The sequence below is a fragment of the Pagrus major genome, chromosome 10 (assembly GCF_040436345.1).
Source record: "Pagrus major chromosome 10, Pma_NU_1.0".
NCBI lineage: Eukaryota > Metazoa > Chordata > Actinopteri > Spariformes > Sparidae > Pagrus > Pagrus major.
This window is the reverse complement of record NC_133224.1, coordinates 10,928,278-11,071,337: the sequence shown is the minus strand read 5'-3', so window position 1 is coordinate 11,071,337 and position 143,060 is coordinate 10,928,278. Positions and strand designations below refer to the sequence as shown.

Below are 143,060 nucleotides of genomic sequence, written 5' to 3'. Positions count from 1 at the left end.
AAGACCAAGGTAAAAGATTTTAAAAAGTAAAGAACGTAACTTTGTCACAGGGCTCCATGCTTCTTTCTACTGTTCGCTGTTTTCTAGCATGTTTGTGACACTGAATGTAACTGAAGAAAAAGGATAAGGAGTCAACCGTCTGTTACCGTCTATTATTTTTTAGCAAGTTTACCCACGTTCAAAAAGTCAGCATATATGCTCTCATTTTGGCAACAACAGTAATCCTGTCCCTCTGTATCTTTCTCTGTCTCTCTCTACAGTGATGGATTCCCCCACAGATCTTTTCGATGACTCTGCTCCTCAGATTCACGCCTTTCCTCCCACTCACAGCTCGACAGATCTCCCCGGAGTTCATCCTCAGCCCAGTGCAGGTCGCCCCACTCCTGCCTTTAGACCACCTGGTTTCCCCCTCATCCACCACCTCCTCCAGCCAGGTGGAGCCTCCAGGAGGACTGGAGGGCAACTCAACACTCACCTGAGCGCACACAGACACCTGGAAGACAGGAACTTGGAGGAAGACAGGGGAGAGAGGGATGGACAGGTGGAGCAAGGGATGGAGGGAGGAGAGGAGGGAGTGATGGAGGGAGAGGAGAGCTTGTTGGGGGTTAAGAAGAGGCATGGTGACGCCGCCCTCGCGGCCGAGTGGAGCCAGGACGTCTTGAAAGTAAAGAGGATGAAGCTCGAGAGCAGAGCGAGAGATGGAGAGGTGGAGGAGGGAGGGAGGAGGCGCGAGGGAGGGAGGGAGGGGAAGAGGAGAGAGAGGGAGGAGCTGAAAGAACAGCTGGAGGAGGCGAGGGAGAGACTGCAGGCCCTGCAGGAGAAAGTATGGAGGGCTTTCGGGGAGAAGCACATGGCGGAGGAGGAGAAGAAAAGGAGGCGCAGCAGCAGAGGAGGAGGGGATGGAGGTGAAGGAGATGTGGGGATGATGGAGGAGGAGGACATTACAGAAGGGCTGTATGATGAAGAGGACATTGATGGCGGAGAAATGGAAAAAGAAACGTTCTCCCTTCTTTCTGTTTCCCCTTTTGACAACTTCCACAAACGGAGAGAGGAGAGGCAGAAAGACAGAGAGGGGAAGATGGAGAGAGGAAGAGGAGGAGGGTTGCACCTGGAGGGGGTGATGGAGGGAGCGGGGTTGTGGCTGGATTGTGGAGGGCTGGTAAGAGGAGACTGGCAGGGAGGGTTAGAAGACGAGGGCGAGGAGGGAGGGCAGAAGTTCGCCCAGGCACTGAAGGTGGAGTTGGGCAGCGCCGTGGCACGAGTCATCGATCGAGTTCTCCGCCTTTACACCGAGATGACAGATTTCGCGCCTTCCTCTCCGCCCGCCGCCATCTCTTTCCTCCCGTCCGACGTGGGGAACGACGGCGGGAGGGAGAGGGGAGTGTGGATGGGACTGCTCACGAGAGGAAGAGGGGAGGAAAAAACGAGGGGTAAGGAGGAAAAGACGGGGGCGCAGGATGGAGAAAGAGAGAAGCAGTTTCAGAAGATGACCAACGGGAGCGCCCTGCCTCCTGGACAGCCTCATCGCACCGACACGTCAGATCTGGCCATGCCATTGGTTGTTCAGAGGTCACCTGACATACGAAAAGCACACCCACTCCTCGGCCCTCATCTCTCTACTCACCTTAATCCCTCTCACCCGAACCTCTCCCTCCATCACCCTTCTCTACCTCGCCCTCCTCCTCTCTCTCACCCTTCCCTCTTGCCTCCAGCCTCACAACCCAAGGACCCCTCCTCCTCCTTCCACCCATCCTCATCCTCCTCCTCTTCCTCCTCCTCCTCCTTCCCCGCGCCTCCCCCTCCTCCACCTCCTCCTCCTCCCCCTCTCCCTCTCCCCCTTCTCCACTACTCCATGCAGCAGCTCTTCTCCCGCTCCCTCCACCACCCTCAGCTCCCTCACCTCCCGCCGTCCCGCAAGGACTACCTGAACTCCGACCCGTTCCTGGAGTTCTCGTCTCACCCCTCGTCTCACCCCTCTTTCCCGCCGCTCCCTTTGCTCGGCCACCTGGACCCCTCCCTCGCACGCCACGCTCACGGCGGCAGAGAGAGGGAGAGGGGGATGAGGGGGGACGGGGGGATGAGAGGAGGGGGAGGGATGGACGGAGGAGAGCTCTACCTGACAGCTGGGGGAATATCCTTTTGTCGGCAAGGGGGGAGGAACAAGGGAGGGATGTTTGTTTACATGTGACAGGACATGTGTCTCTCCTTAACTGGCCTCATGTATACACCCAGGAGGGCTTGTCTCCCTGCCATCTGAAGAAAGCCAAGCTCATGTTCTTCTACGCCCGCTATCCCAGCTCCAACACGCTCAAGACTTACTTTCCTGATGTCAAGGTGTGTGTACCCCATCACAGTGCTGGATCCAGATTTCATCCATTACTAGACAACATTTATTTCAAAGCCACTTTCTACATTTTACTATTAAAGGCTGGTAATGCAGTGCTTTCCTCTTGGCTTGTTATGTTAGGGTTAAGGACGGAAGCAGAGTTTGCAATGGTTGTGCTTGCGTTTATGTTTTTTAATGCCATTATCCAGAGATCATGGGTGAAAGGTGCACTATGTAGTTTTGGCAGACCCTGCCACCTTTCTAGCTTCAAACAGTGTTCAGGGGACATTATTTTCCTCTGAGAACAGCTTGTTTATTCAGTTATGGAAAGATAAATATTTCTGAGTTTGTATTATTACCGCATTAATATTGTAAATATTAAAAAGTTTGAATTTGTTCTCCAAAACTACATAGTGCCCCTTTAATTATTTTGTTAGCTCATAATGACCAGTTAATTTATTTCATTATCTCAGTAAACAAAAGGCTAATTTCTTGATAAAAAGATCATTTTTCCATGAGAAAACAACTTGGACCGTGACGTACACACACTGCTCTGTGGGTGGGTTTGGGAGTTTAAAAGCAAAACATATGAACAAAGGTCTGTTGTTAACATTGGGGAACTGGCAAAGAAACTACCTACGTCGATGGGTGTTTGACTGGTATTAAAAGGTATATATATATAAATATGTAAGATTGAAGTACAGACTGGTGCATTGATCAATAATAGGTACTCCATGAACTGCCAGTTTTTGCTTAGATCAGGCGCTACAGTGGTCAAGACGCCAAATATGCATGCTGGCACGGCTCTACCAATCTCTGAAACACCTGTTGTTGGTTATCTCGTTATCTCGAGATAAAAACATAAATTAACATAATTGCAAGCGTGGCCAGTCTCAGCTTCCGCAGTTAAGGGGAGGTGTATGGCTCTCGCCCATTGTTAACAGAGCGTGTGTGTTTGTTGATGTTGTTTTGACAATAATCAAATAATCAATCAGCCAATATTCATGTTTTTATGCAAGTGACATTAACACTATAATAAAACACTATATTTACAGTCAAACAATATATTATACTTGTGAGTGGTTTAATTTACTGCCATGCATTGTTACTTATATGATTATAGGTTGTTTTACATCCTCATCTGCAAATAACCAATCACTGATGAAGTGATGTCAAAGGTATAATTACATTACATAATGTATTTTTGAGTCACACGTTGTGATGGAGACAATTCAGTGTGTCAGTCTTATTTTTTCTCGTGTGATGGCAATATAGAAGTTGTGCGGTAGTGGCACAAAAGCACGTTGGCCCGTACGGGGATCGAACCCGCGACCTTGGCGTTATTAGCACCACGCTCTAACCAACTGAGCTAACCGGCCATGAGAGACAGAAAAAAGATGACGTCGTACTCGCAAATTATATCGACAGAAGACTTGCGTCATCTCAAACACTATGTCGTATCGTTTCATCCAGTTAAACATGCTCCATAGTTTTTATTTCTTTGACACGCGTTATGTAACTCACCTGTTCCGCATCATAGTATCTTGTTTTTTAGATATTAGCAGACGACTTTATGGCATTATGACTTATTATAACAGATACGTTACTATGAATAAACTCGACGTATGAATGAGAAGACTTGGGTCAGATTACTCGATGTAATCAGTTACAGAAGACAAATAAAACTGACTTTTCTGTAAATAGTAACGTAAAACCATCGGATTACAAAAAGTAATCTAATCTGAATACCTTTAGAAAAAACATTGAGAATATTGCAGTGAATATGTGTGAGGTACACACACATTTCTTTTTCTCTTTAAGCATCTTCCAACATGTACATGCAGATAAAATGCACAAGAGTTAAATATGCATTGGTTATTAAATAAAATACCATTTTAAAAAAATGTAATGCCTGACAAAGGAAATATCGTGTCTTTTCAAATGTAATCTAGGGAGGGTTGATTGTAGCTACGTTTTTGTAATCTGATTACTTAATCACAAGGACATGTAGTCAGTTACTGGCATATTGATCCTGAATATGTTATTATAAGAGGAAAGAAGATTAAGTCATGGCCTCAAAGAGAAAATGTTGAATATACTGAAGAAATAATCATGACTCCTTTACAAGAAATTTTATTTCATGCTTCTGTGGTGGCAATCCGCTATTATGATGTTACTTTGTGTTCAGTACCATTCACTATATTTTGAATGGTGAGGCTGTGAAGAAGACACCACTGTAGGGGGGCACAGAAGGCTGAATGAAAACAAAACAAAACAAAAAGTCCTGGTCCTGAATTAATTGAGGCGCTGGAAATGTAATACAAAATGCTTTAGCTGAGATATCTATTATATTTAAAAACACTAAATGCTGTAAAGACAGAAACAGAAGTCTGTGAGCTCATTATGAGTCCTCCTCACTGATACAAGTGGTTTGAGTTTAATCATTAATTAATTGTTTTCACTTCATTTATCTTCACTAATGTTGTTTATCGACATTGAATGGCGGACCGCAGTTTGCGTTGTGGTTCCTCAAAAGCATCTTGGCCCGTACGGGGATCGAACCCGCGACCTTGGCGTTATTAGCACCACGCTCTAACCAACTGAGCTAACCGGCCACGTGCAGAGGAAAAAAGATGGCGTTTCAGTCGCAAATAACCTTGTATCACGTCAATCTCGTTTAAATTGAGACTGAAATAATGTAATGAGTTTACAGATGCACCCTGTTCTTGACTGAATGTGTTTGGCATTGAGGTAATCAAAAAGTAACAGAGAGTAATCAAGTTACATTACTTTATCATTGTGATACTTGGATTACATTGCTGACTACATGTGTTGATAACAATATGCTGTGAAAACAAAGCTTCAACCTTCACTACTGTGTGATGACACTATCTCTGGACAATTTCCCAACTTTACCTCCCCTTCACTGGAAATACAATCATTATGAAAAAAAAAGTAAACACTGAAACTAAAATTAGAAAAATAAGGGGCTAATGTCTGAATATGTGTTGATACCAATACATCTGTAATCAGCCAATGCTGGTTGATAATATCGGCCTGAAGACATCATCTTTGATGGTAAAACAAACCAATGGATGAAGTGTTGTTCTCATATACTATTATAATATTAATATGCAAGTAATTCATGAAGTGTCAAAACTATTTCTGTCTTTATTGTACCTCTCTCTTTGAAGTCATTGTGAATATAATTATTAATGCTAATAATCCCCCCTCTCTTGCTGTCCTCACCTGCTCACTTCCTGTCCCGCTGTTCTGCTGTCCGCTGTCCAGTTTAACCGCTGCGTGACCTCCCAGATGATTAAATGGTTCAGCAACTTCAGAGAGTTCTTCTACATCCAGATGGAGCGCTTTGCACGACAGGCCGTCCGCGAGGCTCTCACCCGGTACGTCCGAGTTCATGTTAAGCTCATTTGATGCTAAACCTCCTTTGTTTGACTGAGAACTTTTATTCTTACTGGATGTAATACGATACAAATGTAAAAAAAGATGGATGTTTCAGTGATTCGGTTTAAATGGGTTTGTCTGTCTGTGTGACCCAGGGAAGGTACACCTCGTCTGGGCAGAGAGAGTCAGCTGCGAGTGGGCCGTGACTCGGAGCTTTATCGCATTCTGAACATGCACTACAATAAAAGTAACGTCTATCAGGTAAGGAGAGCGTGTCAATACTCATTATTATAGTCTATTTTCCACTGTGGTTGTAGCCTTCAGTTGCTAACTGTACAACTTCATACGGTCCTTTTGCAGATGCTTTATGGTCTTATAAAGATGTCAGTGTAGTGAAAACTAAAAGAGGCTTTTATTTTCTAGATATATCTTAGGGACCTTGAGTCTGATTAGCTCCCAGTTTTCTGTAATGACAGCATGTTTGCGCAAAAGAGCACCTCAAGGTTACACATGTTATGTCGTCATGATCTCAAACCCTTAACTGCTGTCAGTAACGACACGGCCTTGGTTGTGCTCAGCTGTTGTATTTTCACCATGTGTAACAGCAGCTTAGCTTACATCTGGACATGCCCGGGCACAACCAACAGGATGAGGAAGAGCTTATTGCCCACAGCAGCTTTAACTGGAGGCATTATGTTTTCAGTCGTCCATTCATCGGTTCCAATCTTGTGAACGCAATGTGTCACAAACACCTTGAGGGAAATTCGTTGCATCTCGCACTAACATCCAGTTCAGCTCAATGCCTAACTCATCAGAATTTGGTGGTCAAAGGTCAAAGGTCTTTACTGTGAGAATTTTGTTCCTCATACATACAGAAGAGCTTTAATGTGTCCATTTTGTATTTTATTTGCATAGAAACGACTCGTTGAATTAATCGTTAATCTAATCTTGTTGTCAGTCATCTTAAAGCATCACTATATTCCTTGAAGATGCCTCATACAGTAGACTACACCACTCAGCCATAACAGTATACCCACCTGCCTAATATTGTGTAGGTCCCCCTTTTGCTGACAAAATAGCTCTGACCCGCTGAGTCCACAAGACCTCTGAAAGTGTGCTGTGGTATCTGGCACCAAGACTATAGCAGTAGCTCGTGAGGTGGGGTCTCCATGGATCAGCTGCTTGATGGGATTGAGATCTGGGATCTTTGGACGACCAGTGAACACCGTGAACTTACTGTAGACCAAACCTTCCTTAGCATACTATGTGTTATTTACAGCCACGCTGGGATACATGACATTTGTATGTGTTCAAAACTATCGTGGCCCGTACGGGGATCGAACCCGCGACCTTGGCGTTATTAGCACCACGCTCTAACCAACTGAGCTAACCGGCCATATTTGCCATGAAAAACTGTCCATTTACAAACATTTCAGAGATCAATATTGGCTTTAATTGTCATGGTTTACTTTAAATCTGGGCGTGACAATATTTAAAGGATTTTACAACAAATCAGCCCGCAATGCATTTTTTCATACGATTCTATTTTTGCAAAATCTTTTTCAAAAAAGTCTGCAAAGTTACACAGAAATATATTTTATAAAGTGGAGTGAAAAGCAATATTTTTTTTCTGATATGTGGTGAAGTAAAAGTATAAAGTAGCACAAAGCTTAATACTCGAGTACCTCAGAATTGTACTTGTGCAGGCTACCTCGAAAATATAAAAGTAGTCTGCTGATTAACTTCACACCACTGGGGATAACTATTGCATTTAGATAGCTTGGAAGGTATTTTTCAAAGAACAGCTTATTAGCCACTAATCAGTTTGTAGAAGAATTATTGTCATTTCGTGGGTGCCAAGATATGTTATTAATATCACAGCCATGTTCTCTCAAAACCCTTGTGGCCCATACAGGGATCGAACCCAAACCATGGCATTATTAGCATCGTACTCTAACCAACTGAGCTAACCAGCCATTTAAAGATTAGGTAAACCAACTGAAGGTTGAGGACATAGGGATATAAAATAAACGGTGCCATTAATTTCCTGTGTACTTAAATCATACATGCTTAGAAACTCTCTCGGTTTGAGGGAAAGGTTGTGTCAATGTATGCAACTTATACTGTAGTAGTACGATTTCTGAACTTTTGGGGTCATTGAGAGCCGTGATTATCGTCAGAGATGATGCCTGCACTTAAAAACTTGTGAAAAAATGTATGAATGTTGACGTCATAACTTTACATATGACTGAATTTGACATGTGGATTCCGCCCAAATGATTGAGGCTGTAAAGAAGAAAAACGCTGATGTAGTGTTGTATGTCATCGCCCCGCTAAAGAGGGCACTAAAGGCTGGAAAGAAGTGGACTGTCCTGGATTGTTGTAGAGTGTAGGGCTCTGGAAATGTAACAGAAACGCTTTAGCTGTAAAACAAACCTTGATATATTGGACGAAGCCAATTATAAGCCAAATCTGAAACGCTAAACTCTGTAGTAACACTGAGTCACTGAGCTCATCGTGAGTTAGAAGCGGTGTAGCTGTTAGTGACCCTGCTCACCTACACAGGTGTTTTGAGTTTACTGGCTGATTAATGTGGCAGCTATGGTGGAAACAGGACTTTTCCTGTGCAGATATTTCGGCACTTCATAAGCAGTAGTAATGTTAATGTTGGTCTATACTTCCTGTTCTTGCTATAGTATAAGGTCACCAAACCCTTATGCACTAATATGAATAATATGGATGTACGTTGTGTGCTCTAACAGCAGCAACAAAAATAACTGGAGGATCAATGAGGCATCATCTGTTTATTCATGAGTGAGGTACATGAGTGAAAACACCTGTGTGGGTGTTTGTGTGTAAGGGCTTTAATAACAACAAGACTGGACCTTTTTCTCATTGTAGTAGCAAACTGTATGAAACGTTATTATTATAAAGACATTGTTATTAGAAGATCATTTTGGTTGACAAGGTGACACGATTCCAACATTCAGCTCCTTTTTTGGCTCCTTTTAGCTTTTTTTTTTCAGGTAAATTCAGGATTTTAAAAACCCTAATTCTATCAATCTTGAATTATCTTATCCTTTGACGTTGGTATCTCTGTCTGCAGGTCCCGGAGAGGTTCATGGAGGTGTCAGAGGTGGCTCTGAGGGAGTTTTACTCAGCCATTTGGACTGGGAGAGACAGCGACCCCTGCTGGAAGAAAGGAATCTATAAGATCATCTGTAAGCTTGACAGTCCCGTGCCAGATGCCTTCAGACTGCCTGGTTGTCCTGTCGGCTGATGTTCTCCGACCACCTTCATCTGGTATCCAAAAAAGCGCAAATGCATGCATTAAAACTTAATGAAAGTAGGGAATTTTGTTAAGGCACTCACCGACTGTAATTCCACACTGTGAGAACTGCTCTAAAGAAATCCGCATTGATTCATTTTCGCTTGGCATAGTGAGACACATACCGGCTGAAATGGACACACATATATGCACACACACACACACACACACACACACACACGGGTTCAATGGTAGGCTTGACACACTCAGTGCTGTGATAAGAGTCTTGTGACTGCTCTTAACGTGACCATACCATTGAATTAAAATGGACGGAGCAGGAATTCCCTTTCCAAACATTCTTCACCAGTCAGTTGACTTGTGAAATCACAGATAAAACTGTCATGAAGACATGAGTTTCTGCCAGAATTAACACTAGCTACACATCATTCATTCACATAAAGATAAAGTATGCATCCCTGGCTGCCCCTTGTAACTTACCGCAGCTCCCAAATAGATACCATTCTATGCATCCCCTTAGGTAATCAAATGTCCTGCTGACAGCTGTTTACTAAACATGGCCACTGCACAAATACGTGTTTCAAATACTTGCAGACAGAGTCCACAACCTGAATGCATACCAAGTTTCTCAGATAAGGCCCGAGTACCCTCAATGTCTCTTTCACTGTGAGCTGAGAGCTGTGTTCCTAGTGTTCTGTGTTCTGAGAATTCAAACTCCCTGATAAACATTTTTAAAGATAAGGCAGTACCTTTGCTGCGTATCCATTAGCAGTCTTACACAAATAGCACTCAACTATCACATCCGAACATTTTCAATGCTGCTCTCGTCAAAGCATCAAATACGACTTTCATTTCCTAGAAATGCACTGTAGTTGTTGCCTCGAGCACGGGCTTCTCCGAAGTAACTTTTTTTTTCTGTGTGCCCCACAGCTTTTACATTTTAGATACAGATGTTTTTCCACGGCGGCAAAGTTGCTTTCCTCTTTATATGTTTGAACCGACAACACAAGGCCGTCATGTTTGCATTCATTCAAGTTTTTGTATCCAAAATCTCAGAATAAAACACAAGGACCAATCGTAATTAATGTTACAGAATATATTGGAACTGTTTTGTTGATTGTAAGATTTTAAAGGTGCACGATGTAGAGTTTGGAGAAGGTATTTTAATCAGAAGAGAAAGATCTTCATTGACGTTTTTTTTAGATGCCTAAACTAAATAAACAAACACTTTGTTTTCATGACTGATTAAACAAACTGACCTTGAAGCACAACGCAATTTCATACTGTTTTACTTTGTTTATATTTGGCGGACCCCGCCACCTTTCTGTTCTGGGGAGCTTATTTTCCTCTGAGAACAGCTTGTTTATTCAGTCATGGAAAAGATAAATATTTCTGAGTTTGTACTATTACCTCATTAGTATTGTAAATATTCAAAGTTTGAATTTCTTCTCCAAAACTACATAGTGCCCCTTTAAAAAAAAAATAGATGTTGCCCTTGTTTTAGAGAACTACCAGGGCTTTGGTTCCGGTCAGTGAATTTTCTTTTTCTTCTTTGTTCAATATTAAAACAATATAGAGCTTTTGTACATGATGGCACAATGTAATCAAAATGTAATTAAAATCCTGCCAAGAGGGACAATATATTGAATTTAAAATAGTAAAAATCAATGTTTTGTTGTTTCCTTGATGTACTCCTATTGTTGAAATAATCACTTCTGTTTTTGTATTCCCTTAACGTGATGCTGAACTAAAGAGGCCAGTTGCACAATTAGTATATATCAACATTTGTTCCTCAAAGTTACTGTATATCATGACTCTTTTATCTTGATGTGTCATGTCGGCTGACTGCTCCTGATGAAGGCCTCATCACAACTCCGTGAGACCGAGCCCATATGTAAAACTATTTGTGGCGTGTTTTCAAGTGCATGTTTCCTATATTTGCATTACATTTTGTATGGTAATCTCTTACGTTTCTCTCACTGCTTTAATCGGTCTCTCTTTTATATTGTAAATACTGTGCCTCATTCGAACTTTGGTGAATTTTGATGTTTAAAACTTATCAGTGAATTAAAGTGATACCAGGCTTGTGTCGTGATGGCTGGATTCACCACACGGACGCACGCACACACACATATACACACACAAAACACATGAGCCCTCTGGTGTTCAGGTCCTGGTAGCCAACACTAATGCCATCATACTTTAAGCCTTTAATCTAACAACCCTGCCACACTGAAACACACACATACACACATTCTCACTGACGCTAATACTTGTGTGAGTGATGGCTTTGTAAGAGGCTCAGCCCCCGACTAAGTCTAGGCACCTGAGACAGCACCAAACACACACACACACACGGTTGTCGTATGTTAGCAAACCTAAACCATAGGAGTCTTGTGGAAAATTGGAAAAACATGCTGTAGAATGGGCCTTATAACACTGGGCCTGGTTAAACCTGCATATTAGTTTGAGTTTGGCATTTTGAATGATGAGGTAGACACAATCAGCCCAATGTTCTCGCTATTATTAGCTGCTTTCTATTTATACATCTGACCTGTAAAGGCTTTGTGACATCAATTCAATTTTAAGGTTGTTACTGATGCTGAAACTCTTAAATAAGATGGCCTCTTTGAATGTTATTGTGGAAACTCTTTGTGTGCTTCCCACCTCAGGCAAATCAATCATGGCTGTGAAATTGGGAACACACCACAAAAATACAGTTTTCATAGATTTATCCACCTTAAATTAAATGTGTTAGTAGATTTCAATGCATTTTAAGGAATCGACAGTGGCCCGACACAGAATCAACACACGATTTTAACTTAAAGCCTAACTATAGACTGTACAGCTTATTTGTGTCAATCACACATTAAAGGAAAACTTCACCCATAAATGAAAACTCAGTTATTATCTACTCTCCCCTGTGCTGATGGAAAGTCGTGTGAAGTTTTGTAGTCACTGCAAACAGCACAGCTGCAGAATGCTCCTAAACAACTCAAGTAAATGGGGACTCCCAAATCGATTTGAGACGTTGCTTGAAACATGAAATATATGTGTATGTATATATATATATATATATATTTCTTATGCAGCAGGAGTAACTTTCATAGACTTGAAAATTGTGGTACATATATCAAATGAGCATGGTCATATGACATCAGTCACAAGGTTTGATTAAGCATTCTGGGAATGGAGTGCTACTTGCTGCTGTTAAACACACACACACACACACACACACACACACACTTGGCCAGCACTAATACCAGGATGATATGCCTTTAAATCCTCAAGTAGCTCAACCTTTGACTAAGTCTAGCCACCTGATAGTCTTGGGAGGTAACACCCAAACTTCATGTGATGATCAGAAATAAGAAATATGAATTTTGCAACCACACCAGTAATTAGTCAGTACCTTTAGATGAGCATCAACTATCTACACTTCTTAGGCTACATAAATAAATTTAAAAAACTAATAAATCATCCATCCATTCATCTTCTCTCCTCTTCCCACAGCTCTTCTTTTATCTCTCTGGGTCATCAATTCCTCTGACCCGAAGAAAATCAGTCTGTATGGCAGCCAGTGTTGAAGTTCACACACCCATCAGTGTGACAAATAAACGATTTTCTACACATTTATAAACGATGTGCGTTACTTTTGGCGCTCGAGAGGAGCAGGATTGAAGCTAAAGACAGGAGGGGATGTCAGAGGCAGGAGGATTTCACTTCGGGCAGCTGGAGTACGAGTGAGAGCTGAGTGAGGCCGAGCAAAGAGAGGCAAAATAACGCCGGAAATCAACGACTTTTACCTTCAAAATTAAAGCGTGGCATTTGTTGCATACTATAAAGAAGAGGCAGGTGAGTTGCGGGGATTACACTGGTTTTATGTGGCTTTATTGACAGTTTATTGAATGATATCAATGGTTTCATTTTTAATTAATTAATCACATTTATTTGAGATCAAATCTTTCTGGCGGCCTATTATCTATCTTACAATGCAGATTTAATCAGAGGTTTTAATAAATGCATCCAGGTGTACTTAACACTGGTCTTCCCTGTCATCAAAACGCATTCACTCTTCATTAATGCTCATTATTTTCAGCTTACCGGCCAGCCGTGCCACTAATGCTGATTTTATTTTGAAACACCTCACCGGAAGCCGTGTGTGTTGTTGTGGCCGGCTTCCCGCCGCTCTCTCCCCAGACAGGAGCCGGGCCGCTGGACGATGGCGTTAACGGGGCTGCTGCTGCTGGAGTTGTGTCTGTACGCCAGCTGTTTCGTCTGTGGGATTGTCACCGCCGCGTCCGTCACCATAGTCCAGGTGATTTAACTCAGAAATGAGCAAAACATCGTGTCACACTTTCATCTTTTTTTATTTCTGTCCTCTTCCGGGTAGACTCACTTGTTTTCAGTGCGCTCGTGTGCGCTAGAAAGTTAAAAGTTGACCAAAGAAGAAGAAGAAGAAGAAGAAGTAGTAGCGAAAACGCATTTTAAATGTTGTGTTTTTTAGCACTTGTTCGTGTTTTATTCTTGAGTTAGCCTCCCTTCCAGTTAATTCACGTCTTAAAATGAGCATTATCAGGCTACGTTTTCTGTCAAAACTCATTTTTCTGGCTTTCGTACGCAACAAATAATTGTTTTTGTACATTAGCGTGTTTTCTAGATGCTACGTATCAGTAAAAAAAAAAAAAGAGAGACGAAGAAGAAGAAGAAGAAGGTGCGCGAGTAGCTAAAGAAAGACACGCGCTCCCACTTTCTTCTGATTTCCTGTCAGCTGTGTTGTAACTCTAACTTTTCTTTAACACTTTTGTGTCCCACCATCGTGAATCTACCACTCAAACACCTTCACTGTTAGCATCTCATGCTCATTTAATTAGCTGCACTCATTCTACACCATCAGCTGAAGAAACTGTGGGAAAAAACCCATTAATTTTGAGGCTTTCACTCCTTGTAACCTAATTTCATATTCTTAATTAATCAGAAGATGTAAGAAGGTATATGTGTGAGCAGTAATAACTCAGTCATGTGTCCAGATTCTGTGTTCTCATCATGTGACCACATGGTCCTCGTGCCTGATTATTCTCTCTGCTCCTTTATAAAAGTCAGATGCCTCAGTTAATGTGTGTGTGTGTGTGTGTGTGTGTGTGTGTGTGTGTGTGTGTGTGTGTGTGTGTGTCAGTGTGTGTCTTCTCAGTAACTTGTTTTGTACAATTCAACAGAAGGAAAAGTTAAAGGGGCTCTATGTGGTTTTCAAACTCTGGATTTTAATATTCACAATGTTAATGAGTTTATAATAAAAACCTTTTCCATATCTGAATAAACGAGCTGTTCTCAGAGGAGAATTAGGTCCCCAGAGCACTGTTTAAAGCTAGAAAGGTGGCAGGGTCCGCCACATATAAACAAAGCAAAACAGAATGAAGCTGTGTTGTCCTTTTAAGGTCAGTTTGTTTATTCAGTCATGAAAACAAAGAAAGTTTGTTTATTTAGTTCAGGCATTAAAGTCAATGAAGATCTTTCTCTTCTGATTAAAATACCTTCCCCAAATTCTTCATCGTGCATCTTTAAAATCAACAAATCAGTTCCAACGTATTCTATAACATCAATTACGATTGGTCCTTGTGTTTTATTCTGAGATTTTGGATACAAAAATTTGAATGAATTCAAATATGACGGCCTTGTGTTGTCGGTTCAAACATTATAAGAGGAAAGCAACGTTGCAGCCATGGAAACACAGATGTATCTAAAATGTAAAAGCTGTGAGGCACACTGAACAAAAAAGGTACTTCGGAGAAGCCCGTGCTCAAGGCAACAACTACAGTGCATTTCTAGGAAACGAAAGTCGTATTTGATGTTTGACGAGAGCGGCATTGAAAATGTTCGGATGTGATAGTTGAGTGCTATTTGTGTAAGACTGCTAATGGATACGCAGCAAAGGTACTGCCTTATCTTTAAAAATGTTTATCAGGGAGCTTGAATTCTCAGAACGCAGAACACTAGGAACACTAAGGTAGAAAGGTGGCAGGGTCCGCCGAATATAAACATAAGTAAAACAGTATTAAACTGTGTTGTCCTTTAAGGTCAGTTTGTTTATTCAGTCATGAAAATGAAGAGTTTGTTGATTTAAGATCTTTCTCATCTGATTCAAATGTTTTCCCCCAAAACTACACAGTGCACCTTTTAATGAAACAATGTCATAAAAGTTAAAAATAAAATAAAACAAAATAACAAAAGTTAAACAATTAAAAATACAAAATAATGTACCAGATCTCTCCTTCCTCTCAGGGTAATTTTGGAGGACGGTGCATGCTGTATGGACTCATCAGCTACAATGCAACAACGAACCTCATCGGGGTCCAGTCATCCAGCTCCTCGTCTCTGTGTTATTTCGTGTCGGCCATATCAGTCATGGTGGCAGTGGTGTGTTTCTCACTGTCTCTCTACTGGCTGTACACTTTCTGCATTGACGGGGAAATTAGAAGGTAACGGCAGCTGTGTGTGTGTGTGTGTGTGTGTGTGTGTCACCACAAACCACTGGCTTTCAGTGATATGTTAAATCAAACATGTCTTCTGAGTTCTTCAGTCTTACTGTCTCTTTTGCTGCTCGCTCCGTCTGAATCCTTGAAGTCTTCCTTTTATTGTCTATTGTTTCAAATGGGCTGTAAACAGTTTGACTATAACTGGCAGCAACAGCAGCTCCTGGCTTCCAAACCCAAATTAAACTGTGCTGTGTTCATGTACAAATTATATTATGATTTATTTATGCAGAATGTGCTTCTGACACAGGCCTGTTCTTACTTTATAGGTTTGTAACATCTTATTCTTGAACTTAACTATTTGTCAGCCATGTGGACACAAATGTAGATATCATGTAGACAACTCGACAGAGCAGGGAACCCCCACTACATATATTGTATAAGATTCTGTTTCGCATTGAACCTGGCCTATAGTAACATGTAGGGCGGACTACAGTGCCATGTATTAAAAAAGTTTGGCAGCAGTTGTAGCATGGCTAATGTGAGGCACGTTAGCCTCACCCTCTGCAGTTTTTCCAGTGGTTTCTGAGGTGGAGTTTCTGTCGGAGAGTCTTGCTTGATACGTTACAAAACAATCCATTGTAGCTCACAAGAATGTCCATACACTTTGGATGATAACAGATAACTGGCCAATGTGTTTCAATAATCGCCATTAGGTTAGCTGGTTCACATGACTGCGCAACAAATCATGGACAGACTATCATAAGTGTTGTCTAAGTTTTTTTACAAATAAATCTTGAAAAGTAAAATCTTTCAAAACATTATTAAACAGTAATTGGGGGCTCACCCTGCATTCATTCTGAGGACCCACTAGGGGTCGCGAACCAAGATACTAGGCGTTAACAGATCTCAATGTTTGAAGGTTGACTTTTGGATTGAAAATATAAGCTAAACTTAATTGATCACACACAGGAATATCTAATCTTATCAAAGTTTAAAATTTGGCTTAATCAATGTGTTGTGTTAAAGCTGATACCAACATCCCATAAAGTACTTTCCCACCAATCTTACCCATCGCATGCATGCTTGTTCGAAGGATTTTATTACAAACACATGTCTCAATCTTTGTGGATTGTGAACAGTTGTAAAAAGTAAAGTTCTTTTTAATGCTTTTTAAAATGTATGTTGTCCATCTCTTCTCCATAATTGTAATTTTGTTAGCATGACACCATGAAACAGCATCAAGGGACTCTCAACCCGGGCTAATCTAAAGTTCCTTTTTGAAGGGTTGGCGTGATAGTATCATTAGGTTTTACTGCCGGAATAAAAAAAAGTGAATGATCTCCCTGAGGTTGGTTTAACGGCACAGGCTGCAGAGCTGGTGAGGAGGGGGAAAAGAAGAACTGGAGTAGAAAGGCTGATCAAAAAGAGGACATAGGTCATGGCATGGTAGCATAGTTATATGTTATATACAGTAGTTTGACATCATTTCCTCATTTGTTCAGGTTGAAATAACACTGTATTCTTCTAGTTCTTGTTTCCATGGCTTCAAAAAAAAAGTTTTCACACCCTTTCTGTTTGTTCTGTTCTCCACAGGGAGCGCATGTGGATGAACCTGATCGTGGCTGTGTGCGGTGCCTTCCTGTTCTTCCTGCTCATCGCGGGCTGCATGTTGAAGATCGGACGCGACTCGCTTTGCAACTCGGTCATGCAGAGTGTTCCCAACATCACCAGGTGGAACACACACAAACACACACCTGTGTTCCCATCACTTTTGGGAACTTTATTAGACTTAAATTCATTTCCTGGACACTTACCCTAAACCTCACCCTTAAATTTAATGATTTACAATGTGGGAGCGTTTTGTTCCCATAAGGTAGACGTAAGTAATACACGTCCACACAATGCAGTCATGGACACGGGCATGCAGAAACAAGTCATAAGAGAAACTAAAAACAACATTTGAAACCAAGTGAGTTTCACTTTGTGTCCGCTTCTTCACAGCCTAATGTGTCACTGTTAAAAATACTTAACCTCTTCAGCTGTTTTGTTTAAAAAAAGAAAGTTCATTTCTCTTTTTCCTTGGCATATGACAGGAGATACATGTCAGTTATTTTTGCGCATGTAATCGTGTTGCAAAAGTGTTACCAGCAACCACAATGTTACTCAACCTAGATACTTCTGTTCTCAAAGATCAACACCCAGATAAGGAGGAAAGACCAGTAAAATGTTGTGTCGTGTTAGCTTGTGATTGTTTGTTTTATGATACACTAATCTTGATTTTTTATTGATAAACTGCGGCTTGTCGTAAAATCATCTGCTGCAACTGCAACTTTATTCATAGTGGATTACCTGCTGTATAACCTTTGGATCACAGCGGATGTGTTAAATATTTTTGAAAGACGTTTGGCAGCTGAATAATCTCCTGTTTGCTTGATTATCTGCTTCCGTCAACTTTCCAACATGCAACATCTCTTTCTGTCTCTCAAGATGTGAGGACGCCCAGACGAAACAATGGCTCACCCCACTTAAAGGAGGAAGGTTCTACAACAGTCTATACAAAGCTGAGGTCAGTAGGCTTCATTTAGTTTTTCCCTATATGCCTAGAATCACATTGGTAACATAATCAGTTCCCATAACTTTGCATTATGCTGACGTTTTTGGGTGAACTTATCCTTTAATAATTGGAACATTTTCTGAACATTTGCAGGAAAAAAGACGCAAAGAATTTCTTGAAATACCTATAAGGAATCATTAATGCCTCAAAGAGCTCATTTATATAGCAAATGCTGCTTTAAAATATCATTCAGTCATGAGTAGAGAATGTGTCATTCATGTGTCGTCTCCTCCCTGACTCCCCCTCAGACGGCAGTGTGGGTCAACTTCTTCTTCTGGCTCATCATCGGGGTTCTGGTGATCGTTCAGAGGCGTCAGAGTACCGGGGCGAAGTTGATCGCGGGAGGGTTCGGCGGGCCGGCCGGAGGGCTTTTCGGCGATCCGGGAGTTACAGCTGCAGAGACGGAGCCCTTTTTCAACCGTCCCGCACGGCCACAGTGAGGACAGGTGCCACAGAAGACTTACAAAAACACATTGTTTAGCTCAACATGGTAATGTGGGAAAAGGGTAGATACATTCCAGTGAATACAAACACATATTTGGATAATTAATGACATGGTGATTAACTTTGTTTGCTCACAATATAAAGACTGAGCCCCGACGAGGATGGGATTCGAACCCACGCGTGCAGAGCACAATGGATTAGCAGTCCATCGCCTTAACCACTCGGCCACCTCGTCATGTTTGTGCAGTTATCAGTTAAAGAGTTATCAGTAAATATCCAGCAGCACTTTTTCCAAACATTGAACTGTTAATGTCATATTTACCCATTTCCCACATTGACTCACTTGCCAAAGCTGTTATAAACGTCTGACTACTGGATCACACAGAAATGTGTGTTTGTTCATTCAGTAAGTGTCTGTCTTAGATTTTGTTTACATAACCAACGAGTAGGAAAATGTTTATTTCAGGCATTCTTTTTTTTTATTTCATGAGTGTGTTCAAATTTTATATTTTTTGATGTGACTGGCAGGTTTTCTATCTAGAAACACATTTTCACTCATGTTACAAATTATTAAATATACGGTCCTCAAAAGTCACGTTTTTTTAACCCTTTGAAAAGTTTTTATCGTGAGTCTTATTTTGTACCCACTAGTTTCATGCCTGTAAGTTGTCTTTATTCTTTATTTATGATTAATTATTTCATTCGACATTGTTTCTTCTTGTCTTCTGGTGCTTTGTCATTTAATCTTTGGTAATTCAGACTCAATATGTGAACAGAGCCAAAGTTTAAAGAAACACTTGGTTGAAACAAGAGGTATAACATTACATCTCATTATGTTTAAAATAATTCAAATGGATTATAACTTTTAGGTATGACCTGTGTGCTCCCACCCTAACTTCTACATCTAGCATCCAGTCCGAGTTCACTCACAGGTGCTTTTTAAACACTTCAATCTGGTCCTGTGTTTGTTATGTTGCACCTCAGGAGTTCATGTACCTGAAGAGGCTGTATGTCAGTATATCAACATCTGGTTTGCAGTGATGCTTCTACACATGTGCTACTTTTTTAAACCAATAAACCAAAGAGTTGAAACACAACGACCCTGATGTGTTTACTGCTGTATGTTGTATCTCAGAGGGGATGGAGACATTGCATTAGGTATGTTGGACTGTGTCTCCCTCTGCTGCTTGATGACAGGTAAAGACTCACTTGTACCAGAGATACGATATCCTGTTTGAGTTGAGCTGTTTGAATTGTGCCATGAATATAAAAAATATGATGTTTGTGAATTAAAAAGATAATTTTCCAAGTCAAGAAAGTCACCTTTAGCACCAATAGTGTTTTTTCCCTCAAAACGTCACACATGGTTTCACTTCAGCAAATGTTCAAATGATCCAATATCTCACCAAAAAGCAAAGGTTAGTGAAAAAGTTGAAAACTTAAAACAGATCAGGACTCTAATTATGTCATATATAATAATACTATAATAATACATGCATAGTCATCATTGTTTATAACAATAACATTACTCATTACACAGAAGGGGCCCCCAAAAAGGGTGGCCATTGACGGACGGTCCAAACTGGCTGGATGGCTATGAATCTTTTATTTTCATCTTATTTTCATTATTTATTTACTGTAAATAAGCAGTTCTTATGTTAAATATCACATAGAAGCATATTATGGCCTCAAAATAGACATTTTACAGATACATAAACAGAGCTATAGATTCATGGTGGACTGTACGGGCCGGAATGAACCCAGCAGTCGCCTCACAGATGAAAATAGACAGAATGAGCCTGCGATTACAACATTTCTCTTAACTTACCTGTCTAATCTCGGTGGATCAGCTGACCTCGGCTGATCCCTGAGGTAGAGAAAGAGAAAGTGAGGTCAGACGGGACTGGAAGGAGGGAGACGGATGGGGACGGAGAACGGAGAGAAATAAAAGGATACAAGGAAGACACACTGCTACTTTGAAGGAAAAAGTTGCGAGTCCACTTCTGACAGCCACCTCCACCTTCCACACCTACACTTGAATGTGCACCTGAGTTACCGTCTGCTTTTACTTACTTATAAACAGGAGGTCTGTGAGGGAATACTCAGGAGGCCGAGCACTCTGGAGAACACTGAGGACTGTCAGCTTGAGTCTCCGAAGACGACCACAAGGCTCGAGATAAAATTGACTCTGAAATCTATGGTAAGACATTATCACGTGCTATTTGTTATTATTATCTGTTATTTTGGGCTGCTGATAGAAAAATATGCTGCAAAAAGATACAAGCATAACTGAGAGAAAATAGTAATAGTACAGAGTAAAAACATGATAGCTAGAGTCTGATGGTACGACAGGGATAGAAGAGAAACAGAGCAGAGCAGAGCAGTGGACACTGTAGACTGAAGCTAAGCCATGATAAGCCTCTTTAAGCTACTTCACTCTCCACAGATCAAATGTTCTGTTTTAAACCTGTTGATCCGTGCTGGACTCCTGACTGCGAGCTATTGATTCACTTCATCTGATTTTTTGGCAGGAAAGCTTTCATTTATTGCCAAATCAGACAAAAACTACAGAGAACAGGCCTTCCCAAATCCCGAAACTGAATCATAGAGAGCCTCCTAACAGCACCAACAGTCTGTTTCTGTTCTGACCTCTGACCTCCATCCCTCCCTCTATCCCTGTCCCAGAACATGTCTGAGAACCAGTGCGAATCAGTGGCGGTGAGCGTGGAGTCCCTCCTCAACGACGCCAAGAGGATGCAGATGCAGTGCCGCGAGCGCAGCGAGCAGCTCTCCATGGCCGCCACGCAGCTGAGGGTGGAGTCGGCCGCCCTCAGGGAGCAGTGCGAGGCCTCCCAGCTCGACATGGCTCGCATCCGCCGGCAGCTGGACGAGCTCATGGATACCAAAGCGGCCTTCGAAGCCAGGGAGAGGCAGGCGCGTAAGCTCAGCAAGCAGCTGTGAGGGAGATGAGGAAGGAGAGGGGGGTGTAGAGGGGTCACGAACTGTTGAAAGTCAACCTGGACATATGACAGAGTGTAGTTTAGGACAGGATGTTGTTGAGGTTAGAAAATCTGACATCTTGCTGAAAATGACACTTCTGGTTGGTCATGTCGATAATGCATGAGAAGCACATTCAGAAGATAAAGTGCATGCGTAAGGCTTCATCAAACTTTTGATTTGTTGATTGAATGATTCAAATGCTTATGAAAGTTAGAATACATAATGTCGACCACTTGTAATCCTTTATAAACCCTGTATAAAGCCTTATAAATGCATTATAATGTCTTATGAATGTGCATTTTAGATATGACCTGCGTAGAAAGTGTTACATTTCTGAAGACGTTTTAAGGAGAAAACAATGAATCATAAGCCTGAGAGCAAACAAAACTGTATCAATAGACAACTGTGTCTAGTTCCTCTTTGCTTTTGCTGCTATATAAAACACACACACGTGACTGTGCACAAAAAAATGTCATACCTCTCCTCTTACCCACTTTTAATGTCAAATAAACACAGTTCAAGTGCAGTCTTGTTGTCTCATTATTACCTTTTATTATTACTATTATTAGAAGCTTTTTTTCCACAAGCTGCGCACGTGAGGTAGGTGGGTCAATGTTTTTAGGGGGGTTTTTTGACTTTATTATCAGACAGGAAAAAGGGGAGGAGAGGACGACATGTAGCAAGAGGGCTCAGGGTTGGAATCAAACCAAAGCAGCTGCCAAGGACTCAGTCTCAGCACTGTGCATAGGGACAGGCTCATGTTATGGCTATGGTTATGTTGTACTGGTATAATTACAGGTTGTAAGAGGTTATTAACAATGTGATCATAGCTCAGTATGTTGAAAAAAAAAAAAAAGAAACAACTAGAAGTTTAGGAAAACAAATAGCTGAAAATTTAAATCTATCTGTATATAAAAGAGGAGCTGAAAATGTTGAAACAGAAATTTTGAACACAAAACTCAAGGCGAGTAATGCAGGACAACGTAACATCATATTATTATTGCTGTAATAAAGTGATGTAGAATAAGGGCTTCTGATCTCGAAACATTTAGTTATTTCAAACAACATATTTCCTGTAAATGTTCCTGGAAATAACTTCTTATATATTTAGAGTTAATTCTCGAAATCTCTATCCTTTTTTCTCCAGTTTCCCTGAATAAAATATCATCATATAGGACGTTTTAAAAAGATTTTAGTAACCTAAATTTGTCCTCTTTACAAAAACTTTCATGTGAGTTTACAGTCATAAACCCTAGATTATACACACACACACACACACACACACACACACACACACACATCACAGGAGAAAGGAAGATGCAAAACCTTGTGTCACAAAAGATTAAAATTTTAATCCCAATTATAAATCATTCTATAAATACACGGTCGTCATATCATTAAGAACTTCTTTTAAATAGCAATAGATAACAAACAAGCTGCAGGGTGATTGGTTGCTGCGGTCAAAGGAGGAAAAAACCGTCACTGTTAGAAGTAGCTGGGAATGTGTGAGTGTGTGCCGAGTTTGGTTTATTTTCCGCTGGTCTTCAATACGACGCTCCTATCATCACCGCTCTGCAAGACAAAACGAGGACGGCTTAGAGAAAACAGCAGTATGGTGTTTGTATGTGAATGGAGACTGGTGGACGCGCTGACTTACTTTCAACTTTCTTCTTTAGTGGTGACAGTGCTGTTTTTGCCTGAGAAGCACATAGAGACCAAGTTAGCAAAGTTTATCTGTAACTACAATACACTTGGCCGGTTTGTTTGTTGGAGTGTTTGCAGTGCGGAGGAAACGTATTTATGTATTTTTTCACCTTCTTGATAGCAGTCCAGTCTTCAAGAATGTCGATGTCTCTCAACATGTAGACAATAAACGGTCCTGTGAAGCAGAAAAGGAGAGGTTTTAAATCATCTGTCGGTCTGTTAGCAGCTTACAGTCCCAACCTGGCAGGACGCAAATAAACTCTGAGATACTGTTTGTGTCAGAGTAAAGGACACGGGGCAGAACTAAAACACACCGATCTAATATGACAGATAAACAAGTTTTACCTGAAACCAGAGCCACTTTCTTTTTCCTCTCCGAGCGACCCAGCACGTTCTTTCTTTTACACTTCTTGCTCTTCATCTCATCGCTCCACTCTGGAACAAGAGCAATAATTACACAAACCATCTCGATGATGACAACATACAGTAATATCCATGGATTGACATTTCTGCTGTACCTGAGGTGAGGTCTATATTCTGTCGGTCCTCCTCCAGTCTTCTGATCTTCTCCAGCAGTTCCGTCTTCATGGCGTCGAACAGCAGCGTCCTCTCACTCTGTAACACACCGCACATCATTTTATTCAGTAACACTGGCTACAGTGTATGAGTATCCTTGTGAAGTATATACTGGATGTGTGTGAGTTACCTCCAGGTGCTGCCTTGCTCCTTGTAGTTCACACTCGTGCTTGTGTTTGATCACCTGTAGACACAGCTCTCTGTACACTCCTGAAGATGGAGACACAGAGAGGACGTTCAAGACAGAGGATATTTTAGATTTTAGTTACTTTTGGAACAAGACGGACACAGACAGTGGAGTGGATTTCAGTTTTTTAAAAATTATTTCAGGGAATCTGCATTCAGCTGCCAAACACACAACTTTTCACGTTGAACACAGCCAAATAAATTATAAATTGGCAGAATAAGAAACAATGCAACAAGACATTGTTATAGGTGCAGGAAGAAAACCCTCTAGATTGTGTCTTCCTGACTCCCTTCACACTTCCAGAGAGATTAATGCTTGTGCAACAGCCCCACCTAGTGACCAGGTGTTGTATCACATCACAATTGACTTGAGAAAACTGAGTTGCCAATGTGCACACATGTCCATTTCTTCAGCTACTCTCTGCTGACCATTCTAGACATGTTAGTAAAAGCATTTCATCTTACACATCAATTATTTAATATGTGACAAAAAAGATGCAGACAAATCTGAGAAAAGTTAGTTTAACGTTGCGCCACAAAGCCATTACTTGGTTCACAAAGGTAAGCAGTGCGTTATGCCATCAGAGAAGGGCTTAAGCTCTTTAAAATCCAAGCTATTCATCTTCCTTTTACTTACCAGCCACTTGTGTTCGTATCTGCATGCTGTTCTGTAGTGCAGCCAGAGGTTCTCTGTATTCTCCAGCCTTCCCCGTCAGCACCTCGTCCAGCTTCACCTTCATCTGGTTCAGCCGCTCCCGAAACAACCTGCAACCAAACGCTGAGGTCAGTCTCTGCTTCTTCTTTTTTATTCCATCCTTCATTCACAGCAAACGGACTCTGTATATTTTCTTCACCCCTCCTCTTCCAACTTACTTCTCTTTTAGCTCCTGAAATTGTTTTTCCAGATCCAACATCTCGTCTAGACATTCTCCTCTCCTCCGCTCACAGTCCTCATCGTCCATCTCTTCACAGAAGAAAGAAAACATCGTGTCAAACACATTATATTTATCTCTCCTTGTGACCAAGTCAGGCAACAATATAGCCGAGTGCTTGGATTTTACCTGAGCTCTCTTCTTCTTCCTCCTCCTCCTCTTCCTCCTCTTCACTCTCATCCAAGTCACTGTCCCTCTCCTCCGTGCTGTCCTCCATGGTCTCCTCTCCTCCTCTTTCGTTCTCTCTCGTTTGCTCCACCTCTCCGTTGGCCTCAGGGAGTTGTGACTCTCCTTCTGCCTCCATCTCCTCCTCCGGCTCCCTCACAGGGGGTTGGGCGGGCATGGCTGAAAAACATACAGATACACAGAAACAAGGTTAAAAAAAGACGCTTTTTCCTCTTAATTGATTTTTGTGTCAACCACCACCATGTGTCAAATATTTTAAAGTAGGATGTCTTTATTAGCTTGATTATTTGTCTAAATTTTGTTTTTCTTAGGGAGTCAACTAACAATTACATGTACAATATCAATATTCTATTTAATATCACGGTTATCGTCAGTACCAGTATATCTCACTAGTACAAATGCTGTTATCACGGAAAAACTAATGTCTTTTAGAATAAAGAAGCACGACTGATTAGAATGAAATTTTTTAAACTAAAATAATTTTTGATGTCCTGAATTGAAAAAAGTTGCTGATGCACGTGTTGCAATTTATATCACAGTGGCAGTATTTGGGAAAAGGAAAACATTTTATACATTTAATAGCGATTTCATTTCGATTGCGGAGCTACTGTGAAAAACTAGCCCAACAAAATCAAACCCATGCTGAGGCCACTGAATGGTTAAAATATAATAATCAGTTTGTATAGTTTCATATTTGTATTTTCATCATATATATTTTCTCTATATTTGTTAACAATTAATGAACCTATTGTAAATAATCTTTGATTGTTGGTTCATACATTTCTTAATCGTTGAAATTCTTAACTGCGATTAATCGATTCGTCGTAAACATCCCCACTGTGGAAATATAGTGGCTGCCTAGTTTTAGGTTGTACTTTTACTGCACACAGAGCAACTTCATGAGCCTTCAACATGCTGAAACTGACATCTGTTTATTTACTTATGATAATTTTGCAGTGTGGGTGCTGCTGCTGATGAATGACAACACTCTCAGCAGCTGTCTTTAAACAGTAGTGAGCCAAAGAGTGCAGAGAAGGGGACAAACCAACCACACTCATACTACATATGAATATTAGCTCAGCGTGCAGATGGAAAACAATGTTAATCGATCAACAGTGGATGGACATCGAGCCACCGCGCGGCTTCCGTATCTCCGTCAAACCTGCCAGAAACACACGGCACGCGACCGGAAATTGTCCGATCGCGCTTGATGTAAAGCAAAAAAACTGACGAGCGAAAAAACAAAATAAGAGCTCGAGTAGTTTCTTACGAATGTTAAAACCACGTATTTCCTCTAAAACGTCCCGGCCACGTCCATTAACAGGGCTTTTATATTGTTTTCTTACCGGACGTCAGATCTTGACGTGCCCATATTCGCCTAGCTTGACCACTGGTGGCTTCCGTAATGTCGTACAGTGAGATGGTGAACGGTACGGCGGCAGTTTTACAGTAAAACACGGACCCGAAGCGACACCAAAGCCCGTTAACACTGTCGGTCTGTTTACTTCGGACTGTTGTGAATGTAACCGAGACCCACTGTTGCATTTTTCACATCAAATTAGCGGCGAACGCAACACGGTGAAGTCAAGTGCAACACTAGCTAACAATTGAAAGGACACCGAGCGAGGGATGACCGCCGCCTCCTCATCTTCCTCCTCCTCCTCCTCCTCCTCCTCTCCCTGTCACACTGTTCAATATGTCTTACTGACATATTTCTCCGAACAGGTTTCATAGCAAACGAAGCAGCGTTTGAATGTAACGGAGCACACTGACGCATCGGCGGGGCAGCTTTCATACATACTGTCTCCTACTCGCACACGGATTAACAAGTAACCGTCCATGCGTGCGGGCGGTGCTGTTGGTAAACACACACGCTCCCCTTCCGCCGGCCGGAGGAGCCGCTCACCTGCTGCCTCCGCTCTGCTGGAGAAAGTTCAACTTTCATCTGTTATATTTCCATTTTGAAAAGTACTTCCTCGTCACTTCAGTCTTCAGTTCGACACTTTGCCGGACTCTTACAACCCGTCAGTTCAGCCAATCAGCGCCGAGCGCCGATGTCGGAGTCGCCAATAGGAGCGGCCATCCCGAGCGCCGCTTGTCCAATTAAAATGCTAAAGCTGGTTTAGTAAACCAATCACAATCCAGCTTGTTTGCCGGAAACCAGCAGAATGAGCCAATAGGGTGGGCTTTTGACAGAAAGCGCGGATATCCCTTATTTAAATCGCTTTTTTGATATAATATAATATAATATAATATAATATAATATAATATCATATCATATCATATCATATCATATAATATAATATAATATAATATAATATAATATACACATGTGCTACAATAAATCAATTAATTAACTAATTTAATTAAAAGTGACAAAGGCTTACCTGAAGTGTCAGTCTGCTAATATATTAATATATACTATATATTATGTTATATTTATTTATTCTTTATATAGAAGACAGAATATAATTCACAAAGTGCAGACCCACTCTTGCTTCACACCAGGCTATAAATGTAGTTGTTATACTTCCTTTCACCACAAGATGGCGCCAAAGTAATACTAAAATGTCTGGAGAGCTATGCAAATGATAATGGTGGCATTTATCATTTGGACAATAGGCCTGTATTTCATGGCAGACATTTTGGCTTGTCATTGCATGAGAACTCCAGGTGGAGCTGATTACAAATAATTATTTCTGCATATTTCTGTTTCCTTATAGTGTGTGCTGGCCACTGACACTGTACCTAAAATGTAACAGGGACTACCATTAATGTTATTAAATACACCTGAGCTTCACCCGCTAAGGCAAGTCAAAATGTCCTACAGAAAAAGGTCTATAAAGGACAAGTTGAAAAAAATGCAAGCAACCAAATCAAACATTAAAGGTGCGGGGTTAACTGAGCTAACAAGCCAACAGTAGCTACAGCGTGGGTGTAAAAAGAGAATAGCTAGCAGCAGTTATCAGTTACTCTGGTGATATGCTGCCCCTATTTGTGTGGGAGCAAGATTCCTTATGTATTGAACCTTTCATACATACCAAGCTCAAAAGGGATGTGTTGTTTGATGCATTTATAACAAGCCAGTAAACTGTTGTATTATCATATTTATGGCTCCTTTCCTCTGAAGCAAAGAAGAGACAAACCCAATAAACGAAGACATAATATGTCCATTTCACATGTTTTTATTAAAGTTGCATAAAAGTGTAACAAAATTGGGCAAAAACAAGACCTGTTGTTGATATTGCTACATTTGTTTGTTGGTTTGATCTAATCATTGTCCAAAAAACACTTCCACTCCTCCAACCGCATGGTTTAGCTCTTGTATTTAGCCTCAATGATAATAATCAGTATATATATTTTTTTTGCAATTTTCCCCAACAGTAAAAAAACAGACTTCTCAATAACAGTCTAAGAAGGTATAATCCAAACCTGGATTTAGAAATGAAAATCCACTCAAATTCAGCTACTAATTGAGCTTGCCTGGTACAATCCGACCGATCGGAACGTCTCCAAAAAATGCAGACCGCGCTCGATTTGGAAACCACACGAGGAAAGGCAAAAGCAATCGCACCAAAATGGATCTGAATGGACTTTTGTTCAACTACGTCTTAATCCAAGGCCTGGCATCAAGAAGTGTCATGATCACAATAAAAACAGAGCAGTATTCAAATGGTAAATGTAAAGAACATTGTTTTATCTAAACAAAATCACTGTATCAAGGCCTAAGTATTAAACACTCACTTCTAAAAAAACAACAGAATCTCATTATTCTTCAAAAAAAAAATATATATAGGAAAAGAAAAAAGGAGCGACAGAAGATCCAAGATTCTCCACATGCCGCAGTTCTGCTCGGTAACGCACGTGTTTAGCAGGTTGCGTTACCTTTTTTTAAAAATGAATGTCTCCCGTTTATTTGGTTTGTGTAACATAAATAATACCTAAGGCAACATCTGTTTTTTTAAAAAAAGGAAAAAAAAGGAAACTGAAGAAAGGAGAGAGGGAGGGTGGACAGAAGGAGGAGAGTGGCTGGGAGGAGGAGGAGGAGGAGGAGGAAGGAGGGGATGCCAGGGAGAAATGACAGAGCAGCAAGATTAAAATGGGCCAATGTGTGTGCACGTGTGTGTGTGTGTGTGTGTGTGTGTGTGTGTGTTTTGGCGCCGAGATAGAAAGAGACAGACAGTGGAGGTCTGCTGTCACCGCAGGTGTTAGCAATTGGCCGCAGGAATCGCTGCAAAGCGTTATCCCTTCTCCAATTGGCCGATGGGCTTCAGTCTCTAATCTGATTGGCTCGGGATCAGAAACAGATGGCTTATTCTTGGAGATGATTGGCAGCGTGTGACAGTGATGGACCTGTTTCTCTCTCAGCACTCAGTGTGTGTGTGTGTGTGTGTGTGTGTGTGCGCACATCTGTGTGAGAGGCAGCTGTGTTTGCTAATGTGTTTCCGTTTCCTCCGCCCCGAGGGTGGCCAGTGTGTGATTGAGAGAGAGAAAAAGAAGGGTGAATGCATTGAGACAGCGGCCTGCCTCCCTCCCTCCCTCCCTCCCATTCAGACGTCTCATTGGTGGGTCTACTGACAGGCAGAGGACAGTACAAAGTCTCCACACCGACATGGACATTTTCAGAGTTTCCATGTACGTGTGACAGCTCTGAACTGACATGGTGGACTACATCATTAAAGGAGGGACAGTAAGAAAAAGACAGGAAGGAGGGAGGTGAGATAAAGAAAAAAACAAACAAACAAGGCAGCTTTGTTCTGGGTCCCCCTGTCGGACTGTCAGTGTGTGTGTGACAAAATGCATCCAGAATAAAACAAAACAAAAAAAAATAATCAAAAAAATACCCAAAACAGGAACCAGTCCTATACTAAAAATCTAATTCGTCGTACAGAACAGCAGAATATACAGGCCAGAGAAAAACACTCCTACTATGAATGTTGCTGTACATTATGTAGCAACACACACACACTTAGCATTTAGCAACACACTGACTTACATACGGTATGTATGTGCAGGCCGGGCCTCTAAAGAGCCTCTCTTACGACTGCACCACGCATTTGAGGAAAGAAAAACACGCTTCTTTTAAAGAGATCCTACTTCTACTCTAGCCTCGAGGGAAGACTTTTATTCTGAAAATGACCACCGCAGCCAACCAGTGACTATTTTTAAGCTTCCATCAAATTTTCCTCGTTGTCAGACTAAAAAGATACACCATACGTTTTTCTTTGTGGTCAGAGGTTCGGAGTTTTCTTCCCGAAATGACATAGTGCAGATTGTTCAACAGATACACACACGCGAAAAAGAAAACGACAGTCTTTAAACGCACCACTGTAGCAAATGCCTCTGATTACGGGGGGGAATAATGATCTGAAAAGACTGTACGGACCCCCCAACATAACATTAAAAAACTACAGTCAGGTGATATCCCCATGCCCTCAAACTGAGCTAGAAAATATCAAAAGAGTCATGGTTGGTAGCTGGAGTGTTTACAAGTTTAAACCCCTTACAAATAACAAAATAAGGAGTCTCATTGGTAGAGACATAAGCAATGATTAGGCCCTGCTTCAAGCTGATTGGCTGCCTCCTCTTTCCACTCTTTTCTTGGCCGCCGCCGACTCTTCCTCAGCTGTAATTACGGGGCTCGTCTCGTCTCTTCCTCAGACAGATGGAGGGTTGATGTAAGGGAGAGGAGCTGGAGGAGTGAAGCCAAACAAAGGGTGAAGGAGGAGGAGTAGTGAAAAAAAGAAAGAAGGAAGGAAGGAAGGGAAGGAAGGAGGGCGCCTGGACTGAGACCAATGAATCGCTTGTTGCCGTTTTCGCTTTACTTTTTCAGAAGGAGGTCCGACAAACAACAACAAGGCAAGGTCAGAGAAATTGAAAAAAATCGAAGCGATTTACAGGGCTGGAGCCAGGCAACGAGAGGGAAAAGAGATGGGGCCTAACGACAAGAGGAAACGAGGTTAAGTCGTGAGTCGTGAGGGCTGAGGTGGAGGGGAAGAGGAGGACGCAGGACGAGGGGGGACGCCATCATTTCTTCTGAGGCGTGGAGAGCTTCTGCATCCCTCGGATCTTGTCGAGCAGCTCTGAGACGAAGTCCTACGGGGAGACAGGAGGGACAAAACACATGAGGGGGATTCAGAAAATAAAAAAAACACAGTACAGGTGAAGGAAGGAAGAAAGAAACTTACCTCAGTAGGTTTGAAGCAGTCAACCAGCAAGTCCTGCAAAACAATAAAAGACAGTCTGAATACACATCTTGTCTTTTGCATCTGTGTCCCCTCACTTTGAGATACTTTGAGTCCATGTCTGTGTCTTGCGTCCTACCTTGACCCTGGCTGCCCGTTCAACGTCACTGGGCATATCCAACAGCTCATCCACATCTATCTCCAGCTCTGGGATGGCCTCCTCCTAAAAACACATGTAAGGACACATTCAGAGACACGACTTCTTACTTCCCCACAAAGAAATGTACAATAATTGGTTGGTGGATGAGCACTGTCAGCATGGACACACACATAGATTATTGGACCTCTTTTCATAGACACGTGGAAATAAACCCTCATCATCCTTTCTATTCCTAGTCCCTGTGTTTATGTTATGTGGTTGTCTGCAAATAGACCAGCAGAGGTTTTTCTGGCTCCCTGCATGACGTGGTGCAGTGACCGATGAGTGTGCACGTCTGAACACTAGAGGGCGCTGGCCTTCCATCAGCCCACGTGTTGGAGTTGACAGAGACGAGAGAGGAGAGACAAAGAAACAGGCGAGCAGACGAATATCTTCAGAAAATGTCTATTAAATTTCAAGATGCATTTCAGAATCTGGAGCCCTCGATTTTTCTTTCAACTATTGCTTGAAAAATGACTTTCTACTTTTGTTGATGCTGCTGATTTGTTTTCTGTCAGTCGTCGCAGATCTAAAGTTCACATCTAGCCATGATACAAAGTTCATGACAAATAAATCTTCCTAAAACATGAGCAGGTAACAGTGAAACACAAGCACGTGGTGGATACTGATAAACTGAACTGAATATGACTGTATATGTGTGTTTCAGTTCATTTACACATTCACTGAGAGATCCACAATAAAATCATTAAAACAGTCTGTGGCAAACTACCGATATTAGGAATTTAAATACTTTCGCATATCAAAAAGTAGGTTTTTAGACAAATCGATGTCATACAGCAGCACATTACATGATTACAGGAATAGATGAGAAGACAAAGCATTGTGAAATCACGTCTTTAAAAAGGCGCAATATGTAAGAATTGTCGAGCTGTCGAATTCATGCTCAGAACAAACAGGTAGCAGCAGATCTCGGAGATCGGAGCACCGGGGAGGGTTGGCCGTTTACACCGCTGGCACAGAAATGTTGCTAGCAGGTTAGCATCCAACTTCATTAGATATCTCTGCGACACAGTATCTACATAGATGTTATAACATCAAAACTTTTACTTCATGAATGTTTTCATCTAAAATTCTGACACATTGCACCAAGACTCGGGTTTGTTTGACAGTTTTGCTTGAAAAATGACTCTTTCTCTTTCAATCTACTAATCGTTTAATCAACTAATCATTGCAGATCTGGACGATTAGCTTAGCTTAGCATAGAGACTGGAAGCAGGGGGAAAACAGCTAGCCTGGCTCTAAAAATGAGTTGTGGTTGCAACTTTTTTACACTTTGGCTTTACTACAACACAAGTAAACAAATGAGATATAACATGTTACTTGGCGAACTTCGGAGATGTTGGTAGCTTTATGCTAAGCTAAGCTAACCAGCGTCTGGATGAGGCTTTGTATTTAGCGTACAGACATGAGAGAGGTATCCATCTTCTCATCTGACTCTTGCCTGTAAACTGCTGACCGTCACACTGTTGTGTAAAGTGAAAACACAGGTGAAAATATCATGAGGGGGAAATCTGCTGGTTTGATTTATAGATAGTAGCTATATCCAATCAGCATGTGCTTTTAATTCACATTTGAAAGCCAAAATAGCGGCGATAAAGGCCTACTTATGCACTTTTTTAATCTCAGCAAAGCAATTATGGCCTGTCGCTGATAAGCCGCCCCTTTAATATGAAGTGTAAGAGCACACTTGCCTCTAGCTTCTATACGGCTTATCAAACGAATAAAAGTGAGTTCACTGTCAGTTCGTTCGTCTGTGCGTCTCTCCCGCCACGCCTCCTCCCTTAAGCCAATCCATTCTCCTCTTCTCTTGTAAGAAGTGGTTTAATACTCTGCCTCTCTTTCTCCGTCTCTCCATCTGTCTCGCTCAAACACACTAGCTCAGTGTGTGCTATCAAAGCGCCTCACCACTGGCAACAACACACACGCACTCTCGCACAAAAAACACTCGTTTCCCCTCTCTTTTGCGGCTCAATTGCCACCCTATATTCATGTCATTCTCCAGGAATCTCTCCCTCGCTCTCGTCCTCCCCCTCGGTTCGAGTTGCCCACACCAGCTGTCTCTGCACCTGCCCGACTGCCCCCTACCCCATCGCACACGCACACGTACACGTACAGACACACACTCGCACACACGGTCGTGCAAAAAGCCCACAAATGCAGCAGAATTGGTGTCGAAATGTGCTCAACATCACACTCCTCTCACACACATGGATTAAAGAATTATAAAAATATGCTTTAATAATAAGTCTGAGCTGGATGACGAGTGTGTGTGTGTGTGTGTGTGTGTGTGTGTGTGTGTGTGTGTGTGGAAGGCGGGGTATGAGGATTTAATTCTGAGCAGGACAGCCTGTGTGTGTGAGATAGAGACTGGAGGTGACAGACAGACTTACTGTCAGCAGAGTACCACACACACACACACACACACACACACACACACACACACACACACACACATGCTGTAAGCAGCAGCGCAGACAAAAACTTGCAAACATACTGACACACACACACACACACAAGCTGGTATTTGGACTGAATTTCCAAATTAAAGCTCCGTAAGACGAACACAAAGGTGTCCGCACACTAAAACACACAAACATGCTTACATTGCAGATATATTGGAGCTGTCTGTTGGTCACACACACACACACACACACACACACACACACACACACACACACACACACACACACACACACACACACACACACACACACACACACACACACACACACACACACACACACACACACACACACACACACGAAGGCTGGGAAGACTGATCTGCACAACATGTGGGCTCCATGTGCTCAGAAAGCTCAGAAAGAAAACGTGAGAAAGACGAGAAGACAAAGGAAACAAGTCGATACAGTGAGTGAAACTGAAATTTGGACAAAGAGTTGGGCTTTTTCTTATATCAACTATATTTTATTCCTACTTGGGATCTCTGTGGCGTACTCACAAGGTAAACGTATCTGATAAGCATAAGCAATACACACTGGCATTGATTTGACTTTCAAAAAGATTTTGAGAGACAAACTATTAAAGCTGCGAGGGGGGGAAGGGAACGCCCAGAGGAAGGAAGGTAAGAGGTTAAGGAGCAAATCGAGGAGAGGGAGCAGCTGAGTGGAGCAGACCGAGAGCGAGGGAGGGAGGGTGAGGGAGATGTTGAAAAAAAGCCGGAAGACAGGCCTCAGAGAAGAGACACAAAGAAAGCCGGGAATCACGAGGGAAGATTTCCCAAACAATCCTCCAGACTGACTTACTGAACTAGTCTGGAGTCTGGAGGGGGTTTTTACTGTTGGCTGCAGATGTGATCCGCGCTGAAAGGTGGCTACAAGATATTGGCACACACACACACGCTGCAAGATCATGAACAAAGCAGTGCTGTGTGGAACAATTCAGAGAAAGACAAATCTGGTTCATCCTGAACAAGGGATCTTTCTAGTGCATGTTAAAAACATCTGCAGTTTGGTTGCTCGATACATTAAAAGAAGTTTGACCGCACATTTTATAGCAATACATGTGCAAGTAGTGGAAAGAGCTGAGCAGGAAGAACCAACAGAAGTGTAAGGTGTTGCTTTGGGTCAGATCACAGCCTGCTTACTGGCCCAACACTGACCAATCAGCGCTAAACCCTGCCACGAATAATACTTATTTAAAGCCTTAATCTCCACTGAACTATTTGTATAACCCCCAGTTAGTTTCTCACCTGTGTGTAGGTCACAATGCACATGAACTGCAGCTGATTTATTATTTTTTTTCCAGAGCGACACACCACACATCACAAGACTTTCCTCAGTCTGAGCCACCAGCATCACAGGACAAACAAACACACTGTCGACTGTCGTACAGACCGGTTTTATTGTGGTCTTTAAATTTTATTACACTCCTCCTGACAAGCTTGCAAATATGATTCACGCATAAACACGATGAGGCCGAGACGGAGAGAGAGCAACGGACAGACGCGCCGTCTGTCTGGAGGCTGCCTGCAGGACGGAGCACAATGAGATGTGACAGTATGGGAGCGTATTTGTGGGGATGTGTGTGTGTTTGTGTGTTTGTGTGTGGGTCGTGGTACCATTCCTCTCACAGGGGTTTGCAGGCTCGGACAGATCAAACGCCAGATACGGGCCCCCTCGCAGGACGACCATAAGCTACACACACACACACACACACACACACGGACACACAAGTGGGTCAGTGCCCGAGTGTCACAACAAAAAGGCCCATCACGGCTACTGTAAATATCTCCAGAAAGGGAGGAAGTGATAGAAAGAGCAGCGAAGTCAGGGGTTTCTCCGGGGAAGTTTGGTCAGAGTCAAACATCATCATCATCATCATCGGTTTTTATTTTAGACAGATTTGATTTCACAGCACTGTGACTGACCTCGAATCTGATTGAAACGTCCAACGCTGTGATTTACACGCAGCTATAAACAACACAGAATGCAGTTCGGGGCTGAAAGATGAACTACGCAGATATAAAAAGAAAAAGGAAAAAAAGGATGTGGGTGTAGAATCAGAAAAATCCCCCAACAGCCAGCGGTCAAATACAGACTGCTGGATGTTGAAAGACAAGTCAGGTCCATACTGAGCGTAATAAGATGGATATAAGCCAAATGCCTTATCAGAGAGGGAAGCTGCATGTGTATGTAGGTCACAGAGGCCACCTACAAGGATTACACAGCATGTCTTCCAGTGATAACACTCTACACCGATTCCTGTGATGGCATCTATGTAAACATGTGAGTGGAAGAAAGATCATCCAGAAGAAAGTCAGTCACATCAGGGTTCGTAGAGAAGTAATATCCAAGCAGCCCTAGTATTGAAATTAAGAAATATCTACATATTTACTAGGCGTAAAGATTCATCAACATAAATTGAAAATCGTTTTTTAACACTAGAGATGTGAGCACAAGGATGTGTGGGTCCTGCATCAATATATATATGTACCATGAATCGGACAATGGCCTGATTTTAAGAGCCAATAAACAGTTGACGGAGGCTTAGATTAGCCAATTATACACAGTGTCTCCAAATCTCTCTTCAGGTTGAAGCTCAGAGCGAGACTCTCCCAACACTGTTATGAGAGTCAATTCAGTGTGGCGTGGTTGTGCAGATAAAACGCCAGATTCTGTTGAAAATCAAGCATTTTCAAGGAGCATATTCAAATTCAAACATTTTCTGAGCCTTGTGAACAGTCACACGCACTCAGACTTTTCCAAACTTTCACAACTCTGTACAAAGAATAGTTTCGGTTGACCAAAAGCTGGACAATGGCTGACAAATGGCCACTTTTGCTTTCCTGCTGCTTCAGTAACAAACCGGGATAAAAATAGCTGGACTTCAGGATGGCCGGTTGCCCGTTTTGCTTCAAAGACAAACACAATGTTTTGGCTGGGTAATGGTGTTAAGGGGGGGAAGAGGGAAGCTGAGAGACAGAGGGAAGTGGACGGAGCAGGCAGGATGGAGGAAGAGGAAGAAGCAGGAAAAGTAGGCCGCGTGGCCTTAAACAATGCCGCCATTCACTCCAATTTCCTTGTGTGTGTGTGCTTGTTTTGACCGAATAAACCATTTTAGCACTTTCATGTTCTTTCTCCTTTTTATTGAATAAGTGTGAGGAGACAAGGGAAGTACAGATGGAGAGGGGAGTTTGCATGTGATTTGAATCTTACATGTAACAAAATCTGGCCTTTCCTTTCAAATTATCTCTTTGTATTGAGGTCAATCCAGGCAGGACAGTGCTCACGTGTGTGTGTTCGTGCTCCATTAAAACTATGACCCTGAGCTGGTTGACTTGGCACAGTGACACAGGTACAAAATATGTGTGAACGCTGACAATGACAAGTTACATACCCAAGCACTCTGCAGGCAGTGTAAGCACAAAGCATAGCTGAGATTGTTCGACTGTTAGTGTGCGTTTCGGTTCTCCCAGTCGAGAGAACACAGCGTCCACAACACAATTTCACAGCTTCAGAGCATGAAAGGTTGTATCATGTTCTCAAGAGTGTCTGAAACCAAAAGGATCTGGTTGGATTTTCTGCCCTTTTACAGTGAAAAAAAGGGTTTGCTGAAAACCGTATCATGCTTTAATACTCTTTGTCTGATGGTCCAAATCAAAAGGCCTCAGCTATAAATCATTCAGCGCTTTGTCAATACTCAAAGCCCAAGCTATCGCAATTAGCCGCGATTGTGAAAAAAAGGATTACTGGTGCACCGCAGACAGACAGAGGGAGATGATCGACTCATCCGCTGAGGTGTGCTGAAGGACAGGCTGAGACAAATGAGAGAAGATGATGGAAAAGCAGGAGCGTGGCGACAGGCCAGTGGAAGAGCTCGGCTGAGAGAACAGAACGTTTTGATGAGATATTTGGACGCTGAGCGGGTCTGACAGCAGTTCAGGATATTGGTGGCGTAAGGATGTAACATGCCTCTGCAAGGATTCACATAATTATGTTTGAGTAAGGATGCGGAGAAGGAGGTTTTCAGGGTAACTACAGCACACAGAGACTCACAGATGAGCTGATAAGCACACCTTCAAATTCACACATCGTTATGCATGTGCAGGCCTGTTTTTAAAGCACCGATGGATTAAGCAAGAAAATATACGCAATAAAACTGGAGACAAACACAGGACTCAAACAGAAACTAATAAGTAAAGCATTATGTGATTTATGAGCGCTTGAATTTGTTCCCAGAAACTTCCTAGGAAATGATGGATTGGTAAATTCCAGCTTCAGGCCAAGTGGAGAAGATAAAGATATATTATGTGATGTTAAAATGTCGACTTATTCTTTATTATACAACTTGAGTTGCGTATTTTCATTATCCCGAATGTTTCCAACAATGTTTGAATCCCATCGCTAATGTCCAGGAAAACATCAGATTATAAATCAGAAAGCAAGTCTGTATGATCCCACTCCACTAACGTCTTTGGATTTATATTGACAGAGGCTCCCAGCTGCAGAAATTACATACTGTAAGTTTAAGGAGATGCTGCATGATTGACTTAAAGCAATCCCTTGGCTCAGTATTGAAACATGTTACTTTATAAGATGATTTATACACCAAAATTATCTTGTTTCAAATATTTAGAATCGATATGACTTGAAAAGGAAAAGAAAGCGCCATAAGTGACATATTTAGTCATGAAGGACTCTTTTCTCTCTTGTCAAAATAACAAACATAAGCATGTTGTGAATTATCACCTCGAGGCGGCTTGCAGGGAACTTGTGACTGATCTGGTAATTCAGTTTACCGTCATCTGATCAACACACACACACACACTCAGAGGGTGAGACCAGCATGGAAGTAGTGGAAAAACACTGGGCTTGAACCTGCTTCCTCTCATGCTCTCCCCCTCTGTCTCTTTATCTTTATCTGTCCCCTCTGATGCCCTCCCTCTCTGGCTGACATCGCCCCTCTGAGCTGTACTAAATCACCCTCAGCGTGTCTTTAACAGGGCGATTCATTGAGTTAGGGCCACCTTGCTGCGGGCATGATGCCACTTATGAGAGAATATGAGGGAGAGGGAGTCACAGATGGGTCAAGAAGGGTGTAGGGATTGTGATGCATTGTGTCAGTCATCGCCTGCTGCTTTCCATCTCCCCCCCCTCATCTCACATCAGTGCTTATCAGGAATCTGCAGCTCCTGCTTCCCTCTTTCCTCTTCTTCTTCCTCCCAAAAATAAAGCTTTGTAAAATGGTCCCTTCTCTTCTGCACTGAAGGGGTTAAACACCAGAGCAGCTACTTCCTGCCTGAGCACGTGACCTTGGGAGATAGCGGGGGGGTTGAACGATATCTGTGGGAAGTGGCGGAGGGCTCAGTGTGTGTTTGTGAGAACATGCGTGTGTGTTAACAGAAGCACTTTGAGAGGGCAGAGTTGACAGAGTGAGATTAGCTTTGCAGTGTGTGTGTGTGTGTGTGTGTGTGTGTGTGCGTGCGCACAATTAATCTAAGTGGCGATTGGCCACTGAAATGAATATGTGGCCTGCATAAAACATAGACCACAACAATCCATAATCAATACGATGCAATGCACTTAATCCAGTCTGCAGTGTGCACGCAGCTTCTTGTGTGTGTGTGTGTTACTGTGCACCTTTTGGTTTGTGTGTGCGGTTGATTTTCATCTCTATTGCGTGTCTAATCAGCTGTATGTACTTCCTCTCAGGAAGAGTATGATGTCCTGTTTTGAATCATATGAAAAACAGAGAGAAAGAGCCACAGGCACAACGGTTGAACTGAACCGGCCTCTTTACGGGCTGCTTACAGCCAGGATAGAGACGAGAAAACTGAATTTTGTTTGTTTTATCGGCCATGTTTTCTTTACTCCTTCACACCGGCCTGCAGTAAGGATTTAAATTAACAAGATCCTGTGTTCTTTCTTTCCTCCAGTGAAGGAAAATGTAAATAATAGTACAAAGTTATGTATACAAAATCAACTTGCTGGAGGCAGGGACTCGCTTAGCTCCTACTCTATGAAAAAGTCAGTGGCCCGTGATTCTATTCATGCAAACCACATCAGTACAATTAACAAACAAACAAACAAGCTAACAAACTAGCATGTACAATGTTTTGCCAACTCACCAATAAATCTGTCTGGGTGTTTCAGTAGTGCATCACTCACATATTCAGTCCAAAACACAGTATTCCATCATTAAATGGTGATGCAAATGTGAATGCAGAAAAAAAAAACTGCATTCACTGATGCTTTTTCATACTGCAAACGTTTGATTGACCGCTGATTTGAACAGATAGGAGCCTCTAAGTGACCCACTCTCTCTCCTTTCTCCTCTCTCCTGAGCCACTTACACGCCATTCTCCAGATGATTGATGCATCATGTAGCCAATGAGATTTCAAATTCAGTAATATGTAGTTTATATCATATTTTAAAGCCCTAAACTTGGATATGACGCAAGTTTATGTAGTTTTATGCATTTTGCTCTTCGAATAGGCTGCTTTTCCACCTAAGCACTTGTTTTTGACTGAATGAATAAGGAAAAAAAGAACTATGACTATTTGCCCTTGATACTCTCAGGCACCTTGATATTTCCTCCGAAAAACATGTGCTAAGTGTCCATTTTCAGTGACACTGTTATTAAATTTGAACTTGGACCATGTGAGACTGTATGGTGTTGACCGTCGGCCAATAGGGGCAGTCACAGGTCACCTGCAGGCTAATTTTTGCTTTTAAAAATCTAGTCGAGAAACATAGATAAATAATTCAGTTAGCACTTATACAGCTTCTGACAGCTTGGGGGGGAAACAATCTGCTTATAACCTTTCAAAAGAGCCCATGCCTGTACTCCAGTTTACTTGAATTTACTTTGGGCTCGACAGGCCTTTAGGATAATTTTACGTCAATTTCCAGGACGAGGAAGAGGTTAAAACTCCCTCTCAAAACAACATGCAGCCCGCATTTAGCACTCCCTCCCACAGCCTCCATATGTTTAGAGTCTCCGGCCCCGTCAGCCTTCCTGCTATCTCGCTGCAGATAAAGCTCTGTCATGTAAAGTAAAAGGAACCAGAGCCTCCAGAGTCTGCAGCTAGTGATGTGGGCATGCTATTGTGCAGTGTGGGTTGCCGCTCCAGACTTATAGCAGGAGAAAGCCAAACCAAACAGGCTCCGAGTACACAGAACAAATCCTCATATGATGCCAGGAAACATTCATCACTATAATTAGGACTGGAGCACAGTAGTTTCGGTTGTTCTTGCGCTGTAATTAGGTAACAATAGCACATATATAGCATCGGTGCACAGTAATATAGAGTAAAGTGATATCTGACAGACGTACTGGCCCGTTTGCACACGCACATATTGCTAAAAATCTATTTGGCGAGTTAAAATGTAGACTATCACCTGACCTTGACCCTCCCCCAAAACGCTGCCCAAAGTCAGAGCAGCTCGCAGTACGGTTGAATGATTCTCACATCAGCTTGTTTGGCCTGAGTGAACGGTTCAGTGGTTTCTGTGTGTTGACTGGAAATGTCTGCGCTGCAGCCTCTCTCCGGGGGCGAATACACTCTGCTGTTCCCTCAGGGTCACAACCCGCCTGCGGACGACTTGTACTGGCAACCGCCTGGTGCTGCCAGAGCTGGAGCCCTGCCGCTGTATCACGTCTGGTCACTACTACACGAGGGCAACAGTTTGTCACTGCTGCGGCTGCTGCGGCTGACCAGCTTCACCATGGTTTCAGCCGCTGCTTTCATCCAACTGGGAAGTGAAATCTAATGCAAAAGTTACTTCTTAAAAAACGATATTAATAAATCGATTTTTCAAGCACAAATGTCAAACATTAGCTGGTTTTCGCTTCTTAAATGTGAGGATTTGTTGCTTTGCTTTGTTATTTATGATTGCAAAAATGCATTTTTATATGTCAGCCAACTGAGAATGGCAGCTGGGGAGCGACTTTTAACTTTTAAGCTTTTAATGATTTACACAAAACACTTATGGAAAACCCAGGTTCTGTCTGTCACACACACAAAGAAAATCCATCTCTCTCTTCAGCCCACTCTAATTACAAAATCCCCCATGCATCCATCTGAAATACGTGACCCAGACAGTATCTCAAAGTGCCCACTTTAACCCTCCACCTCCGCTCGCCGTCTCATCTTGAGTCTGTCACTTCTGCAGCGGAGATCAGACGACAGATCTGAGGAGGAGATCGCGGAGCTCCACTTATTCATACGCAGAGTGATATCGACGTATGTGTGCGTGCGTCTCGACAGCATCGGAAAAAGGAGCCTGAGGTGTTCTGACGAATTGATTTCTCCTTTTCCTTCCATCAATTACTATTTTCCATGAGAGCAAACAAGGACGAATTAAACACTCAAACTAATACAAGAGGAAGACCACACACAAAAACACACACACCATCACTATGAGCCAGAGGAGTCATTCCCACTACAATTGGACTGAGAGAAGAGATTATGTGCAGATTAAAATAAGAATGCATACAAACAAGGATTATAGCAGATTATCATTATATCACTCTTGGCAAGTACTACTAACACAACCAAAAGGGCCCAGCATCCATTTGTTCATTTGCCATGTCATTCACGTGACTTATTCCTTTATCCTGGCAGGTTTAGACAGGTGGAGTGGAGTTTGGCAATCCTACAAAGTCACTCCAAGTCCATTTTAATGTTTTTCCCCCCCCCTCACTCTATTTTTCACCCACTTTGCCACAGAGATTGTTTATTTGCGGAGCCTTTTTTAATTCAGCCCGCCGTTATTGAGATGTAATCCGTCTGCATTTCAAAAAGGGATTAGAGAACATTATTAAGTCTTTTATGCAGATCAAGCATCAACACAACCTCTGACTTCCAACGCACTGGCAACACACTGAGAGATCTAATAAATTAATGATCTGGTTTCAGTCAATCAGTTAGAGGATTAAAAGAAAAACAAAGAGAGATTCCAGATGTCTGAAACCTGAAGTAAACCTGAAAGATGCCTTTATTTAATTAATCCACCACTTTCCTTTAAAAGGTGCAATATGTAAAAAATTAATTTTAAGCTTTCCAAAGCTGCTTTGCTCGCTGTGTGAACAACACCAACACTCCCCTGATGTTCCAAGCTCAAAGTCTAGACCGCTAGCTGCACTGCTAAATAAGCTAAGTAACTACTGGCAGCTACAGTTAGCGGTTGCTCTTGTGATATGCTATCTTTTGCTTAAAATATTAATTTGAGAGGTGGCCAATTCTTACATACTGTACCTTTAAAGTATTTTTACCTCTTTATAATGGATTCTTACCTACATGTTATAATTGTTGTCTGTAGGGGAATAATATCTGCAGCACATCACCAGAGTAACAGCTAACTGCTGTTAACTGTAGCTGCCATCAGCTTGTTAGCTCAGTTAGCCGTGCAGCTAGCAGTTTGGACTGGGAGCTCGTAGCAGTGGGAAAATGTTGATGTTTACAACGCTAGAACAGGTGCTTTAAACCGTGATGGGTTCAGGCTCGCTGGTTAGCGTGCTAACTTCTTTGGATATCTCTGCAACAATACATAGATGTCATAACACACTTACACTTCACATTCGGTTGATAATTTTAGTTAATTTTTTAATCTTTTCAGCAAGAAGTCATACATATTGCACCTTTTAGGCATGAATGAGAAAAAATGAAAAAAAGAACGATGTCGTAGCTTGGAAGATAGAGGGAGTGTGAATGTGTGACTATAAAAAAAAAACACTCGTAGCTCAATTTCTGTTCAACATGCAGAACAGAGGTTGCAGACAGCGGTTACGTCCCTCCCAACATGATCATTCATTAATTCGTCTCTCTAACTGATTTCATTTTTTAAACCATCTGGCAGTTCATTTACTCCCCTCTGAAGTCCGTCCAGTAGCAGGATTAAAACAGTTTTGAAGGGTTTTATGGCACTAACAGAAACTGACTGTAAGGAGATTAAAGTGATAATCCACCCAAAATCTCCTGAACATAAAACACATCCCCCTGCAGGCTTGAACGGTGGCTGGAGAGGAAGTTTCTGAGGACAATCTGGGCACTTTTTCTGCCTTTAATACTTCCTGGATCACATTGTAACAGATGGGAAATCAAGCCGGCCACTGCAGTTATTTCACTCAAGAGGTGAATGACTGAACACGTGTGTTGATTTGCTCTTTGAATACTCTTAATTCCAACATTATGAGAGTGTGTGTGAGTGAGAGAGAGAGACTGACTTCCTTCCTGTTGAATCAGTAACCTGGAGTCATTTCTGTAACTGGGACTCTTTGCCCAAATATGGTCGGTTGTTCCTTCCTGCTCAGCAACTAAATGCAAATCGCCCAAATAAACTCGAGTCTCAAATTCTTGAGACTTTTCAACCAGAGCAGCTTTCGTGACAGCCACACGACTTCTTCTTCTGCACTGTGATAGCATGAAAGCTTAAAGGTGACATCATGGAGGATACTATATGGAGCCAACATGGCGCCGGTGCTACAAAACCTGGCAAACTCAGCCGTTTGGCTGCTTGAGAATGACATCAGGTCAGGAAGTCACACAGGGCCGCAGCTCTGAACAGAGTCGGCCCATCCGACTGCAGATGTATTAATACTTGCTGACAGCTACGAGTCCACGACTGTTTAATATTAAAAATCACATCCAAGTTCGACATCGTCCATCGACTTCTCTAAATAAACTGTCTTAATAGGGAAGACATTTTGCACAGCTCCTGTGCAGTCTATTACTGGTGCACAAAAAGTACAATAAACACATTATGGGCACAACACAATTAGAGACAGAGAATAAAGCCATGTACTGACATAAGCTTCCCTGCAGCTCAACTGGCGTCTGCTCTAATGCACCTCCTGGGACTAAAATACACTCCTGAGTGGATCTGTGTTACCTCACTCAACCTGCAGGCAGTTGGCATTACATACAAACAGGACTTGGTGATGATAATGACTCCGGACCAGAGAGGAATACCAGCTGCTGCCAAACTCTAGTCATTAATAAATACTTGGACAGTGGCTTTGTTTCATTGTTTAAATATGGTTTCAACATGAGGGCCGCATGACCACAACCACATATTCATCTTTCATTTAAAAGCTCTTTTACAGCAACAACACCCTGGAGCTACATACGGCAATAACGCTGGCCTGCGTACTAAGCTGCAGCACTATTATACCCACGTTCACTTTGAAAAGCCTCCTAAGGGTGCTCGAGCTCTCACACAGCAGCTATCAAAAGCATATGTTCCGTTACTGCCGTCTTAAAATACATTAATGTAAAAAGCTCAGTGAGTAAACCACACTTGAAGAGTGTTTGTCTGAAACAAAGTGTACGATACATTGTAGACCGTTCAAAATAATGAGCAGGGAAGCAAAGGGGTACTTTAATGCATCACGCTCATTATGTTTATGAAAGCATAAGACGTTAACAGCTTGAGTATTTACTGGACGCCTAATAAATGTGCAACACACAACCGTTCAACGTGGAGATAGAACAGACAGCCGGCTTTCAACTTTGTAAACCTTCTCATGACATTACACAAGTAACTGCTGCAATGTTTGCGGCAAGCAGTGGCGTTGTGTAACCGAACTCCGATTGCGTCCTGCTTGACTTGTGATTGTCAAGGGAAAATGGTTTTGTTTAAACCTTTCACACCCGTCTGACAGCCTAACCCTGAGTGACAGAGGATGGAATGACGAGCTAATCAGGCTTAGCAAGACACTGAAACATAATACCAAAGGGTCTGACACGGTGGAAAGGTGTCAATCAGTACGTGCTGGCTGCATGACAGAGCACATGGCGAGGACTGTGACTAACAACAACAAGAGGAAACAGTTAAAGAATCAGAAACATATGCAGGAAACATGTATGCACACGCTACTATTAGGGTCGTACATGATTGTCCTCGGCGGCACTCGACCCGGGATGCAGCGTCGTTTCCGCAGTAAAACAGTGTTGTGGCAAACTTGCTTTGCACAAGGGGATGTGAGCCTTGGCATTAAAAATGGCTGAATCCCTGCAAAAGAAAAGGTAACAGCTGCTAGCTTGTTTACGTTCGTGCCGTTAGCGAACAGGTTAGAGTAACTTGCTAGATTCAGCGTGTAGGTTGTTAGCTCGGTGGTTGTTGTTATTTCGTGTAGCAAGCAGATAGCTGGAGGAAGTGGGGGGAAATAGGCGCCACATGCTTGTGCACAATGAAACAAAACAGGGATCTTACAACATTGCTCCATAGCGCTACTAGTGGTCAAAAACTCTACAGGGTACCTTTAAGTCATACAGTATACAGTATGTACCTGGCTGCTAGATTTTTGTTTCCAGTCCTGCATGCTTACATATTAGAATAAATTATGCATGAAATATCAGGAAGCCATGACAGACATGTGAGTGTGTTTGAGTGAATCAACAGGTGTGTGTGCATTGATTATACATTGTACTGATGAGGAAAGTGGTGTGTTAATATCGTCCTACATACTGTTTGTGTTTGTCTCTTTTCTTACACACTTCCTGTAACAACATGCATAAACATTCCCCTGAATGACTCACATCCCTCGTTCTCGTCCTCTCTCTCTCTCTACATCCCTCTCTTTTCTTAATCCCAGCTTTTTTTTACTTCCTTCCGATCTTACTCACACACACTAAAACCAAAACACTTCTCACTCACTCCCAACATTCTTGGTGGCCTCCCTCCTCTCTAACTCGATTTATTCACATGGCGTCTTAAAAAAAAAAAGCTCACATGGTCCGTCAGTGGGTCAAGCTACAGTACATGCTGACTCACCCCCCTCGTCAAACAGGAAAAGATCTCGTGTGTTTGACACGGAGAACCACATGTAACCTATTAACACGGTGTGTGCACGTCCATGTTTGTGTGTGTGTGTTGGTGTGGGGGGTGTTTACAAAGACACACTGGAGTCTTTCACTCCCGCTGTGTAACAACCAGTCTTTGTAGTCACCCTCTTACGCACACTGACTGAAACGGGGTAATGCTGATTGGTATTCAGACCTTTAAGTTTAAGGTTGAAGCAAATGTTGCACCCTGTGTGTGTGTGTTTTTGTTTTTTTTGTGTCCTTCTGCAGTTAAGAAGGCCTACTCAATCCATGACGAAGCCATACAAGACCCTGCATGTTGTATTTTAATTGATCTTACTGTAAAAATAATTTCTTTGACTGTTTGTGGCATTATTGTTAATTAATATGTGTTTTATGTGAGAAACAGTGATTTATTTCATTTATTCAGCTGTCTGTGCCTGATCCAAGCACTACTGCAGTTACAAAGAGGGCTTCAGTCGCTACTATTATATCATTTTCTACCATTATGGTTGTGTAGAAAGTAATAGCAGCGGACACGCATTACAAAAACACTTTCTCCCACTCTGACATCCCTGTCTACTCCTACTACTTTTTCCTTCTCCTCTTGCCATCCCCTCGAAGCTTTTTTTTCCCCTCCTCTTCCCCCGTTTATTGCATTCCTGCTCACCAATCCTGCCTCTGTTCTCACTCGTATCCCCATCTGTGTTTATGTGTGTGTGTGTGTGTGTGTGTGTGTGTATCTGTGTGGCCACGTAGGACCCTAGAGTTTGGGGATTGGTCCGCCCACTCGCTCCACTGTTAACTATGTAGCTACTGGTCAGTTTACTACGAGCAGCAAAAACACAGGGACCTGGGAGAAAAGAAGTCTTTACGGAGTTATAAACATTTAACAGCTCAGTTACCGTTGAAACAATACCAGAGGCTGGAGTGAAATTTGATCATTTTTACTAGAAATGGAGTCGAGGAGATGATGAATGTAACACCCACTGTGTCCTTTTCCCTAGAGTAAACCCAAACTCACTGAGCATCGTATATATATAAAAAAGCCAGTAATAGAGTGAGGCTCAGTAACAACAAAGAAAGTGTTCACAGTTTGTCCTTAAAGACACACTCACTGATTTTGTTACGTACTCAATGACCCCTTTAAGTCCTAACATTTCCTGCCGTTTAGTGTTTATGTTTTTAAACTAACACAGTTTACAGTTCAAATATAAACTGAGATGGACATCCGCCATGTTAGAGATGTGTTCAATTGAGTTCATTTCAATTTGGATGGTATTTAACACCGTTAACTGTATAAAAGAGGATGTTGTCCCAGTCATTTTTCATGCAGTTTAACTGTCAGTGATTAGGTTAGTTTGGTCCGGTTTGTATTCACACTACAAGTGGCTCAACATAGCTGTTTTACCATTTTCCATGACTTCCGGCTCACTTTTTGAACCTTTACATGTAGCTAATCGTGTCATTTATCAATTATTCTTCACTATTTTTAACTTTTATCCATTAGTTTCTCTTTCATTTATCTGTTACTTTCAGCTGTTTCATTTATGCAATCCACTAACTGTTTCAGCTTTAACGTTAGCCTACTTTTAGCTAACTATTTCATTTATCTATTACCTTTAGCTAGCTATTTCAACTTTTACCTCTTAGCCTAAAATTAGCTAACTTTTTCTTTTATCCATTACTTTTTATTAACTAGCCTATTTCAACTTGTGTCTGTTATCCCACTTTTAGCTAACTATTTCAACTTTTATCCGTTAGCCTACTTGTAGCTAACTACTCCGACTAAGCCTAACATATCTTTTAGCTTTGGTGACTATTTCATTTATCATTATCTTTCGCTAACAATTTCACCTTTTATCCATTACTTTTAGCTCACCATGTATCACTTTTGGCTAGCTATTTCAACCATTTAACCAATCGCTTTCAATTTTAACCATGCCACCTAACCGTTCCATTACCTTTAGCTAATGGGTATCTGTTACTTTTTTTAACCATGTATACGTCCTTTTCCTGAACCCTCAGCCCTAACATATGGGGTTTAGGTGCAATATCCACATAGTGTCAACAGAAATATTTTTATCATAATTCTTTTTCTTTTTTAAACCTACTCTTTATTTTTCACATCACCCCCGGCAAATGCAGAAGTGCCGCCTGAGGTACAAGTAAACCTGGTTTGGGATCGGCGCTCTGTCTGGCACCCTCACAAAAGCAGGGAGTGTGTCTTCAACAAAGAAAATGCCACATTAACATCAACTGCAGGTATTCACTAAGTCCCTGGTAATATAATAACTGAATGGCTCTAATTCTAATTTTGCATTGAAAGACAGGAATGAAAACAGGGGCTTTTGGGAAATGATGGAATTTTTCTGAGCTTATTTTTACTAAACGGACACAACCCATTTTTCCACTGCATGGTTAACCAACATAAACATTTTACAAGCCCTGTTGCCATGGAATCATACGAAGGCTCAGCTCCTCGCTATTACCCATAGCAACTCTTGAATGATAGGCTGACTAAGTGGCTGGATGAATATCTGACAAGCTGGCTGGCAGACATGACTGGCTGACTGCTTGTAGCATGTTTAAAGGGATTATATGAATGGGGAAAATAGCTCATTATGAATCCCCTGTTGAACAAACTCCGTGCGGTATTATTAATAGTCGAAACATGCGTCCAGGAAAGGAGAGAAAATAATGGAAATAGTGAGAAAAAAATGGATTATGACATGAGTCACAACAAAAAGACAGACACGGCAAGAAAAGGAGGCAAAGACGAAGCGAAGGAGGGATTTAGGGAGGTGAAATCCAAGGCCGCATGCTGCATGTGTTTTGTCAGTGAGCAGGGTTCTCCCCATACCCACTCTGCTCCCTGACCGGCTGAAGCTGCCTCTCCAGTTACACTGTCGAGTACCACGTGCTCCACGTTTCTCCATCGAAGTGAGCCCAATGTGTCTCCATCAGTGAACAGACTGTAAATTAATCTCTTTGTTGTCTAACAGCCTCAGCAGAGACGGGATCGGGACAATGAAATGGGGGGAACCCGCTGTGGATGAAAGCCAAAAATAGGCAACATAATTGGAGATAAATGAGGGATGTGTGCCAGAAAATGGGAAAATTATTCATTAATTTCCCATTTAAAGAAGTATACTCTGACACACATGTGATCTGACAAAAATAAATCATTGCAACAAGTCTCAATGTCACCGTGATGCCTATTTGTGAGACTTTTTGGACCGTCTGCAACCCTGTTTGCTAAGTTGGACAGCAGACTAACAATAAAGCATCAGTGCATTAACGCACGCATGACTGAAGGACTGAGTGGATTAGTGAATGAAAGATGGATGTGAGATGAGTGAATGAATGTACATCGAGAAAGGGAAATATCATCCTTGAAAGTGTACACCGTCTGCTATAGATCACTGGGTTCCTGGGGCAGATTCATACTCTAAAGCTTCTGGTGAATCAGAAAAGGTCATACTGCAACAAATTCCTCCCGAAATTCATTTACTTATACTTTTTTTTTGACTATGCAAGGCTTTTAATGCAAAGCATACTAATCCATTCTTGGCAGACAATCAAGGCACACTGATTTTAAAATCCTCTCTAGGCCATTTAATCACCTCTGCTGGCGGGCGAGTCTCTGTAGTAACCCTTCCACTTTATTATCATCCACATCTCGCGGGATGTCCTTTTAACTGCCATTCAAATCTCACTGAACTGAAAGTCAGATGCAAACAAACGCCAGATAGCGAACAATCTGGTTCTCAATCTGGTTTTAACACCACATGATAGGAGCGGTATCAGTTTCCAACCTTTGCTTGAGCAAGTTACAGTTTGTGGGTTGGATTTTGGATGTTGAGGTGTGAATGCGGAGACAAGCCAGACCTCCTGAGGAGTTGTAAACTCCACCATTATAGCAACAGAAGTCACCTCCCCATCCCTTTTGTGTGTCTGTTTGAGTCAGTGGAGGGCTGAAGATAAGACAGCTGGGAGAAGTTGAAGGACAGGGGGGTTTTACTCCTCTTTAGCCTGATCTGGTGTACACAAGTGTGATTTTGCTTCCAGTCACCAGTCTCTTCTTCTTCTTCTTCTCCCTGTTAGCCCACTAGGAATTCTCCAAACCTGTTAAGTCGTTGTATTTCTCGGGCTCGGAATAGAATGTGGGTCAATGCCAGCTCAGTAGAGTCGACATGAGCTTACCAACTACTGACGCCAGCAGCTACACCACAGCTGCCGTCAGGCTACATTATAACCGCATGTGTCACCATGACCGAGGTTTTGATGTGCGATAGTGCAGAGGGACTCTAAAGTTAGCTACCACTGACGGTTCGCACAGTCATTACTGCAGTCAGTGTGGGGGGAGGTTCATCCTAAGGGGGCCCCCCTGACAAGATTTATTACAGGACCTCCCACCCAGCCACATCAGCACCGCCGCATGTGTGCCTGCCTGATGAAAGTTATCTCCCTCACCACCTACGTTTTTGCTCTACTTACAAGTTTGCAATTAGAAAAGACAGGATGTGAGGTACGGGGGGCACACAAAAGTTCCCTTAAAAAGGGGCAGTATGTAGTTTTGGGGAAGAAATTCAAACTCATTGTTAAGGAGGTAATAATACAAACTCAGACATATTTAATTTCTTCATAAGTGAATAAACAAGCTGTTCTCAGAGGAAAATAAGGTCCTCAGAACAGTGTTTGAAGCTAGAAAGGTGGCAGGGTCTGCCACATATAAACAAAGTAAAACAGAATGATACTGTGTTGTCCTTTAAGGTCAGTTTGTTTATTCAGTAATGGAAACAAAGAGAACAAATAAACAAATAAATAAATAAAGCAGTAGCTCTTCCCCTAAAAAACTACATAGTGCACCTTTAATGACTACACTTAATCATAACTCATACTGGTGCTGCTCTCTATGACTCCACTTATTTTTACATCTAAACATACATCAAACAGTTTATGGACTCCATAAATACGCCACGAGTGTTCATTTCCGGTCAGCCATTAGCGTTGGATTAAATAATTGCACAGGTGTGCTTTAAAACCGCCTGAGCCAATCAGAGGAGAGCGCAGAGGCTGTGTGCTCCACGAGCAGGCTATAAAGCTCCGGCAGCTACATTTTTAGCCTGAACTGTGAGTGAGGGGCTGAAGTGGGAACACCAGAGCTGCCCTCTGACTTTATATAAACGTCTGACAGGAGTTTCTTTTGTCTCCTGTTGTGTTCACTGTCTTTAACAAATGTTCCGTGTTCATTACCTCATGTTCCCCAGATACTACGGGCTGTGAGAACAAGCGAGGCTAGGCCAAAAGCAGCCACAAAGGGCCTTTAAATGTTTCTTTATCAACAGTTTGCTCCTGAAACTCGACACACACACTTATTAGCCTGTACCGTAGAGCCCAATTACTTAAGAAGAGCCGCCTAATCGATACATTCGATCGGTTTCGAGGCCGGTTTATTGTTGTGTGTCTTTACCTCACAGTCGTAGAGGTCCGTTAGCTGGTCGATAATCCACTCCTCCAGGTTCAGTCTCTTCCTCAGCTCCTTACGGTCGTATTTGACGGTGACGCGTCCCTGCTTCCGAACCGGAGTCTCCGGCTCCTCCGTGGTGCCGGCCGGCGTCTGGAAATATACCCGAGGTTGAGGGCTCGTCTCCGGGCTCGTTACAGCAGCCATGGTTCGCTCGCTTTTAGGGGGAGACACACACACACGCACAGAAAAAAAAGAGGAATCCCACCCCGGAGGTGTAGAAGTGTGAAAGGGGAGAAGGAGAGGCGGTGTGCGGACGTGCGGCTCTTGAGCTTCCCCGCACTGGAAAAAAAAATCCCGGCTGATAAACGTGCGACTTGAAAATCCCCCGGAGGAGCAGCAGCAGCAGCGCTGGACCTGATGCTTTTGTTGTCCAAAAAAAATCGCTCACAGGGAACAGGCCACTAAACAAAAGCGACCCGAGGTGTGCGTAAAGAGAAACGTAAAGAGTAACCGGCTTATTGAGCTATTTACAGCATGCAAACTCTGCTTCTATATATAAAAAAAACCCAGCAAAGAGACGGCAGCAGTGAGAGAAGCCGGCCTCAACTCTTCATTCAGTACAAAGAGAAATCACACGTCTCTTCTCTCGCTCCCCACGAGAGCTGCGTGCGCGCGCGCTCTCCGCCTGGACTCGAGCGCATCCGACGTAGCGCGGCAGGGAGAGAAGAAGAAAAGAAAAAAAGGAAACAAATGTTGATTTCAACCCCCTCTTTTATCGTTTTCTTCTCAGACCTCTTTCCTTTAAGGCTCACATGTGACCCCCCCGGGAGTCATCACCACAGTGACGTATTGTTTTCAGCAGCACAGACAAACTTTTTGACCTCCTTTAAAGGGGCACCCTGTAGTTTTGGAGATGAAATTCAAACTCAGAATTTTAAGGTTCGCAACATTCACGAGGTTATAATAGAAAGTCTTTTTTTTAAGGTCCCCAGAAGTCTGTTTGAAGCTAGAAAGGTGGCAGGGTCCGCCACATATAAACAAAGTAAAACAGTATGAAATCGTGTTGTCCTTTGAGGCCAGTTTGTTTATTCAGTTTAGTCATGAAAACAAAGAGAATTTGTTTATTTGGTTTGTTTAGGTATTAAAATTTATTCCCCAAAACTACATATTGCACCTTTAAGTGACCTGTCATCGTGTTCACCAGAGGCCTGCGAGGCTTCCAGTGCATCACGCATTGTTCTGCACTTTGTCCTCACACAATATTTACACAAATTGCCAGTTTGCCCAGAAGCTCTAACTGCTTCAGCCCCCATTCAAATGCTCGTTTGACTAGTTCACAACAGTTGAAATACGCCTCCTCTGGAATGTGTGAAATGCAAATACTTCACAGATAGATTTCACAGATTGATAAAAGATATTTCACAATACACAAAGATGACTATTGTATGTATTTCATGTCCGTGGAATCTAGTTTATTTGCTCTTCCACACGCTTGACTTTTATTGGAAAGCAGCTAGTTTGGGTTCAGTTTTTGGAATTCAGCTTTTATATTGAATTTTATGTACTTTTATACTTGTTAAAGGTGCAATATGTAAGAATTGGCAACCTGTAAATTTCCTACTCAAAACAAATAGAGGGCAGCATATCACCAGAGTAACCACTAACTGCTAATTGGTGATCTGGGAATGAGACGCGGCCCTGCGATGAACTGGCCACCTGTCCATGGATGGATTCTCATTAGAGTTACATAGTGTTGCTTTAAGATTTTGAGTTTCATGCACATAGCGGAGATACGACCACTGGAGGTGTTCCATTAACAGGAAACTAAGTCACATTTTCTCACAGCCTGCCCGTTGTGTTATAACAGCAGGGAATCCCACAGCCCGGCTCGCCTGGTTAATAACAAGAGTTTTAATAATAATAGGAGTGTGAAGGGAAGGAGGGGGGTGTGCAAATTCATAAGATCTGTCTCTCTCTCTCTCCCTCTGTTGGAGTGTGTATGTGGGTGTTCACATCTGTCAACATGCTCATATTGGTGTGTGTGTGTGTGTGTGTGTGTGTGTGTGTGTGTGTGTGTGTGTGTGTGTGTGTGTGTGTCGTACTGGCCGAAGCAGCCATTTCACAGACAACCATGGCAACAAGGCATAAAAAAAACCTGAATTATTCAGCGAGCATGTCTGAAACTTACAGTTGAGTAAGCACAGACAGACCGACCACACTCACACACACACACACACACACACACACATGCTTACTTAAGCATTCAGGTGTGTTTGAATTTAAAGATACTCTGTCAGTAGTAATGCAGTCACTGTTAGACATAAACATAATGTGTAAAATGTATATGCAAACTGGCTGCGTCTGCATCAGTACACCAGCTTAGGTGGACTTGTTTGACCTGTCGGTGATATTTGGGTCTTTCCACTTCATCTCAGACAGACACAGACGTCTGCAGATAGAGAGGGAGGTCACTATCATACTAGCATGTATTATTAAAACTGCGCTGTCCTTTGGGAGAAGGAAAAGATACAGGCCAGTATATATGATATGATGCGTGAGAAAATGTCACATCTTGAGCTTAAATAATCTCACTAAGACCCTCAAGCTTGCAAAACAGCCATGCAACTGAGCTTATCAGATTGCACAGTGAATATCCCTGACTGTAAGCACTGTGGGAGACTTATACATGACACAGATCTGCTATCACCTAACTCTGCACTTATGCAGCTGTTTCACATGCTGTAGTCTTGTACAAGTGTTTTCTTCTATCACGTCATCATTCTATGAAGTATGAAGTATAAAGTTGGACATAGTGCAGTTAGTAAATGTGTGCAGTTGTTTTCCACCTTTGTCAGGAAGCTCATCACTGCAAAGACATGTACAGTAAAAACATAAGAGGAAGAGGCTAATTCTGTAGAGTGCTGCCAGTCTCACTTCCTCCCCTGGTGTGACTGTACAGTATCTTCACCACATGTAGGTCACATGGTCACCAGGCTTTCACCTCCTGAAGCCTCATATGGAGAACTGCTCTCAAAAATACAGATTTCCTTGGCTGCCATCAGAGAGCTTGGACTTTATTTCCATCCACAGGGGGGCACTGTGGAGCTGTTTCCACTGAGGAGAGAAGCAACCTGGATGTCAGACTTAACTTTAAAACACAGATCTCAGCTCTCAAATACAGCTGTGATTGTTCATGTTATACACTGGTAAAACCTCTAACTTAGAAAATAAGAAAATAAAGACAATGTGTTTATCATTATAGAGACATTTGTCCACACCCCATCCAACAGCAAGAGATGGAAGAAGTACTCAGAGCTTGTAAAGTACACTGTAAAAACTGACAAAGTCACTTTACTTATGAAACATCAAGGAAATCGATTACCTCAGAATTTGCCAAGTAAAGTAGACTAATAATTTTAAGTTGTTAAAACGCTTCAGCTTGTACAACTTAGATTCATCAGTCTACTTTACTTGGTAATTCTGAAATAGTACTTTTTAAAAGTGAAGTCAACTTTCAAAATTTACAGTGTAAGTAGAAATTCAGAAACTCAGAAAGGTAATATTTACAATATTAATGAGGTAATAATACAAACTCAGAAATATTTATTTTTTCCATAACTGAATAAACAAACAAGTTCTCAGAGGAAAATAAGGTCAGAACACTGTTTGAAGCTAGAAAGGTGGCAGGGTCCGCCAAATATAAACAAAGTAAAACAGTATGTATTGTGTTGTCCTTTAAGGTCATTTTGTGTATTTTGTTTATTTTTAATCATAAAAAACAAAGCAATGGAGATTTTTCTCTTCTGATTAAAATGTCCTCTGAAAAACTACATGTTGCACCTTTAAGTAGCAGAACATGGAAATACTCAAGCAAGGTACAAATACCTAAGTACAAATATCTAGGTATATGAAACAAATAAAGTAAATACACAATTACATGAAGTCAACATTGAAGTATTTGTACAATGCTGTTCTTTGGTTTCCCAACTGTGCACCAGGCTCGTGCTTTGGCCTCTGTTACATGTATGCAGCATGCTTCTGTACACACAATGGTTTTACCCTCATTCACTTGTGTAAACACACTCACACTTCACACAGATATCTGTGACTGACATGTGTTCACACACACAGGTAAACTACACCCACACGGTCCTCATAGCAGAGTGTAACAGAAGCATTGCAGAGTCTTGCACCTCCACATTCCTAACTGTTGCACAACCCAGCCAGCACGGCACCGAGGGGAGGCTAGTGTTGCCTTGCAGCCACTAGATGGCAATATAGGATAATCCTGCAGCCACGTAGAGACTGATTAAAAAGTAAAAATCTTGGGTTCAGTCCCCCATGTGGATCATTTCGAGGGCTGTAATGGTATGGGTTTGACAGCTGGTGCTAATCTCATTTGAACAGAGTGGACTGTATGAATGGAGCGATCATGAGAGTAAATTTTTACTTCTCGGTCGTATCCATCTGCATTCTGTCTGAATGCCTCTTCTGGGGAAAACTGTAATCAGCACTTTGCTCCCACGCCCACATGATAGCTTTTCTCCAAAACACATCGACAATAACCGTGCGGTGTTATGGAGACAGATGCGTCTGGTCTCCGGTGGACTGTCAGCCACTTCAGGCCAAAATCTCAGCAGCGCTGTGGAGAGTAATCTGATCAAGTTTTTATTGCTACTGTTGACTGAGTCAGGCCTTTCTTATTAAAGTGAGGAGTGTGTACCGGGCATGCTCGTGTAGAGGGGGCAGTGTGTGGAGAGACAGTGAATATGCCTGTGTGTCTTTACACAATGTGGCTTTGTGAGTCCTTGGCTTTGCGTTGGAGAGAAAGATCTGGCTGTCACGAGAGAGACAGAAAGAGAGAAAGAGAGAGGAGTGGTTGGGGGTCTTCTCTTTCTCCACAATATCTTTTTCAATGTGTCTCTGCCCCTCGCTTTGGTCCATTTTTAACCTCCATTGTCCCATTCGTCTCTTTTCATAACCCTCTTTATTAAAAGGCCGTTATGAGTTCTTCTTTTAGCTGACAACCTACGCTTATTCCAGACTTCCCTACACCCCTTTTTTCACTCTTATTTTATTACTTAATTCCTTTTCAACACTGTGTTTCGATGTCTGTGAAACAGAGAATAGGAAAGACCATACATCCTTCTTCTTTCTTGTCAAACTGAACAAAACAAGAGTAAATGCCTGCACATGATTAGATCTCACGCTCGCTCTGGTTACATTTCCCATGAATGTAATCTCCCGCTTCCCTGAAATCCCTCTCTTTTTTCTGTATCTCTGTTATTAAATGATACTTCCTTTTGCTCTGCTCGTCCTCTTGTGCTCCCCTCGTATTTTGCGGCCCTATGAAGGGAGCTCATGAGGACACCACAGCTGTGTGAGAAATGTTTATTGATATAGCACGTCCCACTATAGGCAAACTAAATGTGCTTTACATTAAAATGCAATCAGCAACATGTAGCACGTGCAATCGTTTGCAAGCAGCTCTGTGAGGCTACAGCGGTGCTTTGAGCTAAATGCTAACGTCAGTATGCTAACACGCTGACAGGGACAATACTAACATGATGCTGATGTTTAGCAGGTGTAATGTTTACCATGTTCACCTTCTCTGTTTAGCGTGTGAGCATGCTAAGATTTGCTAATAAGCACTCAACACAAAGTACAGCTGGGGCTGATGGGTTATCCTGCTAATGTTAACCTGGGCTTTATCCTCTGGGAACCTTGAATTTCAGCACAACATTTTGTGCAAATCAAAGTGGATGTCGATATTTTTCACAGATTAAGTGCGAGCTTTAATTTGTTTGTGGTGAAGTGGGAAAACTCAGAGAATCACCAAAGTCATTCAGGTTCATCCTCTGGGGATCATGAATTTACATGTTTACCACATATCAGGGCAAACTCTCCAGTTTTCAAACATGTCACTAAAACCCAAAACTGTCCACATCATGGAGACAATAAGAAGAGTCAGGATATCAAGAACGTCATTAGGATTCATCCTGTAGGGACCATGAACATCTACCCTCACCCATATTTCATGACAACCCACATATTTGTTGAGATATTTCAGTCTGGAACAAAGTAGAGGACTGAAAAACTAAACCACACTCAGTAAGTGACTTCTAATGTGAACACAGTTGTGATATAGATCTCATTTCACACGACACTTTGTCCTACAGAGCAGAATCAAAGCCTCTAGATATCACCAGATCTTATTCTTGGTACGGTTAGAAAAACCACCTCCTGTGTGCACGAGAGATCTGACTGCAACTGCGGTCAGAAATGTCCTGGTAAGCCAAACCATTAAGTAGAAATATGAAGTTGATTCTGAGAAGCGAGAAAAACAGAAAAAGAACCTGCTCACCTACAATTACTGTTGTTACTGAGGACAAAATGTTCTCGCTGCCTAACTCCATATTTATTCAGATGAGCAGCATGAACGCTACGTCCCAGTGACCAATGGGAGCTAAACACCTGCTGGAATGAGAGAGGAGGAAATGGGTACAAACACAAAGGAGGAGCGAGGGAGAGTTTTTATGCGAGAGAGAGACCTAAAGAGTGAATGTATTCGAGAGAGAGGAAACAGAGAGAGGGGTGAAGGGAGGGAGGAGGCCCGTCTATTGACACCACAGGTGCCTGCACTTCAAAAGCGACGTTGTTTGGCTAAAAAGATTTGTGTGTATGTGTATAAGAGAGGACGGATAGTGTGTGTGTGTGAGTGTGTGTTTGTGTGAGTGTGTGTGCATTGTATTATGCACCAGAGAAACACAATATCCCTGCATATGCATGTGTGCTGTGTGCAGCGCTGTTGAAAGAACGCATATGCATGTGTCCATTGTGCGTTTGTTTGTTGTCATTTGAGAGGTCATGTGTTTGTGTGTGTGTGTGTGTGTGTGTGGTGGCTCAAGATCAGATTAATCAACAAGTCTGGACTCAGTTACTGCCCGCTGGATTTATACACACACACACACACACACACACACACACACACACACAGCTCAGATATACAAAGTGTCACATCCGCCTCAATGCCAGTCAGTCTGTCTAGCTGCTGAATTGTTAAACGTTGTATCTCCCACTGGATGTGTTCACCTCCTCGGGGTCATGTGACGCTGACACCAGCTGTTTCTAAACACAAAAATGGAATTGTGTGTTTCACCACAGATCGTTTCTGAACGATTCTTCTGGATTTTACTTTAGGTTTTCTCGTCCTCCTTTATGGGCTTGGTCAAAGAATAACACACCGCCAGTCACTCAGTCAGTAAGTCAGCAGGCTGCAGCATAGCAGACATTCCTGCCGGGTGTAGTTAAGGAGTCGGAGAATGGTCACGGTTGCCAAATATCTGTTGCGCCGTAGTGTTTTTTTTTTTATGAGAAGTCGAAGTTGTAATGTTGCTTGGCAGCGGGATTTGGACGGGATTGGACTTCAGCTTTTCAGCCTCCTCTGCTCTCACGCTTCTTAAAACATGATACGCCTGCCACTGATCTGGACGAGGCAGGGGAAAGTTACCTGATGACTCTCAGCGGCTTCAATTACCTTACCACCAAAACCTCTAAATTATTTCCTGTTTACATAATGCAGATTTAATATCATCATTCATAAAATATATCCTTCATCTCACAATCTGACCGCCTGGGCAACACAGCCACTTATCCTCTATTGCTTCGAAATTACCTCTAAGCTGATTACTGTGTATTTCCAATGACTCTGATAAGTGCTGCCATGTTTTTAATAACATTACTGGCAGCACAAGTGATCCGTCACTGCCAACAGAAGGAAAACAATTAAAGGAATTAAAAACATAGGTCAATTTAAGAATCAAAACAGCCCTTGATAATTATTCTTATGTATCTTTATCCCTGCAGTGAACAAGAGTAAATAGGAGACTACTGTCTGCACCTGTGATATTAAACAGTGTCAACAGTTTGACATTTTGTGAAATACAAAATATAAATAAATACAAACTTGTTTTTGCCAAGCGACAGATAAAAGAACTGATGCCGCTCTCAGGTGTGTACGCTAAACATGAACCCACAGCCAGAAGGCGGTTAGCTTAGCTTAATTCAAAAGCTAGCTAGGCTACGTCCAAAGAATAAAAAAAGAAGAAATGCCTAGCTCGCTAATTAACACATATATCATTAGTTTAATCTGTAGGCTACATAAACCAAAGTGTAAAGTCAGCTATATTTGTATGCTGGGTGTTAACAACGGATTTTGTTAGCCTACGTTGCGCCAAGCTAAGCTAACTGGCTGCTGGCTGTAGCTTCATATTTACAGTAGGCCTCCAAAAATGACAAAGGCATTGATTTTCTTATCTAACTCTCAGCAAGAAGGAGTATAACAAGTTATGTAAAGTCCATTTACTCCTTTTACTCCATTATGTAACTTCCTTCATGAGCTAGGCTATTTCCGTTTTACGCTAGCTGACTTCATACTTCGATTTCAAGACATTTCAGAGAGAAATATTGCAGCATACTTTTTAATCTTCCGCAACATTTTGACATTTTAAATGCCTGATGCAGGGAATTACTACCAAACTAGCTACTTGCTTCCAATCTTTATGCTAAGCTAAGCTAACTAGCTTCCTGTTTTTGCACACAGACATGAGAGTGGTCGGCTACCGATCTCATCATTTAGTTCTCCTCAACAAAGTGGACTGATTTGAGAAACCGAGCAGTGATCTTACACATCGAGGTCGACACAGACATAATGGGAAGTAATATATTGTCCGTGGAAACAGCTGTAAAATGTCCTCTGTGGCTCCAGACAAGCCTTCCCAAGCTTAAAGAAATACTTAACCCTACACATGTCACCAGGGTTATATACACAGAGACTGTAATTTTTAAACACAGAGTCTGTTTTACAAAGTGGTAAAGGACGTGAATTTTACGAGGAATGGAGGGTTTAATGAAAGGCACTTTAGGGCCCGTGTCCACGTGACGTTTCTTTCCTGGGGACAGAGTGTTTTTCAGAGCCCTCTGCCTTATTTGTACGGCCGCTCCGAGCGCTTCAAGGTACAAAAAAAATCAGAAGTTGTTGCTCTTTTTCAGTCATCCATCAGCCTGGTGACAAAGAAAAAATGGAGGGGAAGCTTGTTCTGACCATAATCTGAGCTTTATCAGACAGAAACTATCATAACAGAGGCAGAAAAAGCCCATTTGTGGAAGAAGATTGTCGCTGTTGAGTGTTGGTTTATTAATCACAGCACAAGTATTTCAACTTAATGGTTTGCCGGAGTTTTTTTAGACGTTACATGGAGACAAACTTTAAGGGTTGCATTGTGGGAAGCGTAGGATCAAGCATTCTTTGGAGCTTGACTCGATACTAGAAACAAAAATCCAGATATTTCAGCCTCTGCTGCTCTGATTTTGAAGATTCATGTCTATATCTGCCTCTCGCAAGTCTCCCAACTGTGATACTAAATCACTGGACACCCCTTTAAAGATGCAATACGTAATAATTGGCAAATTCATACTCAAAACAAATAGAGGGCAGCATATCACCAGGGTAACTAACCACTAACTGCAGCGTCCTTTAGCAGTTCGGACCAGGGTAGTGTTTATGTTTGTGGCTATTTGGTTAGCATCGAGCGTCCAAACTGCTATTTCTTCACATTCTGCAGATATTTGAGTTAATTTTATAACTTTAATTCTTACACATTGCCCCCTTTAAGTTCCAGCAGACATTAGGAGCAGTGATAAAGTGTGTAAATCACCATAAATCATTATAAGGGAAGAAAAAACAAACAATGTTATTTCACACTATCATGTTCATTATAATTAAAGCATGCTATAAATTCCAGCAAAGCAGAGGAAGTGGATTAAAACACACCCCTTTTCACCCAAACTCTGACTCCCTCCTCCTCCCTCGTTTCTCAGTCACTCAGTGCTATCTGACGCTGCCCTTCTCACTCTCTCTGCCTCTCCTCTCGGAATCATCTCCTGTTTTTTTCTTCTTCTTCTTCTTCTTCTTCTTTCTTTTTCCACAGAAAACATGCAGGGAGGAGAGGAGGAGGCGACGAGAGAGGGAGGAAGCAGAGAAAGTTGGTAGAGCAGAGGAGAGGAGAGAGGAGAGGAGAGGGCTCGACCAGATGGGAGGAAGGAAGGAAAGGATCTCTCTGCGGGCTCAAGTGCGCGATTAAAGGATTTCTGCATAAATAAACAAATATATGAATCAAAGCCTATAATAAAAAAATAAAAAAAAAGAAGAAGGGGGCGAGTTTTACGCGCGCCACCGCGCTGCGTGGACGCGGACAAGACAGCGGCGCTGCAACAGCAAACTTGTGTCGGTGCTTTCTCCTCCTCATGTTCTTCAAACTCCCGCTGAGGTTCACCAACTTTTAAGGTCGGTGTCGAGGGGGGAGAACAAAACTTTCCCCACCCTCGGTCCTCCAATTAACTCGCTCCCCGGAAGAAGAAGAGAAGGAGGAGGAGAAGAAGAAGAAGCAGAAGAAGAAGAAGCTCCCGCGGGTTGGAAGTGGAGGAAGGAAGGAAGAGCCGCTCTGTTCCTTCCGAGGAGTCCAGCTCGCCGTAGCCGGGGTTTAGGCGTTGGCACCCGGGCAGGGAGTCCCTCGCCATGGCCGGGGCCAAGCCGGGAGTCCACGCGCTGCAGCTCAAACCCGTGTCCGTCCACGAAGCGCTGAAGAAGGGGGGCAAGTTCATCAAATGGGACGAGGTGAGGATCATGTTTGTGAGTTGTTGTTTTTTTTTGACAGTGAAATGACTCAGATTGCTGTTTTCTCCATGACAGCCCGCCTTCTCTGACAGCAGGGCCCCACTGTTGTGACTCCTCCGGTGTGAGGGGTGCAGGTGTGCGCACGACCTCTCTCGCCCTGCTCTCAGCACAGAAAGCCTCTCTGTTCAACACTGTTTTTAATCAGATACTGTAGTAGAAAATTCCCCCCCTAAGTTGCCAGCAGGCAGCCGTGCTTGAATGTGTTGTGTTGTGCTGAATTCTTGTCGAGCCGGTTTTCCTCTGGCTTGGGTTCAGCCTCTTCTCTGCTCCCTTTTCACCCACTTCTTTCTTTTTCTGTTCCTCTTACAGGACAGAGCACCTGTCTGAGTCTGAATCTGGCAGGTTTGAGTCCACCTTAAGCTGCAAATCACACCGCAACATCAGCTTTTAGAGCTTCCTTTAACACGTTCACTCTGGTTTTAGTTTCTCTGACTCTTTAAAGGAGCATTATGTAGTTTCCTGGGAAGAAATCTCAATCAGAAGAGAGAGGTAAACAAACTAGGTAAACAAACTCTTCGTTTTCACGACTGAATAAACAGTTTTGTTGTTTTGTTTATATGTGGCGGACCCTGCCACCTTTCTAGCTTCAAACAGTGTTCTGGGGGGCCGTATTTTCCTAGTTTAAAAGATAAACATTTCCAAGTTTGTATTATTACCTCATTGATATTGTAAATGTTAAAAATAAATGAGTTTGAGTTTCTCCTCCCAACCTACACAAGCGCCCCATTTAAGTCATGTCAACACAAAAGGGTTTCTGCAGCGTGTCTGGCAACCCTGACATGCGCCTGCCCGTGTCATTGACCGTAATAATTATGGTTTTGTGTGTTGTGGTTTTGAGACGGGGTGCAGGGCCGTCCTGCCGTCTTCTCCACAGAGAAAGTAGGCGTGTGCGTGTGTGTCCATGTGTCTGAGCAGCCATCAATGATTAACAGAGTTGCAGGCTGATCTGGCTCTTAACTGAAGGCCCTGTGTCTTCCATTTGGAAACCCCTGTCTTGGATTTACAATGCAGCTGCTCGCAAGTGCGTGTGTGAGGATCATCGAAATCTCGCGGCCTAAAGTCCATAGTTCCAGCGAGGCCGTTATCGCAAGTTCACTTTGCAAATATGAGCTCAGGTGTGGCGTTGACCCCGGCACGCTCACGCGAAGAGACAGCTCGAGTGTGTGCAAACGACTTATTAGCAGCAGAGCCTCACACACATTGCAATGATGATGCGTCTGCGAGCATGTGTGTGTCTGGCCTCTGAAAAAGGGTCTTGTCACGCAAACAGTGAATGTCCTTTTTGATTTCCTTTCATTTCTCCGCCTCTCTCACACACTAACTCTCTCTGTCTCCACGTCTCTCAAAGGGAATTCCCAGGAAATGGTTATGCTGGTGATTAAGTGTGTGAACACTCAAAAACATGTGGATGCATTCTCCTTGTCTATCTTTCATCCCACTCTATTTGCTGTTTCCCCCACTAGAATCAACAAATGACTTGTGGAGAATAGATGTTGAGAGAGAGAGCACGTCGAGGAGAGGAGGGATGTGGTGGTAGATTAGAGAGGACGATGAAAAATGCTGGTGGTTTTGGGGACTAGAAGAAGAAGATGCTCCGTCGTTAAACGTCAGTGTCATGAATTGACACCGTGCACATTTGATCTCCAGCCAGTTAGTGCTTACGTATGTCCTGTAATTAAGTCTATGGGGACCGTCTCACCGCCAGGATTAGATGAATTATGAAGCGTGTCGCTGTCTGAGCAAAGTGCAGAACTCCTTTACAGGTGCTATGTGTAAGAATTGGCCACCTGTCGAAGTCATACTCCGAACAAACTGGCGGCAGCGTGTCTCCAAAAAGTGTCCGCCCGTATCCTAACAAACAAGGAAATGCACGAGACAAAAAAAAGAAAAACACTGAACTCATGCTAGAAGAGCTGTTCAGTGCAGTTATTCAGGCAACTCTGTGATCTGCTTCATACGATGGACTCTACATCTTCCATTAATTCTGCTTGCACGTGTTGTAAAAGCTTCTACTTGGCCCGAAGTTAATAGAAGAAACTGTATATCCTTCTGTTTTGTCCCATAAGGCCACCTTGCAGATTTCATGCCAATTCCATTATGTAAACACTGTGTAAGTCAGTCAGTAAATTGGTAATACGGTGTCATCTGGACCCTTCTCTGCATGTCAAGGTAGTGCTGGAAACAGCGGCAGACTCGGGATGTTCGAGGGGCAGGGGTGAAAAGAATAAAAAGGGCACCAGCTGTATGCAGTGGGGCACCCTAGAGGGCACTTTATCATGTTTTATCTACCTTAGGGGCATCCAAGAGGGCATTTTGGGGGTGTTTTAGGTGGTCGCACCCCCCTTGAGTCCACCAGTGGCTAAAAAGAAACACTTATTTGATTGTCAATGCACAAATGATTTAAACACTAAATATTCTGTGGTTTCCGGCTTTGCAAATGTGAGGATTTGCTGCTTTTCTCTGTCTATCATCAGTTAATCGAACATCTTTGAGTGTTGGACTGTGAGTCAATGGGAAGATGACACTTTGAGCTCCGGGGGAAAGTTTGCATCGAGTTTTTCTGGACTAAACGATTCATTGATGAATCAGTTGGTGATTCAAGTAATTGTTAATTGCAGCCCCACGGCGCAGTTATCCAGCTGACACACAATAGTAATCTTGTTTAGTGACACATGCTTCACATCTTCTAATAATCCTGTTTCCGTTCTCACAAAGCGATGAAACTCACTGCAGAAACGGCATATTTTCCCGTGTTGTCCCACGAGGCGATACAACAACTTTCTCGCCAAATCCACAATATAAATGGAGTGTAGAGGCAAGACTGTCTGCAAGTGATTATCACAAACCAACCCATTAATGAGATGTGATCTGTGCAGCTAAATGTTAATTTTATTTGGCTAGAAAGTCTCTTTGAGATGCATCTGAAATGTCTTGCAAGAGAAATCCAGCCAGAAGTTGCTCTGCAGAGTAGTTCTCTCATGAAGAAATGATACATAAACGTTCTCACTTAGCAGTGAAATAACAGCACAGGACCTGAGAGGCAAAAAGAAGAGAGCTTGACTGTTTAGCACAGTTAAATTCTTCATGAAACATTTTCTTAATATGGCGTGTGAATGCCTGGTATGAAGGCAGCGTTTCCAAATCTTGTAAATTATTCCGTAGCCGGGGTACATAGTGCGAAAATGCAGTTTTTACAAGTTCAGAAGCGACTCTGGGTACACTGAAGGTCGTCTTTTTGTAACTGAGCATGGCTCAATCTGGCTCTGTTACGCAGGAAACAAAGGAAACGTTTGCTACAGAGATAAATGAACCATCAGTAGCAGTTGGTTTTGTTCCAAGGTGAGTTGATAAGAATTTATTACGGTCACTATTTCCAGGGGCACTGTGTGGTTTTGGAAAAACTCCGAATTTTGGTATTTACAATAATAATGAGGTAATAATACAAACTCTGTAACCTTAATTTGTCCGAAATTGAATAAACAAGCTGTTCTCAGAGGAAAATAAGGTCCCCAGAACACTGTTTGAAGCTAGAAAGGTGGCAGGGTCCGCCACATATAAACAAAGTAAAACAGTATGAAACTGTGTTGTCCTTTAAGGTCAGTTTGTTTATTCACTTCATTCAGTCGTGAAAACAAAGAGAGTTTATTTATTTAGTTTGTTTTTAGTGTTTAGTCAGTGAGGATCTTTCTCTTCCCCAAAACTACACAGTGCACCTTTTAATAAGATGTATTGATAACCACGACACGCGACAATAAGAGCTGCTCGTCTCAAAGAAGTGTTTTTTCAAGGTTTTCACACGGAGCTCAGAAATAATGATCCACTGGGGACGCGTGGTTTATTTTAGTGTCTGTCTTTGTTCTAACAGGGACGTCAGTTGACCAATGAGCTACTGTCCCCAAAAAAACTTGGCGTATTCCTTTAAGGATTCAGCAAAGTGAGAAAAGAAATGGGACACACACACACACACACACACACACAGAAAGCGCCTGAGGGCAGTGCAGTGTGTTTACATGAAAACCCCACTTTTGACCCCGTCCCTCTCTTTCTCACCCCCTTCCTCACCACTATGTGCTTCCTCCACATGGCTTATCACGTATATATCTTCACTTTCCAATCCCTTACTCGTCTGTCACCGAGCTGACGCTGTCGTCTAACTGTAGGCCCATCAAATGACACACTGACTCATGCGGGGGGGAGGAGGAGGAGGAATGCGCTCCAAATTGACCATCTTTCCTCTGCGCTTGTGTACACACATGTGCTCACATGTTTGTGTGTGTGTGTGTGTGTGGTGGTTTTGTTCTGGGTGTGTGTGCGTTTCACGTTGAATGACTTCCTGTTCGAGCTTGTTGTAAGGCTCCAGAGCCAAACCATTTTCCTCCCTCCCTCCCTACCTCCCTCGGTCTCTCCCTCCCGTCTGCCGCTGCTCCGCCCTCTGCAGCCCGGCCACAATTCAATTTAAGTGAATTCCGACTGGAATTCAGTTAAAATTCCTCCCAAACAACCAATTAAACAAACAGAGACAGACAGCTCGTCTGCAGAGCAGCTCGGCTCGCTGCGATTGTTCCTTGATACGAATCTTAAAAAAGTACGCGGAAAGCCAAATAAATAATCCTCCTCACACCTCACATCAACAGAGTGCACTTTATTTGGAGTTTGTTTATGTTGCACAATTAACAAGTAAACCTCGGCCTGTAGATGAACTCGCAGGAGTATTTGCTCGTTAATTGGATAACATTTCTGGATCCTCTTTGAGATGAGAGGTTTTGGCTCCGGTTCCAAATGCCTGTAATTTGAGCGAAGCATGATGCGCCATAAAATGTCGCGTGTCGAGGTCGCTTCCTGCAATTTTGGTCGGGATTATTGTGTCATACCTTACAGACCGCACCGCAGCTCGCTCAGAGGAGCCCGGGACTGTAATGGACGCTAAAAAGACACTTCCATGCTGCTGTTGCCCTCAGTGTTTATCAGCACTGTGTTGTCAAACCAGACTGACTGCAGACGCTTGTTCCCCATTCACAAATATCCTGAGTTGGCATTTTCAGATCCACTGTTTTTCACCAGCTTACACCAGCGAGAAAGTTTATGAATCAATCGTATAGTTTGTTGGAAACAGCCAAATATTAAGTTCTAGGTTTGGATGTTTTCAGTCTATTTAAAGCTAAATCCTGTTCTGTCAAGCTACACTGCAGGTTGTAAAAGGCACATGTTGATGAAGGTTCTCAGTCATCCAGGTCATGGTAAATCTAGGTGCTGTATCGTAGACAGCTGGACTTGGAGACGTTTCACCTCTCATCCAAGAGGCCTCTTCAGTTCTAACTAACTGGAGGAGTTGGCTCTGAGTTTCAGAGTCGTTAGGGCCACTTGTGGGTCGAACCGGCCTTCATGTGGGTTTCTAGGGCTAGGTGAGCCCAGGTGTGAATGGTTGTGAAGCTGTCTGGGGAGAGAACTCAGAACTGCATTGTAGGTGGGTGATAGACTGCACTCTGACTTAGTGGGCACGGTCTCAGCCCGATGGTTTAAGGTTCTGATGACCCCCAGCTTGTGCTCCGGTGGGCGATGAGAGCCGAACAGCAGGTGAAACTTAAGTTTCATGGAAATCTGTTCAGTAGTTTTTGTGTAATCCTGGTAACAAACTGACAAGGGTGAAAACCTCCTCGCTGGAGGTCATGACTTCTATTGTCTAAAATGACACCAGTGCACTGAAACAATAAACCGACTGGCAATTTGGTAATTGTTTGGGTGTCTTGTTTGTTCAGTCCGCTCCTTAAACCGAGGTGTAAAAATTAGAAATGCTAAACTAAAAGAAGGCCTGCTCTTGCCCTCTGTTTCCTGTCTTTTGGCTATTAAGCGAACAATGTGGTAACAATCTTCTCATCTAACTCTCGGCAAGAAAGCAAAAGGTCAAACTCTTTCGTTTAATGGGGCCATTGTTGACCTCAGTACCAGTTTAATGTTAGCTGGGAATCAGACACTGACCTTTATTTCATGTTGTTTCAATATTTCTCTCCATCGTCTGCATTACTGTTTCACGACTACATTTCCATGGAGTAATATTTGAAAAGTTCAGTTAAAGTTCAGTTACAATTCAGTTGAACCCTGTTACAAATCTTCTTCCTGTGCATATCTCCCGCTGCATGTTTGGACTTGTTGAGCAGCTCCTTTTATCAGCCTGTTTTGTCTTTTCCGGCTTGGCTTTAGCCGGCTCTTAGTAATCACTTTATATCATGTCGTGGAATTTGTTTACGATGCCACAGCACTGATAGCCAGTATCCACTGAAGCAGCCTTAAATAACCCTTGCTCTCCTCACATAAGAAAGAGATTGGCATCAGCATTCACTGCTACATTGGCTGTATCATGTGTTGAAATATTTCTCTTCTCCCTGCTGTTTTTCACTCATTGAACATCTAAATATAGTTGTGTTTTGATTGTGAATCACCTTTTTTTTTTTTTTTACTTTCAACCTGTATTGAGGATTCTCAGGGGAAATGTGTGCATTTCTGTAAGTGGAACAAATTAAATATAAGTCAATGCGAGAGGCTTTCGGAAAGCATTTTACACCTGAGATGTGACAGCCAACATGTCAAAATGAAAACGTTTCTACCCTTAGAAACGGGTCTCTTTTGTAAGCAGAGGCGCTGTGTCGTCCTGACCTCACGGGAACACACAATGGCTGCCGCTTTTGTGCCACTTGTTCCTGTACTTTCAGAAAAGTGGCTGTCTTGGTGTAACACTAGAGAGGTGAGCAGTGGCCTCAAATTGTCCTCATGTAAATGTTTCGGAGATAAAGTAGGAGAAGGAGGAAACGCAGGCTCGTGTGAATGTCTGACGCCACGGCGAGAAACGCTGCCGACGTCCTGACACAGTGGTGAGAAACGAGGGACGGATGAAGGATGGATGGATGAAGTGAAGGGAGGGAGAGGTGGAAGGTCAACCACAGCCACATGTGAAGTGTGGGACTGACATCTGGACTCCTCCATCTCTTCTCCTCCTCCTCTTTCACCCTGTTCATTATTTTAACTCCGTTCACAACACGTTAACCTTACCGTGTGTCTGTATCTAACGTGTGTGATCTCTTCCCCATTCATTCATTCTTTCGTCATCTTCCTATCACTCCCTCTTCCTCCTTCTATTAGTCTCTGTCTGCTTCCTGTCTTATTTGTTTTTTGTTTCCTCAATGTCAACCTCTTTCTTTCTATCTCGCCCTCAGTTTTGATCTGTCTGGTCTTGTTTATTTACACTACGAGGGTCAAGGGTCGTCCATTCCTACGAGCATGTGCACTAGAATTGCCTTATTTTGTGACAAAAGCGTTTTTTGTTGATTTGTTGATTTGATTGGGGATCCTTTACATGATAAAACATGCTACTTTAAATGTCTATGAGCGTAGAAAGTGAAGTTATGGCTCTCGTCGCATCAATTTCGATAGGGGCCTGGTCTTGATAGCCTGAAATGACCGCCCGGGGGGCGTTGCCAAGATGGCTGCACAAAGGCAAGACCGGCCTTTAACATATTTGATGTCAAATCCAGAGTGACTGAAGTGCAACGGAGAGGCTGAGCCAGGGACGCTGGAAGTCAGTCACAGTTGGAGGTGCTGAGGGGTCAGTCTATACAATGACACAGTAAATCGTGCGTGACAATCATGTTTTCTTTATTATTTATTATCAGGGGCCAGGACACACATGTATGTTATTGTTATAAACAATAATTTTACAACAATTTGAAAATGATTTGCATGACAGCAGACTGAACACCAACATATTATGGGTCAAAGCGGCCACATCAACTACAGTCAACAACAGTCAGGAGATGAAGTTGGAGAGAAATTCCCCAGACTCCCTTATAAACTTGCTCAATTTTGTGGGTTGTTGAATTAAGAGATACTTTATAGACTGGCTGAGCTTGTTCGAGTACCGTGGAGGAGCTCTACACAGAGGCTTGACAGTGCCATTGTTTGGCAGGCATCTTCATTTTTATATGCTTCCTAGTTGGAAAGCACCGATGTCATTACCACAGATATCCAGGCAGATAGGTCAGCGATATCTAGACACACAAATTGGATCGGATTGCTTGCAAAGAACAGTGCAGACGATCTTAAAGGTGCAATACTTAAGAAGTGGCAGTCTTGAATTCATCCCAACAAATGGGGGCAACCAGTCGCCAGAGTAATGCTAACTCCTGCTAAATGTATTCTTTTCATCCATGACTGTGGCTACTGTTACCTTGTTAGCTCACTTAGCCGTGCAGCTAGCCAGACTACAAGGGGACTGATTCAAATCTCCACCTATGATATTGGACACATCCAAAATCATCATACGTCATCAGTGGTTGTCGATGGCGTCTATGTAATCGGGCGCGACCAGACATTCCCTATATGCCGTCTCCAGCTGTGGCATGGACGCTTGCAGTTTGTTCACAACTCGCAACCGAGACATCAGCAAACTCTAGTAGTGATTGTTTTGTGCTTGTTCTAAAGAAAAGGACCATAATACTTGCAAACAAGAATCAGGACACCCTACTCCTAGGCGTGAACGTGCAAACCAGAGGGGTAGGGCTAAAGTGTATTGGGATCGGGCCTAAATATTAACTTCAATGATCTTCTAGTTTCTTTCCGTCTCTACTATATTCTATAGCTCATTTTCCCTCCCTGGCCTCACTCCTCCCTCTTTCCTCGCTCTCAGTTGGGTCCAAAGGTTACCTGCTGTCATCAACTTTTGCCATGTTGCCAAAGCAGCAGCTCAAACACACTGACGCTAAGTGCACACTGACCCTCTTTCTCACACGAACACTCCCGTTAGCTATCGCCGCACACACACACACACACACACACAGTGCAGCAGACCAAAGGTGCACTCTGAGCAGCCACTTTATCATTTGGCTTTCTCCTGACTCGCATTGTACAACACACTCACAGGACGGTACGAGAGGCAGAATATAGGCGTGACTACATGTGTATTTGTCAAGAGGGGCTCATTAGCCACTGTCCGTCCACCTCAGACTCAGAGGGTGGTCCCTCCACTCCCTATGTGTGTTTGACATTACGGTCAGGTAATGAAGGTGTTTGTCGGAGGGTCAGGACATCTGGAGGGGGTCTGGAGAGAGAGATGTGGGCTTCAATCAATTACGGTGAAAAAAAAGGGATAAAAGTGTTGGAGAGGGAGTGAATTGGTGTGGAGAGAAAGGCAGACATGAAAGAATGAAAAGAAAGGAAGTTAGCAAGACTTAAGAAGGTTTCTACATATGGTGGATAATTGGGGAGTGGGGTGAGGTCCAATTATAGACCTACCACCCACTCCGACACAGAAAACACTCCATAGGGTGCATGATTATGGTAAGCAAGGTGTGTGTGTGTGTGTGGGGAGGGCATGCACTAATGATTTCCTGGTTAGGGTTGGGGTGCTAGGGCGCCTTTTTAAAAGCTGTTACAATGACCTTGAACAAGAAAATAGGGAAATGTGTCAATTACTATTTTGGTGACATGTTCAAATAACTTGTTTTGTCCAACCAACACTCAAACACAAACACAAAAGCTAAAGGTATTAGATTTATACCACATTTGAAACAATGAAAAGTGGCAAGTCTTCATATTTTTGAGTGTATGAGATCAGCATATCCTGAAAGCAAGGCTTCACTAGAAAGCAACTGCCAGGTATGTAAAACTCAGCGGGCATAACATGCAAATATATCTGACCACAATTTTGTGTGTGTGTGTTCGGTCCGTGTGGCTTGAAAGCTGTATGGGAGATGTTATATTACTGGTCACATGAGCCCATAGATCACATTCCTCTGGGTGAATGTGTATATGTGTGCGCTTGTGTGTCTGGTCCCGTTGGAAATCCCCATCAACTGTGTACCCGTAGTGTGTACTGACACTGGATATGCCCAGTCGAAGGACAGGAAAAATGACACAAAGGGGGAGAGAAGATGAGAATGAGTGACATAATCTGAGTGTTGAGCGGCTGACGCACAACATTTAATGTGTAGACCAAACAACAACAACATGAGGGATAAAAGGAGTTAAAGGGGCACTACGTAGTTTTGGAAAAAGAAATTCAAACTCAGATGTAATGAGGTATTAATTTATCTTTTCCATAACTGAATAAACGAGCTGTTCTCAGAGGAAAATAAGGTCCCCAGAACACTGTTTGAAGCTGGAAAGGTGGCAGGGTCCGCCACATGTAAACAAAGTAAATTAGTGTGAAACTGTGCTGTCAGTTTGTTTATTCAGTCAAGAGAGTTTGTTTATTTAGTTTGTTTATGCAGAAAAATATCAGTCAATGAAAATCTTCACCTTCTGATTTAAAATTTCTTCCCCAAAACTACACAGTGCACCTTTTTAAGATAAGAGCCTACAGAGGCTATTCAAAACTCAGGGTGGGAAACCATAGCACTTTAGATAGATAGATAAAACCTACCTCAATACATCGGACTTCCTTGCACTAACCAATACTGTTTTCCACACCTAAACCGAGCAAAGTGTGGCAACTATATGATACCAATCATAGCCAGTTTTATGTCAACAATCTATTTGCATCTGTGTGTTTTAGATTATTCAGGGATACGTTGTTCAACTCGCTCTGGTCATGGTGATATGCGGCCCCTTATTTGTTTTGAGTAGGAATTTGACAGGAAACATGTTGTAGCTTTGAAAAAAAAAAAGAAAACAGAAGGGATTTTTTATTGAACAAATGCTTTATTATTATCTGATAACATTGTATGTGCTGACAGAAATGAAACATCATATAAACTTAATAAAAAAACAAAAGCTACGGTAGAATACAATACAATGGATAAGCAAATCTACAAAGTATGATAACTATGAATTTTCTTTCCAAGGTATACTCCTATCTGTTACACATCAGCAGGGATTTCGTATGTGGATTTATGTGGAATATAACGTGTCTGATTTAAGATGAAAAAACACTGATCTGTTTCAGGGTTCTGTTCCTGCTACAGCAACGGTTTATTAAACGGATATTATCACACTATAACTCAACAAGATTTATTCAGTAACGTCTATCTGTCCTAACAATAAATTTGTCCTCCATCAATTTCAAATGCACTAGAGCACGATAGTTGAATCTCAAGTGAGCCAAATTTAGCTTGGCTGTAGTCCAGTGGTCTATAGTGATATAGAGCGTATGAATCTGCAGTACAGTTTAAGTGCTGGATGCTCATAACAGTGGTGGACTGGGCATCTACCCATGACCGAGCGTGTGGTATGAACGGGTCGAACAAAGGTTGAGGCCATTATTCATCACAGTTGATACAGGGTTTATGTGTGAAAGTGGTATTTCTGCCTCCTCTGTTTGTGTCCGCTAGACGTGGACGCATAACCTTGATGGATGCTCTTCTCTCCCCTCGTTCTTCTACTTCTACTGTTGGACCAACTGTACACAGCAATCATTTTATAGTTTGTTTAAGTTCAACAAGTTGGAGTTGTTTGCTGCAAAAAATACAAATGTTTTTTTTTTTTTGGTTTTGAGGATTCTCATGCTGTTCCGCTTGCAGGCTTTCATAAGCATTTTTAGTTTTAAAGGGGCACTATGTAGATTTGGAGAAGAAATTCAAACTCAGAAATATTTATTTTTTCCATAAGTGAATAAACAAGCTGTTCTCAGAGGAAAATAAGGTCCCCAGAACACTGTTTGAAGCTGGAAAGGTGGCAGGGTCCGCCACATATAAACAAAGTAAAACAGTATCAAACTGTGTTGTCCTTTAAGGTCAATTTGTTTATTCAGACAGGAAAACAAAGAGAGTCTGTTTACTTAATTTGTTTATGCAAAAAAAAAAAAAAGTTCATAAAGATCTTTCTCTTCTGATAAAAATGTCTTCTCCAGAACAACACAGTGCACCTTTAAGTCAGTGAAGTTGAACCGAAGCTGGCTAGTTTGAAGAATCCTTTAATACGTCTGACTTGTTTAGTAGAGAGGAGCACTTTCTAAGGTGGAATAAGGCTGAACTTAACAGAGGAGCATGCATAATGTGTGTGGAGCAGCTACAGAAAAACGTTCGTCTCATTTGCCTCCCAAGCCAGACATTTGATTTGCAAATGATTTGCGGAAGATGCGTTCAGTAGAAGGCACGGTCGTCTCTTCAGATCATCCAAGCTGACTGTTTCCAGTTTAACATGTATTCATCCTCCGTTGACTCGGAGTTAAATAACTGCTCAGGGTTCAGTGAAAACGGCATCTGATTTCAGGTCACGGCCTTTAGATGGCATTTATAGTGTGAAATTGGAGTTGTACAGTTTTCCAACTGGTTCCAGTGAGTAAAACACAGGTCACAAGTTCAGTTATTTAAAATGTAACATTGGCTTTGTATTTGAAGTAAACGCAGAGTTAAGCTGTCATTCTTCTGGCATTTATATGAAGGCTGGTTGGTGGAGTGAAGCATCTCGCATCAAACAATTAAAGTCTTATGATGTGGTTGGATTTCTGCTCTCATTCTCTACTCCTGACCTTTTTTGTTTCTTTTTCCCCCCAACCTTCACCATTTCTTCTAATCCCACTCCTGTCCATCTTCCTCCCATCTTCCTTTAAACAATCTCTTTTCCTTTCTCTGTCCTCCTGTCCTTATCCCAATCCAAATGTCTAACTCCCTCTTTCCATTAGCCGACCTTGGAGCCTAAACTCAAGGTATGTTTAGTTTAAAATGTACTTAAAACGTACATTTCCTGGGAGTGGGAGTCGAGTTAAAACTAAGGAGGCCGCTGTAAACAATAGCCCAGCGTTTAGGGGAAACACACTTATTTGCATTCTTGTGCTGAGATAGATGTTGCATGTTTAGCGTAAAGACCAAAATGCTCATAGTGACGTGTATACGTGACTCATCTGTCGCTGTAATAACAAACAATCTTGGTCATCAACATTGTTTCCCAGGATGTTTGTAATCAAGAGACTGTCTGTCTTACGTACACATCACCTAGGAATTGGATCATTAGCTTATAGCAATATAAAAGTATAATTTGTGTTGTGTATTGATTAAGGGATGCCGTTATTGATTGCTTCTTTTGTACCTGTTTTACAACCCATCATAGATTATCTCGCCATTTAAGGCAGAGCTCATAAATAGACAGTCCTAAATGGAGTCCTGTAAAGTAACATTGTGTTATTTGCCTGTCTTTGCTTCAGTATCCTAACGTGGCTCTGAAAGTCACAACACAACATTACAGAAAACACAACAACATTTGAGGAAACACAACAGCATGTCATAAAACAGAAAAGGTTGTGTTTTCTGAAATGTTACTGTGTTTTGACCTTCAGGGCCACCGTACTATCCCGCTTCATTTAGGTCACAGAGAAATTGTGTGTTTTCTGTTTGTTTGTTTGATCTTGGGAAAGTTTTCTGTGGGTTGCCAGGCAGATCATTTTCTCTGACCATCTGATGGTGATGATGCCGATACTGATGCTCATGATGACATGTAGACATGAGTCATCTGTCACTGTAATAACAAACAATCTGGATCATCATCCTTGTTTCCCAGGATGTCTGGACTGTACGTTCGTCTGTTGGACTAGAGTATGACCGCTTACCACTGTAATTACAGAGCCAGTAGCTGCGTGCGTGTGTGTGTGTGTATGTGTGTGCGTGTATGGTTATCGTAACTTGCGTATGACTCCATAATGATGATGCTAATGACATGTTGAGGCCGGCTACCGTGGCATCATTATGCTGCACATGAACGGGATCGTCATGCGGGCCCAACTCTGTGGTTTCCAGCGTCGAAACAGCTGTTGCATTACACGTGCACACAAACACAGAATAGCTCTGCCTGTCTTTCTGTCTGTCTACAATCTCATAATGGCAAAGCACCATAAAACAGCAGGTACAGCCACTGCTGCCATAAAACGCTTTTTTCATGTCACATGGTCCTTCTATATTGCTGTGAGACTTCTGTAAAGAGAGCAGCTGCTGTGGTATTCTCTCTTTTACACCAGAAGTTATCTTGTTTTCTTAAAACCCGTTAACATCCACAGTGGAATTTTATCATTTCCAGCACAAATCACAAAAAATTCAAATGAATGTTTAACCCCCCATTTTGTGATATTTTGTGTTTTAAGAGAAAATGTGTGTTTTGTTAAGGCATTATAAATATATGACAAAAAACTGTTTATGTTCTTTTATGTGTAGTCAAATATCTGACAAAGTTTTGTTCCACCTCTAACGAAAATAGTTATAGTTGGTGGTCATCAATACAACTTGGGAATAAAATGAATCAGGGCCCCTGAAAGAACCTGCTGGACATAATAAGAAGACTACATTTAATTTAAAATGTCATGATGTACAAGGCGACTGAGGCTTAAATTAAAATATGGTTTCTTACAACCATTATTCTTATTTTCATAACTTTGGCCATATTCCCATTGGTAGTATCACTTTTAAAAAACAAATCTGAACATGTATCATCTGTTCACTCGAAGCCCCTCCACCGCCTCACCAATAGACAAGCCAATGTAACGGTGGAGCAGCTACATCACGCATTTAGCCAACCGCCTTATTTTATCTAACACTTCCAATCCATCTGTGCTGCTGAATCCTGGACACTTCCTCAGTTTACTTCTCAGATTGTTTTGGTGTTCATCTGGTGTCTTGCTTAACCCATGCGGAAGCATGACTTGCTAGTTTTCTCCATTTGGTGTTAGCAAGAGAACAACAATAGCCTTGTTACTGATACGCTAACAGAGCATAAATTGGGTCAGATGGTTGGTGCCTTCAGCATGAGTACGTGAGTACATTGAGTCCATCTCAGACTGAATGACGCTTGAACAGTGACATGAGAACCCTGAATCGTACTTGCCAAGTTGATTGCTCAAATGTAGGAACACAGCAACATGGCAACAATGTCACCAGACTGGTTGAGAAACATGAGCATAAGACAGGTTTTAGCCAAACTTATTTAAAAGATAAAAGATGAGAAAAATGATAACGTGTTTTACCCAAACTCCTTTGTAATCAGGAAATTGGTGAGTGAATTTGCTAGGGACCAATTTACTCACCAATCTCCTGGGTATACCAGACTTTGTCACGTAGTTTTCCAGTTTAATGAGGCGTCATAGTGGCTTTTTAGGTGTGCTAACTTTCAGTAACACCCCTAAATAACTGCTCGTATGATCATCTGAACACGTGTTTTATTCCCTGGTCAGATGTCATTCTTACAAAGGTGCCTTAACTATGAAATTAAGACCCAAGTTGTAATAAATTATCCAATTATTATCTTTTTCAGAGCTTTAAGTACACTGGTTATAAAATTGGAGCTCACTATCTCTGTACTTGCTAACCCTAACCCTCCCTTAGCCCCTTAGCCTAAACTTAACCATCACAACTGAATGCCTCACCCTAACTCTAGCTCTAACCTAACCACTAAAACCAAGTCTTAACCTTCCAACATCCGTTTGACGTGAGGACCGACCAAAATGTCCTCACTCTGTGGTTAAAAACTACAGTCCTCACTATGTAGCAAGAACAAGTGCAAGTGTGTGTGCGTGTTGGAGGCGGAGGTGGATATCACTGTTGTGTGTTCGTCGAACTAACGTCTCTATTTCTGTTGTCGTCTAGGAGCCCAACAGCGGGCCCCCCACCCTGGTAACCCTGAAAGTCGACCCAGATGGATTCTTCCTGTACTGGACTGGAGGGTCCAACCTGGTGAGACACACACACACTCTCTCTCTCTCTCTCTCTCTCTCTCTCTCTCTCTCTCTCTCTCTCTCTCTCTCTCTCTCTCTCTCTCTCTCTCTCTCTCTCTCTCTCACTCACACACACACACACACTCACACACATGTACACAAACTTGTTGGTCTCAAAGTAGGCCAGATGGACTGCCGCCCATCTCTCAAAGTATCCACAAAAACACACATGATGGAATACAAATGGACCACGCTGAAGCTGACCACAATGGATTTTTAATGCACCAACACGAGTGCCAAAATGGATACCATGCGCGTTTGTTTGCGTTAACTCTACCACATATCGCTGCACCCCTTTGTCCTCCTGCTTCCTTCTCCTCTCTCTTTCTGTCTCTTATCTTGGTTTTATCCATTAGTCCATTAATTCATCAATTTGCTGATTTCCTGATGTCTTTGTGGTCTTCGTCCTTCCAGCCCTCCATCTCTTTTATGCCATCCATCTTACTTGTACTATCTAACAATCCCCCACCCCCTCCCTCCCCTTCTATGTTCGGTGGCTGTGCCTAAGCCATTAGTTTGGTAATATTGGATTTTAGGCATTCAGCTGACATAATTAGAAAGAAGAAATGGGCAGTGAGTGTGCAGGATGTGGGGTTTTGAGATTTCGATATGTGGTTGTATAGTGCGGCGATGTAAAAGGTGTTTGAATATTTTATTTTAATATCAAATTCTGATGATGTTAATCTCGAGATTTTCATAAACAAATCCCATACATCTACATGCGTACGTGTGTGATGACGGCCCGGCCAGAACATTTTCGTGAGGCCTCTCGGATCAAATGACACTTCGGAGTGGCTCAATTAACCCACCCCTCCCCCACCATCGCTCTCTATGTTTTTCTCTCACACACACTGCTCCCCTTTTTATTTCTGGCTGTCTATTTATCCAAAAGCATGTAGGGAATGACCTGTCGATAGCCAATATTATTGCTGCATTGTGTCTGCATGTTTCGGTGTGTGTGTGTGCATATCTGGGCCAGAGAACACGTCACCCCGTCCGTCTTCACGTGTGTCAGCATGTGTCCGTGCACTCGCGTAACAGACAGATGCTTTAAATACTCACTTTATTCCTGATGTCTCGCTCGCGCCTGCACATGCGCGGCTCCATGTGTTATTGAGATAATAGGCCATTTGTCGCCCGAGGTGCAACCGTGACACTGTTTTGCAAAGAGTCAGACCATCAGTCGTTGAATCTTTTCATCGTGACGATGAAGCCGCTCCGCACAGTAAACTGTTTTATAAAGACACACAACTTTAAACAACACATTTTAGAGTCAGTCAATCAGTCTTTTCTAAGCCCCTTGTGAGCGTGATTACAGAAGCCCAGGTGAAATATCTCTTTAACTGACCATGAGATGTTCGCTTACTTGGCCTGAGCAACGCAAATCATTCATTTTCCTACAGCTGAGTCAGATTTTATCTGTGAAACAAAAAGCAAATTCCCAAGTGAAAGCAGTTTCCGGCTGACTCCCTTGAAACTCGCGCAAGAAGCGGTGCCACCTCATTTGCCTTTTGTGCCGCAATGTTTGGCTTTTTCTTTCATTACTTACTGACTGCTTTTCATCTCTGTTGTTGTTGTTGGCGTGACGGAGCTGGATTGTGGTCACTGCTCTTACTTCAGTAGCGGGAATGCTGCTTGCTGTTGGCCCCTGCCACAAAAATGAAATACGCCTTAAAACATCCAGACCACCCAGGCCAAAGACAGGGATATGTGGGAATTTAGACGTTAGAAGCAGGGTCAGAAACCAGCAGGGAATAATAACGGGAGTCGTTTTTTGTAATTTTAACGTCCTAAAAGATGAATATTGCTGCTCTAAATGTTTTTTATAAGATTTTTTTAGTCATTACTGTGGTGTTTTTGAACTTTCTTCCCAGAGATCCCAAACTGCGAGCTGTGTATTAAGTTTCTTCAATGACGCAGGTTTAAATCTGGCTCAGAAGATCTGGACAAGCTTCCTTTTAGGTCCGATGGAGCCGTGAAAATAAGCACACCTGAATTTATAGATTATCCTTTTTTCAAAGTGAACGGGTGGTGACTTCAGTGAAGCTTTAATTCAGCGTTGTGGCTCCCCAGGAGATTTCAAACCAGAGCTAGAAAGAAAGAGGACACGCCGGCAACACAGATATCCAGCTATTATTAATGAGAACAAGTTAAATACGCTTTTACACAGATGACGAGGGTATTCTGGATGGAACCCATTTCTCTGAATAGAGATACCCAAAATATTTGATCTCCAGTGCAGTTTTTATTTTTGCTGCTCTGCTTATATGACCTTAAATGACAAGCGATGCTGAGTTTTAAACTAACGATATCTTTCCGTTCAGAGGCGATCGAGACATATTCAGGATACCCGCTTTTGGCAAGTCATTTTTAGAAACTCCGCAAAGGACGTCCAAAGGTTTATAGCCCCAAAATGTCACGACAGATATGGTTTTACGATGCTCAACTTGAGATGAGAGAATAGAAAGTTCCACTTTTCTTTATCAAGGTGAGAAGGACGCAGCACTGACGGTGCATTTTATTTAGGACAGGAACCCTTACGCATGAAAGCTCAGCCCCTGTGGATTCGAGTTTCAGGACATTTGAAATACACACTCTCCAGAGTGTAACTACAGTGACGGGGGAATCCACATTATTTCAATGAAGTAATGTATCAGAATCAAGTCACTTCCTCAACTGTAATTCCAGAAATCATCATAATGATATAAAACAAAATAAAACTCGGGAACCTAACAGGGTATCAATGAAAATGTGTGATTAGATCTTATTCAGTGACTTCAGGTGTCATTCACCTCCGCTCTGTCAAACAGTAAACAAACCAAAGTTCAGTGTTTCCCACACGTAGACTTCACTGACTCATGTTAGCTTTTTATACTTCTATTTTTTTCAGTCTGTACCGAGAGAGCAATGCCACCTGCGATCGATTAACTAGGTGAAAATCAGCTGTCTTCCTACTTAATGTCGGCCTACTTATCCAGTTGCTTTGTACAAACTACTCCTGGCTTCTAGGATGTTGTTCGGTGCACGTTGGTTTTGATTAGCCACATCATTAACATTAAGCTTCCTCCTCAAGCGTCTCAACTGCGGTATCGTGGGTGAAATGATCCTAAACACAAGGTGTGTTTAACTTTATAAAACCTTCTGCTGATGTAGAACAACAGTAACCACCTCCTGTCCAGAGGCGGGTTCATGATGGAAAATAAGAGAAAGGGCACATGAATATTATACTTAACATCCATAGAAACGGCTGTGAAACCTCGTGCATGTTCCACTATGTACAGCCCGGAGAGGCACGTTCATCTATCATCCATCATTAGTCGTGCACTTATTTGGATCACCTGCCTCCCTCTTCCAACACTTGCTTTACAACTTTTCCTCTTAAAAATCTGCTTTATCTCATTCACCTCTCTTCCTCCTTCTGTATATCCACCTGAACATCTCCATCTCTTTTCTTTCCCTTCACTCATCTCCGTCTGTTTCGTGTCACCTTCTTCTCATGCCTCGCTTTGTTTAACGTGTCCCTTTCAATAACTCTGTACTTTCCTCTCTTTTTCCAACGTCTCATTTGTTTCCGTCTCTTCCCCTGACACTTCTCGAGAATGGTATTCTTCCTGCTCGACGGGTCGGCTGCTCTTCCTCCATCTCCATCTCTTCAAGAATAATCTTTTGAATCTCTTCCTCTCAACCCCTTCGTTCACCCTTTCCCCTCTGTTATCTCCCTCTCCTCATCTTTGTGTAATGTCTGAGGGTTCGGCTAAACAAGACCTCTGACGTGTGTGCGCCCAGAATTTCCCATAATGCTTGAGTCACTCGCGATAACGACCGACTGTCGCTGACGGACAAACACACATGCACACAGTGGCTTGGCAGTGAAACCTGGGAGACACACCCCAGCGTGCACCAGGCTCCACTGTTTTTCTTTCCCTTTTACTCACTCGCTCACTCAGCGTCCTTTAGTCCAGACTCTTTAAATGTCTCCACTGTTTGCACTTTGAGATACAGTCCTTATTAAAGGGGAACTATGTCGTTTTGGAGAAGAAATTCAAACTCAGATTTTTAATATTTACAATATTAATAAGGTCAGAAATGTTTATTTTTTCAATAACTGAATAAACGAGCTGTTCTCGGAGGAAAATTAGGTCCCCAGAACACTGTTTGAAGCTAGAAAGGTGGCAGGGTCCGCCACATATAAACAAAGTGAAACAATACGAAATCGTGTTGTCCTTTTAAGGTCAGTTTGTTTTTCTCAAGTACTGACAACAGGACTCGCTAACATAACATACGGGGCCCTGCCAGATGTTAGTGTAACATGGTTGATGCTGTTTGACGTAGCACCTTGGAGAGATATACTCCTACACCGCTAAGTCGAGCCGTCCAAAGGCAGGTTTGTTCCAAGTGGTCGCTTTAATTAAACAGTGCGTATTTCACCACTTTTCAAACTCGGAGGCCGAGCAGGAGTTCAGAATACACGTGCCCCAGACGACAGAAACCCATTTGATGAAGCAGCTGCAGCAGTTTTCCCTGCGTAAGCTCTTTTTAAATGCCAGCCTGTCCAGGAAAAACATACAGTCAACAGTAAAAATCTATTATTTCCTTTGTTTTGGGCCAGCTGTAACCCTTTCAATGACCTCTAAGTGCCCATGGTACCCAGTTTGGAAAACCAAATCCCCAATATACCCTCAGTGCTGGTTGGTGAGAGTCTGGCTGAGGCAAAAAAGTGCATGCCAGTGGCTGAGAAGGTTACACAAGATCCACATGCACATCCCAAATCCTCGCATCTGTCACAACATATGCTCACAGCCTCCTGCTAAACTTGCTCTGCGTTTTCTTTTTCAGTCCTCTGGCCAAACTCTCCTCTTTACGCTCAAAGCCAAAATGAGCTGTTTTTAGAGATTTAAGAGGTTTGTTGAAGGTAAAATAACAGCACCAACAAGTTGATTAGAGGAGCCGGCTGAAAGGTTTGTTGATTGTTCCCTGGTGGAGAGAGCAGCTGTTGACGGCTTGAATCGACAGTGGCTACAGTCGGTTCCAGTGGCGACCGGCAGTCCTCAAAATATACACCAAACGTTGTTAAATCACTCCTTTAGTCTAGTTAATAGCTTCTCAATGTGCAGCATGTGCACCAGTGAGAACAACTTTGAGAACCCATTCCTTAAGCTCAGTATCACTGAGCTTGAAGATCTTGAGTGGAGTATTCCTTTAATATTTGTGGATTTTGCTGTTGGATGTTGTAACAGGACAGTGTTGTAGCCTGCTCTGACCCCGATGTGGCCACATCAGCTAAAGTTCTCTTGAAAACATAAAGGTTATGGAGATAAAGTCTTTAAAAAAAGCACCTTTTGCTTTTTGTAAACAAATCCTCCAGAGAGGATACACCTCAACTATTTCAGTTTCAATACTTGGTTCATGTTCTAGCCCTTGTGCTGTTTTGGGTGTGTCATGTATTCTCGTCAATCAAATTTCCTTTTCACACTTCCTTTATTGACGGTATCTGATGATTCATGTTGTTTTGAAGAACAGTAAAGCCTGCTCTCCACTGCTCAGATACTCACTGCACCTTGTTGGTGTGTTTGAGAAATTTCTGCGGTCCTTTCCCACACAGCACCTATGATTTGTCAGCTGTAGCGTTTCCAATAAGTTTGATTTAGCGCCGACAGGCCGATCCTGGTGGAGCGCAGCCTCACCTGCCACAACGGGGATGAGCTGAGATGCACCTGGCACTGCGGCTAATCCTCCCTAATGTTCTGTTTTACTTTGGCTACCTCTTCCTTCTCACTTCAGCTGTTGGATCCTGCCCGGGTTCTCCACTGCTAATCCACCTTCAATTTGTCTTTCCCTCCTCTCTCTTTCACTTCCCGTGTCTCTCTGTCAGGGCAGCTGGTAGCCATCAGAGAGATGAGGCAAAAGTTGTTCCTCTAATATAAACTGAAGGATGACATTTCCTCCCTCCCTGCTCTCCATCTTTTCTTGCTCTTTGTCTTCCACCTCGCTATCTCCCATTTTTTTCCGCTCCCTCTCTTACTCCATCTCACCTCTTCACCTCCCCCTCCTCTTTCGTCTCATCAATGCATTTTCTCACGTGGTCCCTTCCTACCAGAGTTATTGCTCCTTAATTTCCTGCAACAACACTTCTAATCTCCCTCATTCTCTTCTCTTGGCGTGGGAAAGTGGGCAGGAAGTTACTCAGACGGGGGGTTATGGGGGTTCTGGGGACTTTCGTTGCCCCCTCTTCCCTCATCCTCCTCCCACTCCTCCTCCACAGTTCCCCTTTTCCCCTCTCTCCTTCCGTCCTTCCCTCGCCTCCTTCTTTAAGGTGCACAGGTCACGTCAATAGCACCTGAGCTTTTAGACAACTTGCCCCCAGGGATGTAATCGAGGCACCACAGAGCTCAGATTTAGCCTGTAATGGTGCAGAATTGATTTCAAATGCCTTGACAAGATTGAGGGGCGGGACACTAACAGATACCACAACACTTACTCTCATGTGTCAGCTGTAACCTGTGATTTGGATTTAACAAACACCCTCGGGGAGGGCTGCTCCTGTCTCAACACATACTGACTGGAGGTGTGACAGTGATTTGAATCATGTTGTTCCAGTATGAGAAGAAGTGGGCCTCATTAGTGTGAGTGTTGATTAATGCTGACATGTGTACGTACATTTATTTATTTTTCATTAACTGTTTGTTTAAAGTAGTGGTTGCCAGTTTGTGCTAATGCTAGCTACTGCTAATATCGCTAACACTAGCTAACTTTAATATTGCCAACGCTTACTAGCTACCATGAGGCAGTACAGTAGCTGGGCGCATCCCGTAGAAATCAGCCATTTTTCTATAACCAGGAGACAGTTAGCTTAGCTTAGCTTAGCATAAATACTGGAGGGGGTGATGGCTATCTTTGCTCTGTCCTGAAGCCCACTTGTGTAACCCATACACTATCCAAAGTGTAAAAACTTCCTTCCTGAGCTGATAGCCAAGCTAGCTGTTTCCCCCTTGTTTACAGTCTTTATGCTAAAGTAAGCTAACCGTCTGCTGGTGGCAGCTTCATATATAGTGTACAGACATGGTACCTTTTAACGGATAACTTGTCAGCTGACCTCTCCAAATTGCTTTTGCTTCGACCAATGTATTGATTATCAAAACTGTCAATTTGTTTTCTATTGATTGGCTGTCACTGCCCACTATAGATGCAACAGAACCATACCCAACTGAATTGTTGATACTGGTGTGTGTGTGTGTGTGTGTGTGTGTGTGTGTGTGTGTGTGTGTGTGTGTGTGTAAATGAGCCAGCTGAATTGTTATTAGAGCGATGTTGGCAGGTATGAGTAGAGATCTAATAGAGATTATCTCCTTGGCTGAAGTCAAACATCCAGAAGGTATTAACTTGGTACAAGGGGTTTACATAACACACACACACACAGGCGCACAGGAGGTCATTTTTATTCGCACACACACACACACACACACAGACAACGAGTGAGTGGTTGGCAGGGGAAGTTGAATGTGTGAGACGATAATGTAACCGCTTCCTCCCTCTTTCTCCTCTCCTCTGGCTTCTCTGTGTCACCAGGTCACATGTTTTGTTCTCTGTTGACATTATCTGTTCATGCACATGGCAGAGCAGTCTTCATTTTCACTCACGCACACACACGCAGCTCAACACACACTCGTGCGACACAGACATTCGGTTCTTCGCTGTAAGAAGAAGTGCGACGCGGCGCAGTATCGAATCCATTGTCCAAGCAGATGCTTCCTCCAAAATGTGTGTTTGTGTGTGAGAGTTCGTACGCTCTGTAGGGCCCTGCTAATCTCTCTGCTTAGCTAACAAAACTGCCACCTTGTGTGTGTGAGCGGCTTAGAAATGAAGGTTTGAAGGATAATTCTGGTTTATTACACCTTGAGTCTTAGTTTTTAATAGTTTTAGCAGCCATTTCTACCCTGAACTCACCAGACTAGGGGCAATAAACACCAGCTGTCAGCTGTCATAGGCTACAGGCTTCAAACACACTTCCAGGTTAGCTTCACTTACTGTATTTGGAAGAAAATAGTTAGCTAAACTGTCTGTTTGAAATACCATCACAGTTCACTGCTTCTTGCCAAACATTTGTTCACTGTGTTGGACTTTGTTGTAGCAATGTTAGCATGTTTCCGGATCCTAGCTATGACTGTGGTGAGAACAATGCCAACAAAACCGTATTAATGAATTAATGTGCTTTCTGTACGGGCAAACATTAGCTGTAAGCTAACTAGTAGCATACGCACATACCATTCTTGTGGAGGTGCCTGTGTGTGTTGCCAGTGCCTCTGTCCTTTTCCTCTGCACCTTGTGCAATTATGTAGTAACGCTAGTGCTAATTAATGCTTCCTGCTTCCAGTCTTTATACTAAGCTAAGCTAAGCTAATTGGTTTCTTCTTGAGAGATAGATGACACAATAGATACCGCACTTATAATTGTAGCCTATGCTAAACGTAAAGCTGGAGCTTGAAGGACACTATCTTAGCTTAGCATAACAACAGAAAACATTTTTATATATTACATTTTTATATAATATTTTATATATTTTTATAGTTGTACCTGTGTAGGTGTGTGTGCTTCCAGTCTTTAAGCTAACCTAAGCTAAGCTAATTGCCCTAGCTTCATATTTGGTGGACAAATTCAAGATTGATATTGAACTTGTCATCTAACGCTTGGCAGGAAAGTTAAAAAGCATATCTCTAAAAAAACTACACACACTCGTAAACAACTCTGTTTTTCTGGCCTCCTCCATCTACTTTTCAAGTTTTGTCTTCCTGTGTGTCAGTGTGTGTGTGTGTGTTTGTGTGTTAGTGGGATGTGGGCCGCTGCACATGTGGGTTTGTGTTGTTGTGAGTTCACCCCCACTGAGCTATGTGTGTTTGTGTTTCGTGATAGATTTATGATGACTGCAACTATTTTTGTTGTGTGTGAGTCTTTGTGTGTGTGTTCGACCCATTTCTGCCTGTATTTATTTGCACTGCGAGACACTTGGTATTTAACTACGTTGTTTATGTGCGCGTTCATTTTATCGACGTTCGACTTGTTTTTGCTTTTCTTTCTCATAAGTGATGATGTTTTTCCTTTCTCGTACACTTGGAGTTCATCCCCGTTTCATGTTTTATTGCTTCTTTTTTTCTCTTCCCGTCTTTGCAGCACTTCGTCTTCTCCGTTCTAATATTTCACTGATTACAAATCTCTGCGGATCGGTCGGCTAAGTAGCTAAAATGTTTTCTCTCCCTTTTATTTTTCGCCTTCTCCGGCCCACAAAAATATGAAACAACTAAGTGAGGAGGAAAGATGAAGACCAAGAGATAAACTGATAAAGGGAGAGTGTTATCTAATTGATATACAGAGGAAGTATTACAAGGCTACGGAGACACAGTTATAGAGCCGTCCCTCGCTTCACAGGGGTATTAAGTGTCCCCCTCCTTCTCTTCCTCTAAACACCTTGCCAACTCTCCCATCGCGGCCATAAAACAGTTTGAAGGCCTCTTTGTTCCACTTCTTCCATGTTTCTGTGTCCTTTAAAGTCTTCTTCTGTCAAGCCTACATCTCCTCTCCTCTCCTCCGCACTGATTGGCCGGTTGGGTCGCAGCCAAGTGGCAGAGGGTGGAGATGTACGCTATGCTCTCCTGGCACTGTGCGTGTCACTGGTGGTGCGTGCGTGTGTGTTCAGGAGGATCGGTTTCCTACATGCCGTCATTTGATAGGAGCAGTGATTGGTCATTCGAGACATATTTAGCCGCGGCGATCTTTCAAACACACACGCAGGAAAGGAGTGGCGCTCTCTCGATTGTTTGGTCGGCCTTTCATATTTTTCTAATCTTAAGAAAATGAATGGGGAGATTGGCAGGGCAGGAGGGAGGAGGGGAAGTGACAGGTCAATCAAAAGAATGAAGGAAGGAAAGGAGTAAGTTAACAAGAGGCTAATCAGATCACATTAACATTTACTGTACATGTGTTTGGTGCCTAAATATAGACTAACCTAATAAGTACTGTTGCATTAAAAACCACACACGCATGCACGCAACTGTAGCACAGCACAAAGATTTCCCTGTGTCATCATTTAGATGGTACAGTGTGTTGTAACAGGGTGAATGGTGTCTCTGCCCCCCCCCATCACTTGTTTCGGCACTGTGTAACGTCAGTGAGAGGGTCGGATCACAGCGTTACATACACATTTACTTCAACGTACAAGTTTTCAACACGTAACACTGTTATGACGTAATGAGTTTTGTTTGTAGTTAGCGCCTACGTTACATCTGACAAACTGTTACAGACCTGGGATTTGTATTTACGACAGTGGTGTTGCACTCAAGATTGCCGGGGCTGCCAAATCACACAAAAAAAGCCAATTTCTACATAATGTTGCTTTAAAGAAATCTGGCTTTGTGAAAAAAAAAGCTTATTTGCTTTCTTGCAGAGGATTAGTCGAGAAGATCAATAGTACTTTCATTTCTGTCCGAGTAATATAAGGCGACAGCTTAGCAATCGGCTAGCTTAGCATTAAGACTGGAAGCAGATACAGTTAGCTTATTAACATGTTTTATTTATTTTTTTAATCCATGCAACAAAAAAAAGGAATGTAAAAATGGCAAGTCGTGGTTTTATTGGAGGATAACTTCAGAATGCTGTTGTTACTATACTGTTTGGTTATTCAGAGCACCTCACTCTCTGAACGACAGAGCGTCCTCTGAACACTCAGGCAGTCGGAGCTAAATATAGCAAGAAGAGTGAGCACTTTGTGTGTGTAACATTAGCTAACTGCTAACTAGTAGCATGTGTTCCCTAAAACTCATTTTCATTAGTATATTGTTGCAGTAGAGCTGTCCCTTTTTTTTTATACAAAAATCAAGACTTTGCCATCTACGGTGTAGAAGCCAAAATACTTCCACACACTGCTTCCCAGATGTTTTAATGTTGTTACTGTCTGCTCAGGACAGCACTGCTTGCTATCGCTCTCCATTTTTGTCGCAAAAACAACATAAAATACAAAGTTTATGCAAAACAATGGCATAAGTAGGCCTACATTAAATAGGAGAGGTTGCGTCACAATCGGTGCGTTTACAGGAGGGATGTAACACAGAGAGCGTCTCTCTTTGACTGCAGGGCACAAGTGATTGACAGTGGACAGGAAGGGAAGAGCGAGGGCAGATTGTCACCTAAGGAACTGATCCTGGATGGCTTCATTCTAGCAGACGGATTAAAAAAATGCTATAAGCCTATAAAATGCTTAAACGGGTTGCTGAATGTACTGTTATATACCTGGGCAGTCCGCTCAAGTAAACTGTATGTGTGCAGCTGAACCAAAAGTCATACGGAAAGAGCACCCTCTACTAATTTAAAGAGCCACGCTCTCGTTTTATTGTCGAGCATCAGATTGGATTTACAACACACCCTCAGGATACGCGTTTCCTTCACACTCACAGCAGTGATGGTGTTGGTATCGCTGCCTGGGAACCAAAGAAAGAGGCTAAACTTCGTGTAGACTAGTTACCTGCCAAACATCTGAGTGCAACAAGTTCACACTGTTCTCTAAAAGTGGTAGTGCATCCTGGGAAATGTAGGAAATGACCAACTGAGGCAGAAGTAAATGAGGCAGGAGAAGGGAAAGTTCTTCATTCCACCAAAACCAGTAAATTAAAGTAAATTGTGGCAGTTTATCACAACATGACTCCTGGAAAACTCTCACCCAGACTCATTTGGAGCCATAATGAGCCTGCAGCCGAGTCTGGAGTGATAAATGGAGCGAGCTGTGTATTGGCTTAGCACTGGGAGGATGAATGGAGCGGTACAGCTGCCACGGCTAGCTAAATATTACACACTGAAACACACAGATACACACACGCTAAGGGAACAGAAGGCCGGAATATGTTAGGAATGTGCTCTCGGAGATGAGCGACCTTCACACGTACACACACTCGCCATGTTGCGCGCTCGGACACACAACTATGTGCAGAAAACGCGCACGTTTCCCACACTTTTCTGATAAAACACTGACACAGTTGCACCCATCTTGGTCGTGAAGATATGTTCACGCTCCTGTGTCACATGCGTCGAATGTGCGCTGAATTACAAGCCTTTTTCACACATGCACACGCCTACACACACACACTCACACACACACACACACACACACACACACACACACACTCCCATACACCCTGTCTTGCTCAACAGGTCAGGATGTTTCACAAGTCAGGACCTGCGTGTTGAGGATATGCCTGTTTGTAGTGTGTGTCTGAGTGTGTGTGTGTGTGTGTGTGTGTGTATTACATTACTAGCAAGTCAGAAAATGTTAACTGACGAAGACACACACACACACACACACACACTCACACGGGCGGCAGACAAAGTTGTAGTCTCATTACTGCGATCTCCAAGGAGTCACCATGGCAATGGCAGAATGAAACCACGGCCTGTGGGAGTGGAGGTGTGTGTGTGCACGTATGTCTGTGTGTGCGTCCTACAGACCCAGAAGCGGTTTATTCCCCCAGGAAGTTAGTAATTCTCCACAGGCCAATCAGAGGACAAAGTTTGAGACAGAGTTTAATCCAATTGGTCCAAACACTTCCGACCTTTATTACTCCCGGCCAATCCCAGGGGAGCGGACAGCCAGCAGGCCGATGACGTCGCAGCTATTATGAAGTAATGAAAGAAGGAATGAGGAAGACCTGAGTTCCAATACTTGAGCTCAGGATAGTGACTTTATGAGTTTGTCTTTGTTGTTATTTTTAGGCAGAACACGAAGAAAAGTTTGACAAACTGTCGCAGATTCAGATAAAAGAACATCAGGAAGAGAGACATAAACATTTGATGTCTTTTTTCATTAATCAAACATCTTAAGATGGAGGAAAAAATGTAAATTAAAAAAAAAATGCAGCTGCAAAGCCACACAGAGATGGAGGGAGAGATGAGGAGGAGATGCGAGATGGGCGACACAGACGGAATAAGAAAAGCGAGGGGAACGAGTGCAGGCTAAACAAATATTTACAGTGCGTCCTCCTCTGTGTTTATGGCTGGGTTTATGACCACACTCCTCTTCTTCTGGTCCACCCCGCTGCATTTCCACCTCCAGCTCCATCTTCACTTCACCGACCGCATTATCCTGTTACGCAGTGCAAATCTTTTCCCATCTTATCTCTGTGTGTTTGCATGTTGTGTATGCATACACGTTTGTGTCACAGCATCAGGCATGCAAATGTGGTTTAGATATCAGTCAGTGTGTGTGCGTGTGCGTGTGAGCGTGCGTGTGTGTGTTTTGCACTCTCACACAAACACTCACACAGAGTTCATGTGTCAGTGGTTGTGTTTTATGTCTAGAGAAGCAGCGGAGTCTGACAAAAGATAGATAATGGTGCATTTAATGGAAGGAGGAGAAAGCCTAGACAGAGCATTAGCTTTCAGCCTGAGGGATAAACTTCCACACAGGCCTTTGATTCAAGTTTTTCTTCTTTTCCCTCATCCGTCTTAACAGCACACTTTTGTTCCATCAGCATTTCTGCGCGCTGCTTCTGACATAACTTACAAACAGCAGAAAATGATCTTGTAAAATCCACATAAAAGTGTCGCGCCACCATGGTATGGAAGACAAAACTCGCTGAAGTTGAAATGCATTTCCTGTTCACCTATTTTATTTATGATCCGAAGTTAGAACTGTAGGAAGAAGCTATCGACTCGATCTCATGCAAATGGATTCAGAAGAAGACTGAAGAGTCTGCAGCCGCACACAGCAGTGCTTTGTGCTAAATGCTAAGACTAGCATGCTAACATGCTCACAGTGACAATGCCGAAAGGCTCATTTTTGCTCCCCTGACGAATGAAATAGATGTGACCGTTTCAAACCATACAAGTGTCACTGCCAACATACTTCCGTTGGCATGGATGCTGAGCAATACAACCAGTAGACTGCGACGCTGAAGGTGACATGACATTTCATGGCAAATGATCCACTAGTTATTAGATATTTCAGTCTGGACCAAACTGGTGGACGGACCAACCATTGACACGACACGACTAATTTCACTTTACCTGATTTTCAACACTGATACTGACATTTTGCTGTCTTTTAGGAGGTGGAGATTTTGGACATGGGCACCATCAGGGACACCAGAACAGGAAAATACGCCAAACTACCAAAGGTCAGTAATGTGTGTGAATTTGTGCGTGTGTGTAGCAGAGAGAGAGAATGAAGCCGTCACCTCCTGCTGTCGATAACTTTGTCCTCTGACCGGAGAAAGTGATGCTCAAGTGTGACTGTCACCGAAAGATGTGCGTGTGTTTCCTCTCTCAGCTGATGGTGCAAAGGTGACGGAGCACTAATGAGCCCGCTGACAGATGGGCCGCCAGACAGGAAGTGATATAACCAATGACTGTTGGTGAGGAAGTCATTGTGTAACAGTGGAGATCTGGCCCACAGGGACACTGATATATTAGCCGTAAACAGTTCAAACATATGCATGTGTTGACAGAGTGCAGACTTGTGGACCAAATTATTCTATAAACTGTCAGTATCGAGCAGCATTTTACATCATGACCTCAGTCACACACTGTAATTAAAGTAATGAACACTAGCTGTTGCTTCTGCTTTTAATTGGGATGCAAGAATAGATGCATCTTCTGCAATAAATCCAGAGCCACCATGTAACTAAAACTGCATGTAGATGAATATTGTCTCCTTAAAGTGCATGCATTTTATGGCTATTAGGTTGTAATGACATGTGCCCCTGAGACTGCTGAGTAATGTCAAGGTTGTGTTTACAAAAGGAACGACCAAAAGAAACCCCTTCGGTTTGTTTGTTTGGCCCAGGTTTTGAGATATCGGTCTCTGTGGTGCAAAATGATAATCGACAGTGCAGAAGAAGCTCTGATAAACTCATTGTATGCTACCTTCCAAGCGCTTAACAGCAGACAGACACCGTTAGCGACTAGCTGATAAAAACACAGAGGAGAATAGAGCAGCTGAAGGCCTAAAAGGAGAGCAAATATTGGATTTGTGTTCGTCAGGTGGGAAGAAACACAACTCCAGATGAATACCAGTGTTGCTCCGTATGTGCTAGATGTCTAAATAAGCGTCTGTTTGTGAACCGGTTCACCGTATCAGCTTCATAAGATCAAAATATATCAGTGTTGTGTTTACAGCGTGTTGCCAGAACAGCATTTCTTCTCCAGAAGCAGCGTTCCTGTCGCTCTGGAAAACACACAGGACGCGCTGTCGTCAGATTTACGATCGATAAAGTTCCAAAGAAATCTGTTAATATTGAGCTCTGTGGATTATCTTTGGTAACGTGGACACTGTTTTGCTTTTAGTGTTTATTTTCGCAGTTTGGTTGTACTGATCCTTCAGTCTCTCGATGATGAAGTGCACTCTGCTGCGCTGCTTTACTTTTCTTGACAAACAGTCATCCCAGTTAATTTATCTAATTGAAATGGAAGAGAAACGCGATAGAGAGGGGCCGGATGGAGAGTAAGGCCTAATTGATAGAGAGACGCTGAGTGTTGGAGAGAGTTTGTGGTGGAGAAAGAGTGGTCTGAAGAGGAAGAAAGAGTCGTTTGGTTAATTAGATCAGAGTGCTGCACCACATGCATCACATTTACTGTTCTCTGGAGATGGAGCGATGGACATGGAGCGGGAAGGATGTAGAGTATATATGCACAAATCAAACAACGCTGTGGTCAATATTTATATCTTGTATGTGTGTGTGTGTGTGTGTGTGTGTGTGTGTGTGTGTGTGTGTGTGTGTGTGTGTCAGGACCCAAAGTTGCGGGAGGTGCTCGGCTTCGGTAAAGGTGAGAACGTCGAGGGGAAGCTGGTAACCGTCGTCCATGGCAACGACCTGGTCAACACCTCCTTCCTCAACTTCCAGGCTATGCAGGAAGATACAGCCAAGGTAACCATGTCACCGCCATCCCATAACCTGCTTGTGTTAATTATACTCGCATATGATATTCCCTCCTTCCTTCCTCCTTATCTCCTTCTACTTGTCACCTTCTGTCCTCAGGCCATACGCTGATTACTCACTTTTACGATGTTGACAGAGAGACGTGTGCGTGTTTAGGAGCCGTAAAGACGGATTATTTCCTCTGTTTGTGTGTGTGTGTTGTAGAAACTGTTTCCCTCAGTTTTAACATCAGACCAACAGTCAAACAACCCTGTTTTATCATCTCGTTCCTGTCCGTGTGTGTGTTTGTACGTGCATTTTCCAGATTTGGACAGATGAGCTGTTCACTTTGGCCACAAACATACTTTCCCAGAATGCATCGCGGAACACCTTCCTCCTCAAAGCGTAAGAAGCCGGCGTGTGTCTTATCTCGACGTGAGGAGTTCAGATGGTTGATTTTAACGCCTCCCTCTGTCCGTTCCAGGTACACCAAGTTAAAGCTGCAGGTGAATCAGGATGGGAAGATCCCCGTGAAGAAGTGAGAAACACACACATCAACCGCCTTTTTAAACTCTATACAGAATTTCAGACACCACTTCCCCTCACGTCTTCTTTCCTTTCCCCTTCGCTCTCTCTCTTCCACTTTCTCTCTCGTCTCTGCTGTTTTTATGTTGAGAAACAATAAACTTTAAACTGACTGATATCTCTCCATCTCTCTTGTCTTCCAGTATTCTCAAGATGTTTTCAGATAAAAAGAAAGTGGAGCTGGCTCTGGAGAACCTCGGCATTAACAAGGTAACCATCAGAAGCGATTACTGGCAAGATACGCGTCCCTTTCATTTGTTAATACGTGACAATAGTTGCAGCTCAGTCTCTCACCCCGGGGTGTTTGCAGAGCATTCTGGGCATGCCTTGACAATGTAAGGAAGGCAAATAAAAAAGTCTGTAGCCCTATAGGAGAGTAGCCTTAAAATGTACATATTTTTTTTTAAAGGTACACTATGCAACTTCTGTACGGGCTTATAAACAAACACAAAGACAAAGCTCTTGATATGGAGGACTAGCAGTTTGCAAGAGCTTGTCCGGGCTCAGACTACAGGAGTTTAAGGGCAATTTAATGCCAGTTCTCTCCAGTTGAAGGAGAAAACTGGTCCGGGACCTGGGTTGGTATTATTGTTGGGCCAAGATTATCAGCCGAAAACCTCTCGAACATTAGTTTTTAGATGAACTTTAAAGTCGTGTGTGCAAACATAAGAGAAGAACAGGCGTGTACTGATCAAAAAGAGCCAATTGCCCGTCTAGAAGTCCTACAGTTCAAGAATATATAGGGTTAAAAAAAGTCACATAGTGTCCCTTTCACTTTTTCACTGATAGGTAAGCTGAGCTAAGCTACCTTAGCACATTTACCACACAGACAAGAGAGTGGTATTGTCTTCTCGTCTAGCTTTCAACAAAAAACCAAGTAACGCTTAGTCTGTTTCCTGAAATGACAAACTATTTGTTTAAAGCCACATGTTGAAATTGATAAAAGTGATGAACAAGATGTTTAGCTAAATGTAATAGTTAAAAATGTTTTATATATAAATAATTAGCTTAATATAGCCTAATGGATAAACAGTTTAAATAGTTAGCTAAACATAATGGATGAAGAGTTGAATAGTTAGCTAAACGTCATGGATAAAGTGTAAAGAGTTAGCTAAAAATAAAGTATAAAGAGTTTATATCAAAATATCAATATAGTATTTTTTATATAAATGAGCAAAATAGGCTTTAATGGATACACAGTTGAAATAATTAGCTAGTGCGATTTTTCTAAATAAATCGAGACAGTAACTAAAGTAAGTACTAAAAATGATGGCTTCATTCTTTCTTTCAAACCTGAGGGTCCAATGAAAATATCAGTCATGTGCTTGTAATCTATGGTACTGTCAACATGTTTGCTTTCATGTGTAGTGTAAGTGACCACAGGGTTGTGTTTTGGTAGGTAAAACAAGGTTTCTTGTGTGTCATTAGTCGGTGCAATCTTTGCTAAAAATCAGTTTGGAGTCACAAGATGTTTCTTTTTGAATCAGACACCAGACGCAAAACTGCACCGTCTGCATTTCTCCTTATATTGTTGTACTCTGGCGCCTCCTGCTGGTCAAACAGAAGAACACACCAAGTGGGAAAAGACTGAGGAGAATCTGAGCCCCAACTGACAAAGTCATCAATGTTTATTCTCCTTGCTGGAGGCAGATGTCAGGATAAAAACCGCCAGGCCTCTCTCTCCTTCTCTTTGCACAAAAAATCTCTCTTTTCTCTTCCAGACAGAGGGAATCAAGCCAGATGATTTCACGTGGGAGGCCTTCCAGAAGTTTCTCAACAGCCTCTCTCTCCGGCCCGAGATCCAAAGCATCATGGAAGAAAGGTGTGTGACGCGTAGATAACACTTTCACCAACACATACTGTGATTTCCATTATTTTTATTTCCTTTTGCTCGAATAAAATGCCAGTACCCCTCAGTAAATTCAATCATATTGATGTTTGTTTTCAGTACACTTTTCTCTTTTGCTCCAGTGGCTCTAAGAGGAAACCGTTCATCTCTCTGGACCAGTTGATGGACTTCATTAACCACAGGCAACGAGACTCCCGACTGAACGAGGTGCTGTACCCGCCGCTGAAAAGAGAGCAGGTCCGACAGATCATAGAGAGATACGAGACCAACACCAGCCAACTGGAGAGAGGTTTGTATTTTGTTATTTTGTATTTTCCTGTTTACTTTTCAGTCCTTTAAATGTTAATATCCGGAGCATGTGATCTTTATTTGCGAGACTCTTTGTTGAAATAACGCAGTCAACCAGCACAGTGAATATAAATCAGCCCTCATTGTTTTTATCTTTGATGTGTTCCCAAAAGATCATCCAGTGAACTGACCAGGACAAACTGATATTGTTAAGCTTCTGAATCAAATAACCCCATCAGAAAAAGATTCAAGACACATGAATAATATTATTTTGCGAGACAACAACGTTTCAGTGTAGATGGAGCTACATCTGTTCGTTCCAATAACAGGTTTATCAGCTGCAGCAGTTCACGGATAATTACATGTTTACAGGAATGAATGATTTCTTTGACTGTTATTTCAGCAAAGTGGCCTGACTGAGGCCATGACCATTTCCCCCTTTGTGTAATATCCAGAACTTTTGCAAAATTGATGAAATGTCCTCCACATGTTCTTGTGCTGTGGTCATCGGTGGATAAACTGTACGAAACTAAGGGAACCAAAACAGACGGTTGGCTACCCTGAGCCACTCTGCTAGGACACTGTTAAGCCAAAATCTGTAAGATGATCCACGGTCCAGCCCACAGTGAGCTCCCTCTCCCTCCCGTCTGTCCTAAAACACAAGCCTTTTGCTCTTTTGGGTCAGTTCACTGCTGAAGCACATGACGCACGTTTAGTCCAGCATCTTCCAGTCCTTGGCCTTTGCATTAAGTCAATTATTCTGTTTGCCATGAGCAGATGGATGCAGGTCCAGCCAGTTAAACTTTCATAAAGAGTCGGTAAACACAACCTGTCTTCGTCTCTCTTCCAGACCAGATCAGTTTGCAGGCTTTCGCTCGCTATCTGGGAGGCGAGGAAAACAGCATCGTACCTCCAGAGAGGCTGGATGTCATCGACGATATGACCCAACCGCTGTCTCACTACTTTATCAACTCCTCACACAACACATACCTCACAGGTAAACATGCACATACCAGATCATGTGCAATATGATGTCTAGCTTTGTGGTTCATCTGTCTGATCCAAACCCGAACGCTTTGTCTCTCTCCAGTGGGTCAGCTGACCGGTCTGTCGTCGGTGGAGATGTACAGGCAGGTGCTGCTGACCGGCTGTCGCTGTGTAGAGCTGGACTGCTGGAAGGGCCGGCCGCAAGACGAGGAGCCCTACATCACCCACGGCTTCACCATGACCACTGAGATCCCCTTCAAGGTGGTTGTCACCGCTTTTTAGCATTCACATGTTATTTTGTTGTGCATTCAATCACCCTTGACTATCGCCCTTACAGTTTCTATTTAGTTTAATTGCAACACCTGTCTCCAACGCACAGGCATAGATTTGGGCTCTTTTGAAAGGTTATAAGCTGAATTTTTGTCCCCAAATGTTGTCAGATACAATTACAAACTACTGTTTTTAACTGCAAATATAAACCTGCAGATGACCTGCAACTGCCCCCATTGGCTGAAAAAAAACAATGTGACCACATCATACAGTCTCACATGGTCCAAATTCAAATTAGATAACAGTATCACTGAAAATGGACACTTACAATGTTTTTCTAAGGAAATATTCAGGCCCCTGGCAAAATTTTTTTTATTTTGTGACCTCAAAAACTCATTATAGTTCTTTATGTCCTTATTTAAACTCACGTTGTGCATATAAGATAGTAAAAAAACAAGTGCTTGGATAGAAAAACAACCTATTCAAAGAGCAGAACACATAAAACTACATAAACCTGCATAATTTGCAAGTTTAAGGGCTTTAAAACCTGATATAAACTATGTATTGCTGGATTTGAAATCTCATTGGCTACATGATGCATCAGGCATCCGGAGGCTGGCGAGTAAGTGGCTCAGGAGAGAGAAGAGAGAGTGGGTCACTTGTCTACATGATCCCTCTGTTGTAGGCTTGTAAGCTGGTATCTATTGAAACTCCCAACAGTCTGAGGAAATGTTCATTTCACCATGTGCTGACAGATTTTAATCAGACAGATTTTGTTTTATTCTCCTTTTTAATGTCCTCATTCCCTCTTGGACTGTAGGAGGTGATCGAGGCGATAGCAGAGAGCGCTTTCAAGACCTCACCTTACCCCGTCATCCTGTCCTTTGAAAACCATGTGGATTCGTAAGTCGTTATTTATTTATTTTTTTACAGTTTGCAGATCAGCTTGATGTGTTTAGAAGTAATGCAGATGCAAAATGCAAGGCTTTTATTGAAATATTGTCTCTATTACGTGTTGTTAAAATGGAAATGAGGAGTTTTCAGTTGATGGATTTGTTCCATTGTGGCAGGTTCAACTAATGTGTGTCTCTTCTCCTGTCAGGGCCAAGCAGCAGGCCAAAATGGCAGAGTACTGCAGGACCATCTTTGGAGACGCCCTGCTCATTGACCCACTGGAGAAATATCCGGTGAGACTGATCTGCAGTCAGATCTGACATGAACTTTGCATTATTGCACTTACACACCACTTGATCTGTTCATTTAATATACTATTTCAAGGTCTATTTTGAGTCTGAAATGAATTCATTTTGAGTCATCCTGTCTCAGTGCTGTTCCTCAAGGAAAATTAGCAACACACTAATATCCTTTCACTCCACAGTCATGGTGTGAATCAGCTTGCAAACCATCAAATATGATCAAACAGCGTGTGATATGCCCATCAGCTCAGGATAATTTTGTACTAAAACACATCTTGTGATGCTTTTGACATCATGAAGCTCTCTGTAGTAACATCTGGGGCTTGCTTTATTCTCAAAAGTAATTATGATTAATAATTTATAATATTTATTTCAACAGTTACTTCAAGTAACTTGAATGAATATAAAACAAACAAATTGGCTGGACCAAAACATGCATGGCTAAGAAGAAATAGTTGATTTTCATGACTTCAGAGTTACTTTATTAGGAAGTGTTCGTTTTTTCAATAAAAGCCAATGTGGCACGCAGCACTTTCGATATATATTTAGTTTGTGATTTCATTTGGCAAAAGAATATACAACAGAATAAAACTGGGCAAAATACACAGTAAAAAGTGCATTTGTTCCAAATGCATAAAGATTGTTGCATTATCCTGTTTTTCATCATTATGTCTTTCCTGTGGCTTTAGCTGGAGCCCGGGCAGCCGCTTCCCTCACCACAAGAGATGATGGGGAAGATTCTCATCAAAAACAAGAAGAAGCACCACCACCACCGACCCTCGAGTGGAGGCAGCATACGACGCAGAGAACAGGAGGAGCAGTCGTCACCTCACAATGGTGAGCGCAGACAAACACCAGTGTTTGGAGTAGGGCTGGGCGATATGGCCAAAACTGTTATCACGATATGTTTTTTTATATTGATCGATGTCGATAATTATCACAATATACAGTATATTTAACAATAATAATGTTCAATTGACAGTTTAATACACTTTAATGCCTCCTGTTCTGTAAGACCTGATGTGGTTCGGACGTGCGACCATGAATTTATCATCGTTATCGTGGAGAATTTTATCATGAAAATGATCGAGATCGTTTTATCGCGATGAAGAACTTTTGCTTCTCATATTTGTGTAAAAACAAGATTTTAAAGGTACCAGAATGTGAGCTGATCACTTGCTGTTGTCTGTGTAGACTGTCCTTTGAATGACAGTTATGGAAGTCAGCTCCTGTCCAACGGGGAGGAGAAGCTGGCTGAGAGGATGGTCAAAGACTTGGAGCCTCGCAAGTCCTTAGGTGGGTTGAAGAAGAATGGAGGTACTGATTGGAAAGGGTGTCGGCATAGTGTACATTTTTGCACAAATTGTTTTCATTCTGTCCTACTAGGAGGTGAAGGAGAGAGCGAGGAGGACGATGAGGACGAAACGGCGACGGAGAAAAAGCCGAACTCTGACGAGGTAAGAGCCTTCAGAGACGGGACTGACATGCGGTTGTCTGACTGGCTGATGATGAGCTGATTGATTGATGGGTGGTATCTGCCTTCCTCAGGGTACAGCCAGCAGTGAGGTAAATGCTACAGAGGAGATGTCGACGCTCGTCAACTACATTGAACCGGTCAAGTTCAAGACTTTCGAGGTGGCGAACAGTAAGTGTGATAAAGAGAGAAACCAAGACAGGATGTGACTTTGTGTTCAGAGAAATTATGAAGTGAAAGAAAAAGTGTGTGTGTGTGTGTGTGTGTGTGTGTTTGTGAGGGGGGTGGACAAGCCTCGTTAGTCCTAAGCACCTCTCCCATGTAGCTCATTAGGCAGAAAGGCCGGCTGCGTGGTCTCATTTGTGCTTAATGATCAGTTTTGTCATGCAGACATGTCACACGCAGATTATCTTAATTGATTTCTGTACCCGTGTAGATTTTCGGCATTCTGTCTCATTTTGATCTCAGTCTTCGTCTGAGTTTTTCACTCCCTCTCTGTGTCCACCAGAGAGGAGGAAGTTCTTTGAGATGTCATCATTCGTGGAAACGAAAGGAATGGACACCCTGAAGAGCTCCCCCGTCGAGTTCGTCGAGTATCCTTTTGAAGCTTGTCATCGCTTTAAGACTTGGGCCTCTTTCTAGGAATACAGTTTATGTACACAAAGCCTTAAAGGTTCAATATATGAGATTTTGAACATTAATATAGCAGCAAATAACTTTTTTCTGTGTAAGGATACAGTGCAGAGAATGAAGTCGTAATCTCTCTGTGTGTACCTCTTTCAAACTAAAAATAAGAGTGTACCTCTTTCAAACTAAAAATAAGAGTGTACCTCTTTTAAAGTAAAAATAAGAAACTGTGCTTTCAGTTTACTATTTATACTATCAGAGATATACTTGACTCTGGCTTATACTTGTACTTCATCTTTTGCTCAAGATATACTTAAAACAATGTGAATTTCTTTGTTTTATGTGTAGTCCACTGATAATGTATTTAACTTAGTTAACTTCAAGTCGAGTCTACTAAGTAGTACAGTTAAAGGTATGTTACAAGTATAAAAATCAAATATAAAAAATTAAACCCTAAGTATGCTGTGAAGTTCACTTAAAGAAAACTTACAAGTATACTTGCAGTATAAAACTAGTAAACCAGTAGTTAAATGAGGGTACCCTTTAGAGTGTTTATGAACTAAAAAGTGTGCTGGGAGTATATAACTAGTACCTACAGGTCCACTTGTAGTAAAGTTCACAGTATAGTTGCAGTGCTAAAAAAACATAGATGTAAACTAGTTTAATCAAAAAGTGGGCCAATTTAGTCCCAGGAAGTGTTGAAGTAATACATTTACAAGTATGCTGCTAGTACATTGATATTAGTGTCCTGATTACATACATAAGGTATACTTGGGACACGAACTTGAACTTTAGTTTACTTATAGAAGTTAACTTTAAGTAAGCAAATGTGTTTACGATGACCTGCGAGGTAAATTTGCTGTTTTTGTCAATGGAGTGCGGTGGCTTTGAGGAGAGCGATATAGAGATGTGACCAACACGCCCTTTTGTTTTGGTCTGAGATGCTGAAGTTCTGGTGTGACATCTAGTGGTAGTAAACATAAAACAAAGAACCTCTGAATGTTTTGTTTGGATCTTAACAGCACTCCTCCAGGTACAATAAGAATCAGCTGAGCCGAATCTACCCTAAAGGGACGAGGGTGGACAGCTCCAACTACATGCCTCAGCTATTCTGGAATGTGGGCTGCCAGATGGTGGCGCTAAACTTCCAGACCCTCGGTAGGTCCTGCTACTGTATTTCTCCTTACATGGCCTAGCTTGGGCATAAAAACTAGGCCTGCAGAGTATCTTTAAGGAGTATATAATATGCACAGTTACCAGAAGAAATTGCGTTATTTGGAGTGTTCCCTTCATTTTTACTCTCGGAGCAACTCCTAGGAAGTTTTCCGATTCAGTTTCAAGTAATATAAATAAGGTCTTTAGGTCTTTCTGTAGCTGGCAGATACTGTAGTGTTGATAATTTAAAGAGTCTCCTCAGCTTTATAACTAATTCAAGACTCTGGGAGGTCAAGTTAAAGCATCTCAGTCTTTAAACTCCCTCTAAATCCCTCCCTTCCCATTTATTTCTCATGTTCTTTCTCCCCTCTCTCTCAACCAGACCTCCCCATGCAGCTGAACATGGGTGTGTTTGAGTACAACGGCGGCAGCGGCTACCTGCTGAAACCAGAGTTCATGAGGAGGACGGATAAACACTTTGACCCTTTCACAGAAAACATAGTCGATGGAATAGTCGCCAACACTGTCAAAATTAGGGTACGGATAAAATCATTTGGACGTTACATTTCTTTCTCTGTACGAGTTCTTATAATGAACATGTATAATTTAAACATCCACCAGGTGATGTCAGGCCAGTTCCTGACAGATAAAAAGGTTGGCGTCTACGTGGAGGTGGACATATTTGGACTTCCTGCTGATACAAAGAGGAAGTACAGAACCAAAACATCCACTGGGAACTCTTTGGACCCTGTGTGGGATGATGAGCCGTTTGTGTTCAATAAGGTAACTCATGCACACAAACCACAATTTTGTCTTTTAAATCTTTTTCTCACCTTTTATTTTTCTGTCCTTTGTTAACTTTTACATACTCTCATGGTATCACCACCCGTCTCTCTCCAGGTGGTCCTCCCCACACTTGCCTCTCTGAGGATAGCCGTGTTTGAAGAAAACGGCAAGTTTATTGGACACCGGATCCTCCCCGTGTCTGCCATTAGACCTGGTGAGACATTAGACACACACAAACACACACACACACATAATGTCAAGCATTTAACCTTTGTCTGCACTCATTGTCCGACACCAATGGACAGCAGTCGTTTATTCCTTTCTTGACTTGTTCCTTCCGTCTAGGCTACCACTACATCAACCTGAAGAATGAGTTGAACCAGCCGCTCCTCCTGCCCTCTCTGCTGGTTTACACTGAAGCTCAGGACTACATTCCTAATGAACACCAGGGTAGGAACACCACATTAACTTTCAGCGATCTATTTAAACTGTTTATTCATACTGTTGTCTTCTCTGCTCGTTTGCTAACTAGTACTCACGCTATCTGAATTGACAACACGTGGATTTAAAAGAAATAGATTTTTTGTGAAATGAGCTTATTCGCTTTCTTTCCAAGAGTTCGATGGGAAGCTCGACACCACCCTCGTGTTTGTAGGGTCAATTTGTAGAGACAGTTGGCAGCCTGTTAGCTTAGCTCAGCATAAAGACTTGAAACGGGGGAAATAGATAGACTTGGACTTAAGCTCTGCCACTGCCCAGATTATGTGACTGTGTTGTGATTGTGTGAATATTCATGGGCACTCTGCCTTATTTGTTTTGTTTTGTGTGTGTGTGTGTGTGTGTGTGTGTGTGTGTGTGTGTGTGTGCGTGCGTTCTCAGAGTATGCAGAAGCTCTGACCAACCCCATTAAGCACATCAGTCAATTGCACAAGAGAGAGACACAGCTGGCTGTTTTGCTAGAGGACAACAACGAGGTAAGACACACCTATTCTCTCTTTAGCCAGCAGTAAGTCGCTGTGTGATGGGCCTACAGACTCACTCTCAATCACTCACGTTCATCCTTTTCTCCAGCACATCCCCAACCAACCCAAAGAGGGAGAGACCAGGAGAGATAGTGAGGTCATTCCAGGAGGTCAACCCCCTTCACCCTTCAACCCCCTCCCCCCATTGGAACCCTCACCTGACATCATCAAATTACCTGCACCAGGTACAATGTTGTCTCTTGAACGAGGGTAATGGGTTGCCAGTTTGTTATGCTTACGTTAGCTAACATGATATGTCCATGTATGTCTCTTCACTGCGAACATATCCATTGTAGTCTGATCATTTTTCACTTGTCTCCAGGAAATTCCAATCTTCAAGTGAAACATTTATTTTTTAGCTTTGTTGTCTAAATCTCCAAAAACATAAACTCCTCTTCAGTTAAATCTTAAAGGTGCACTATGTTTAGATTTGGCTTCCTGTCTTATTCATATTTCGAACAGAAAGGGGGCACCAGAGTAACCACTAACTGCTGCTAACTGTAGCTGTTGTTAACTAGTTAGCTCGGTTAGCCGCCCAGACTGGAAGCTCAGAGCACCGGGGTTAGCTGGTTAGTATGCTAACTCCAGTGGACATCTCTGCAACACAATACGTAGATGTCATGACGTGATGTTTTGAAGTTAAAGTCTTACATATTACACCTTTTTTTAAAGCTTTTTTTAAAAAAAAAACTCTTTTCTTTGTAAATTTTATTAGCCCGCTCAATATCTTCCATTTCTGAAAAACGTATTTTCACTTCAAGATTAACTTATGTTTAACCAAAGCCATGCACACTGTTTTTTCATGTGTGGTTCACTTTCCCATGTGTCCATTTCACACATTTCACACTGTCTGTGTGCTTCTCCTGTGTGTTTGTTTTTGTTTGTTTGTTTGTTTGTTTGTTTGTGTAGCCCAAAGTCAGAAAGAAGACCTCATAGCCACTGTCCTGGCAGGTAAGGTCATTCCAACACATTCATCGCCACACAGAGATAAGTGAAAACATTTGTGTGTCACATAGAGCTGCATGCAGGATATATACAATATTTAATGTGCATTTTTTGTAAAGTTAAGGTTAGGAGTGGTTTGTTTTCAGCAAGATTTTCACTGCATGTCTGTTTGTCTGTCTGTCTCTCAGAGATCCATGCCCACTCAGTAGAGGAGTTGAAGCAGCAGAAGCACTATTTGAAGCTGCAAAAGAAACACAGCAAAGAACTCAAAGAGCTGCGTAAGAAGCACCTCAAGAAGGTAACGACACAGACGGAAACGGCTCCACATAAACAACTGATGTCCATTGTGTTTGCAAAAGATGCATAAAAATCACTTCTTCTTGCCTGTGCGCTGCAAAATAAATGAGTTTCTGATTATGTGCGTTTGCAGGTGTGGAATCTGAGTAAGGAGCAGAAGAGTCGGACTAGCCAGATTCAATCTGACACCCAGAGGAGACGCAGTCAGATGGAGAAACACCTGAAACGTAGCATCAAGAAAAAGTAAGGATGGATTTATAAAGACGAGATAAGATGATCTAAAGAAGTATCATTAAATTAGAGCTGCGACGAGTATTCGATTTTGTCAACTGTTAAATTAATCTTCAACTATTTGAGAAACTACGTCATAATTTTCTGATTCCAGCCTCTTGAAGGTGCGATCTGCAAGAATTTTAGTTGAAAACATTGAAAAAAATAAACAAATTATCAATAGAATATGAAAAATGATTCATTGAAGTTAGCATGCTAACCAGCTAGCCCTGCCGCATCCCGGTCCAAAGCAGCCCCCCAGTTGTTTTTCTGAATTCAAAATACAACACAAATTGCCCTTTTAAACGTGAATACTTTCTGGTTTCTTCCCTTCTCAACATTTTAATTGACATTGAAAATAAGTGTTAGTTGCAGCCAAACATTAAAGGGAAAATAGGGAAGTGTGACCTCATTTTGTATGTTGTTGTGTGTTTGTGTGTGTGTGTGTGTGTGTGTTCAGCGAGCCCCAGGAGCCGGTGCAGCGTGAGCTGACAGCGTTGGATCAGGAGTTCGAGAAGCAGAAGGTCCAGCTGAGGGAGTGGCAATTGCAAGAGCTGCTGAAGCTCCGACAGCAGCTTCACCTGCTGGAGAGAGAGAAGCAAAAAACACACCTGAATGAGGTACCAACACACACACGTGTATGAAAAGTGTCAATTCTACCCCTCCGCCCGACGTTTAAACACTCAAGGTGACATAGTTGGAAAACACTATGTCCCTCGTTTGAATTGTTAAATATACTCAGAGTTCATCATCAGCTGACCTCTGAGAAACTTTGTGGCACTTCGGTACATCTGCACAGTGGTTCACTGACAGGTCGTCGTCTGCTGCTGTGTGTTTTTAGGCCTTCCAGAAGTTAAAGGAGATGGCGCACGAATGCCAAGCAGCTCAGCTGAAGAAGCTCAGGGAGATGTGCGAGAAGTGAGTGCAGCAATTTCACCTTGTACGGCCGAGTAACCAAAGTTGGGGGGGTAGGACGCAGGAGTCAGTGAGAGAGTGACTTTCTGCTTGTAGTTATAATCATGGTCTAATTGTTAGTTTTTGGCACAGTGTTGATTGTAAAGTGATTCAATTCACCAGAAGGTATGTCTGACTCTAACCCTCACCCCGTTTGTTTGCAGGGAGAAGAAAGAGCTCCAGAAGATCCTGGACAGGAAGCGACAAAACAGCATCAGCGAAGCCAAGGGCCGCGACAAAGACAAGGCTGAAGTGTAAGCAACGTGTCTGGAATTGGAGATGTTTATTGGATGTTTGTGCAGTCGGGTCTTATTTTGATTCACACTTCTTTCCTCTATCTCTCTCTGCAGGGAGTTGAATGAGATCAACAGGAAACATATTCAAGATTCGGTCTCCTTAATCCGCGGGGTAGGTACCCACTCGGGCTCCCACGCACACTCTTATCACCAATGGTCCTTGAGAATTACCTACTTTTTAATGCGTTTTTCTGCCATTGTCATCAACTTCACTTCACTCCTCTCACACATTATCTTCTTCTCCCTTCCTCCCTTATTTGCCTCCTCCCTTCCCTTTCCGTGTCTTTTCTTTTTGTACTGTTTTCTCCTGAAATCTTCAACGCCCTCCTCCTATTTTTTTATTCCTACATCCCCTCAATTTGCTCTTCTTGCCTCAGCTGGAGGAGGCTCAGACCAGGAGGCAGGACAGGCTGATGGTGAGGCAGCGGGAGGTGCAGCAACACATAGACGAGGAATTCCCAGTGGTGAGCAAAAAAACACATTGACTGACTCGCAGGCGCATTTAACTGCTTTCATTTAACCCATAAGAGAGCAGAGGCAGCTTGGTTGGACTCCAGTCTGCCCTTCAAAGGCACAACACAGCCCGGTTACACCTAATATCCCGGAGAAAAAAACAGCTACAGCTAGAGCAACAGAGCCATAAGCCAGAGCAGTAAACCATGATTCAGTGGGAGCTAACAAGCTAACATTTAATCTGAGCTCTGATCCGCTGTCACGTTAGCTAGCTTAGTGCGACATCACCATTTCGTTGCTCTATCTGGTTGCAGGTCTATCTAATTGCATTGACTACTTCACATTTGCGACACGATGCCATGTATAGAGATATATTTTGAAAACTTTCCCATTCTACCAGTCTTTATGCTAAGCTAAGCTAATCACCTGCTTGTCTTAGCTAAATAATGAACGTACAGACATGAGAATGATCAATCTTGTCATCTAACGCTCAGCAGGAAAGGACATATTTTAATATCTTCCTGATCTTTCTTAACCAGCTTCAGTCTCAGTTGGAGCGGGAACTGGAGGAAGAGTATCAGCAACTACCGGAGGAAATCTGCCAGCACCTTCAGCTGGAGCTCCAGAACAAAGGTCTCCGAAAGGACGCCCTGTTCTCGTCCTTGTCCAACAACAGCAGCCCTACCCCCAGCTCCGGCTCGGGCCCGCCCTCCAACTGCTCCACGCCCTCGTACCCGTCAACGCCCAATCGGAGCACCTGGAACAGGAGCATGGACAATAGCACTGCCTCGTTGGCCGATTCCACTTCCTCGTCCACTGCTACCTTCCTGTCTGAGGCGGAGATGTCGTTCAGTTAAAATTATTGTAAAAAGGAAAATACATACATTCAACTGGGGTCTATAATGATTATAATGTGGGATAGTAATGATATTAATTATTAACTAATTTTATTCCTGTTTTTTATTACAGACTGTTTTTGTTCTTGTCTACAGAGCTATATTATTTTTTATTTTGCTGTTTTTGTCAGATGACACATCATTTGTTGGAAGATTTCATAAGGATCGTAACCAAACTTTTTTCTTTTATAATTTTTTTTTACATGTTCTTGTCTCTTTGTCTTGCTTTTATGTTCTTCGGTACTTTTTTCTTTGCATCATTCCCATTTTTCTTTTTGTCTGGTCAGTAAGCTTTTACCATGAGCTTTATGTTGACACTGTTTTTGCTGAAGTCTTTCTGTTTGTAACACCTTTAACTTCTTTTTTTTTTTTAACTCTTTGTGAGCTTTAAACTGCTGAGAGAGGAACAGGGTTATAAAAAGTTGTAACTTACATACATTTGGCCCATGCAATTACCTAAATGGTGGGATTCCCACCACAAATATCAAGAGGGGATATAAATGAAAACAGGGCTGAATTTTATCCAAATTTAATTTTAGAGACCTAAAAATAAGTTTAAAAGCTAATGTGTCAGCTGTAATGGCGGTTGCTGACCAGCAAGAGGCGCTGCAGCCTCAGCTGTGTGTGTTTTTTAAATTGGTGGTTTGAGCTTTCCAGTCATCGAGTCTGATTATCCTGTTATACTGTACCCAGACACACACTCATTCACACACCTGTGTCGGGAGGATCTGCAGCGTCATCGGTCGGAATAAAGTCTGCGGCCTTTAACCTCCAATCAAAATCCAGACAAGTTGCATTGTGGGCCATCTGGACGGAAATGAGTGTGTGTGTGTGTGTCTGACGGTGACTAAGGGAGAGTTTCAGTGATGTAAGAGTCACTTTCTTTCACACACACACACTTGACTGTATTTTCTACTGTCTATGATGAGGTGTACTTTCCACACACACACACAGCCACAGCTTATTGGTTCAGAGGCCGAAAATCTGAAAAATCCTCATCCCATCCAATCTACCCTCTGTCTGAAAAACATAACACACACTTTATGGAATTGCAGTTTACTTAACTCTGCACGGTTATTTGTGTGTGTGTGTGTGTTTGTGTTTGTGTCTGGATGACACATCTGCTTTTCGGGGCAGTAATACTTCCTGCTAAATGGAAAGAGCTCTCTCAGCGTGTGTTGGTGCAGTTAGTTTGCCACTTTCGCAGCCTGGAGAAAGACGTCATACAGTGTGCTAAATAACAACACAGTCTTCAGATGGTGACTTAAAGCTGCACTGTGACACTTTAATGCAGCCATGCACTAACATTGTTTGTCTAAATCACCAAAATGAGGCCAAAACATGAGGGCATTCCTTCACCGTCTCGTTGAAACACTGTATATTTGCTCAATTAGAACCGGTTTAGTGTCTAACAGCTTAGAAAGTGACCACTCAGGCAAAAACTTTCACTTTAGCTCTGCAGAAGTGAGTTTTCTGATGCTTAAATTTCACCAAAGCCTCAAAATTCAAAGCATTACCTCTAACTGCCATGAGGGGCTGTCATGTGTCACTATGAAAACAGTCAGTGAACATAGAGTAGGAACAGCTTACGTATCTTTAACTTTAAAATGTCCCACATGGCTCCCTCAGTGTCTTAGATACTAGCTGAATATTGAATGTGGGATTGTGATGCACAAACTAAACGGTACTTTGAGTTGAATGCACCTGTTTTTGTCTCTGTCAGAACTTCCTCGCTTTATTTTCATCCATTACAGGAGACATTTCTTTTTCTTTTTTCTTTTTTACTGCAACATGTTGATGTTTTCCCTCCTGTCTCGTCCGCTTCGAGGGGTAAAATGATGGCACTCTATGTTTATGTATTCTGTGTATATGTTTAGTTTTACGTGAATTTTACTACTGACCACAAGTGCTGAAGAGGGATGGAGGTCAGGAGAGGCTGAGGGGAGAAAGAGGAGTGAGTTTATTTTACTTTTCAAAGAAAAGATTTTTAGATGAGCGAGCCCCGTCTCGTCCTCTCCCACCTCCCTCCTTCAGTGAGTGCTGGCTGCCTGTCTGTCTGATTATTCCCCCTCACACACACTTTGTAAACTGTCATCTATTTAAATGGAATTTTAACAACTTTTTCTTTTGTGGTTATTTAAGTTTTTAGTGATTCAAGAAACTACCTTTATCGATTAATCCAAACAATTTGCAGGCTGTAATATATAGGCCCTGTTACAAATTCAAACCCAGTTGAGAGAATACATGTTGGCATTGTATGTTTCTGCAACCCATGGATATGTGGAACTGTACATTTCATAGGCTATGATTAGGTTCAGAAATCAATTGGTAAGAATTCGGAAGAGATCTTGTTTTGGCTTAAAGTTTATGAAATGTCATGACATGTTGACAATATCTAGTTTTGGTGCTACAAATGCGACTTGAAAATGTCCCGACGCCTTGTTTTGATTCTTGTTTGGTTGCCCCAAACACATCTGGAAAATATCCTGACACCTCATAATTCTGGCTTTGTTGCCATAAACACATCTGGAAAATGTCCCAACATCTCGTTGAACAACATCTAGTTTTGTTGCCGCAAAAGCATCTGGAAAATGTCCTGACATCTCATTTAAAATCTGCAGCTTTGTTGGCACAAAGATCGCTTGAAATTGTCCAAAACTCTCTAAAATGACTGGTTGAAACAGGAAGTGAACAGCGTCCTCTTGCTTGGCAGTGCAGCCGTCTGGCCCAGATGTCGGCTCATACTGTACATTTAATGTGATCGTTATGTTGCGCATTATGGAAATGTCAGTGATGCATACAAAACCTGCAAATTGAATGTATCCGTTGTTTGCACAAAGTCACTCTGCATCTTAAAGCATTTTAATGTGCTTGAACTGATAGTGGAGCTCTGTTTTGTACTGTGGCACGGCTTCTCAGGTTGGATCAAGAAAGTAACGTAAAGCCAGTAACAGTTATGAAATCACTGTTTTAACTTACAGGTCATCAGTAGGACAGCGACATCAACACACACCTGCTGGGGTCAGCACTTTAAATGGAGACGCTGACCTTCTGATCTGTGATAATTGAACAGTCCATGATTGCCAGCGCGTTCACCTCCTGCTCTCAGTGTGCCACACTGCACTACAGTGTGTCAATGGTTTTCATCAGCTGTCTCATATTGGACACTAATCTATCCAGTGTGAGTATTGACTTTATACAGTGGAGACGGAGGTGAAACTACCGCTAGTCTTCTCCAATCAAAAGGTTTATTTTCCCCAAAAAGTCGACACATTCCTGAAAGGCTGTCTGTTTAGGGTCATTCCAAGTCCAGTGGCCGAGTATCCAAAGTGACATTTGTCAGATTTGAACATCATAATCAGGCTTTTTCTTTCAGTCTGAGGTGAAACATCCATTTTCACATTACAACCCTTTTCATCTGATACTCTTTTGCACTTTTCTCACTCTGTTTTGGTTGCTTGTATCAATACAACCACTTTCCAATGATTATTGCTTTTTCTGTCAACATCAGTTGGTTCTGTTTGTGAGGTTCAGTGGCTGTTGGCAAAAGAGTCGTTGAGCACATTTGACAATTACATAGGAAAGATTTTTTTCTTTATTTGGTATTATTTGCACCAAAATAAGTTTTTTAATACTGGATGTTAAAGGTCATCACATAAATGAGAAGCAGACATTTTTTAAGCACCTAAAAACCTGTCAACTCCTGACTTTAACTTGTCCTTGAGATAAATTGTAAAACGTAATTTTTCACCAAAGCGTCGCATCCACTGGTGATACATCAACTGGCACGCGTCAGATTTTCTACACAAAACTGAGGTTTCTCCAATGTGATAACTGCATCTGCAGCACAGTTATATACTATTACAATCTATTTTCTCAGGTGCAGAAGAGATGTGCAATATTACAGCCCAGTAATGCAAAATGTGTCATCATTTCCTAAACCTAAACAAGGAGTGACTGAGGTCACCACAGTATGGATCTGTTCTCCACAGAGGTTAATGGGAAAGATTGGCATATAACCTGTGTGATGTGCACACTGCAGGAAATTTGAATACATGAAGTGTCTAAATATGTTTTCACTGGGATATAAAGATGATCACTTTCTAGTTTTAATCAGTAGAATATGGTTCATGTTCAGGGAGTACTTGACGTTTTGGGGAGTTTGATCTTATGTGACAAGAAGTGACACTAGTGTGATCAGTTAGCTCGTAGCTCTGAGACTGGAAGTAATGTACTCGATCGTTAGTGAGACAAAATGACTTTAATGATCCAAAATATACAAAAGTTCAGTTTTATTTTTATTCTCATGCTGTTGATTGAAATCCGACTTAAAGCTGCACTAATCAAAATTTTCAAAAACTGGAACTAATTACTGTTTCTGATTTGAAAGTCGTCGCACATAGTGGTGAACCTACAGTTCCACTGTGTTTAAGCATCTTTCAGGTTTTTGTTTTGTTTTGAACGCACCTCTTTACTATTTTGGTTGAGTCTCATTGAGTTTGTTTCCAGTCACAGCTAAAAATCTAATTTACTCACTTTATGCCACCTGTCCAGACAAAGTTAGCCAGTGGCTGGTGAACTACTCGAGAGTGTAGCAGCTAAAAAAGACAGATATTTCTCCCAGGAGTTGGAAACCAAAACAGTGTGGCTAAAAACTAAATTTGGATGACAACAATTTTTTGTCTATAGGCTACTATTTATCTGGGATAACTTAGGATAAAATGCTACATGCTAAATCTTTAGCATGTGCCCTGTAGGCCTTCACATTGTGCTATCTACCAGTCACAGAGTTACTCCTGGGATCTTGTCAGATTTGATGTAAAATGGGTCAAACTCTCAAAAAGCCAGTTTAATCCCTGAGAACAAAATTATGAGGCAACATATTTGCAAATCAGCATTTGAATCAGAATCTTTATTGACGTCCGCTGTGAACCGTGACACTACAACAGCCGGTATTCTCATCTCCTTTCTTCAGCTCTTGCTTGGCCAGTGCTGCTTTGGCACTCAGAGAGAAGCACAGTCAGTATGCTAACGTCGTTAGCCAGCTTCCTTTTCCACCAGAATGGAGCCCGGGGGTTGTTTCTTGTCAGTCGCGAGCTTTAACCTCTGTTATTTCCTGTCCCGTTTACATTTAACACACTCATTTAAGCAGGCAGACACGCACAATATCATACTCTCGCGCAAACACTGCAGCGTACTTTACCATTAGACTCAATGCTCACTTCAGCATCACACACACAAAGGCTCCTTGACTTTACTCTTATTACACATTTGGCGTGACTGGTCCCCCTCAGGCCCACCCTGAGGCCTCTGGCTGTCAAGGTTTTTCTCCCTCTTTCTCCCCCTCTGTCCCACTTGCCTTCCTTCAGTTTTACCCAATAATGAGTCCATCTTTCACTTTTGGATTAGTTCAAGTAATTAAAAGCAGCAGTCGTGTTTGTACGCTGCAGATAGTGAAGAAAGCATGCACTATACATTAGACAAGATATGTAGTGTGTTTTGTTGACACTGTGTATGTAGTGTATATGATTGTTGGATATAAAGGGAATACTATTCAATGATCTGGATGTAATATTTAATTGTTCTTTCATAATTAATATAAACTATATGGCTGAATATCAGTAATAAACTTAAAACTTCCTGTGATGGGCTGTTTTGTCTTTCTGTGTGTGATGAAGACACTAGACACGTCTTTTTTCCTCGAAAGATCAGACACATTTTCATCCCTGCTTCTGGTTTCTTTGTCATGGATGTGGTTCTCTGTCCTCTGACTCATTTCAGGCTTTCTGGGCTTTTACCTCCTTTCCACTTGTAATAAAAAAGTGTCCATTTTTTAACACGTTCTACTCTGCAATGTGTTTTGAGTTCATTTGATATGACAGACTCGTTTTTCACACTCTCTTTAATCCAGCGACAGGATTTGCAGAAAGTAAAGGGACTAAACTGAAAGAGAAACTTGTTATGGAATCCATCTTGCAGAAAGTTGAAAAAACACAAAAGAAAAACACACTAGTACGCAATGCCCCTGTAGTATAGAAACTGATAAGTTTGATGGATTTGGAGTGGGGGTTGCATTATAGTTGCACTACAGCACTGGAGAAAGGTCTGGCTGCACCAATTCTCATTCAGGTATGGGGGGAAAAATATACCCTGGCGTGTTTGCATGTCTTCAAACCAATCACAGTCATCTTGGGCGGCGATGGTGCCCCAGTAAAATAGTGTCAGGGTGTCAGTGTCGGACATTAGTTGGCTCACATTCATTTCCTGTAAATAACCATAACAACTACCTGCTGAACCGTAACCCTAACATAGGGCTGGGCGATAAAACGATCTCGATCATTTTCATGATAAAATTCTCCACGATAACGATGATACATTTATGACATTTATTTTCGATATAGTTATTTTTGAGTCCGTTTTCCTTTACCTAGAAAACACTACATCAACAGCCAATCGCACAGCAGAAAAACAGATGCATGTGGTTGACGCATGTTTCCGGCCCCTCCCACTCACAACTACTCAGACTGACCGTGACCAAATGTGTGTCGAGCTGAAACCGAGTGCGAGGAAACTGACAAAGACGAAGAAATTGTACCGAAGAAAGGTCATACCACTTTGGTTATTTGGAAACAGTTCGGCTACCTGAAGTCTGACAAAGGACAGACCACCATTAGGTGCAAAATGTGTGGCGACCAGTCCTCAGCAGGACTGGAAACACCACCAACCTCTTCCAATATCTACTGCTGCAAGAGACAACACAAAAACAGACAGGGGGGTAAGACAAGTTATATGCGGTGTTACACGTAAATGCAGTGACGTGTGTGCGTGGAGGTGTGTGTTTTACCTTGGCTTTCTGGCTCTGGACAGGCAGGCGGAGTTTAAACTCTGCTGGGAGCTCGTCCTCAGAGTACAGTCTGTCTGAGAAATACACTCTCCTAATTCGACAGATAGCGTGGATCTGAGAGGAAAACAGCAGGTCAGACATTAGCAACTGAAAGAGAGTACAGTCAGAGTTGTAGCTGGTTTCTAACCTGTCTCTGTGCACTGACCTGTACACGCAGCGTCTCAGTGTAGTTGGTTCCATAGGCCCTCCTGGTGAAGTCCGACAGGTCGAACTGAAGCTGGTTCCGGCCATTGTCCAGCTTCATTGGCATGGTGCAGAGCAACGGATCAAAAAGCGAAACCGCCGGCGACCGTTTGTATCATCTATCACCTGAAAGTTTAAAGATGGGAGAATATGTCCACTTTACTTGTTTATACCACCAAAACATGGAACAGGTCGGTATCGGTGAGAGTGAATATACCCGACCTCGACTTCAAAGGTGAAATCCTAACACGATGATCGATAGACGATCATAACAAGAATGGGATGCTTGATGCCCAGTGTCTTCTTGGGGTCTGCAGGACATGTTATGTAGGTGGTACTGCAGAGACGAGAAGAGATGAAGGTGCTTTAATGAGTTGCCCTGAGCTGAAGAATCAGTTAAACAGACACAAACTCACCTGACGTTTGCCCCCTTGACCTCCAACACCTGGGAGCGGATGTCATCGTCTGTGACTCTCTGGATGTGACCATTCCTCACCTGTGTACACAAAGAAAAGTATGTATATAAAGGCTGCGCAGTCAATCGAAATATAGTTGGCTAGCTTTAGCACGACCAGCTAAGGAAGCTTGATAAGCTTCATAGCATCCACTCTGAATCGCTGCTTACCTTTTCATCCCATATCTGAAGCGGTTTGCTGACGATGCTGTAGAAAATACACAAGAATCTGCCTTGAAATGTGTTTTTAAACATCTTCTCTGAGTTATGTTCGTCCACGATCGCTTTACATGTGTTTAGTACAAGGTAGAGGTTAGCAACAGATTTAGTTCATAAACACTGTTTACTAAACTAAATTTCTGTTGCTAAGGAACGGAATATTTAAGCGGCTGCATGCTGGTTGTTAAGCGGTGACACAGCTCGACCCGCCCCCTACTAAGCTTCTGATTGGCTGCTCTTCTAACCCCAACAAGAGCAACCAATCAAGCCAATTAGAGGCAGATTAGGGCGGGTCTTCGCAGAAGGAGTTCAATAATAAAACCCAATTATTCAATATGAGGGCTCATTTAGTGGCTTTGACTCAGTTAATCCCAATGATTATTATAAATGAGCTATTTTCACATTCATTTCATGTATGATAATAACAAGCCAAGATAATAGAGTTGATCCAACTTCCAAAATATCCTAGAAGTAATTTAGGATTTATGCCCAGCACTGACAATCAAGTCAGTCCAAAGCACTAGTTTTACTCATGAAGTCCTCTAACTAAAATATTGAATATATCTCAGCTTCCTCCTATATATCAGACGTCCTTCCCCCCCACTAAATCCCACTAAAGTGTCAAGTGGGACATCCTTCCTCTCTGTCTCCAGCACTTTAAACAAGCCGGACCAGGATAGATCTGACAAAGGTTTCAAATATTTGAACAAGCCAAGAAAGTTTTAATCACACATTAACCAGGCCCCTATGTAAAATGACATCACCAGCGATGCAACATAAATCAAAAGTCCCTTATTACTTTCATAAGAAACCAAGATGAATTCATCTACTAGTAGTAAGGCGAGGTCTGTGCTACAGCAGTTTGTTTGACATTTTGACACACACTAAAACACACACACACACACACACACACACACACACACACACACACACACACACACACACACATTGGAGTGGTGGCCATCTCTCTGGTTGTTTATGTCACCGTGGTTTATGGTGGACAGCTGATCTCTAGACCAGAAGACTGGTTTACATGACACTCATGCTACCGGTGGTGTATATAATTATAGTTACACAAATGTATATTATTGATTAATTTCTGTACACAAAGAAATGATCATGTAAATGTTTTTATGAGTCTCACTTTAAGACTTAAATGGGAATAAAAACAGATATTCATTTCTATTGATACAATTAGTTGTGTTAAGTTGTGTGTGTAGTTGTGTTAGTTGTGACTTTAATAGTCACTTGCACTTTGTAGTTAAATAAAAATGAACCATTACACTTCTAATAACATGGCCTGCAGCAAACACAACCTTTGTAAATGTTTTTTATTTCTTGTTTTATTTACATGCAAGGCGATTGACATAATATATAGATAAAAATATAGATATTATTGTGAAAGTCCTCCTCAGAAATGTCTGACTAGATACTTTGTTTGACATATTTGTGCTTGTCAGAATCATGAGTGTTTACTGCCCTCCTGTGGTCACAGTGAGGAACTACATCATGCTACTGCTACTGCTTTATGAAGCACTTTTAACCAGGATTAAAAACATTACAGGACTGCAATAAGGCAAATAAAACCATATAATAATAATAATAATAATAATAATAATAATAATAATAATAATAATAATAATAGTAAAACAATTAAGACACGTTGGAGGTAAAACAGAATAGGATTAATAAAAAGCTACATTAAAAAAATACATTTTGAGAAATGATTTAAAATGATGAGATGAAGATGTCACTGATTCTGTAAAGCTCAGATGGGGACAAAACATCAGAATAAGCTATATCAGTGTGCATGTAAATCTTAATATAAATGCTGAAAATAACATTGGGCTTTTATCAAAAGACAATAAGATGAAGTCAAACGTTTGCTTTTATATCAGCGTGATTGTGATTCATCATACAACCAAGTTATTTTCATAAAAGGTTAAAAATAAATCTTTTTTAAAAAAATATCTGTTGTGGGGAAAGAAGTCAGCAGTATGAATTTGAAAGATGTGTGAGCCTCCTTTCCTATTGAACAGAGGGGGAACAGTATCTGACAGTGATACTCCAAGCTGTCAGGATGCATTCCCCCAACCTGTGTGACACCAAGGCCATAATGGCTGGGTCGCAATTCAGGGGCTGCATCCTTCAAAGGGCGCATTTGAAGGCCAATTACGTCACAACGCCGCGCGAAGGCCGTCCCAATTCGAAGGCTCCTCCAAATGCACCCCACATGTTTGTGATTGTATGCACCCCATTTGTGGGGTGGAATCCAACACATGTCGGTCATTGACATAATCTCCATATCTGAGAGTCAAACGTGCCCATGTGCCCACGTAACGAAGAGGTGGCTGATTTTTAGACTGACTCAGGACTGGCAGAATTGAACATTTTTCACATTGATATCTTTATGTGAATACATGTTACTGATGTGCTGTTGTTTAACTCTCATTAATGCACAGGTGATGTATTCAATACAATATTTCATTATGTATTATGCAGATCCTGTACAAACCATATGAGTGATATGCTGCAGTAATCCAGTGGCTTTTATTTTATTATTTAGTTCACACTTGAATGCAGCACTCATCACTCACCCATTAACTCCAGACTCATAAATTAGAGCCCCACATTACTTTTAAGAAGATTTGACGTTAATGAATGAATTATTGTATATTCAGTATACAGGAAATTTGACATGAGGACATATAAGTTCTTACGTTACTACCTGTTACCCTAAGCCATGTAATGACATATAGAAAAGTGTGCTTTTAATTTGTATTCAATAATAATAATAATAATAATAATAATAATAATAATAATAATAATAATGGATTACAAAATATTTTTAAAGATTTTAAAGTAAAAAGTTTGGTGTATATTTCTTTAAATGTAAGATCGAAAGTGAAAGTATTTTTCAGCTTTGTTTCCTGGTCAGCTGAACACAGCCGCAGCTGTCTTATCGTCTGCACCGAGTGAAGAGAGCAGCCGAGGCTACAGACACCACAGAAATGTCTGTGGAAGTTTTTGTGAAAACGTGAACGGGGAAGACTTTGACCTTCAGGTTTACTGAGGAACAGTTTAAAAGCGTCACCGTGCTGCAGCTGAAGAAGAAGATAACAGAGTGTGAGAGAGTACCAGGTAAAATCACTTTGGGTTATGCGATGACGATTCTCACGAAACGTGGTCGACTGATGATTATGATTGTTAAAAAAAAAAGAAATCAAAAAAAGATTTGAAACCTTCTCAAAGTGAGAGTAAATAGGTGAGGTCAGATGTCTCCAGGTAAGAGCTGGATACACGTTTTCTGTTCAGTGAAAGTCTGTTTTATGTTTTTTTGTTTTTTCATGTGAAGGATGAAAGTGAAAGTATTTCATTTTTCAGCTCATCGGATTCCTGTTCAGGTGACCTGTCGTGCCAAGTGAAGAGCGCAGCAGAAGCTACAGACACCGCAGAAATGGTTATCCAGGTCATAGTGTATTGGTTCACAGGGGAGCAGACGATCATCGAGCTGTGTGACACTGAGGAGCAGTTAAAGAGCATCACAGTGCTGCAGCTGAAGAAGAAGATAGAGTCTGTCTTTGGAGGTAGAATCACATTAATACATACAACCTACACATGTTCACATTTTAAATAGCCACTTTACACCAAAACACACACCCTTTAACATTAGATGGTTGCCAGTGTAGGAAGACAGTGGGTCCAAGAAAGGGGAATTAAAATAAAATGTAAAAAAACAAAGGAAAAAACCCACTTTTTGTAAGAATTAGAGAAATAGGCTGTAAATTTGGGGAAATATTAGGCCTATCTTAGGGATTTATTTTGAAGTAATGTTGTCAGTGCCTGATTTTGACTCTCTCTGTGTGTGTGTGTGTGTGTGTGTGTGTGTGTGTGTGTGTGTGTGTGTGTAGGATGCAGTGACCTGCGACTGGTCTTTGGAACCGAGCTTCTGGAGGAAGGTGCTCTGCTGTCTGATTATAGAATCCGACACATGTCAGAAATTTACACCATATTAAGGATGCCGGGTGGAGGGGGTGATCCGGGAAAGGGAGATGGTGGAATGGGTGACAAGGAGGGCAAAAACAGAAGTATGGAAAAGCTCTTTTTTTTCTAAGCATACTCCGGATATACAGTATCTGTTAGGACCCTCACCACGTGGTGTTTACCAAACACGTTCTGGATCCTGAGAAGAGCTGCAAACCCCAGCTCTCTCATCCCTGCAGAAGGAGGTTATCCCTCAGAAAACGCCCGCTTTGACCCGTTTTCTTTGCCCATGTTGACTTTGCTGTTTGAACAGCCACCACAGGACGCTGCAGTGCCTTTAATCCAGGCCGAGGAAGCGAGCTGGATTAAAGAAGATTATATAGATAGATATATTAGATATATAGATATATATTATTATATTATATAGATAGATATGGATATATTATTTTACAAATATTTACATTTAAAGTGAACCCTTCTCTTGAGACTGTTTTTGGTCTGGTTATTATTCCCTGACTCCAGGGTGGTGACCCGTTTGAATGTTTTGATTATTAATTTTTATTAATTTAATTTGAATAATTACTATCAATAATTATTCATTTCTAATAACCACACCTGCCCTACCATCAATTCCAACATATCTGTTCCTTATTGGGAAACATTTAAATGACACACAGCGCTGCACTGCATCTACACAAGTCACACACGTGTTTTATATAGCCTACTTTTGGGTACTTTATTCTATAGCACAGCATTTTAATTCATTGGGATAAGATGTTAAAATTCAATGTTTGTTTTTTCTTTTACTGTTGTATCAACTGATGTTTGACCAGCTGACATGGCTGTAAGCTATTGATTTGTAGTAACCTTAAAACATGTTGTCTGTCTACCAGTTTTATGATGGATAATTAAAACTTTGAGGATCCATTTGTGGCAGAAACCATGTGAAAAACAGCTTAGAAACATTCAAATGTATTCCTTAAAATGTGTTCACTGCTGTCTGAGGGTTTATGGAACATCATCAGATGCAGAAAGACAAATGTTCAAAATGTGTCATTTATAATATATTACATCATATTAGGTCACCAGGGTTAGGAGGGTTACTTTAAAATCATACTCTGATACAGTTACTAATTACCTGTTAGAAAATGCAGTCAGTTAATCCAAGTGTCATTAAAACCATCTGAATACTAAACATATGCAAAGAAAGGGAGAAAACAAACAAATGTCAAGAAGATTACTTTTATTTATTGTTATACAGATGTGTGTGCTGATGTGTATTCAGTTTCCCTCGAGACTAAAGTCATGTGTGAGACTCGGGAAGATTTTTTTCCTGATAGTAATCCTCTTTTTACTGAATGTACTGTATGTGTAATCTCATTACACCTTTTTTCTCTGACTTTACCAGAATACAGTTACAGTTTTTTTACAGTTACAGTTTTTTGTATCCTAATTACATAATCCTGTTAAATGTGTAATTTTTGTTAATTGTTCTGACTTTGTTGGATATTAAACCACTTTTCCAGTCTTAATACTTTCTTCTCCAAAACTACATAGTGCCCCTTTAATGCTGCAGCAACATACTGCTTTATCAAATTAATCTGATGGACTTTTTACTGTAAAATCACAGTTCAGCACAGTGATATGTGTTTTAAAAAGCTATGTTTTCTTTTAAATAAAGGCTGGTGTGTATCTCTTTAAGACTCAAAGTCGTACGTGAAAGTATTTATTCAGCTCTGTTTACTCACTCACTGACTTGTGTAATTTGCAAGAGGTGAAGAGCCCAGCAGAAGCTCACAGATCTATGCAGATTTAAAATGGGGTCATTTTTATCGCGTTCAGGAGAACAAGCCACAGAAGTGTCACACACAGAAGTGGCTGCAGAGGTCGAGTCTGCAGAGAGGGTTATGAAGGTCAAAGTTCATGAAAGGAGGACGGAGACGACCATCGTCCTGTGTGTCACTGAGGAGCAGTTAAAGAGCATCACAGTGCTGCAGCTGAAGAAGAAGATACAGTCTGTCTTCGGGATCCAAGGTAGAATCACAACTGTATAAATCACAGTGAACATTAAGTTAAGTTGTTGTCTATTAAGCTCAAATTCTGTGTTAGTAGGTGAGATTTGCCATTGGTCCAAGAGGGGCAAATAAAAATGACCTGTTAAAAATCATAAATGATGTCTTTGTGAGTTATTCGTGACTGTCTGGTTTTGATTTCCTTTGTGTGTGTTTGTGTTCCTGTGTCTGCATGTTGTAGCGTATACGCTGGCGATCTGTTCCTGGGAGCTGGAGGACGACGAGCTGCTGTCTGACCGTGGAATCAAAGATGGATCAATCATTGAATTGAATGGAGATATATATTGTAGTGGTCGTATAAGTAGTGGAATGGGTGACAGGGAGGGCAGAAACCAGAGTATGGACTGCGTGGCTATAATGTTAACAGGAAGTGATGTCAGCGGTGAGTCAGCACCACATCCTCAACCAGCAGCAGTCGAAGATCTCCACCAGGATTAATGCTGAGGACTTCAGACACCAAAACAAGTCACACAGGTGGACAGATCAGTGTTTTCAACATCACATTAACAGTCTAACTGGTACAATGACTGGAGTTAATCAGGTCCACTGAGTCTTACAGAAGGCTGATGTTATCCTGCTCTGTCCTCACCATGAGTTATTATCAAATGGGGCACACAAAGACACATTTTGACTCGTCGTCACATTTCAAATTCATCTGTTGTACAAAGCTGTCCTCTTCTTGACTCTTTTACTCAGAACTAATGGACTCATCAGACTCAAAAAGGTCTAATTGATTTGAAATGTTACTCCATGAGATCTTAAAAAAGTAGTTGTTTGGTGCTGTTTAAATTTTGTAATTTGTGGTATTTTTTCTGACATTGATATAAACCACTTCTCCAGTCTTACTCGTCATCAGTGTTGTCATTGTTCAGTGTTATTTTGGGATTGACCTACAGAGGGTGCTACAGCTCCTCCTGGTCCTCTGCAAGACTGATTCTGTGTCAAGTTTTATCATGTGAAAGTTCATACAGATATGAACATTTTCACACTTCACTGGCAGGATTGAACGTTTTTCACATGACTATATGTAAAACACACGTATATTTGATATCTTTAATCTGATAGTGCATGTGAATAAATTTAGCTGTTGATTAACTCTCATTAATGCACAGGTGATGTATTCAATACAATATTTCATTATGCAGAACATCCTGGGGAGGGGGAGTTACAGGGTGCAATCACTTTTCGGCAGGCCCTGCCGAAAAGTGACTGCACCCTGTAAGTCCTTATTGCAAGGAGTGATATTGACCAAATTCACTGTACATGCACCTGGTTTCCTCTACTATTAATGCTGACAAGACAGAGAATGTAACCCCTCCCAATCCAGAGTTACAGGGTGCAGTCACTTTTCGGCAGGCCCTGCCGAAAAGTGACTGCACCCTGTAACTCTGGATTGCAAGGAGTGATATTGACTAAATTCACTGTACATGCACCTGGTTTCCTCTACTATTAATGCTGAAAAGACAGAGAATGTAACCCCTCCCAATCCAGAGTTACAGGGTGCAGTCACTTTTCGGCAGGCCCTGCCAAAAAGTGACTGCACCCTGTAACTCTGGATTGCAAGGAGTGATATTGACCAAATTCACTGTACATGCACCTGGTTTCCTCTACTATTAATGCTGAAAAGACAGAGAATGTAACCCCTCCCAATCCAGAGTTACAGGGTGCAGTCACTTTTCGGCAGGCCCTGCCAAAAAGTGACTGCACCCTGTAACTCTGGATTGCAAGGAGTGATATTGACCAAATTCACTGTACATGCACCTGGTTTCCTCTACTATTAATGCGGAAAACACAGAGAATGTAACCCCTCCCAATCCAGAGTTACAGGGTGCAGTCACTTTTCGGCAGGCCCTGCCAAAAAGTGACTGCACCCTGTAACTCTGGATTGCAAGGAGTGATATTGACCAAATTCACTGTACATGCACCTGGTTTCCTCTACTATTAATGCTGAAAAGACAGAGAATGTAACCCCTCCCAATTTAGAGTTACAGGGTGCAGTCACTTTTTGGCAGGCCCTGCCGAAAAGTGACTGCACCCTGTAACTCTGGATTGCAAGGAGTGATATTGAGCAAATTCACTGTACATGCACCTGGTTTCCTCTACTATTAATGCTGAAAAGACAGAGAATGTAACCCCTCCCAATCCAGAGTTACAGGGTGCAGTCACTTTTCGGCAGGCCCTGCCGAAAAGTGACTGCACCCTGTAACTCTGGATTGCAAGGAGTGATATTGACCAAATTCACTGTACATGCACCTGGTTTCCTCTACTATTAATGCTGACAAGACAGAGAATGTAACCCCTCCCAATCCAGAGTTACAGGGTGCAGTCACTTTTCGGCAGGCCCTGCCAAAAAGTGACTGCACCCTGAAAGTCCTTATTGCAAGGAGTGATATTGACCAAATTCACTGTACATGCACCTGGTTTCCTCTACTATTAAAGCTGACAAGACAGAGAATGTAACCCCTCCCAATCCAGAGTTACAGGGTGCAGTCACTTTTTGGCAGGCCCTGCCGAAAAGTGACTGCACCCTGTAACTCTGGATTGCAAGGAGTGATATTGACCAAATTCACTGTACATGCACCTGGTTTCCTCTACTATTAATACTGACAAGACAGAGAATGTAACCCCTCCCAATCCAGAGTTACAGGGTGCAGTCACTTTTTGGCAGGCCCTTCCGAAAAGTGACTGCACCCTGTAACTCTGGATTGCAAGGAGTGATATTGACCAAATTCACTGTACATGCACCTGGTTTCCTCTACTATTAATGCTGAAAAGACAGAGAATGTAACCCCTCCCAATCCAGAGTTACAGGGTGCAGTCACTTTTCGGCAGGCCCTGCCGAAAAGTGACTGCACCCTGTAAGTCCTTATTGCAAGGAGTGATATTGACCAAATTCACTGTACATGCACCTGGTTTCCTCTACTATTAATGCTGAAAAGACAGAGAATGTAACCCCTCCCAATCCAGAGTTACAGGGTGCAGTCACTTTTCGGCAGGCCCTGCCATAAAGTGACTGCACCCTGTAACTCTGGATTGCAAGGAGTGATATTGACCAAATTCACTGTACATGCACCTGGTTTCCTCTACTATTAATGCTGAAAAGACAGAGAATGTAACCCCTCCCAATCCAGAGTTACAGGGTGCAGTCACTTTTCGGCAGGCCCTGCCGAAAAGTGACTGCACCCTGACTGCACTTTTCGGCAGGCCCTGCCGAAAAGTGACTGCACCCTGTAACTCTGGATTGCAAGGAGTGATATTGACCAAATTCACTGTACATGCACCTGGTTTCCTCTACTATTAATGCTGAAAAGACAGAGAATGTAACCCCTCCCAATCCAGAGTTACAGGGTGCAGTCACTTTTTGGCAGGCCCTGCCGAAAAGTGACTGCACCCTGTAACTCTGGATTGCAAGGAGTGATATTGACCAAATTCACTGTACATGCACCTGGTTTCCTCTACTATTAATGCTGAAAAGACAGACAATGTAACCCCTCCCAATCCAGAGTTACAGGGTGCAGTCACTTTTTGGCAGGCCCTGCCGAAAAGTGACTGCACCCTGACTGCACTTTTCGGCAGGCCCTGCCGAAAAGTGACTGCACCCTGTAAGTCCTTATTGCAAGGAGTGATATTGACCAAATTCACTGTACATGCACCTGGTTTCCTCTACTATTAATGCTGAAAAGACAGAGAATGTAACCCCTCCCAATCCAGAGTTACAGGGTGCAGTCACTTTTCGGCAGGCCCTGCCATAAAGTGACTGCACCCTGTAACTCTGGATTGCAAGGAGTGATATTGACCAAATTCACTGTACATGCACCTGGTTTCCTCTACTATTAATGCTGAAAAGACAGAGAATGTAACCCCTCCCAATCCAGAGTTACAGGGTGCAGTCACTTTTCGGCAGGCCCTGCCAAAAAGTGACTGCACCCTGTAACTCTGGATTGCAAGGAGTGATATTGACCAAATTCACTGTACATGCACCTGGTTTCCTCTACTATTAATGCTGAAAAGACAGAGAATGTAACCCCTCCCAATCCAGAGTTGCAGGGTGCAGTCACTTTTTGGCAGGCCCTGCCGAAAAGTGACTGCACCCTGTAAGTGCTTATTGCAAGGAGTGATATTGAGCAAATTCACTGTACATGCACCTGGTTTCCTCTACTATTAATGCTGAAAAGACAGAGAATGTAACCCCTCCCAATCCAGAGTTACAGGGTGCAGTCACTTTTTGGCAGGCCCTGCCGAAAAGTGACTGCACCCTGTAACTCTGGATTGCAAGGAGTGATATTGACCAAATTCACTGTACATGCACCTGGTTTCCTCTACTATTAATGCTGAAAAGACAGAGAATGTAACCCCTCCCAATCCAGAGTTACAGGGTGCAGTCACTTTTCGGCAGGCCCTGCCGAAAAGTGACTGCACCCTGTAAGTCCTTATTGCAAGGAGTGATATTGACCAAATTCACTGTACATGCACCTGGTTTCCTCTACTATTAATGCTGAAAAGACAGAGAATGTAACCCCTCCCAATCCAGAGTTACAGGGTGCAGTCACTTTTCGGCAGGCCCTGCCATAAAGTGACTGCACCCTGTAACTCTGGATTGCAAGGAGTGATATTGACCAAATTCACTGTACATGCACCTGGTTTCCTCTACTATTAATGCTGAAAAGACAGAGAATGTAACCCCTCCCAATCCAGAGTTACAGGGTGCAGTCACTTTTCGGCAGGCCCTGCCGAAAAGTGACTGCACCCTGACTGCACTTTTCGGCAGGCCCTGCCGAAAAGTGACTGCACCCTGTAACTCTGGATTGCAAGGAGTGATATTGACCAAATTCACTGTACATGCACCTGGTTTCCTCTACTATTAATGCTGAAAAGACAGAGAATGTAACCCCTCCCAATCCAGAGTTACAGGGTGCAGTCACTTTTTGGCAGGCCCTGCCGAAAAGTGACTGCACCCTGTAACTCTGGATTGCAAGGAGTGATATTGACCAAATTCACTGTACATGCACCTGGTTTCCTCTACTATTAATGCTGAAAAGACAGACAATGTAACCCCTCCCAATCCAGAGTTACAGGGTGCAGTCACTTTTCGGCAGGCCCTGCCGAAAAGTGACTGCACCCTGTAAGTCCTTATTGCAAGGAGTGATATTGACCAAATTCACTGTACATGCACCTGGTTTCCTCTACTATTAATGCTGAAAAGACAGAGAATGTAACCCCTCCCAATCCAGAGTTACAGGGTGCAGTCACTTTTCGGCAGGCCCTGCCAAAAAGTGACTGCACCCTGTAACTCTGGATTGCAAGGAGTGATATTGACCAAATTCACTGTACATGCACCTGGTTTCCTCTACTATTAATGCTGAAAAGACAGAGAATGTAACCCCTCCCAATCCAGAGTTACAGGGTGCAGTCACTTTTCGGCAGGCCCTGCCGAAAAGTGACTGCACCCTGTAAGTCCTTATTGCAAGGAGTGATATTGACCAAATTCACTGTACATGCACCTGGTTTCCTCTACTATTAATGCTGAAAAGACAGAGAATGTAACCCCTCCCAATCCAGAGTTACAGGGTGCAGTCACTTTTTGGCAGGCCCTGCCGAAAAGTGACTGCACCCTGTAACTCCCTAATCAGCCTCACTTTAACCAGCTGCAGTATTAGAGTAGTATGGGCTTCACGGTACTGCATCAATAATTATAAAATAAATATCACATATAAGATAATATATAGGGATTATATATGGTACTTAAAGTATATTTGGATTCTTAGAATACTTACGCTATTGTACTTGTATGTAAGTAAGATTATAAATGAACTTTCACTTGTAATTTTTTTCCATTAAGTAGAATGTTTTGAGTTGAGTTAAAATGATCAGATGATGGACTGTATCTTTTTACTACATCAGAGTTTTTTTTTAATATCTTTTGAGCTCAACAGTGCATATGAAAAATGCTGACCCTCTCCATAATCAGTAGCGATTTGTGCCTGCCTCTTCAAGAACAAATCGACACATTTATCCCTTCCAGATCAGTGTATTCCTCTCTAAATACTAGGATTCGCCATTGATCCAGCAGAACAGATAAACATATGTTCTGTATGTCAATAATACTCCATAGGGACCTCCTTATGCCAGACAGATTTGTATTGACACATCTTCACATACAGATAAAATTGAGTTGTTTAGTTCACTGGTTACTCACATGTTAACAGTTCTATGAAGCCAAAAGGTTTGATTACAATGCATCCATTGTCATTTTATTAGGTAAGTGATAATAAGAAGAACTTAGAACAGAGCCTAGAGGATCCCATCATCTAATTTAACAGGAACCTCTCTCGACTTTTTTACTTGTACTTGCAGGAAACCAAAACTGTATGGTAAACACGTTACATGCACATGGAATTCTGTCTAACAGAGAAAACTTGTCTTTTAAAATAAAGTGTATCCTCTCTAAATGTCGGGTATTTTTAGGTTGACAAGCCCCGTTTTAATAGTTGGCAACCGTTTTCTTCCAGTATATGTGTTTTTTAATAAGAAAAGAGTAACTGAGCAGTACTGAAGTTAGTCACATTGTTAATATAACTCTACATTACGGCACCCTAATGTTAGAAGATTGTCAGTGAATATGATTTGAGAAATGCACGGCTTAATTTGTCTGTTCAGATGGAAATAGAAATCTTTGAGTCACCAGCTTTAATTAGTGGAATTAAACAACGAAACTAACGGTAGCATGTATAATCCTATAGAGTTATGTGCAAATCAGCAGGAGGAATTGCTGCTTGTTAACTGTGAAGATGTTTCATTAGCCCTGACAAACTGCCGACACACTGACACTATTTGTGTAATCATCACACTGTTGGACCCCTCTGCTTTGTTCAGGGCAGCATAGCTGGACGCCTGCAGTCACGACATCCTCACCACTCTGGAAATGTTACTAAAAGTCAAGTCGTGTCATGATTAAAGACTGACTAATCAGACTCACAGTCCTGTGGTGGGAAAAAGGTCAGAGGTTCTCAAACTGAGGATGCTCTTAGGGGAGGATGTGAGGCTGAATTCAAGTTTAATGAACTGGATCATTGTGGGAATTATAAATAAACAACAACAAAATGGAACGAGACGGAAAAACATCAAGTGCATTTTTGACAGGGAGAAAAAAACAACAGGTAGTGCTAATTAAGCGAGCACGTCTGTCAAAATATGATGAAACCTTGATGGTCTAGCTCACCGTCGATGTAGTAAGAAAGATGTTAACTTGTTTTTATTTCCCTATTTTTTCAATGCTAGCTCATGTAAAGGTGAACAACATGCATGTCAAGTTCTTGATATTATTATTTCAACAGAATTACATCCAACCTGACATGATTTTCTAGCTAATTTCCCAGATTTTGGGTGATAAACCCTTAAATAACGGGAGACACAGTGATTTGTTTCTGGATCCCTAGTGCCAACATTACCCACAATGCAAAGTCGGAGCTGGGAATTGCATCATACCCGAGTTGACTGTGTTCCGGTACAAGTCCGAGTATCAGGATGGACACCTCCAGAAATTGTAAGTTAGCTATTACTAGCAATACCTGCGCATAACAATACATTACACAGTGTTTTTCACATACAAACACTATAGCAATCAGACTCTCCCTGAAGCAACAAAAGGTTTATGCAACTTTGTTCACAAATGCAGTAGAAGTCCCCAAGACCTACAAACTGGCTCTTGTGTAAAATCAGCGAAGCTCCCCTTTAACTGTCTCGTGACCCCTCAGATTGATATTGTGACCTCCTGTGTGATCCCAACCCTATCCCAATTCCCTTTTCAGACAAGATTGAAAGTGATAATGCAAACGGAAACTACAAGTTAATGTCCTCATGTATGCTTGGACTACAAACACTTGCATCAAGTAATTTGTTTGCAGTCTGACATTTAGATGTTCTTCATGTTAAGTTTCCTCTGACTCAAGGTGACGGTGGTGGAGTGTCGGACTGGTCAGCCGCCTCATTAACATTTGAGTCACATTGTGTCATTAGCAGCTCTGCACAGCATGAAAGCCCCATGTTGAGTTCAGGACACCTGCAAGGCTGGTGCAGCTAATCACGACTGACACATGTGAAGTCGTATGTTGCCATTAATTCATTACACTTTATTGCTTTGCATCTAATATTGCACATTTAAAAAGTTGAACGCTAATCATCTCAAAAAGTCAGATCTTGGAGGTTTTGTTGGTTACAGAAGCAGTTTTGTTCATGTCGCCATGGCTGATGATGACCTTATCCTGTCCAGTGATCACAACCTTCACCACACACCTCCTCTTTTTCTCACCCCTCCACCAATCATATCCTTTCTTTGGCTTGAGGATGAGGAGGATTTGAAGATGAAGAAGCCTATTTATCAGCTCACCACGTCCTATGCAAACAGTGATAAACGACTGTGTGATTAGTTGGTGGTTAGTGGTCAGAGCGCATCATCAGATTTTAAAAAGACAATCAGTGAGAATAAGAGTTGGATTCTTGTGTTTGCTGTTTGAGGTGGAGATGCTTCGCCCTCAGGTGCAGGTACTTCTTGTGGCTTTGTTTTCCTCTGTGCTGCTGGTGCAGGTCAGCAGTGCTCCACGCAGAGACATGCTGACAGAAACACTGAGAGCAGACCTGGCTAATGACAAGGTGAGTTACTGATATATCTTATATTGCACAGATTTTAAATGGCTGAAATGAGGGAACATTACATTTTCAAGTGGTGTCTCCTTTACTATCCTCCTTTAGGATCTTGCTCACTTGCTCTTGCTGAAATTTGTGTCTGAACTTATGAGAGGAGACGAGATGCTCCCCGAGCTGCAGGACGAGGAGATGGGAGTCAGGGAGGAGGTGATGCGACGACATCTTCCAGTCCCCCAAAGAGAGCGCAAGGCAGGCTGCCGCAACTTCTTCTGGAAAACGTTCACCTCGTGCTAACACAAGACAAGAGCTGTTCAAGATGGATTATTTTTGTTTTTAACCTGTACTTTTGAATAAATTCATCCACGATTGCTCAGTTTGTTTTAACTGGATCATTTACTGAAGGTGACAAATATGCAGTTGTTTTGGAAATTGTAAACAGTGATAAGGATGTATGTTTTGAGATTGGCAGGGATGTACACATTTTGTAAATAAAGTTCTGTGATTTAAAAGAGTATGTTTGGTAGGTGATATCCTGATTTCCCTCTTTTCGTGTGTCTTAAATGGGTTTTCCACTTATAGGAGAAAGATTTAACCAGGAATCATCAACATTGAAGCAACAACATTAAATCCTACATTTCTTATAATGCAACACAGTTGACTCTTCCTGCCCAATGAACACCAACATCGTTTAGACCTCACACCCGAAGTTGTAACACAGACTTTTTGCTATATATGAGTAGCCTTAAAACCCAAGCTGAAATAGTCCTGATGACATCACTATGATGTTATCAGAGTGTTATGTTAGCACATTGGAAAAGCTCATTTGATGCTAGCTTGTTGAAGATAACATTGATGTCTCCATGCAAAGCTCTCATTGATTCTTAGCCTGTTGGAGAAGCTAACATTCATGTTAGCCTGTTAGCTTTAAAAGTGTCTTTTCTTGACCGTTACAGCAAGTTAGCCAGCAACGTGAAGTGAGACAGCCATTGTCATGGATACAGTCAGTCTAATGTTCATTTTAATGATATGTAATCTGAACTGGATGTGTAAAATATGTGGACTACCCCTTTAAGTTCTGAACATGCAATGTTTGTGTAAAAATTGACGAAAACACCGTTTGGACTTGACATTTTAATAATTATGTTACTACAACCTGTATTTGGAGAAAATGCACTCATGTATTCACATGCTCCATTAACGTAACAAACTGCCATTTCTACTTGAACAACTTGTTCATTTGTGACAAAATGGCCTCCTTCTCAGTCAGCAGACAGAAGTCTGCTGCAGTACCACAGGCTTTGATCTACAAGCTTCATTTCACAGCACTTCAAACTGAACACAGTTAGGAGGACAAATGGATGAGTGAGTAACTGAAACAAAATGATTTGATCCAAAGTATGTATGACACAAGAGATGGCATGAGTCATGATTTAAAAAATGACACATCTGAGCATGAATGAAATGGTAATGGTGATGATTAAAAGCAGATTAATGCTAACACAGTATATATATATATACACATCATGAGATAAATTAACAAGAGATGAACCGTTTTAGCATGATCAAGTTCTGTCACAACAACAACAAAAAAAGCAGAATTCACAGACAAACCCAGTTTCGAAAAAAGGATTATTATGAAACTGAGTGACATCCTTGAGGTAAGGCTTTCAAATTTCTAGCCCTTTAAGTTACACATTTACAAAAAAAAGCAGGACGGAAAGACAAGAGGTTAAACACAATCATAACAAATACTGTAGCTCCAAAGTCTCAGATAATGACAACTTGGCCCACGAGAGTGCAAAAATCAAGTGAAGAGTTGTACTGCCAAATCAGGCTGTTTTTTTTTTTTTTTGTGAAAATCACATTCAATTCCAGTTTTGTTTAATTAATCTAAAGAATAAACAGTGTGTAAAAGAATTTGTTAAGTAAATTGATTTACTTCTAAATTGAGTATCATTTTAGTTTCCTTATTCCCCAAATGGCGCGTGTACAAACACTTCACGTGGGGCTCAAGCTTCACACAATAGGATGTTTTTAAGCTGCATTAGTAACCAACACCCTGTTTTCCTTTGACAGAAGAAAGCATTTGACTTCATTGCACCATCACCTTCAATGTAACAGTCAAGTATCAACCAACAACACATGTTAAACAAAAAGGAAAGCGAGATCGTGTTTCGTAGACATTCAAAAATGTTATTTTGGATGATTATATAATGGCAAAAATCCTGTTATGAGCTTAACGAACATGAATGTTTGAGCGACGTATAGACGAGAGATTTGTTCTAGCAAATATTGTACTAGCGTTTAATAAAAAGCTAAAGGAAAGAAAACGTCTGGGTTGTAAAGTTAACTACACATTCCTGTCGTCTACATTTCTCTTGCTATGAGGCTACTTCTCTGCAAAGATTCACTGCACTAAAGGCTACATGCTTTCCAAAACAGTTGGCAACAGTTTCATTGTCGAACCAAACCAGCCCGTTATGTACAGTCACAGTTGTTTCATTATGTGCTTTTAATATGCTTGATTTGAGGCAGTTCCGCACTTTGACGTTTAGTGTTTCACAAATGTACAGGTCCCAGCATTTAGACAGATTTAAACAAGCCGTCATCCTAATTATCATTTATGCCACTTCTCTGCAAAAAACGCCCTCGTTTTCAGGTCTAAATCTATGATATCCTTCCATACTTTCATTGTCTTTGACAGTGCTAATAATGTGCAAGCTAATAGTTGAGCAGTACCGATGTGAATAAATGGTAAGTGGAGCCCAAGCTGCCTGCAGGTCAGGCCACTGTTGATCACTGAGCTAAACATGTGTACCAAAAAAAGAAAGAAAATGTAATAGGACTTCTGAATGAAAGGAGGTGGTTGCTTCATCAAAGTAACAGAAAATGCAATTGCTGCCTGATACCACCAGAGGGACCTATAGCAAAGTTTATGTGAACTCAAGCAAGGGGGAAAAAAATAGGAAAAAGTAACTCTGAACAAAGCTGAAAGCTTCTTGTCTGTGCTATCATTAATGTGTAACTGTTCGTGGATTTGCGAGAGCGGGAGGGGCTAAAAAAAGTGGCACAGTCACAACAGGTCTGTCAGCAGTCGGTGGAGATTTTGGCCGAGAGGTCCTGGATGCGGCGAGCGCTGCAGCTCTTGCACAAGATGTGGCCGTCCAGCGGGTAACAGCCTCGACCCTCGCCTTCAGAGGACAGCAGGAGACCGCATTCCTGACGGACAGAGACAGTTCAGTCAGTTCAGTTCACATCATAGGTTCTGTTGTTTCTAGTATTTAGTGTTATATAATCCTGTTTAGTTCAATAGCAGAAAAGCTGACTCACCTCACAGACGTAACAGTTAACATGGAAGCTGCGGTCCAGAGCTACTATCCTGACTGTCTCCTCCTGGCCCTGATCAGGCATGATGGGCTCACCACAAACTGAACAGCGAGGTGCATACTTCCTGTCAGGGAGAACAAGCATCAGAAGTTACAGTTAGTGGACAGAAAATTAGGAATAACACCATGTAATAATGTTGAAATTGTTATTCATACCTGTGAAAGTCATCTATGCAGTGTATCTGAGAGGTTGCGTCCACGGTGAAGGGCACCCCGTCCAAGCAGCAGTTACATACCACACATGTGAAACAGCGAGGATGGTAGGCCTTCCCCATGGCCCGCAAGATACGGTCCAGGATGGGCTTGGAGCACTTTGAACAGCGCTCTAATGTACTCTGACAAAAAAAAGATAGGAAGTTATAGATATATATACACAGTGGGGAATAACACCAGACCAAACTTCAACAGGAACTCAACTTAGAAGTTTAGCGTACTGCTTTACTTACAATGTAACAGCTCTCACAGTAACTCTTCTTGTCGAGGGCGTAGAAGGGTTGCCCTCGGAGGCGGGCGTGGCAGGTGATGCACGTGAAACACTCCACGTGGAACACCTGCTCCATGGCGATACAGCCGCTGCCATCACCGACCACGTTGTCGCCACACCGGGCACAGCGACCTGGAAGTGTTGAAATGTTACATATCTGAGTCTGTTTACCTTTAAATGCCAGACTGCAGGTTTTGTGGTGTCATCATAAGTCATTAATGTAATGAGAAGCGACTGTACCAAAATAGTCCTCTGAAGGGGGGTGGTTCATGTCATACACCAACTTCTTGGTGAGTCGCTCCAACTCTTCCTCAGGCCTGGACGTTGCTATCCCCTGCTGTGGGAAAAGAAGACGCATGAATCACACATGAAAATGGAAAAAGACCAGAATTTATCTCTTTCATAACCAGTTAGTTTCATATTTATGATATTTAGGGGCTGGATAAGAAACATTTTTATGATTGGGACTGACAGAAATGCATCAGTAGCTCTTGAGAATAAAAAACTGACGTATCCGAGCTGAAATCGTTTTGACAGATTCATAATTTTTTTTCTGATGATGATTTAATTCAACATTAGCACAATTTCTCACTATTTTCTTTATGTTCTTGTACAGCTACTTGTGTTGCTACATATAATATTTGAAGTATTTGGTTTCGTCTACAATTTTGTAGTGATTTTTTGGTTCAGGTTCCCAAACTCATTTTTTGTGTATGTTCCAACTCACATTTATTTTTTAATAAATGTACAGATGTAGATATGTGTCCCCACCTTGCTGGACTGATAAGCAGGACTCTGCGCAGCCCCGGACCCTGTTTGGTTATTCTCCATCCCTCTCTTGGACAGTGGAACCTGGTTAACTCTTCCTCCAGATCCTGAGCCGCTCCCCTTGTACCCCATCTCAGAGTGCATCTCCTGAGCATGATGTGGAGGGTACCAGCCCTGTGGATTTGTCTGAGGCTGGGGAGGAGGGCGTGACATGTGCTGGCGAGGAGGGGGCGGGGTGTACGCCTGTTCGGCCTGCCTCCCAGTCTGAGAGTAGGTGACAGGCTGTGCCGTCTTGACCTGGACACTGAACCTGGGCCCGGTGGGAGTCGAGGCCGTGGTGTAAGAGGCCGGGACTGGCTGAGGGTAGGGCTTAGGGGTGGACGAGGGGTAGTAGTCCTGCTGGTGGGAGGTGGAGTACTGAGGTGACTGGTGCTCACTGGGGTAAGGGGGCACAGGGTGGTATTGGCTCTGGGGATGAGGGGGGTAGCCCATGGATGGCCGACCCTGAGGAGAGGCTGGGCTCTGGTGTGCAGGCTTGTAATGATCCCCTGAGAGGTATTTGTTGTAAGGCACATTGTCGTACAGCTGAGGGGAGTTAGAAAGTTCATAAAATTAAGGACTGATTGGCAAATGTTTAAGTCAACTATGTGCATATGTAATTTCTCAAGAAAGTAGTTCCATCTGGTTTAATTAAAGTATTGTCTTACTTGTGTGCTGGCATCCTGTGGGTGGCTGTCCAGATCAGCGAGCATACTGGTGAGGGAGTCAATTTCGGCATCAATTTTGGAGTGATAGCTCGCCGGCTTTTCAGGACCACGGTGCTATCAACAGAACAGCAAGAGAGACAATATTGAATTTAATCAAAACATCACAAGATTTAAACTCTTTGACACCTTTATCACTTTCACTCATTGTAAGTTCTCACATTTCTAGTCAAAATCTCTCATTACATCCGATATAAAACACTAGAAAGGAACGTTTCAGTGAAAGGATTTTCTTTTGAAACACCTTGTATTCTTTGTTTTTTGTCTTATTTTTGAAAAGGTGATTTTTCCGGTGCTGTGTCGCAGAAGATGCACCCACCATCAGCTCGTAGCTGTCCATGTGAGGGCTCCAGTTGCGGTCTTCTTTGGGACCACGAGGAGGGGAGTAATAGTGATCGCTAGACGAATGATGAACAGGCCCACCTTTAGGGTCGAGAACAGATATCAAAAACAAAATGTTGTATCTCTTTGACATGGACTGAAATTCTTACATAAAACAAACCATACAAGCCATTTCAGAGGATAGCTCTTTGTGTAAAGTAGATGAAGTCGAACTTCAAATGTGCTCAATTGGTGTGAATGTCTGGCTGTTGTGGTGTAGATACAAACAAGCAGTATGCATTTAAAAGTTAAGGATTTTATTGTTTATCAGGACTGTTTTTGTCATATATTCAGTGCTCATGAATAGGCAGGCAGTAATAGGGAACCTCAAGTGGGGCACATTTTATTTCAGACAGTCATAATAGTTTTGTATTTGGAAAATGTGATTTTTGTGACCATTATTATTGCTTTAATAACAAATGTGTCTTTTTGTTTGTTTTGGGTGAATGTGCATGTATAATTAAATAAAACTGAAATATTTATTTTAACATTGAACCACAATAAAGTAAATGAAGTGATGCATCAGTGTATTTATTAGGATGTGATTAGTTTAAATACATCTAAAAGGTGCAGTTTAATTTTAAATGACAGCCACGGTCTTCTTACCTGTGGGTCCAGTAGCCATGTATCTGTTGGCCATCCCTCCTCCTCCTCCTCCTCCGTTCTGGTCATAGGGGCCATATTTTGGCCGGAAGTCGGACATCCCCTTCTTGTTTGGGGCTCGATAGATCGCTGACCCGGCAGAATGGGACATCTGGGGGACGGCACGCTCAGGGCTGTCCAGAGTTCTCGGTGGAAGCCAGGTGGGACCGGACATGGCAGGCTTCTGAGATCAAAAAGAGAAAGGAAAATACATGATTTCAGCATGTTTTTACTTTTTCCATCCTGAATGCAAATCAGCGCCACACAATATCGACTTTGTTCCCTCTGATATCAGATCAGTCAGTATGCTGATTATTATATTATGAAATGTTGCTTTTAGCCACAATTTGCATGAGCACAGCTGTGTGTGTTGTTTGTTTTTTATGTAATAGGTAACCAATGGAAACTAGAGGATGCTTCAGACTTTGTTTCCTATGGCAACGGGGACACACACATCGGACAATAGGCTTTTAGTTGAGGAGCAGGAAGAGAGCAGCCATTCTGAGAGGCTCGGGGATTTCCAGCAGTCTCGCACATTGCCCTGAAACGTGTTAGTTTGTGCACTAACACTCGTGCAGAAATCTCTCCAGCACACAAACTCGTACACAGATACACAAACAGGTGCAAATCTGTGGTTATCTGCCACAATGGTTATTGTCTTTGGGTGTTTACACACTGGTATCATTGATTTCTAAATGAAGCGGGGACAAAAACAGGGCAGGAAATGTTGTGTAATGATATGTGTCCGTAGACACGTGAACACCTGGCTCATAACAATATATTATGTATTCTCAGCGGGATAAATAACAACACTGCTGCAGCACACAGCTGAGCGGACAAAGTGCTGACTTGCACCTGAGGACCTTCATTTAGATACAGATCTTTAAGGAAAAATATATTAAAAAACAATGATATGACACTGATGTCAACCCTTTAAGATAATAAATCAAGGAACACCCACTTTGTGCTGCCTACTGATTTCCTCCTTATTGTATCCTCCTGGGTAGAGCTGTCACAACAACACAATTTCACTACATGATTATTGTGGTCTAAAGTATTCAGGATTACGATATTATCACGTTATCTATAGAAAATATTAGAAAAATTAAATGATGCAAAGTCAAATTCATATTTAACTTCTGTGAGTGTGTTTTGGGCAAATTAATTACACTGAAAATAGAATAAGTGTAGGTACAAAAAGAAAAAATTACAGTTACACTCAATGAATTTTTCCGTTTTGTGGTGTGTGACAACCAGCGTTAAGGTGCATTAATGCCAACTACAATGGCAAAGCAAGAACATAAAGGAATGGATATAACTTAAGGGGCTCTAAATTGTTTACATGATTTTATAATTCGTGTATATTTGACACCATATCAATATCACGATTATCATCAATATCGCGACATCTCACTGTAACATGTATGCAACTGTTGGTTCAAACATTTTTATCAATTTTTATTTTCTCCATTTCCTCTTTCTCTATGATTGTCTACAGTTATGTTATGTCTCTTTCTTCATGACTATCTCTTGAAAATGAAAAGAAATAGACCATGGATCAATCTGAATAAAAATTAGTCGCATAAAACATAAATTAAAAAAATAAACACTGAAATACATCATAGAAATTCATACTAGGTGTCACAAATTACATTACAAGGAAAGCCAAGGGCTCAGGTTTTCAATTAAGTGCTTGGTTTTCATTTTGGATTCATCATTTTAACCATTTTACAAATATCGCTCTTAAAATAATAACTAAATCACCATTTCTCAGACTCTACACACGAAGGACGCAGGCTTAAGCATGTACTGTTATAACCTTTTTGGAAACACAATGGCTGAATGGATTTAAGCACAGGGTCGTGCCAAAGCAAATCTGTATTGTCAGAGTGGAGAAATTAATAGCCCACTCAGACTGATTGTGTATGGGTCGTGTGGCTGTTATAAATCCTTGTTGGTAAGAGGCTTACAATGATGGATGAGAGGATGATGTAGACATACAGATAAAATACAATGCCTGAACATGGCTTTGGGTTTCTTTTTGGCTTTTATTCTTTTATCATGTCTATACATGTGGCTCATAGTTACACTGAAATATGAGCATGGATTTGACTGATATTACAGTGACCACGTGGAGGAAAGTGTGACCACCGCCTCCACACAATCGACCTGATTTTAAGCCCCTGTCTGAATCCGGATGAGCACACACTCAAATCCGCGGATGGCTGGGCCGGGAAATTAATCTCACTGGTTTCATCACTCTTCGTTTTCAAAGCCAATTGTTTGTATTTTCCCTGATTACAAACACACACTCGGACATGTGTGCAATGATTAGCTGGGCTGGAGCTCTCTGAACGCAGAGGAGGCGTAGCAGCTCCGGGGACGTCAAAGTTGGTGACAGTTACCAGAGTGAAGCACACGGGAACGCACGAAGACGACTTCCGGTGTCTTTACAATTCAGAATAAAACACCTCGACGTTACGCGTTTTAGCCACACAGAAAACTGGTTACATATAAACACAATATGGCTGATATAACTTAAAGAAAAAGCTAACGTATTTATCCCAGTCCTATTTTCTCAGTTTAACGCACTGCTCTTGTTCTTCTGAAACGATTATGGTAGTTTCACGCTTTTATTTTGAAGGCAAGAGGATGTGGCTAGCTTAACATGTTTGACACAATGCAGCTCAATTTAGCATCTGTGCTATCTTAAATAAACCAAATAAAAGAAACACAGCACGATAAACCGGTAAGTCAACAAAGGTGCAAGGATAAAATTATATAAATACTTTCCTTAAAACACACCTCTAATGAACATTAGCAACCTATTAGCATGTCCTACCTTTGACAGTACCTTTACAGTGACTCTCCTCTTCGCTTCAGTCTCATCTACAAAGCAAGAATAACGTAAAAATTGGTCAAACAAACACAGACACGGTGAATTAAAGACACATTAGCGACACTTCCTTGTTTTCAACGCCAACATTAGTTCCGCACAGCAACATTAACGTCTCTATCCTATGAATAGAGACTTACTGCACAGCTGCTCGTCCAAATTTGTCCTTTGTGCGTCACATATAAGTAAAACATACCACTTAAGAGATAAAACAACCCGTAATGAGGGATAATTAGCAATACTTAACTTTAATAACAGGCTTGTTTACTTGTTTGCTAGCCTGTTTTGAACTCGAGCAAAGCTCGTGCCTTGCCTCCAGGCTAACTTCCAACACAACCGAGGAGGAAACAATGAAATAACCCGACACCTACCGCCTGAAAAGAGCCGCACAAACACGACCTACGCCTCCATTTTAATGTTCACAGCTCAGTGAAAGTTGTCCCTCGATAACTTTCTTTTAGATTTGGCGTCGTTAACCTACTTTGTGACGGATCCTGAGGCCTTTAGCAGCAGCAGCAGCTCCTCACTGCATTCCCGATGTGTGACGTAGCTGTGGCTGCTGAGAGTGTGTGTGTGTGTGTGTGTGTGTGTGTGCGTGTGTGTGTGTGGTGAGAGGTGGGGGGTCTGTGACACACACAGGCCTACTGTATGTTTGAAAAATAAAATACACTGCCTACTAAGTTTTTATAGGAAAATCACATCCTCATAATAATTAAGTAAGTACATTTTAAGATTTTTGGGCAGAATGTCAAATGTTTAGGAAATCCAGACTTTAATGTTTGAAAATATTTCCCATTCCAAATATTAAACTAAAACGAAATAAAGCTAAATAGGAGTGAAATAAGATATAATTATCTATCAGGGGAAAAAAATGAAAAGATATTAGAAACAACAAAAAAGTATCATGACAAAAATATCTACCTGTATGGGTGCATAGAGTAGATTCTGACATAGGTTAGTATGTCTGCCAGTTCAAATAAAAAATACAAAATGTGATAAATGAAAAGTAAATAAGTAGGAAAATGCTTTCGCATCTGATTGTGTTTTCCCTGTTATTTACTTATATAAACACATTTACCATTTTAATTTATGTGCTCTCTGTATCCTCACGCCAAAAATGTCATGTTTTCCATGATAACTCACACTTTAACCCATTAAAATGAGTTGCCAAATCAATAGAAAATATATTCAAGACATTGACGAGGTTAGAAATAATCATATTTACTTAAAACAATAATTTTGTCCTTCAACCTTTTGTCAAAAAATCCTCCATTTGCAGCAATTACAGCCTTGCAGACCTTTGGCATTATAGCTGTCAATTTGTTGAAGTCATCCGAGAACAATTTTTTTTTCTAGCAATTTTGAGACTATAATCGAACCCACAAATACTGATGTTGGAGATGCAAAATCCAATTTTATTGCTTCTATAACCGTTTTCAGCTGTGCTAATATAACTCCACAGGGGTTTTGTAATGTTAAATTAACCATAGCTAATACAATGTGCCATTGGAAAATGGCACAATGGTTGCTGAAAATGGTCCCCTGCACTCCTATGTACCTATTCCATTGAAAATCAGCCATTTTCATGTTCCAAGTAATTATTTGCCACATTAATGATGTCTAGACTATATTTCTAATTAATTGGATGTGATTTTGATTGAAAGAAATGTGCTTCTCTTTCAAAATAAGAACATTTCAAAGTGATATGTGTATGTACACACATGGAATTAAATAAAAGTAAAACCAGAAAAAAAAGTGTAACATAAAAAGATGAATCAGTGCGGTTATATTAAACTTAACATGCATATGTAATTACTGAAAACCAAGGCAAACTGTAAAAAGTCACTACCAAATTTATGCATAGCATTACATCAGTTTATTTTCATCAGTATCCATTGTAAATTTGGATGAAAAAATGCTATTTAAACAAATATTTAAGGAGAATAGACATGTACCATTTTTTTATGTATTCTTATTTAGCATTAACTAACTGCTGTCAAAGTTTGATTTATGTTTACTGTATTAACATTTAAGTGTGTTTTATTTAGGGCATAACAGATTCCCCGTGCTCACACAGATTTTGGTCTTAATTGGGATGTTTTTTCTCTTTTAACCCAGTTGTTTACCACCCTGCAAGCAGCACTGAAATATGAAGGTCAAGCTCTTCATTTATTTTTTGTGGTTCATGAGATTTGGGTCAACTGTCCCTGTCCTTGTTACCACCCCACACCCTCTATCTTCTTCTTTCTCCTCCAGCTCCACCCAGCACCATGTTGGAGGCCCGCTGCATTCCCCAAAGCATTTCTTCAAAGGCAGCGTTTCATAACTTCATTATCTCTTTTTG

The 143,060-nt window shown here is 42.0% G+C and overlaps 7 protein-coding genes, 1 long non-coding RNA gene, 4 other non-coding genes and 1 pseudogene across 18 annotated transcripts in view; 5 read left to right on the top strand and 8 right to left on the bottom strand.

The window, feature by feature from the left end:
- The window catches only part of prox3 (prospero homeobox 3), a 15,780-nt gene extending 4,676 nt beyond the window's left edge, over positions 1–11,104 (top strand). The window contains exons 2-6 of the mRNA XM_073475636.1: positions 261–2,130; positions 2,220–2,334; positions 5,618–5,730; positions 5,887–5,992; positions 8,838–11,104. Coding sequence (XP_073331737.1) covers positions 261–2,130; positions 2,220–2,334; positions 5,618–5,730; positions 5,887–5,992; positions 8,838–9,011 — 2,378 coding nt within the window. The 3' untranslated portion in view covers positions 9,012–11,104. The remainder of the gene's footprint in view (positions 1–260; positions 2,131–2,219; positions 2,335–5,617; positions 5,731–5,886; positions 5,993–8,837) is intronic.
- Positions 3,632–3,705, bottom strand: trnai-aau (transfer RNA isoleucine (anticodon AAU)). The gene has a single exon. It is a non-coding gene; the product is annotated as a tRNA-Ile (tRNA).
- trnai-aau (transfer RNA isoleucine (anticodon AAU)) lies at positions 4,868–4,941 on the bottom strand. Its single transcript has one exon. It is a non-coding gene; the product is annotated as a tRNA-Ile (tRNA).
- trnai-aau (transfer RNA isoleucine (anticodon AAU)) lies at positions 7,054–7,127 on the bottom strand. Its single transcript has one exon. It is a non-coding gene; the product is annotated as a tRNA-Ile (tRNA).
- Positions 11,105–13,211: 2,107 nt separating the features above from the next.
- tmem179ba (transmembrane protein 179Ba) lies at positions 13,212–19,645 on the top strand. Its single transcript, XM_073475094.1, has 5 exons — positions 13,212–13,335; positions 15,297–15,493; positions 17,084–17,221; positions 17,978–18,056; positions 18,353–19,645. Exons 1-5 carry the CDS (start codon positions 13,240–13,242, stop codon positions 18,542–18,544), a joined length of 702 nt encoding a protein of 233 aa, XP_073331195.1. The 5' UTR covers positions 13,212–13,239; the 3' UTR covers positions 18,545–19,645.
- On the bottom strand, positions 18,702–18,783 carry trnas-gcu (transfer RNA serine (anticodon GCU)). Its single transcript has one exon. It is a non-coding gene; the product is annotated as a tRNA-Ser (tRNA).
- A 3,230-nt stretch (positions 19,646–22,875) lies between the features above and the next one.
- Positions 22,876–27,148, bottom strand: brms1 (BRMS1 transcriptional repressor and anoikis regulator). Of its 3 annotated transcripts, none has more exons than XM_073475144.1 (10): positions 27,039–27,148; positions 25,076–25,291; positions 24,888–24,978; positions 24,652–24,779; positions 23,959–24,038; positions 23,771–23,867; positions 23,598–23,687; positions 23,363–23,427; positions 23,206–23,245; positions 22,876–23,120 (listed from the first exon to the last, which is right to left on the bottom strand). In XM_073475144.1, exons 2-10 carry the CDS (start codon positions 25,287–25,289, stop codon positions 23,113–23,115), a joined length of 813 nt encoding a protein of 270 aa, XP_073331245.1. In that variant the 5' UTR covers positions 25,290–25,291; positions 27,039–27,148; the 3' UTR covers positions 22,876–23,112. The 3 variants fall into 3 exon arrangements, with proteins under 3 accessions (XP_073331245.1, XP_073331244.1, XP_073331243.1); XM_073475143.1 differs by lacking the exon at positions 27,039–27,148 and adding an exon at positions 26,952–27,011; XM_073475142.1 differs by lacking the exon at positions 27,039–27,148 and adding an exon at positions 26,479–26,715.
- A 1,153-nt stretch (positions 27,149–28,301) lies between these two features.
- On the bottom strand, positions 28,302–52,943 carry ppp1r14bb (protein phosphatase 1, regulatory (inhibitor) subunit 14Bb). The gene is made up of 4 exons (XM_073475630.1): positions 52,280–52,943; positions 31,457–31,540; positions 31,321–31,353; positions 28,302–31,228 (listed from the first exon to the last, which is right to left on the bottom strand). Exons 1-4 carry the CDS (start codon positions 52,478–52,480, stop codon positions 31,160–31,162), a joined length of 387 nt encoding a protein of 128 aa, XP_073331731.1. The 5' UTR covers positions 52,481–52,943; the 3' UTR covers positions 28,302–31,159.
- A 9,230-nt stretch (positions 52,944–62,173) lies between these two features.
- On the top strand, positions 62,174–114,582 carry plcb3 (phospholipase C, beta 3 (phosphatidylinositol-specific)). Its single transcript, XM_073474499.1, has 34 exons — positions 62,174–62,951; positions 78,566–78,652; positions 92,778–92,846; positions 94,458–94,595; positions 94,912–94,991; positions 95,071–95,124; positions 95,315–95,381; positions 96,893–96,993; positions 97,143–97,309; positions 98,159–98,305; positions 98,399–98,556; positions 99,386–99,468; positions 99,668–99,752; positions 100,451–100,598; positions 100,956–101,057; positions 101,148–101,218; positions 101,310–101,406; positions 101,744–101,828; positions 102,896–103,020; positions 103,400–103,554; positions 103,639–103,800; positions 103,918–104,017; positions 104,149–104,253; positions 104,683–104,777; positions 104,875–105,010; positions 105,735–105,776; positions 105,959–106,068; positions 106,201–106,310; positions 106,798–106,957; positions 107,179–107,255; positions 107,456–107,545; positions 107,642–107,699; positions 107,965–108,051; positions 108,580–114,582. The coding sequence occupies exons 1-34, from the start codon at positions 62,853–62,855 to the stop codon at positions 108,895–108,897; spliced, it is 3,768 nt and encodes a 1,255-aa protein (XP_073330600.1). The 5' UTR covers positions 62,174–62,852; the 3' UTR covers positions 108,898–114,582.
- A 1,091-nt stretch (positions 114,583–115,673) lies between these two features.
- On the bottom strand, positions 115,674–116,732 carry LOC141003315 (cilia- and flagella-associated protein 20-like; annotated as a pseudogene).
- Positions 116,733–119,616: 2,884 nt separating this feature from the next.
- LOC141003945 (uncharacterized) lies at positions 119,617–123,597 on the top strand. The gene is made up of 4 exons (XR_012179769.1): positions 119,617–119,837; positions 120,081–120,283; positions 120,608–122,714; positions 122,934–123,597. It is a non-coding gene; the product is annotated as an uncharacterized lncRNA (long non-coding RNA).
- Positions 123,598–131,272: 7,675 nt separating this feature from the next.
- sst5 (somatostatin 5) lies at positions 131,273–131,689 on the top strand. The gene is made up of 2 exons (XM_073475652.1): positions 131,273–131,401; positions 131,501–131,689. Exons 1-2 carry the CDS (start codon positions 131,273–131,275, stop codon positions 131,687–131,689), a joined length of 318 nt encoding a protein of 105 aa, XP_073331753.1.
- An 822-nt stretch (positions 131,690–132,511) lies between these two features.
- Positions 132,512–141,275, bottom strand: trip6 (thyroid hormone receptor interactor 6). Of its 5 annotated transcripts, none has more exons than XM_073475476.1 (11): positions 141,198–141,275; positions 140,663–140,709; positions 137,785–138,004; positions 137,117–137,220; positions 136,741–136,854; positions 136,037–136,618; positions 135,506–135,599; positions 135,228–135,397; positions 134,938–135,116; positions 134,726–134,846; positions 132,512–134,614 (listed from the first exon to the last, which is right to left on the bottom strand). In XM_073475476.1, exons 3-11 carry the CDS (start codon positions 137,993–137,995, stop codon positions 134,483–134,485), a joined length of 1,707 nt encoding a protein of 568 aa, XP_073331577.1. In that variant the 5' UTR covers positions 137,996–138,004; positions 140,663–140,709; positions 141,198–141,275; the 3' UTR covers positions 132,512–134,482. The 5 variants fall into 5 exon arrangements, with proteins under 5 accessions (XP_073331577.1, XP_073331572.1, XP_073331576.1 ...); XM_073475471.1 differs by having other exon boundaries at positions 135,506–135,602; positions 141,198–141,268; XM_073475475.1 differs by having other exon boundaries at positions 135,506–135,602; positions 140,675–140,709; positions 141,198–141,264.
- Between the last annotated feature and the right edge of the window lie 1,785 nt (positions 141,276–143,060).

Excerpts from the sequence above, each read along its gene's own strand:
- ppp1r14bb (XM_073475630.1), bottom strand. The coding sequence starts at position 52,480 with ATGGCTGCTGTAACGAGCCCGGAGACGAGCCCTCAACCTCGGGTATAT. Across the intron at positions 31,541-52,279 it reads CGGACCTCTACGACTGTGAG|GAGGAGGCCATCCCAGAGCT; the intron begins GTAAAGACACAC and ends ATGTGTTTTTAG. Across the intron at positions 31,229-31,320 it reads ACTGCTTCAAACCTACTGAG|GACTTCGTCTCAGAGCTGCT; the intron begins GTAAGTTTCTTT and ends GTCTCCCCGTAG.
- sst5 (XM_073475652.1), top strand. The coding sequence starts at position 131,273 with ATGCTTCGCCCTCAGGTGCAGGTACTTCTTGTGGCTTTGTTTTCCTCT. Across the intron at positions 131,402-131,500 it reads CAGACCTGGCTAATGACAAG|GATCTTGCTCACTTGCTCTT; the intron begins GTGAGTTACTGA and ends ATCCTCCTTTAG.
- brms1 (XM_073475142.1), bottom strand. The coding sequence starts at position 26,677 with ATGCAACAGTGGGTCTCGGTTACATTCACAACAGTCCGAAGTAAACAG. Across the intron at positions 24,039-24,651 it reads GATACGAACACAAGTGGCTG|GAGTGTACAGAGAGCTGTGT; the intron begins GTAAGTAAAAGG and ends CTCCATCTTCAG. Across the intron at positions 23,246-23,362 it reads ACTGGACTGCTATCAAGAAG|GCAAAAACAGCACTGTCACC; the intron begins GTGAAAAAATAC and ends TGTGCTTCTCAG.
- trip6 (XM_073475471.1), bottom strand. The coding sequence starts at position 137,995 with ATGTCCGGTCCCACCTGGCTTCCACCGAGAACTCTGGACAGCCCTGAG. Across the intron at positions 137,221-137,784 it reads CATGGCTACTGGACCCACAG|GTGGGCCTGTTCATCATTCG; the intron begins GTAAGAAGACCG and ends TCGACCCTAAAG. Across the intron at positions 135,117-135,227 it reads ACTGTGAGAGCTGTTACATT|AGTACATTAGAGCGCTGTTC; the intron begins GTAAGTAAAGCA and ends TTTTTTTGTCAG.
- plcb3 (XM_073474499.1), top strand. The coding sequence starts at position 62,853 with ATGGCCGGGGCCAAGCCGGGAGTCCACGCGCTGCAGCTCAAACCCGTG. Across the intron at positions 92,847-94,457 it reads AATACGCCAAACTACCAAAG|GACCCAAAGTTGCGGGAGGT; the intron begins GTCAGTAATGTG and ends TGTGTGTGTCAG. Across the intron at positions 101,219-101,309 it reads AAAAGCCGAACTCTGACGAG|GGTACAGCCAGCAGTGAGGT; the intron begins GTAAGAGCCTTC and ends TGCCTTCCTCAG.
- tmem179ba (XM_073475094.1), top strand. The coding sequence starts at position 13,240 with ATGGCGTTAACGGGGCTGCTGCTGCTGGAGTTGTGTCTGTACGCCAGC. Across the intron at positions 15,494-17,083 it reads ATTGACGGGGAAATTAGAAG|GGAGCGCATGTGGATGAACC; the intron begins GTAACGGCAGCT and ends TGTTCTCCACAG. Across the intron at positions 18,057-18,352 it reads ACAGTCTATACAAAGCTGAG|ACGGCAGTGTGGGTCAACTT; the intron begins GTCAGTAGGCTT and ends ACTCCCCCTCAG.